The sequence below is a fragment of the Nyctibius grandis genome, chromosome 4 (assembly GCF_013368605.1).
Source record: "Nyctibius grandis isolate bNycGra1 chromosome 4, bNycGra1.pri, whole genome shotgun sequence".
NCBI lineage: Eukaryota > Metazoa > Chordata > Aves > Nyctibiiformes > Nyctibiidae > Nyctibius > Nyctibius grandis.
The window spans coordinates 31,532,159-31,676,337 of NC_090661.1; the positions used below are offsets into that span (position 1 = coordinate 31,532,159).

The 144,179-nt window shown below is 41.2% G+C and overlaps 4 protein-coding genes across 21 annotated transcripts in view; 1 reads left to right on the forward strand and 3 right to left on the reverse strand.

Moving 5' to 3' along the window:
* Positions 1-18,654: 18,654 nt before the first annotated feature.
* PSEN1 (presenilin 1) lies at positions 18,655-47,447 on the reverse strand. Of its 13 annotated transcripts, none has more exons than XM_068399194.1 (13): positions 45,891-45,943; positions 44,214-44,270; positions 43,859-43,909; positions 42,835-42,978; positions 37,868-38,124; positions 36,408-36,549; positions 32,598-32,665; positions 30,663-30,883; positions 27,701-27,799; positions 26,336-26,419; positions 25,307-25,480; positions 23,059-23,177; positions 18,655-22,757 (listed from the first exon to the last, which is right to left on the reverse strand). In XM_068399194.1, exons 4-13 carry the CDS (start codon positions 42,916-42,918, stop codon positions 22,602-22,604), a joined length of 1,404 nt encoding a protein of 467 aa, XP_068255295.1. In that variant the 5' UTR covers positions 42,919-42,978; positions 43,859-43,909; positions 44,214-44,270; positions 45,891-45,943; the 3' UTR covers positions 18,655-22,601. The 13 variants fall into 13 exon arrangements, with proteins under 13 accessions (XP_068255295.1, XP_068255296.1, XP_068255298.1 ...); XM_068399195.1 differs by having other exon boundaries at positions 44,189-44,270; XM_068399197.1 differs by lacking the exon at positions 44,214-44,270 and having other exon boundaries at positions 45,891-45,947.
* A 916-nt stretch (positions 47,448-48,363) lies between these two features.
* RBM25 (RNA binding motif protein 25) lies at positions 48,364-86,980 on the reverse strand. Of its 3 annotated transcripts, XM_068399324.1 has the most exons (20): positions 86,815-86,980; positions 84,236-84,323; positions 78,333-78,453; positions 74,522-74,571; positions 72,625-72,795; positions 72,256-72,313; positions 70,934-71,094; positions 68,162-68,344; positions 65,899-65,952; positions 65,557-65,640; positions 61,679-61,959; positions 60,564-60,774; positions 60,150-60,239; positions 58,451-58,524; positions 57,577-57,727; positions 56,902-57,226; positions 55,596-55,870; positions 55,067-55,165; positions 53,716-53,763; positions 48,364-50,775 (listed from the first exon to the last, which is right to left on the reverse strand). In XM_068399324.1, exons 3-20 carry the CDS (start codon positions 78,436-78,438, stop codon positions 50,683-50,685), a joined length of 2,514 nt encoding a protein of 837 aa, XP_068255425.1. In that variant the 5' UTR covers positions 78,439-78,453; positions 84,236-84,323; positions 86,815-86,980; the 3' UTR covers positions 48,364-50,682. The 3 variants fall into 3 exon arrangements, with proteins under 3 accessions (XP_068255425.1, XP_068255424.1, XP_068255426.1); XM_068399323.1 differs by lacking the exon at positions 84,236-84,323; XM_068399325.1 differs by lacking the exons at positions 65,899-65,952; positions 84,236-84,323 and having other exon boundaries at positions 48,365-50,775.
* A 5,000-nt stretch (positions 86,981-91,980) lies between these two features.
* Positions 91,981-121,953, forward strand: ZFYVE1 (zinc finger FYVE-type containing 1). Of its 2 annotated transcripts, XM_068398206.1 has the most exons (13): positions 91,982-92,442; positions 93,136-93,337; positions 93,474-94,010; positions 110,017-110,521; positions 112,443-112,657; positions 114,778-114,884; positions 115,860-115,968; positions 116,547-116,644; positions 116,750-116,867; positions 117,232-117,402; positions 118,178-118,358; positions 118,854-118,967; positions 120,034-121,953. In XM_068398206.1, exons 3-13 carry the CDS (start codon positions 93,513-93,515, stop codon positions 120,264-120,266), a joined length of 2,349 nt encoding a protein of 782 aa, XP_068254307.1. In that variant the 5' UTR covers positions 91,982-92,442; positions 93,136-93,337; positions 93,474-93,512; the 3' UTR covers positions 120,267-121,953. The 2 variants fall into 2 exon arrangements, with proteins under 2 accessions (XP_068254308.1, XP_068254307.1); XM_068398207.1 differs by lacking the exon at positions 93,136-93,337 and having other exon boundaries at positions 91,981-92,442.
* Positions 108,911-144,179, reverse strand: part of DCAF4 (DDB1 and CUL4 associated factor 4) — a 38,254-nt gene continuing 2,985 nt past the window's right edge. The window contains exons 4-14 of one of the 3 annotated variants that reach the window (XM_068398209.1): positions 142,591-142,748; positions 141,058-141,140; positions 140,289-140,391; positions 139,743-139,886; positions 138,614-138,663; positions 137,258-137,337; positions 135,526-135,621; positions 135,317-135,414; positions 134,599-134,775; positions 134,260-134,374; positions 108,911-108,980 (exon numbers count right to left, since the gene is read on the reverse strand). In XM_068398209.1, coding sequence (XP_068254310.1) covers positions 108,928-108,980; positions 134,260-134,374; positions 134,599-134,775; positions 135,317-135,414; positions 135,526-135,621; positions 137,258-137,337; positions 138,614-138,663; positions 139,743-139,886; positions 140,289-140,391; positions 141,058-141,140; positions 142,591-142,748 — 1,157 coding nt within the window. In that variant the 3' untranslated portion in view covers positions 108,911-108,927. The other 2 variants (XM_068398208.1, XM_068398210.1) reach the window with 2 other exon arrangements.

Genomic DNA, 144,179 nt, shown 5'->3' on the forward strand with positions numbered 1-144,179 from the left:
TAAAAAATATTATGACTGAGGTCTCTGAGATTATGAGAAGAGCTTTGAAGTCCTAAGTTTGGGTTGGTCTTTTTGTTTGCCTTCCAGTGTTAGAGTCCTTTTTCATCAGTAGTTCATTTGAAACCATGAGAAACAGAACCTTGCTTTCAAAAGGAAAGCTGAAGCTTCTGCCTTCAGGTAACTCCACATGCTGGATTTTCCAAAGAAGAGGTCAAGATGTGCAATGAAATCTCCAGAACTTGTATCACTACTCTCTTCTTGGCCACGCTACTGCTTTAAATGAAAAAAAAAATAGACAATATCCTTGGCAACTGTTGACAAGCCCAGACACACACAGCTCCAAACAGAAAAGAAGTTTCTAGCAGCCTCATAAGTGCACCAAGTGACACAGAAGCAATTTTATTCTAGGGCTACAGCTCTTTTCATCCCTTCAGGTCAACCCCTGTCTGGAAACTGGCCACAAAAGGTACACAGTACTCAAATCCTACCGTTACTCATGCCACAGGGGACAGAGTTCAAATGAAAGTCACATCTTTTCCACACGCAAAAGCAATTCTGTACTTTCCTGTCCAAGCTAACTCTGCCACAATAAACAAGGATAAACCCTAACAGGAAAACCGACATAAAATGGCAACACCTCCACCAAGAAGCAGGGGAACCCCAAAGGTTGAAAGACAAGACATATCCCAGAAGAGTGCCTTACGGTGGTGCTGATGGATGGCTACCTATGCTCCCCTTGTTAGGGGAGACAACAATTGGACATTGTTAATGCCTAATTAAGAATATAGAGATTATTGTCTTGCCCCTTTAGATTCATATTTTCCCTCAAGAAAATAAATTTGGGCCTTGGGCCAAGCTGTGGGCCCTCCTTTTCCATCAGAAAGAAGTTACATCAACATACGCTTTTTCTTTATCCATCCGTACTCTCAACTGGCCGTTGGCTACTGCCATCCTGCCAGCTGTCACAATTACATCCTAAGCTTCGTGATATTTGATCCCCCACAAACCAAAGCCCAAACCCTTGGCCTCATATGAATAAACCACACTTATAGATTAAAGATTTTAGGCTGTATCATTGGCAAGAAAAGACACGAAATCCAATCCTAAAGGTTCAAAACTAGGAAACAAAAAACCACAACTCCATATGAATTTATAAATACCTGATTCTTAAAATTTCTTCTCACAGCAGCAGGACCCTCAATGAATTTTTTTGGAAGTACCAAGCTTAGTAATGTTCTTGTGGTTCTTGTGTTCTTGTTGATAGTTAAAACTACAGGGAAAATGTGACTGCTCATGTTGGAATCTAGCCAGGATACATCCGAAAAACAACTGTGCCTACTGCATTAAAGCAGATCTGGACTCTGTAAACATATCTGGATTCATTTTTAACCCCATAAAGACCTAATAGATAACCTCCTGAGATGCTGAAATAAAACAAGAAGTGACGAGACTTTTAACACAACTAAGCAACATGAAACATTGATGAAACTCCTTTTATTAACAAAAGGAAAGAAAAATCTGCTCATACTTCCTGGTTCCAGTAGAGACATGAGAAAACCAGAAGCTATTAGGGTGGGATTTGAACTCGAGGCCAGTCCTTATCAGGAAAAAGACAATGCAAATATGAAGTAAACCTTTGCCCTGTAGTTCCACCGGAAGTTTTGTGTGTGTACCTTTTCTCTGGGAGAAAGGACATGATCCCTGTGTTGAAATTGTTTTCAGCACCTACCATTTAGTGAAAGATAATCCACTGATTCAAGACCATTCTCGCCTCTTGATAAGACACTCACAGTTCACTATGGAGTGAACACAGTCAGGACCACAGGCATTTGCCTCTTGCCACTAGCTCTATCCAGTGGCTAGCCTGGAGGAAACGGCATTTGGGTGTCACAGATGTGATCATCAAGAAGAAATAGTTGAGGTGAATGCACAGTAAATGGATACTGCTCAACAAGATATCCCTTCTAATCCCATCACTGAAGTGCTTTTGTCAAGAAGCAATCTCTACAGGAGCTGTGATACTGGAATTTTAACAGTCACATGGCCAGAGGTCAGTAGTAAGACTTCTGCTTTCTCTGTCATTATACTCCAGAAGTACCTTTCATGGTAACAAACCACCAGGATTCCTTGCTGCTAGAGGCTGTTTTCAAAGACTATCTAAAGATTTGCATACTTTACTGGACATAGCTCCAGTCTAACTAGTTACAGCTGTCTAACACTTATAGCATCGTGGTGGGTTGACCTTGGCTGGTTGCCAGATGGCCCCCAAGCTGCTCTAGCATTCCTTGTCCTCAACAGGACAGGGGAAGAAAATATTATGGAAAAGTTTCTCGCTTGCGATAAAGACAGGGAGATCACTCACTGGTTATTGTCGTGGGCAAAACAGACTTTACTTCAGGGAAATTAATTAGTGAGAAATAAGTACAAAACTAAAACCACCTTCTCCCTACCCCTCCTTCTTTCCAGAGGGGAACTTTACTCCTAACTTTTCTACCTCCTCTTCCCTCCCCCTGAGTGGTATCCAAGAAATTCAGACAAGACTCACAAAGCCTCCAGGTGATAAGCTGGTCTTGGTGGCTTCAGCATTCACCCAAAGAAGTGAAGGATCTGTGTTCAGTTTGTTTAGGAGATCTGAACCTCCTAGGAGACTATTGTGATCAGGAAACCATGGTATAGAGTCACATTACAAACTGGTGTTCTTGATCACTCCCTTAGTCATTTAACCAAAGAGCAAGGATCTGTGATGTTATGATTGGGTCACGTGCTTAAAAATGGGATGTTTGCCTTGCTTTGCTTTCAGATTAATATCCAGTTTCTTAGATAAGCGCAGTAGCCCAATCAAGGGAAAGCACCATTCAAATACTTCAGCCTACTACTTGGGGCATTTTATTCAGGGGATATGCTCAAATTCTTCTGAGCATAGGATAACACTGAACAGTAATCTGACATCCCAGGTAAGTGTGCTGATGACTGAATGACAAGGTAAAGAAATAAGGGTCTCTGGGATGTCAAACCAAGTCCACTGCTACTGGGGACACTACGGCATATCACTCCTTCCATCAGCTGCACAAGGGTCTGAAAACAGGAGGCTTCAACTCACTCTGAAAATAATGCATCTTTTGACATACTGAAATTTTTCTTCTTATTTTTTAAAGAAAAGGCAGAAAAGTAAAATTTGATTCAATCTGAACTGAGCTTTTTTTCAAACTTGAATAGCACACCAGTAACTCCGTTCTTCCCAGACTCTCACTATTGCAGGATAGGCATGTTGTTTAGCCCTCTGAATCACAGCCTCTCAGAGTATAGAATGAACCCATGCCAATCCTTCAGGAAAAGAAGCTCAATTTCATGTTCAGAAGACATTGCAAAGTCCTTAGAGGAAAGGTGGAAAGCATATTACACACCAGTGAGCTCTGCTGTACAACTTAACTGCTTCAAAGCCTGTTATCCTCTCACAGTAACTCTTGCACTGGTCTGTATCTGCTCCAGAGACCTGGCCACCCATGAACCCTTTCAAGTGCTGAGGACTGTTGCAGAGGAGTTGATCCTGTACAACTTTTGTACAGATCCTGCTACTAATGGAGACAATTTTATTGTGGTTTGCCAGCATGCAGCCACTGAAGTCAGCAATGCAAGAGAGCACACTGGAGTAAGATATATGGAGAATAGACTCCAGTGTTGATAGGGTTATTGGTACAAAACTCAGAGCTCTGAGGACTGCAAAACTATCACTACAGAGAAGTAGACACATACAGACCTAGACCAAACAGACTTCTGAAACAGACTTCTGAAACAATCACCTTCTACATTGTATTCATGCTTCCACATGATTTTTAGTCTAGAAGATCAAACTCCATCTGCTGACCTTCACAAGTTCTCCTGGAGACACTGTATTTCTAAAATCTGAAGATCTTTCCAAAGGCAGGTTTTCATGAGCAGTGATAGGTAATGAAGCAAGTATTACATAGGTCTCTTTCATCTCTTTCATGCAGGGGCCTTAGAACCGTGCTTTCATGAAGTTTTGGGGGCTTTTAGTCAACTTTCGTGAAGTTTTCCTCGTGTTTTCCTGGCTGCACAGAAGCAACCCCCTTTTCCTTGTTCAGTAAGTGAGTACTCCCCCAAAAAATTGTGCTTCTCTTCATTTACACTCCTTACAAATTCCAAGATACCTCTAGCTTCTACTTTTGATTCATCGACATAGTTTATAGCCTATTGCGAGCTACTGGCCCAGGATTCCCATCCATCGGCTCATATGCTCATGTGCATCATTAAACTCCCTCCCCCAAGCACACTCTTGCTCAATGTCAGAGAAAGAGAGGTATCAGTTTCACTCCTATCCAGTCTCCCTTCTTGGACACTTCTGTATAATGCAGCCCAGAACAGTGCAAACCAAGGCAATCATCAGTATTTTCCTATAATCTGTTCCAGAACAGACCAACTCACAGGCGCTTGGTCTGACTGGGTCCTCTTCTCTTAGTCCCTTCTTGACAACTGAGCCAATTCCTGTGCTGTGCTCTCCAAGAGAGCCTTCAAAAAATTGGCTTTTTATATTCAAAGAATGAGATACCTCTCTTCATCCCTTTCCAAGATGAAGGAAATGGTAAGCCCGTCACTTTATATTTATTTTGATTCTCATCGAAATCAGGCAAGACTTTTATTCAGGCCAACTTTCTGAACAAGCTGATGATACTACACAGAACTTTCAGCTCTTCATCCTTAGGCCATTTAAAGAAGAAAAGCAGCACGCACTGATAATGTCAGTGTTCAAAAAGCAAAAACAACTTCAAAGTGTTGTGACTAATTTCAGGCAAACTTTGTTGTGAAAGGCACTCCAATACACTGCACCTGCGAATACAAGTGAAGGCACTAATCCATTGCTAAGACTATACTTGGATACACAAAGTTTTGCATATAAAAAACAGAGGACCTACATGTAATGGAATGTACATCAATTTTAAACAAGCCCAACCCCAAGTTTAACCTGTGTAAGCAAAACCAGGACACAACTGAGTCTATTGGAAGGGAATGGGAGTTATATTATTTTTTTCCACCATTGGATAATGCATCCAGTTTTTCGAATGTCCCACCCCAAGTCTTAGGATATTTACATGATATCATTCTCACAGCTTTCCTTAAAATTAGATACTTTGAATCCTGCTAATTATTAACAAACTGATCATAAGGACACTGCAATCCCATTTTCTTTTTCTCTATCATGGATTTAAATATTGCGTAGGGTGAACTTGGCAGCCACACAGAGAATCTCATTTAGAGAGATTAACCTGGGAACACAGAGAGATCTGGAGGGTCTCCATTAGTTCGTTCCTTGCTGCACAGGATTTAAACAGGAATAATTATATTTAGCAAGCATACACACACACTCTCTCTCAAAAAATAACATATACATGCATTAAATGAGGCAATGCCTTATCCAGAACAGACGCTCCCTCAGCTGTCTGTTTTTGTTTTATTGTTGGTTTTACATTTTAATGATATACAAAAAGTAGAAGAAATCACAGGTGGTAAGCAGATTTGGGCTAGAGAATTAATTTCAAAAGAAAATATTTTTAGTTCTTATACAAACAAATATAGTGATTAATGTTGATTTCTTGTGCTCCCCAAGCTGTCACTGGTGAGCAACGAGCAAAGGGTCAAGGCTGGTAATTTGTATTCAGATTACATTTGAAAACATAAAGGACAGTCTCCGATCTCCCAAATGTTTTCCAGATATTCCAATCTGCTCCACCCAAAATAGCAAAAAATAGAAGACTAGATCTCACAAATCCAACACAATATGTTGTCACAGCTCCCACTTACAGCGATTCACAGAAAAAGCTGTTCCCCATGGATGTCTTTGGTGGCTTGCTTTGCCACACAAACAGCAGCCCTCTGCTCAGAAGGTCTGGCCCAGAGCTCAGTCAAATTAATGGGAAGATTTTGATTTCCAAAGGCTTTGGATCAAGCCTAGACTGATGTGGCAGAGGGGAGAAGGAACAGCAACTAGCTAATTCTAGGCCTGATCTCAGTATTTTTATAATCAATGACAAAACTATGATTATTTTCACCAGTGCTGCACTGAGCCCTAAGAAAAGGTCTTGCTGAGCTGTTTTGCCCCTGCTCGAATCTCTATGGGGAAACCAAAGCAGCCAGGTCTCCTTTTCCCCCGGGCTGACTCCCTGCTCTCAGTGCGGTTAGTCCCCTCCGCCCTCGCACAGTGTGCCCGGGTCCTGGTGCCACACAGACCCTGAGCCCCTCAGGGATGGAAACAGCTTCTCTGCTTCTCCCAAACACCAGCCCTCACTGGGAATGGGGAGCTTGCTGGGCAGAGATAACAACACAGCAAAGCTTCAGAGGGAAAAAGGGAGCTGGCTACATCACAGCCAACATGAAGAAAGATCCTTCTGGAACTATTCCAGCTATTCTCCATTTAAACATTCAGGCTTTTTCTCTGTTTAAACATTCAGGATTTTTCTCTCAGCACTCTCTCCACGGTCCCCACAGAGATCTCCTGCTATTCACTGTGGAGTCAAAAGTCACCTGCTCTGAGCTGGGCTTGGCACCGACTCCCCCAAATGCTGCTTAGGAGGGACAGGAGAAGAGAGGAAAGTTGAAAGCAAAACCTCTAACAAGCAATTCTCACCCCCACGCCCCACATACATTTATCCCTTCTAATTCCTTGTCCGTTTATACACGTTACTTCTGCTAAAGAAAAGTAAATTCAGCGCCAAAACATAGCTCTCTGGTTAAAAAAGTGTTCAGCAGAGGTTTAACTCTAGCATACTAAACATGGAGTCATTAGGATTTAACGCTATTGAAATGGAAATTGAGACAGAAACTTTTCCAGCTCTTATACTTCACTTTGGAATTGGAAGAGGACAACACCAACTGTAATAGCATTAAAAGATCCTCTGGACCAACATGCCCTTGATAGCAAGTATTTAGAAGCATGAGGCACGACATAAGCTCTTGCTGATGTCTTCCAGCATCAGGCAACAAGGAAGGTGACACCCTACTAAGGACAGCATCACAGCCTCTCTGTGCAACAGAGAAAAGTTAGCAACAAAACAGAACAACAGGGGCTGTCAAGACGATGACCCTTCTCTCCATCTCAGCAGACTCTCGCAGCACAGCTCTCTTCAGTGGCTCAAGGCAGAGACAGTTCTTTTCCCGGGCTCTGTCCTTGTGCAACCCCCATGGGGCATGAGAAGGTGTCCAGATCCTGGCAGCTGCTGCTGTATGCCTATGGCTCAGATCTCTGACAAGGGATTCTGGACTGAGATTTCCCTCCCAGCATAATGAGGTATTTAGTCTATAACAAAGGAGCTTTCTGGGGCAGAATTCCAGCTGCGCCTGAGATCTTGCCTCCACAAAGAGATGGTTTTTTTCCAGCACATAGGTTTAGTCTGAGGAGAAGGGGAAAGGGTTGCTTTAAAATACCGATCCAGGGATTTTCGGTTGCAGAAGTTGAAGGTTTCTGTTTACTCTTAGATCAGGTTAGGAAATCTCTCGCTTCTCTTTCCTGCCACTTCACAGCTGCCGGTTGAGCTTCTGTGCTTGCCGCTCCTTTGCCTCAAAGGCAAACTTGGTGTCCTGCAGCTGGGCAATGGCCTCCTTGGCCTCCTTCAGGTCCTGACAGATGTGCTCGTACTTCTCTGTCAGCTCCCTGTTCTCTCGGCGCAGTTCCTGTACCACCTGGTTCACCTCCTCCGTCTGCTTGGTGCAGTGGATCTTCAGCTGCTCTACCTCAGACAGCATGATCTCCATGTTCTTGACCAGTGACTCCAGTTTCTCTTTGGACATTGTGGGATCAGTTCTATTCAGTCTGCCTAACCCAAACCCGAAAGGGAAAAAGAAAGCCACCCTGTGTAACATGCATCAGGAAGCCTGGCAACTCACAGTCTTGTGGTCTCTTTTTATACTCCCTCCTGCTCATCCTCCTCCCTTCCTTTTCCTTCCCCAAAGTGTCTCTAATCTTCTTTGCTTGGTTAATCTACTTATTTTTATTGCGCTGTAGAAATCTACTAAAGGGCTGACAACCACACAGTAGCATATGTGCTATGCAGCAAAAGCCAGAGCAATAATGAGACTCTGTGCAGCCTGCCCATAGAAAAACAGCTTTCATCTGAAGAATTATCTTGGGAACACCTTGCAGTGCTCATTCAAGTACAAAGAAACCTCTTTAAGCCAGATGCCTACTCCAGTCTTGCACACCCAGTCCCAAGAGCACAGCCTGACTTTTGTCTTACATACATTGAGGTAAGCAAGCTTACAGCAATATGAGCCAAGTGTAGGCAAAGAGAATTAGCCTCAGTTTCTCTTCCTCTCTCCTAACCTTATGTTTGGGCAAGGTAGAAGGAACAAAATATAAATTTTCTTTTTTTCAGAGAAAGGTCTCTCCAACAATGAACTCCACAACAGCGTGTACCCCATCTTCTGTTGAAGGAGTTCACAACGGTTAACACAATCAGTGGCAACCACAGTTACCAGGCCATGTACCACTTGAAGGTGGCTTGTGTTCTGTTAGTAACATGTAGGCTAGAGATTTTAAACCCTGGTCCCATTCCCCTCCTGAAGTCACTTCAGCTTTACCAGTAACATTCGCCCTAGAAGTTATATGCCAAATGACCTACCGAAGGGGTTCCCAAGGTACTTCCAAGCCATTGTCAGGTGCTGCCTGAACACACAAAAACTTCTTCCTGGACACACATGCCACCCACAACAGAGTCTCAAACTGCTGCTGAACACTACCATGAACCAGTGAGAATCAGGACTGAGACATGCCAGTCTGACAGTACACCAATTACTCGGGTCACACCAGGCAGCAGGATGATCCCAGCAGCCGCAAGGGATTGAGAGAGTCTGGCTGACTTTCTGAAGTTTGACCCAGACTTTCTTATGTATCCAGTTAATTAATGCACTTGCCTAGACAATAAGAATCATTAATTAGCCAGGGATCTGATGTAACAATATCGCCCTTGAGAAATTAATTCGGCCGAAAAAAAGGTGTTATTGCACGTGGCTCTCCAGGAAAGAACTCATGCAATTCAGCACCGATTGCCTGGTCAGAGGGCATAGACCACAGCAGAGACAAGAATGCAGGCTTGCTCTTGGATAACTCGCAAAGTAAGGACAGAAAAGAGTGTCTCTCTCCTTCTTCCCCACATCAGGAACATTTCCTCCAGGCTGAGTCTGCACCTTTTCAAAAGGCCTCAGCCTGTTCTACACACCCACAGAAATGCAGTGTCTCATTCACCATATATCACATACAGACATGGATCTGTCCTCACTGTATTCACCTCGCAGATTTATGTTCCAGTGCACAGTATTGTGTAAGAGCCTTTATTCTTGCATGCTGTTTTGCAGTTCCAGTTCCCTTAAAAATGACACCTAGGTAAGATCCTGTAGTCCCATCACACACATTCAATACCAGGCTGAGAGAGAATACCGGCGTTCACACGCATAGCTCCCACAAACATTTTTCCTCCATTTTCCTCCACAAAACGTTGATTTTTTTCAGCTAAGGAGAGTTTCAGATGCTTCATCCCACAATTCATTCCCCCTTTTCCCCTGCCAGGCTCAGAGAAATGAAGCTCTTTCTTCCAGGAAATTTTACATCTCCTCCGGTGCTGGATGAAAACACTGCTGGACACTGGCCAAGCTCTGACAGTGTTCAAAGGCCTGGGACTTCTCGTAGCTGGAGGTTAAAGAGTCACTCACAAAGCCAGCCATCCTACTGCCTCTCACACAAGTGCACCAGTGGGCCCCTCTCATGCTGGCAGATGGATGCTTTGCGCCGCACTTTAAAATGAGCAGAAAGAGTGACATCCTTCAGATAAAAAGAGTGGGAGAATCTAAACATAATTAGAATATGTCCTAAAGTCCTTGAAGAAACATTTGCACTGGCTGTCAGCCCAGAACTCATGTGGTGCACATGGCACTGGAATAGGCTGGAACACGTTGCAGCATTACAAAACAGCAGGTCTTCATTAGTGAGGAATCTCCCCTGTCTCCACAACTGTACACACTGCACCCAAACATTTTAAATCAAGCAGAATTACAATGATGCATAAAGGGGGTGCCATAGAGGTCATTTACTTGGATATTAGTAATTGATACATCACCTTTCACTACGTTACTCTCAAAATTATTTAAGTTGCCTTGGATACAGACAGAATCTTGTCAACTGAAACTGGGTAAGAGACGCTACTGAAATAACAATGTGAGATGAATACAAGGAGTAGCACGAGAGGAGTTTCTAACAAAGATAGATGGGAATCATTACTAGGGTTGGTTTGATTCAAAATATTCTTTGATGAAGTAAGAAGTAGGAATTAAAAATATGCTCATGAAAATTGCAGTGGGAGAATGATGCAAAAATCGCTAAAGCTAGAGAAATACAGCAATAAGACTCTAACGTGAACTGTAGCTTGTTACCTTTATTCACTCCACTGTTGCAGAAGAACTGGAGGCAGAGGCAAACACCAACAAGAGTGAATTCATCTGGGAAAAATGCAGAACAGCATACCTGAGAAAAACAATTCAAACCACAAGAATTCAGTGCACAAGGACACACAGCAAACAGAAGTATTAGGAGTGTTGGGAAAATAGCATGTTAGGCAGAAACCTGTGCCACAACATAGCAGAGGAAAACAATAAACCACTGCTAGGCTGTATTACATAGAGGCATTGCACCACAGGGGGATGAAGTACCTTCAGCTTCTCTCTCCCTCCCTCCACCCAACTGGAGATGAAATGTAATGTTTCATTCTGGACATCTTCTTATAAAGGGACCAAAAAAAGTCTGAAACTTAGACAAGTGTCCAGAGAAGATGCTGATTTCAAAAAATGTGGACTCTAGGAACCAGGTTTAGGAAGAAGGATTGAAAACTGCATGGCAAGGTATTTCTAGGACTGTTTTGCAGTCATGCCCAGGTCCTCTGCACATTCTAGGGAAGAGAGCTCAGCTGGAAGAATGCTTCTGTAATTATTAAGGGCCCGACTGTGCAATTGTAATTTTGAAAACACCAGTTATTTCTATGCACTCAGCCAAGTGGTGCCTGTCTGGTCATTTCATAGCTGTATTAAATTGGGAATGCTCGGTGTTAAACCTCTCACTACAGTACACAGAACATTGAGAGACACCGTTGCTAAATCTATCAGCCCTCTCCTGCTGATTCCTCTGTTCCACTTTCCCCTCATGCACATGGATTTGAGCTATATGAAAGCAGGGAAGGCAGAGCTAATTGAGAACAAAACAGGGAAGCAACCACTGGGAATACCCATTCCTGCTTTTGCAGATAGCAGGAAAATTGTGGAAAGGGGCACAGGTGAAAGTGAAATTTCTGGTGCTTTCCCATAACGGCTAGGAGCTACCACACCTGACTGCAAAAAAGCTATGCTGTTTTTAGCACTAGAAGCACATGACAGTATGAGACTGCCAAGCTGAGGATGGTTCATGTGAGACACACTTGTGTCTTCTTCACAGGTCTCCGAGCCAAAGAGAATCAACTGCTCCTCTCACCCAGCAGCACAGGCAAGCCAGAAATGCGGGTTTCCTGTCATGTGCATACCTCTGAGAGTCTGAGCAGGAGATGCTAAAATCTTACCCTTTAAGTATCCGTCTGAAAGCAGACCACAGGCATTCCAGTTTCTAGCTTATTTCAAAGGGGTCCTGGGAACATTTGTGGAATAAAGCAGTAAGCTACCTCACCCTCTCTCTGGACTTTTCTGTGCAACACAAGGAGGACAATTCACTAACCTCAATTTTTAAATGGGAAGAAAAAACTGCAAACCTCAACAAGAATGGCTTTTAAATAACTGCTCAGGCTGACAAAGCAAACCACTTGGTATAAACCCTGTGAAATAAGAAGTAAAGCTACAAACCACATACCCCATCTCCTCAGGCACATACATACATTGCCGTATCTATTTCTAGTTTTATCAGCCACAGACACCAATACCCAATGCAATGTTCACAGAACTGTAGTGGGAGACAGCACGTCACTGTCTCATAGCAGCTAGCTAAGTTTATCAGCTCCACCTAGCAATGGTCACTATTTTAACAACTGATTTATTTTTAATACATTCAGTGTGTCACTAACTCTAGTGATAGCGTTAGAGCTCTCCATGCTGATTTCTCTCGCCACATTTTCACTGATCCCGGTTTATTCCCAGCTGCATGTCTAGCAGCCAGTGCAGCTTGCACAAGCTCTGTGCTTCATCATCTAGGAAGTCCACTTGGGTAAACGCATTACACAAACAAACTAATTACAAGATTAAGCATAAAGAGCTCTCATCTCTATAATTACAGTAAAACCATTTGAAAAAAAACCCACTAAAGACCAAGCAGCACCTGGAGGCACTGACCATTCCTGTAACAGAGTGGGAGACATTTGTACCAAGCTGTTCAGTTTGCTTCTAACAAAAGACAAACACCATTGCTATGCATGTCAAAATGCTCAGCACTGTGTAAGACATTGACATAATGATGATCTCATCCTGCAGAGCTTAGAGACTATTGATAAAATCTGCATTCTTATGAAAACATGAAATTTAATTTTATGATAACTATTAATCATATCTTACGCAATTTGGCAGAACTTGGGTTGAGCTGGACATAAAACTACAGGATTTACAGGTTTTGAACTAAAATAGTGCACCAAAAGGATACCCACCCAAAATTATGATCAAAATCATTGACAAAAATTAAAATAATATGCCTCAATATTGTAAGTGTCTACAGAGGTATTAATGAATACAGAGGTACCTTTTTTCATTCAGCCTCCATCTACTCAAGAGTCAGATCAAAACACTGAAGAATTAATTTAGCATAATACCGCTCAGTAAAGAAAAGCTGATACCTTTAACAGAGGTATCCCCAAACTGGGTTGATTTCTTGCTAACCTGCTGTGACAGGTTGCTCATATAAACTGAAAAAGCCCCCTCTAGTAGCATTTTTACCACCTAAGAGGAAACAGCTGCCTCATGCCATAAAATTATTGAAGATTTGTGGTGAAAGAACTTCCAAAGTGGGACAAAGTGTTGAATCCTTCAGATTAAATAAAGCAGTGAAAAATCTGAATTACTATTTTTAAATCTTAAGAATGTTTCAAAATAGAAGCTGTTTTAAAATAAGAACTTCGTTTCATTCAGAGTGTCAAATTGGAAAGTTCCCCTCCAAAAAGTAACACAAACAGTTCTGCTGGGAGAACATCCTCCACCCCACCTAAGCAGTCTCTTGTTAAGGACACTATACAGGACTCCTGGGGACCACATGGGACAGGCTGAGGGGCTTTCACCCCCACACCAGGCTCCTTGGCCTGTGCCCCAGCTGGGAGGTGTTCACTACTCCATCCTCACAGTGTCTGAAGCCAACACTGTGAAAAGGAAGGGGAAAGAGGAAGGAACCGCCTTCCTCCATCCCTCAGTGTGGATGGGGGTCAGCCAGCATCTCCAAAGCCTGCAAGGGCAGATCAAATGTAGAGGACTCAAATGATGGTCCAGGTAACTCAGTGAGCAAGGTAACCTGAGGTGCAATTAGATGTGATGAAAATGTTTAGTGGCAGCACTAGGCATCAAACAAAAGTAACCAAAGGGGTGGTTAGTTATTCAAAACTGCTAAAACTGCTACGGCATTTCAGTCAAAAGAGAGTTGCAGAACTTTTGCAGTAACTGGCCAGCTTCCCTCCAGTACCGGGAACTGATCCACAGACAGGGACAGGAATAACAGTCAATGGTTTGTCCAATACATCTTTCCATGTCATGTTGAACTAAGGGCTGCTGGAAAGGAGGGGAAGGAGCAAAAAACAATTACCCATGATCAAAACTTTATAGACAGGCAATCAAATATCTATTTTTTTTAATTTTGCAAATAATTAACTAACCTTGGAGAAATTCTTTTGTTTACTCTGTTGTGTGATTTGTCCTAAAGACTGAGTGTGCATCTAGCCAAAACATGTAGGCTTCAGGAGAACAAACAAATAAAAATCCCCAAAGTGTTGCTATTATTCAGTACACGTGAATTGAAATACTGGTGCAAAGAAAAGATGCATATTGCTGATTTGCAGGGCATGAGGTTCTGTAATCCAGTACTGGAACCAGCCTACACCAAATAAATTGGCAATGGCACAGATCTCAGTAGTTACTGAGAAATTTGATCTGGTGAGAAGGAAGGTCTCTTTCAGTTCTAGATACATAAGAACAAACGTTCACATCATTTTGGTTCACAATGCCAAATTCTATTATAATAATTATTTTGACGTGACATTTAAAATTCTCCTTACATAGCTAAACTGATCTCCAAAAAACAGTTGAAGAATCTGTCAGTTTTCTGCTGATATCTCTTGACTACCTATTGTACATATAAGAATAAGTCACCCTGCATTATCCAAACACTTCAAGGAATTTTTAATTGTGTTATACTTTTCAGGGCCTACAGACTTTACAGCAATATATAAATATGACCCAATGCTGTTTGGGAAGCCTCAGAGACTCTAAGGAATGGAAGCACTGAAGATAAAAGGATCTCCTGAAAAAGGATGCTTTTAAACTATGGGAGGTCCATGATAGTGGCAAGCTCTGGCCTAGAACTACCTAGAAACAGTTCCATTTAACCATGACAACAAATTGTGGTATAAATGAAGACTAGCTTGCCAGGTGCCTGTCCTCCTACTAGCTTGTCATGAGAGCTGTCCTTCAGCAAATCCTCATTAAACACCACCAAAGTAGATAAAACACTAAACTTTCTGGGGCAACAAGTAGCATCTTCTCAGTGCTCTATCTCTAGTTCCCTGCCACATCAACAGCCTTGATGATCTTCAAGCAGATTAAGTACACAACAGCTTCATCTCCCACAGGAAGTGGGATTAAAAGGTTTATCGCTACTATGACAACAGCCAGGTTCTGCTGTTCTTAAAATAGTTTTGAAACCTTAGCAGTGACTGGAAAAGCATACACGCCTCCCCCACAGGAGTCATTGCGTACTAAATACAGTCCTTCAAAAGGAAATAATATTTTATAACAGTCTACTTTTTTTAAGTGTGTATTTTTATCGTGCTCTTTAATCCCTTGTTACGAGCACTAAGAATAGAAAGCAGTAAAAAAAGGCACAGTGCTGCCATGTGGCTGTGATTGCAGCTTTAGAAGTGATTATTGCTGGGAGCTGGATGCAGACACCAGGACAGGCACTGTGCTCTCACTTCTACTCCAAGGCAGCGTTTGCTTCTTGTCCCCAGACAGCGATCAACCCCCCTTGCCGAACCGGAGCGCACCAGGCGTTAACCAGCCCTCGAGCTGCTCCGTGCTGTCAGGCACCAGCCATTTTTGATCTTCTTACAAGTCTCCCGCTTGAAACCCGCAGATATTCTGTTACATCTGAGTTAATTCCTTCCTCATAGGTAACAACTGGAAGTAGAATTTGTCACACAGTTCATTACCAACCAGTACTAGTTAAGTTTGTGCCCAGAGTGTAAGTCTGCCAATAACGAGATGATAGTGGGACATTCTTCATTTGAGTGTGCTATTGTGTCAGTGATTAGTATTTTGTTGTTGAGGAGGGCTAAATACACCATTGATTCAATCGGATATGCAGCTACTACATTTGATGAACATCCAGCTGCGCTCTGAGGCATTCTCCAAGTATGTTCACGCTGACTTGTACAATAAAACCACTAAGAAGCACAATGCTTAATTCTGACAGCAGCACTACCCAGATCAAAGCGGGTAATCCTTATCTAAAACTACCAAAATCAGAAAATTAATATGAACACAGAAGTCTATTCATTATTCCAGTCAGTGTAGATTAAAAGCATATTTCAAAACAAAAAAAAAAAGCAAATCTAATCCAATGACATCGGTACTATGCATCAGTGTCTGCTGATGCCAAGTCGAAAACACCTTCCTGCAGCAAATGGGGCTTTAAAAAGAAGAGAACCAAATTCAGGTTGTAAAACTTGGGAAGTGACTGATTGTTTCCTTATCCAAAAACCAGTTCTGTTAACTTCTGTCAATGAAGGCTGATTCTTTTCTCTATAGAGTTCACAAATTCCTGATACTTACAGATCAGAATTTGGCCTTAAACATATCTTTAATTGTGATTTCTTGGTAATTTAAAAGTACATAGCAGTGACTGCTACAGACCAAGCTGTATTCTCCATGACAGCTGATGCTGTCAATAAAAGAAACTTATTTACCGATCCCCAAAAGATTACATTAAAAATGGAATGAAGTAAGAAAACAAATGGGTAATTAAATTAGAATATTAGATTCATATCTCCAAGCTCACTATTTAACCTCAGTAAGATAAAATACTACTAAGACAGAAGCTCACATTAGGTCCTAAGTCTCACTTTTAGAAGAGGTTTTAGCTCCTAGTTCCCAAAACTATTCCTATTCCTAAAACATTTCATCATATTACACCTCAGAATTAGACTGAAATTAAGAAATCCACATATTCTGGCACAGTTTTGTGGCCCTGCACTGGACTCACTCCAGTAAGCCCAGTCTTCCTTGTAGTGGGGAGCCCAGAAATGGACACAGCACTCCAGGTGTGACCTGACCAGTGCTGAGCAGAGGAAGGATCACCTCCCTTGACCTGCTGGCAACACTCCTGATGCAGCCCAGGATGCTACTGGCTGCCTTCGCTGTAAGAGTGCATTGCTGGCTCATGGTCAGCTTGCTGTCCACCAAGACCTGAAGGTCCTTCTCTGTAGACTCACTTTCCAGCTCGTCAGACCCCAGCAAGTACTGGTTCCTGGGGTTACTCCTCCCCAGATGCAGGGCTTTGCATTTCCCCTTGTTGAATTTCATGAGATTCCCTTTCTACTTGGCTCTCCAGCCTGTTGAGGTTCCTCTAAATGGCAGCATAGCCATCTGGTCTACCAGCCACTCCATTTTTTACCACTGTCAAACTTGCTGAGGGTGCACTCCATTCCGTCATCCAGATCATTAATGAAGATGTTGAACAGTATTGACCCCAGTATTGAGCCCCTGGGTACACCACTAGCGACTTGCCTCCAACTGGATTTTGTGGTGCTGATCGCAACCCTCTGGGCCTGCGCATTTTGCCAGTTTTCAGTCCATCTCACTATCCACTTACCTAACTCATATTTTGCTTGTCTATCATGATGTTACGGGAGACAGTGTCAAAAGCTTTACAAATGTCTAAATAAATTGCATCAACTGCCTTCCCCTTATCCAGCAAGCCAGTCACTTCATTGGAGAAGGCAATGAGGTTGCGTCAAGCATGATTTCCCCTTTGTAAATCCATGTTAACTATTCCCAATCATCCTCTTGTCTTCATGTGTTTGGAAGCGCTTTAGAGGATTTTCTCTGTCAGGTTCCCAGGGACTGAGGTGAGGCTGACTGGCCTGTAGCTTCCCAGTAGTTCGTTCTTTCTCTTCTTAAGGATAGAAGTAAAATTTGCTTTCTTTCAGTCTTCAGGAACTTCTCCCAACAGCCATGACCATTCAAAGACAACTGAAAGTAGCCTCTCGATAACACCAGCCAGCTCCCTCAGCACTCACAGGAGCAACCTGTCAGGCATCGTAGACTGAAGTACATCAAATTTGTTTACATGCTCCCTAACCTGGCCTATTTCACTGAAGTTAAGTCTGTCTTGTTCCAGACATTCCCTCCGGTCTCAGGGGTATGGGCTTCCTTAAGGCCAGTCTTATCAATAAAGAGTGAGGCAAGGAAGACATCAAGTACCTCAGCCTTCTCCATGTCATTTTTCACAAGATCCCCCACCTCATTCAGCAGTGGGGGCATCTTTTTGCCCTAGTCTTCCTTTTGCTGTTATGTAGTTGAGAAACCTTTCTTCTTGCCCTTCACATTCCTTGCCAGATTCAACTCCAGAGGGGCCTTGGCTTTCCTAATCCTATCCCTGCAAGATCAGAAAGCAACTCTATGCTCCTTTTGGGTCATCTGCCCCTGCCTCTACCTCTTCTATGCTTCCTGTTTTGAGTTCAGTTAGGAGCTCCTTTGTCATCCATGCAGGCCTCCTACCTCCTGTGCTTGATGTTCTGCTTGTCAGGATGGACGTTTCTTTAGGTCTTCCATGCAGAGCCAAGCCAATCTCCAAAGAAACATCTTCAATAGCAGTCAGTCAGCTCAGACAAATTTGAACTTTGCAGTGAATACTTCTCCAAATCAACACAAAAAATGCTGCTAGTAACTGGGAAAAACTCTTTTTCAATCGTATTGATATGAAATCAACACAAAAATAACAATACTCACTACTGTTCATGAAGTGTTTTCTTTCTGAGCATCATATGTGTTCTTCCTGGGTAACATGGATCTTCATTGTGCCAGCTGGTGTTTGAGTATCTCATATCGTTTTCTCATGCCTTAATTATACCTCACAGCTGCTTCTGCAACAGGCCTTGACCAACTCTTTAAATGAACACAAAAAGTAGCTTTTAGAAGAAAGTACTTCTACAGAAATCAGTTTGAAGCTATTCCTCTGGGAAATAAAGCAGCTACTTAAGGTCTTAAGACAGGAATCTTACTCATTAAATGTTGACTAAAAATAGCTAGTGTTTAGGCCTCCAACGGCTTTAAGTGATGGCTTTAAAATAATATAGTAAAGGCAAGGCAAGTCAGGATCCATGCAATTTTTATTTTAATAATTAGACAAATACAGGAAAATTTGCAATAATCTATCAAAAATGTATCTTATCAAGAACCGGAAAGGTGTTTAAAAAACATTCACATTCAATTCAGATTATGTACAAACCAGTGTTTGTAAAAAAGAAAACAGCAAATGCTCTGAGTGTAAAAGAATTCCATTCTAGTTCATGTTTCAGCGTTCCCAATGACCAAGTTACCACTGAGATGCAATCACAGTGCAGACATGTTCCACAGTCTATTAAACTTGCTTCAATGGCATCATTGCCAAAACTAATTATTTTTAAATAAAGCATTTTGAGACATTTCTTCATACAGTACTGTCCACCCAAAATGTACTCCTGCATATTTAAGTCTTGACTGCACTAATAGCAGAACAGTTGTCATCTACAGGCCCAGAGTGCATATAATACATATCTACAATCTCTACAGGTACAGATATATATTTATATATCCAAGAAGCACCAGTCTCCTACGCCTGAAATAGTCAGGGTCTGCTTTGTACATTAAGAACAGCCATTTTTACTGGAGCACAGCCCTTGATTATTTGGCTCAAAGAAGTCATCATCTGCCCAGAGTTATTCTGAATGTGTTGCAATAAGAAGTCCGTACCTTCAAAACTCACCTCACACAGATGACATTTGAATTTGAGTGCCACCGTAATAGCCATACATAGATATGACAGCGTCATAAACCTTTGCTATGAGAAGTCTTTTTGCTCTGGATTAAATCCCCCAACGCAAAAAAAGGAGACATGAAAGTGGCTGGTTTCTAGGCAAATCTGTAACTCAGTATTATGTTCTCTCATTTATTTATTTGAAGCTTAGCCAAAGAAGGAGACTAACCATTGATGTAAACTGAAAGGGGAGATATAAAGCTACCATGATACTCAGTTTCAAAGTATAACTACTGAAACAGTCACACAACTGTTACCAGTCAGTCTGCTTGGGCACAAAAGAGATGAATCTAGCTACTAGCGTTACACAATAGTTCTTTCAGAGGTACAGTCTAATGTGCTGCCATTAACATACTAATTTAATAACAACGAAAACTCTCTCAAAAATGCAGACTACGTATCAGAAGTCTTTCAGTTATACCAAACTAACCAAGCTGAAATGGTTCAAGATGTCAAATTAGATTGGTGGTTTACGACAAAGGAGAGAAAAGTGACACAACCTTCATGCTTATGTAGTAACAACACAAATGCAAGAAAAAACTATTCTCAACTGAACCTTATGGACCCAAGTACTGAGATCATCTTTAGTTGCAAGATCTCATTTGGAACATAAGCGATCATGACTTGGCATAAGACGGCAAATCTAGAAAATTTCATCCTGGTTTTTGAAGGTAGACATAAGACTTGGTAATAAGCGGTGTACTTTAACATATATTGGCCTGGGCTTGAAAAGTAGATTTCCCTTTTGAATTTATCTTGAGATTCAAATACATAAACTTGAACAGTTTCTGTGAATATAAATTTTACAGTCTCCACCACTGTAACTCCACACTAGCTCATAAATTAAAATTTCAGGATAGCAGAAGCAGCTCTGGAGAGTGGAAGACTGGCAATTTCGTGTTTGAAGATTCTGAGCTCTTTCTTGGGTTGTATATCTAACAGCCATTCAAGTATGTGGAAAGGCTTTTGTGTATTTCTACAGATTCTAAAGCAACTCTTAATGGAGCTAGTGCTCCCATGGTGCATATTTAAGCCAAAAAAACAAACAATAAAGATGACTGCTGCATTTAAGTAAGAACTCTTAACTGAGAGTCGGCTCAGATATGCAAACAGATGCTAGTGATGCCAACTCTTAGCAAACCTGTTCTATACAATCAAACAATAGTTAGGATGCCCAATAAAACACACAAGGGAATTTTCTTAAATATAATACTCAGGAAAGGGACAAGTTACAATAGTATAAAACCAACTCAAAGTCTTGTTAAAAAAAAAAAAAAAAAGAAAACCTGTTTTAAGTCAGGCTTCATTGCAGCAAAATACGGAACAGTGACTGAAGCTAGAAAACACAAGCAAGTTTGACTTGAAAAGTCAGTGTAAGCAATTTTGATATGGTTACTTTATTAATGCTATCCACGATGAATCAGTACATAAATGAGATGAATAAAAGTACTTTAGAAGAGACAAGACAATATATTTTATGCAAATGTAAATGCTAACACTACAGTTAGCAAGTCGTACTGGAAAAGAGACAGATATTTCCAAGGACAATCAAAGCAAGCCCTTCTTGGTTTTAAAGCAGATTTATACATCACAGCCTTTCTTCCCTTGCTTGGGCAACGGCTGGTGGGCATCTGTGATGTCTCAGTCCTTTGAATCTACAGGCACTGAAACAAAGCCCCAGAAAAAGGGTAAAAGGAGTCTGCATCAGGATTTTGACAGTTGTTCTACTTGGCAAGGACTCCAGTATCAAGATGCATGTAAAATGGAATGTCTGTCAATAGTATCCACTCCCTGTGCCTCCCTCAGAAAAAAAAATTACTTGTACAGAGTAAGAGCCTAAGGCAAACCAACTTCATCTCATGCAAGTCTCATTTCCAAGCAATTATTCATAAATGAGTTCTTTCAAATGAAGAAGAAAACAGAGTTTAGCAGTTTTAAGGTTAAAATAAATTCTTTTTCTTGTAAGAACTTCAAAATCTTGTATCTTCTTTTCAGTGATTTTGAGCTGTCTTTCGTTTCTCCAGTCTTCCGTTCCTCACGCGAGAGGTAATTAAAGTGAAGAGGGCCATAAATTTTGATCCTTGGTAACATTAAGTAATATCTCACCTAACTAACAAGTATCCCCACCAATAAAGATACCACATGAAAAAAAAATCCCTGCCCAACCTGAGGTGTTAGATGGCTGAGTGACCAATACTTTAGGTCAACAGAACCATAAACCACATTTTTGAAGAGAAAAATTTCAGTGATGCATTAAAGTGCTACTAATAGCACTTTGGCCTCTAGATCTGGCAAGCTAAACTCCATCTGGGATTGTTGCAAATGTCAACTTATTTCATAAGAACCTCAATAAACGGAACATATACCAACAACGCAGTCCGTGCTATTAGTGACTATTCTCAAACACAGGGTTTGAAATGGTGTTCTAGCAAAATGATTTACAAGACCCCAAAAAGTAAGTCCTGAAACTGCTTTTTAATGTAGTTTATTAACCTTTTAGAATCTAGGATCCAAATTAGGGCTTTATGATCCACTAATAGCAAATAATTCAGTCCAAGTCCAAGTAGCTACATAAACTGGAGCAGATGTACAGAAGGTGCACTCCATGCTTGAGGATACAAAGTATTAAAACTGAGAAGAGGCTCTAGTTCCAGTATGAAAAAAAAAAAAAGCTTTTAAATTTACTAAACCAAGCACACTCAGGCACAGAGGCTTATGAAGTGGTGGAGCACTCAGAGTGACAGTGCTTTCTCCCTTTGTTGACTTGCTACAAAGTCCTTTCTCGTTACACAAAGCAGAGTCAGGACTCCACTGTCAAAAAATCACTCCTGAAGAAGTCTGAATTGGGTTCTCTCTCTTCAAGCGGTTACAGGGACAAGTTCCATATGATTTGTCAGCTTCCTCTGTTAACATCAAGGAAGTCCTGAGCACCCTTAATGATGTGAAAATAATCAACCTGTGGCAAGAGATCACATTGCTAGTGGAAGCATTAGCAATTTTCACACAGGTGGTCCTTACCAGAGATATGTATATCAGATTACCTCTGATATAATAGCACCCAGTTTAGACCAGCCATCAGGAAGAAGCCACTTTCACACAGGAAAATTCATATGGTGTCCAGTGCAGCAGCTGTCTCAGGAAAAAAAAAAAAAAAACAAACACAAAAATTGGAGGAAGTCGTATTGATTCAGGCTTGGAATCTTGAGTATTAAACTTCAGTCTCACTTGAGAACTGAGGGAAAAACATTTTTCCTCCTCCAGATTTGCTACAAATATCCATAGAACACCAGCATCAAGTGTGCTAGATATAAAACTGATGGAACGCTAGCTGGTCCATAAAGGGTTGCACCAAGTTGTCTGTAGCAAAGTAAAAAACTAGCCCAAAGGTTATGGAGATTGGAAGCGCTGGTAAGGCCTTCTTAAAGATGGCAAGAAGCAGGAGTGTAAGGCACAGACCCTAAGGGGAAGAAAAAAAAAAAAACAAACAAAAACATAGGGTGAAATTAGGGAACTCTATCAAGCAAAAGATTTTATGTATATACACTAACCTCACAAAAATACAAGATACAGTTAATGCATCCCTAAACTAAAGGCTTAAGTGATGGATGTACAGCCAATGTAAATCACAGCTGTAGCTCTCATCAGTTTTCAGTCAGGCCACCAAAAAAATTAATTTCAAAGAAGAAATGTAGCAGTTATGACTTTGTCCCTGATGAACAATAGAAACTATCCTTATTATCATATTTCATTATACTCACAATTAATATGGCTACAAAACATGCTAAAGTTGTATTCCAGTCCCCGCTTGCTGTTGCAGAGGCTTTGCCAACGAGGACACTGTAGAAAATGAAGTCTCCTAAACCTAGCTTTACTCCTCCTGCAAAAGTGAATATATGGCAGCATTTAGCATCAGACAGTCTACTAATATTACATATCAGTAATTGTCAGAGAATAATACAGATTTACATTAAGTATCAACAAGACTTGCTAATAAGAACATTTTATTTTTGAAACTAGTATCACTCCTGAATCAAGTGATAAAGAAAAACTCTTGTGAAAAAAAGATGGCTTAGGAACATTACACCACTCAATTAATTCATCCTGTAATTAGAATTTTTCTATATTCCTAGTCTCCTGCACATACAAATGCAGTATATACAAGCTCAGATATTTGTAATTATATTTGTTGGGGGGGGGTGTCCACTTTTGGTTATCATGTCATATTCAACAGAATATTGAAGTACAATTCCTTTAAGCTGTCCGAGGGAGGGGTAAAACAAATAAGTCACTTGCAGATGATGTTTTATTTGCCAGCTATAAACCTATACCCAGCAAAATATTCCACTGCACTCCCAATTTTGCTACAGAATTCTTACTAATGTAGTTCTAAAAAGCACTTGTGTGTAATTACAGAGCCTATCACAGAGGCAAAAAGCCAACATATTTAGTCCAAGATGTGAGGTTTAGGAAAACTCATGAGCTAACATCTTATTTTTTTAAATAGTAATTACCACCTTAGCAACAACTCTGTGAGCAGAATGCTCAATTATTTCTGCAAACAAAATAATGAAGATTTCCTGAACGCCAGTTCTCTTTCTGAGCTTTTACTCCAAGATATTAAGTCAGATAGGCCAACATCAGGTCACCAGCTGTTTTCATTTGGCCTATCGTTTGCTTTGTCACCTGATTACAGTCCAGCCCAAAACACACTTCAGAGTCCTAAAAGGAACTCAGAGCATCGAAACAGAGGTGTATGCTTGGTTGATCATTGGGAAAAAAAGAAAGGAAAAAAAGAAAAAAAAAAGAAAAAAAGAGAAAAGGAACAAGAAAAAAAGGCAACCTTACTCTCTTTCAGCAGGTCTCCAATATATTGTCTAGAACAGTGCATTCATGAAAAGCTCTTAAGCACTAAAACACCCTTTAACTGCTGAAACAAAGCTTGGATGCTTGCTTTCAGCATGACAGAATAAGCAAAGGCGACTCCTAGATAACTCTTTCCACACAAGCTAACTCTCCAAATTTCTAATAAGCCGCTCCAAACTTCCAGTAAGCTAATGCTGGCTGACAAGTCTGACTGGATCACTGCACATCTGTCATTACTATTCGCTGTAGGAATACAGGAAGGGGAAAATCATTCATCTGGTGAGACAAGAGTTTTAGTTAACCAGTTAACTAACTAAAATAGCCCAACTCCTAAAATTTTTGCATCTTAATGTTATTTTTCTAAGCTCTAGAAATGAATATGGATTTGCAACACACTCTGAATTTGGAATTTTGGGGACAAAGTAAATTCTAAAATTGTTCTTAAAGTAGAAGTCTCTGTATTTTTAAACAGAGGAGCACCTGAGAATCGGAGGAAGCAGCTGCACCCACTAAATATGGCAGCATCACATGGGGAGAGCAGTTTATTAGACAGGCAGACCTTAATTTATTTAGAGCTTTGCAAATCTAATACCAGCTTAAACTCCAACTGGAAATCACGAGTCTGTTAAAACAGATATCTGAGTATTGATGTCATGTGCTCTCCAAAGATACTGCACCTCAGCAAGATGCTGGAGAAAAATAAACAAGCCCATGGCATTCTGTATTCATTTCAGTCTCCAATTAGGTTTTAAACATTGCTTTGTGCAGTGGATTACAGTAGTTTAGTCTTGAGGCAAAACAAGTTAATGACAGCATTTACAGGGCCTAAAATCCAAAAGAGGTGATACAGAAGCTAACGCAACTGACTGTATAATGGTCTGAAAGCAGCTTGTACTATTGAAGTTTTGAGTCTGTGTTACCAAACTGAAGATCAGTTTGGCCAATATTACTCACTCCTGCAGCAAAATCAAAAGCTACCAAAAAGCAACTCCATCTATTTCTATGAGGCATGTCAGTATTGACCATGAGCAAGAGCAGCTCTTCAGCTTGCTGTTAGCTCACAGCCTACTGTATCTGTGCAGTCAGGATGACTAAGACTAGCTTCAGACTTACTAAATCTTTCAGACAGTACTCCATACTTACGTTCTTCGGGGTCTTCACTGGTTTGAGACATACTGGGTAGAGCCTGAACAGCAGCACGTGATTCAGGCGTTGATTCAATGGGTCCTATTCTATTGTCCCTTTGTTGCTGCCATTCCTGACTAAAGCCACCATCATCTGCTTCAGCATCTTCATTCCGAGTCTGGTTTGCTGGAGCTCAAAGGAAGAAAGGCATTTAAGAGCTACTTCAGAAACGTGCCTCCTAAAACATGACAATCTCGCCACATGTAAGATCATAGAAGAATGAGGAAAAAAGAGGTACTCCACAGTAGTAGCAACATCTAACGTTGGCACACACCATTACAAGATGTTCTCACTTAGGATTTTAATACTTATTTAAACAATCAGGAGTCAATGTGCGCTCTGCAGTCATAGCACCTACATGTTGCACTCAAGTCGTAGTATTCAGGAATACTTCAATATAATAGAGTGCAAGTTCTACGGTGACCTAATTTAAAGATCACAGTTTAAGGAATAAACTCTCATCTAATATTTCGTTAGCTTCTTTATTCACTACTGACAGCTTAATCTTCCAGTAAAATAGAAAACTTTACTGAAAGGTACATATATATACACCTCTTCAAGCACGTTAAATTCAGAAACTGCTTTAATAATACATGTAAACAAACAAAAGCCCCATGTTTTTACACACTAGCTGCATAGCCAAGAGGGCTAGACACATTTGTTTAATACAAATATAAATGAGTTAGCATTAAACTATATCATCCCAATTTGACAAGCAATTGAGCTCAGTCAATAGCTGTCTATTGAGAGTCATTTCACCACCAACATCCTGGGATCCCAGAAAAAGGAATGCAAGAACATTAACCGCACAATAAGTGAGCAATTTTTGAAGCCTTGGCAGAGTAATCATTCCTAATAAGGCCTCCATGCTTTCAGTCTTCTACAGCAACCAGGACACTTAAAAAGCCTAAACCCAAGTCTCCATAAACATGTATTCCAATAAAATGACAAATGACAACTATAAAGGCTTGTCAAAGAAAAACTCACCTTGTTTATCATAAGTGTTTTTGGAAGCTTTCCGTTGGGCTTCCGGATCTTCCTCAGCCATGTTCACTAGCCATATCATTGTTGCTATTAAAAAAAAACAACAAAACAGTATAGCTAATCACATCCTCAGATGTATGCAATTCTGAGATAGTGCTGGCATCAATCCATTCTCTCTTTTTTTTTTTTTTGATACAACTGTCTTTTGCAACAGGCAATTTTACTCTCATTAAAGCACAGTAATATCTGGAACACAGCCAGTACCAGCTACCACACGCATTTACAGAATTTGGTGAATAAAAGTTTTATTCTTACTAGATGTGGAAAAAAATTGCAACAGCTGTTGCCAGATAAATTACTTCTATATATGAGGCCCACTCTGAAAATCTGAATCAACAATTTCTTTACTTTTTCCATTAATCAGTTCTTTTATCTGCAAGTAAAAAGGCCTATTAAGACTGGTACTGAGGTAACTTCAATTCAGAGGCAGTATCTGCATCAAAGTTAATTGCCCTCTGCCCCCACCATCATAAAGAATTCTCCAATCTGGAGGTAATGAAATGTTGTCACACTTAAATGGTGTATTTTAACTCAATTTTGTGGCTTCTCAGCGTTAACCTCTCCTCCCACAAAACAGAAACAGGCAACTATGAGTACTATCAGTAAAACACAGCAAGTGTGACAAATAAAGAAACCTCTCCCCTTTCTCCACTGTAAACTTGTCCCTGAAGCAGCCAGGCAGTCTACAACACACTTCCTGCTTTACAGGCATAATGATTTATGATTAACCTGTTTCACTGATCCTCCACATCATTACAACTAGCAACATGGAATTTCAGAAACAGTGGAACGATGTACTAATTGATACACAAGGTAAGAGCTATTTGCGTTCAGTAGGTTATTCTTAACAACTGCATGGAGAAACAGCATAACAGAAAAAGACAAGCCCTGGAAAGAACAGTTCTGTAAACAAATCTCTTCCTGGCAATTTCTCCCTTTCCTTCCAGTAACACACAGGTTATTTAAGCACTGAAAGCTGATAAATATTTTCTAAAAACAAGTGCTCCCTTTGAATACGCTTGATTCACAGCCTGATGACATACTACTTTGGCCAAAACAAGGAGTATATCCATTTTTCCTATTCGTATTTTGTAACAAAACATGCTGGTTTTTATCTTGAAAGATCTTAGCCAGATGATGTTCCACATTTTTGAGTCAACAGTGAAAGGAAAACTGAGGCCCAAGTAAACAGACTCAGAATTCCAGGTGACAAGCATCACGTTAAAACAGAGAAAAATGAGAATAATCCCTTCAGCTGAGTGGGTGATTGTAAGTATTTAATGTAAGTATTTAATTAAATATACTTACAGGAGTAAATAAGTGCTGGGAAGAGAGTTTCATTTCTCTCTTGAGCTGTTTCAACTAGCATACGAAGAGGACCTTTGGGACACAGGACAGCAACCAAATCTGGAAGGAAGAGCAAACAGATCTTACATCACTGCAGACATACTTTTAAGGTGTTTTTTCTACAACACTTGCAGAGACTGGTAATAAGACAAAATGCTACCCTGATAACAGACTTCTGAGAAGGCCATTGGCCACAAGTCAGTATCCTACAGGAATATTTTTTAATATTCTCAGTTGTACAACCTATTTTACATATGACTGTAATTTTTATACAAATTTTAAAAAAAAAGTGATGTTCCTCACTTAAGACATTATGCAACCGCAAATGTATCTGTGTCTGTATGTTGATTTGCAAGTTCAAAGCAAATAATTAATGAAAGCCACTATTCTACTAACACCTTGGAAATACCCAAGCTTGCTTTCTATTATCAAAGCTTTTCTTAACTCAAGTGTAATGCTAAAACAAATTTTAAGACAGTAGGTAAGTGAGGTTACATAACTTCCATGAAGTAGGCATGACTGCCAATTTATTCTCTCTTAAAGAGGAAAAAAAGGTGAATGTGCATGTGAAGAGGAAAAAAACCATTAAGCATTTTGGAAAAATGCTGTGTTTGCATAGATTTGAGAGGTGTTCAAAGCATATTTAGCATAATAAAAAAACAGCAGCTTTTTGCTGCTTCCCTCAATTCTTGTTCATGGGACAGTATATGAAACTGGGTGAACAAGTAAAAATTAACTGAAAAGCAATCATTTACAAAATAGGATGACTGTACAAGTTATCATACAGATCAAAGCACAGCATTAAAAAAACCTGATCTATCAGATGCTTCATTTGCTTTCTCACCTGAATGTTGATGGTTCGTTAATGAAATCTGCAACTCAAAAAACCACCTCAGCTACTTTTCCCTTGTCTTGCATATTTGGACAGAAAGCTGTAACATTTACATATTAACCTTGCTACTATCTTTCACAGATGTTCACTCAATGTAAGTCTTTAAATTAATTTGAAACAAAATCTGACACCGAAAGGAGTAGCTGACTTGTCAGAAGCTGTATGTTGCACACAGCAGTCCTTCACCCTAACTGCCCTAGCACCATTGCTGGTCCCGCTCAAGTAAAGAATTCTTGGCGTGGGGTCACAGGCTTTGAAACTTACCTCCCCTTTACTCAAAACAACCAGGTTATGGTCTTGGAATATGATCTGAAGAGTAATTTTGTTTTGTAATCACTGAATGAAGCTGAATGCTTGGAATACTCAGATTTGTTCCAATCACACAAAGGGTGGAAGTGGGGAGGGGGGATGGGAAGGTTTTCTTAAGATCCACGAGCATACATACAAGGGACATTTTCCCTCCCTCTGAAGGAAGAGGACACCTAAGGAGTACACTGACCTGACAGAGCTAATCACGTCTTATTAACCCCTGCACTTCTACAACTGAACAGATTCTCAGTCTTTGTCATTATCAGTGACTTTCAGAGTACACATTCATCACACTTACATGCTTCCAAAAAAAATAAAGTTATGAGCATATCTTCATGGATACTCTTAGCTGTAATGTTTAAATTATGTCTAAATAATTGGATTTTAGTCTTGTCTGGGAACTAAATCAGTATCTGGGATATACAGTGATCTTCTTACCAAAAGTGTCCAGTGCCCTCTAAAGCTTTATGAAAAAACTGCATCTAGGTATCTCGTCATCATTCTGAAAAAGCGTATGCAATAATTCAAATAAATTTTCTATTTAAAAAAATCAAAGAAACGGATCTCACAATTATATCCTTCTAAATGTAAAATTACTTTGAGCAATGAAAATTGCCTTTAGTCCTTCCTTGCTTCCTTCTCATTATATTATTAGGCATGGATCAGGGTGTTGTTTCTGTGTCCACAAATTTGAGCAATTTGTAGGTTGGGCAGATCTATATCTGTGTGGGACTGTACCCAAACAACAAGCTTCTAAATTCTGAACATACAACAGTTTCCGAAGATTCTCGGGGAAAATGAGAAACCAAAGGCTCTCCACCTTCATAGAAGAGATCAAAATGGCAACACAGGTCTCTCATCTTCTCCTCTCTTGAATTACTTCAATTCTCTTCCCCAAAGAATCAAGAAAGTCCAGAAAACATGAAGGAAGATGGCATCACACAGTCACACAAAGCCCTTAACTGCAGGGGACTGATCTCAGTTTAGATCATGATCTTCCAAAGCAGGCTGAGGAAGGTGATTATCCCCCTCTGCTCCACTCTTGTGAGACTCCACCTGGAGTACTGTGTTCAGCTCTGAGGACCCCCAACATAGGAAGGACATGGACCTGTTAGAGTGAGTCCAGAGGAGGGCCGCAAAGATGGAGCTGGAGCACCTCTCCTATGAAGACAGGCTGAGAGAGCTGGGGTTGTTCAGCCTGGAGAAGAGAAGGCTCCAGGAAGACCTTATAGCAGCCTTCCAGTACCTGAAGGGGGCCTACATGAAAGTGGGAGAGGGACTTTTTACAAAGGCATGTAGTGACAGGACGAGGGGTAACGGTTTTAAACTGAAAGAGGGTAGATTTAGATATTAGGAAGAAATTCTTCACTCTGAGTGTGGTGAGACACTGGAACAGACTGCCCAGAGAACTTGTGGATGCCCCATCCCTGGAAGTGTTCAAGGTCAGGTTGGATGGGGCTTTGAGCAACCTGGTCTAGTGGAAGGTGTCCCTACCCATGGCAGGGGGGTTGGAACTAGGTGACCTTTAAGGTCCCTTCCAACCCAAACCAGTTTATGATTATTTCTGAAGTCTGTAATCACCTTACCCACTACTTTGGATGACACCCTTCCCCGCCTTTTTCTTTTTTTAAGGTCTAGTCAGACAAACAGAAAATGAGAAGTCAGGGAATAGAATAAATTCCCACCATAATATCTGTTACTATGCCTTGCCCCAGACCTTACCGTACACTGAAATGACAGCCAGGATAAGCCATGCAGTCCATTCAGGAAGATACTTAATGAACACCAAGGCCATGAGAGCGCTTATCATAATGAGATATGCCTGCTGGAGCCGAAGCGGACCTTTCCAATGAATACAAATCATTCCCACAACACCAAAGTTCCAGATCATCAGTGCCACTGTAATGTAGTCCATGGCAACGTTGTAAGTCTTAAAAACCTCACTAAAAAAAAAAAAATGGAAAAGAATATGGACTGCATTTGCTTAAAACAATGGAAACAAGTTACACATGCAAGCATTATTATTTAGTTTTCATATTCAAGGTAGTGGCACAAATGTAAAATTCTATCTCCAATTAGTACTTCACTATTCTTCACAAAGGGGATAATTTTACCAGTGTTTGCTTCGCTCTTGCACCTTTCTGAAACTTTTCATTAATGTTCTATTTCCTTCTCAATCAAAGCAGAAATTGACAGGAAAGGACATTACTGCGTTCTGATTATGATCATGATTTTTAAAAATCAGAAGAATAAGAACTTGTGAGGTTATAATGGATCTTTAAAGGCATGCAAACAGATCTATTTCTACTTACCTGCGGCCTGTGGAATGGAAATACTTTGCTAACTTCAAAGGAAGATATACATGGCTATTCTATTTTATTCTTTGCCACAAACACTAAAGTAAAAAGCTTTCTTTTTGGATGAACCATGCCACTCTGTTGCACCAAATACTATGATCTAATTAAGACTCTCAATAACTAACACACCAAAATAGACAAGTACGTTGTCACCAAGTCACAGGTGATTTCCACTAACCCAGGGAAGAAACGTTTGTGACGGCTGTTTGCAGATTCTGCTGCTACCAACTCATCAAGCCACTAAGAACCTTACAATTTTCGTGACACTTTCCTCAGCAAATTTGTCTTCTCTAGCTGTTAGCTGGCCTTTGAGATGTACTGTGTTAACAGGATGGTCCTTACTGCCATCACGTATAATTGGTCTACAAATCTCCTCCTCACTCACTGGACCTCCGCAAAAGGAGCCAGCAGGGCTGTGAGGCAGCAGGGACAGGTGAAGGAAAGCAGAGTGTCAGGAAAGCCTTCAGTCCCTCTACTCACACATGCTTATGGAAGAGTGCCAGCTCCAAACCAAACCCAAAGGAAGTGAGCCTGGCACCCAGCCTGCACTGCACTTGTGCAGCACACATTGCCTTTTATTTCAGAAATAGTTATTAAGGTTAGAGAAAGTACTGACCAAAAAAAGACATCACAGATCACTTCTGGCAAAAATCAGTGACTGAAAGAACATAATTTTCTTCCCCTAGAGACCAAATTAAATAAGCTTCTTCAAACAGAACTGTATCTGTCATCAAATGGTACAAAAATATACACACTATAATAATTTCATGGCATATCTCTAGTTACAAACCCTGGTCAGGTTGCTTGTTTTAGAGAATACCGAGTATTATGTACGACTTTTCTTGATGTCTGGATAAAGGCATGCTTCCGAATATGAAAGGAAAAACACTCAATATATTTTGGTGAGAGAGCATTCTTTTCAGTCACTCCCATGCAAATAGCCTTTGCATATATAGCCCACCACCAAAGCCATGATGTAAACAACTGCCTTTGAGTCATATGGCTATGAAATATTAAGTTATGAGAAGATATACTAACAGAATAAGCTACCCTGTGGAAGACAGCTTATTCTGATGATGCATGTATGATGGACAGCTCCTGTACAATATCAGACGCACTATAAACCCATAAATATCTCTCTCTTTTATGTGTTATCTATGAACTTATATATAATGAAAAATTTTATTGCACTAGGTTACTCACTATCTTTCTTGTTTAAGATTCAAGGGCTAGTTCTAAAGTAAATACATACACAAAGTGATACATGAAAAATAGCATATTAATGCTTTAGTTCACTTACCCCAGGTAGATGAATGAGAAAAAGAAAAGCAGCAAAAGAGAAGAAATGATAAGCCAGCCATGGATCACCTGAAAAAAAAAATCAATACAGATTTTTTTTTAGATTTTGTATTTTAAAGTTAAAACCTACTTAGTAATGCTTTTAATGTTATTTTCCCTTTTGATCAAAGCAAGAAAATGATATTCAGATCTCTTGCTTTGGTTGTTGCTAAATTCGTATTAGTCTATACACATTATTGTATTTTAATTTACACTTATGAATTTTAAGTGCTTTGTGGTCTTTCAATAGAGGTTCTATACAATGAAAACTACAGTTTGTATATTTTTAGGCCATTTTGATAACAGTGGCATTGTAACATAGCAGAATTATTCAGCATTAACACAGATGGAAAACATGATTCATTTTTCCATACGTAAAAAGCTTGCTCTGATTCCAAATCATTTTCAGAATACAGTTATAGAATTAAATGCTGTAACATAGAAAAACCTTCAGTGCCTATCTGTTGGAATTCAGAATTAGCATGTCATTGATGAATGACTATATAAGGATTTCTATATTCTCTATCAATCATCTATAAACATAATCCCTAATTTTGATATGACAGCATATATACATGCCCAACAATTTAACAAAAAACAGTTCAGGGTTGTACTCAGCGAGGACACACAAGGATTTAAACTTCGAAATGACAGGCGCTCAGACTTTACACTCACAAAAGTGCATATCACTTTTATATCACTGTGCAAAATTAAAAATTAAGATTGAAGAGCCCTGTAACTTTGGTAATCTCTGAATTGAGAATGAAACATATATTTGTCAAATTCCCAGCACAGAATCTTATACATAAAACTAGATCCAACATTGCACCTAGATAACCACTCAGTAGCAACAATCTAGAAATTCAAGGTACATAAGAAATCCTGCTTTGAATAGACATGCTCAGTGGGAAATTAACTGGTTAAATTAGCTACATATGTACACCAGATTAAGTACTCAGAAACTGTTTAGAAACTGTGTTATCTATTTCTCTTCTTCTGAAAGATGTGTAGTAGAATGCCTCTTATGTTACAGTTTTTAAAATATTTTGCAAAAGTTAATTTAAAAGTCAAGCCCATTATGCACAGACTAAAAGAATCACGTTTATGTGAGGCAACCAGGACTTCACAGCAAATTAAGAATCTAGTTATTACAGTTAGTAATTTAGTACATTTAGTCTAATACTAAATTTTTCATAAGCATTTTTAAAATTCTCAGCGATTTTTGAAACATTCATTCTCCTCTTTCACACTGTCTCTCTTTCAAAACAGGTTCAAATTTAATCTTCAACCTAATAAAACCTGTCATTTAACTTGCTAATCTAACAGATTGGCTTTCCATATTTGCTATTGTATTCTCAGAAAGACTTAAGAATTTCCCATGTGTAATAAGCAACCGTGCTTGTAAAGATGCTGCAGGAAAACTGTCAAAGTATCTGTCTCAGTCTGTCACTACTTTGTCATGTAAGTGGAGGGGGCGGGGGGGCGACACATAATAAAGCTGAAGACTGATAGGTACCTGAAACAGAATCCAACTTTCAAACAACTCGCAAAGCTACCTGTATATCTAAGTAGTGACCTAACAAAGTGATTTTGTTTCTTTGTAAAACTATTTGAAACCATTTTAAGAAAATGGCAAAGAAAGCTGTGTCATGTCTTTTAATAATAACATGACTTCTATCTGTAGTTCTTCTATTTGTAATATAAGCTCTTAAACTTTCTTATCAGTGAAGAAAATAATTTGAATACTGTTTCATTCTAGTAAAGAGTAAAATGCTAACAATGTCAAACACCAAGGCCATAGTCCAGCAAATGTTTGCACACACTTTGCATAACTACTGTCAACAGGACTAAAGGAGGTAGTTTCAAGAGTTGACTTAAGTTGGCATTTTACACACAGATGTTTGTTTTATTCTCAGTATGTATCTCATTCGCTATAGCATTTTCCAGATCACTGGCCTCTTTTCATACAAGTGATTTTTCCAAAGTATTTCTTGTAAGTTTTGGCCAGCGTTTTCCTAGCAGCATACCATGACAGGTTTTTTGTTGCCTTCTAGTTAAAGAATGTTCATTCTTCATTTGACAACAGCTTCAACACTAATTGATTGCTGGTAGAGAGTCAGCTTTGCCTGTTACAACTTGAATAAAAACTACGGATTGCAGAATGCAGAGAATTAAAATGAGCTACAGCAGCCAGATTTTGGTTAGGCAGACTAAAACAATGAAGAATGCAGAGAATAATAAAATAAAAAGAAAAGCTAGTCAAATAGGATCACCTTTGAAGACGCTGTTTCTGGTTTGATTTAGGAGCTAGAAGCAGGACCACGCTTAACTTATCACAGACAGGTGAAACATAGGAAACTAACAGTAGTAAAGCTGAAATAGTATTTCCTTTCTTCAAAGGAGTTTTCAGATAAAAATCTTGTGAGGATAAGCAAATTATCACTACCAGTTGGAGGCCTAACATTCTTTCATTATAGGTTCCATTCCCCATAATCTAGACTACATTCTACATAATAAAACTACATGTAAAATAGAATTCAATGGACAGGTAACTACATTTTACAGCATTTTGGTATAGCAGCACAGAAATACTGTTAGCAATTCTAAAAATAAAAAGTTAATTATTTCTTTTAATTAGCATAAAATATAACTACAGGAGATTTATATTGTTTTATCATTCTAATTTTTTAGTACAATAACTATTTTTGTAAGGAGAACATGCAGTGCTTTGTAAGGTCAAGAGGGAAGCCAGAAATGTGAAAGCTTAGTAAAAACTAGTTGATGCCTTTAGCACCTGAGGAGAACTGACTGGCTGCCAAGGAACCTAGCTGAAGTACATCAGTTATTTGACTTCATTAGAATGAACAGAATTGACAGTTTAAAAAGAAAACTTTGTCAGTTCAGACTGTGATAAAAGAGAAGGTCCATACTTCAAAACACACTATTCCAAGCTGTATGCAGATTCAGGCAGAGATAACTTCCCCATTTGCTCCACAGATACTTTGTAAAGGGGTTTCATCCACAGCCATAAAGACCAAAACCATTTTCCTCTCTTGAAAACAAAATAAAGTGGAGCAAAGCTTTGTGCCAGTGCATGGATCCCACAGCCTGTTTTACAACTATGAAAAATATTCAAGGTTCTGGCTGCACACTGGGAAGTTTTATTATGCCAAGCCTTGTCAAATGGGTGCTTAAGACCAAATGACAACCATAAATTTTCACAAACAACTCCTTCCAGGCAGGTGACATTGCAATTACTTATGCTAAGCCTGGACTTGCCTAGATTATATCATTATATGATTGAAGTTCTTCACAAAAGAGCCTTAAGAGTCTCTGTGTTTGCTATGAGGATATTGCCTGGCGTGTATAGCCATGCACACATCACAGTGTTGGAAGACTTCCATACTGGGGGCAGGGTGGGGAGAAGGGAACCCTTGAAAAGCCCCTGAAGTCCTGAATAGCTTTCAAATTGTAGGACCAGGTCTGTACTTTGTAGTTCTTGACCACAGGAAGATTTCAGTACATGGTACATGCCACAAAAATAGGAAGCAATGCCACTGACAAAACAGGCAGCAGAGTTAGCATGGGGCCTTTGCCCTCCTGTTGTGTCAAAGGAACAGAAGGCACAAAATTGAAACAGTGAATTGAGTCACCAATTCTGCTACTTTTGCTCACTCACCCTTGATAATCCTTCAATTTGTTCCGTTCTCAATAATCTGTACTAATAAATAAAACTAGCACAATTACTCAAATCAATTATATTTATACTCACCTTGTAGCACCTGTATTTGTAAAGCACAACCAGGAGTATGGTCATGACAATGATAACGCTGATCATGATAGCGGCGTTGAGAATTGAATTCAGGGCTCTCTGTCCTACTGTTTCTGTCTCTTCTGTGAAAGGAGTGTAGATGCTACAACAACAAAAAGTCAACTGAAATGCCACTGAATGCACAGATGTTTCCGATATGTGAGGCCAACATCAAATGGAATCGCAGTAATCCTTCAATTCAGAGCTGTAAAAGCAACAGCTATTTTCTACTTCGGCAAAATTTGAAAGGCGGCATAGTATCACATTGGGCAAACTTTAATTAAAAAAAATTTTTTTTCCTTAGAAGATTTGCCTTTCCTACATTCTTAGATTACTACTATTTTCTACTTTGTAAAACAAACATAAAACAGAACTCCACGTTGTTTGATACAATCACTCACACGCTATGAATCACTAGACTATTCTTGCAGCTAGACCTTTATACATACACCATCTAGTGGATTTACAATGAAAGGTTCCCCAGTGATTTCAACAAAACAATGTATGGGCTCAACTCTCTTTTTCTTAAAGTAATTCAACAACCTGGGAAAAAAACCACTTCGTTATGGGAAGGGGGAGGAGGTGGGGAGAAAACACCATAAATAAAATCTCAAGAAAAATAATTATTTGATCAACAACTTTGACAGTGAGAAAGAACTCCGTGTTTTATTGAAACATTTTATGACATGCTTATATCATACAAACATTTCAAAGCCAAACACACTTTTAATAATTTTGTCTAAACGTTTTCACAGTGGGACATTTAGACTGATTTGCTGCAGGTTCTGACAGGCTCAGTGTTCTTCCTTTGTCTCCTTTCTCTCAAATCAGCTTTCACTGAAATTGTCTTTTTTTTTTGGCAACATTAATATTTTGCCAAAAAAAAAAAATTCTATACAGGAAACCTGCCAGGAAAGTTTCTGTAACTGCAACAGAAGTGAACCTCATAAAGCTATCTTCCTCTTGCATTTGAATTTCTTTCTCAAACAGCATAGGCAAACCAGAACTTGGCATATATATTACTTCATTTAAATAAGTAGTTTTTTTCCTTTTCCAAAATCTTTGTATTCTAGCAGAGTACAACTGAAATGGCTTCGGCTCAGGATTGAGTTTATTTTATAAATACCACAGGGCACGACAAAGTACTAAAATGAGGACTAAGATATGAATCAAGCAGTAACAACCAAGATATTATCCCAACTGGTCACCAAACAGACAACAAATGTCGATAGTGCCACAAATAGAGAGTCTGATTTCTAGAAGGAACAAAACAAAACTATCTTTGGGCTGGTGAAGGGGAAAAGGGAGGCAAGAAGGAGTTCACTGCTTGAATTAAGACTCCTGAAGATATGGAGATTAAATAAAATAGATTATCTAAGTGAGTCCATTGAAAATACAGGGGGAAAAAAATTGATACATACAGCTGTCCATCCTTGCGTGTATAAAAGCTGACAGACTTGATGGTTGCAACAACGACCACCATGCAAAGTGTGACAGGTACAAACAACATAATCACATGTTTTGCCCCATATTTCAGTGTCAGCTCTTCATCTTCTTCTTCGTCTTGTTCCACCACTTGCTGAGCATTGTTTTGTGTCTGACCATTGGTCTCAGACTCGGGATTGTCATTTCTTCTGCGCTCACTGTTATCATGGCGACGTCTTTCACTGTTGTCATTCTGCAATACATAAAAAACTGTTTCCTCAGCAACTATCCACAATTATATTCTTGTACACTGAGCTAAAGATGATCTTGAGGGGGAAAGGTGTAAGGTAATATTTACTGTCGAGAACACCTGCTGCAGCAAGGACTTAAACAGTAGTAATTAATTGCATCACATAGTTATCCAAAGAATGGGAGCACAGGGTTATGTTAGAAGCATTTAAAAACAGCAGCAGCTGAAAGTAGGGCTGGTTGTATCTAACAGCCTATGTTGCCTTTCCTTTAAACAGAATTTTAAAAACTGAATAAAGACAGACAGCTTTTACCCTTGGTCCAAAATACAGTTGATACAAGGGTGCATGACAGTAGATTACTCACAGCTTGACAAGAATTAACTATATCTGTTCCTAGAAATAATGCCAAACAGACATCTATGAAAACCTAACTCCATGAAAGTCCCAAGAAAATGTCTACTTTCCTTACCATTTTACTCCCACTACAGTACACTAACTAGAATATATATTAAAATAGAGTTTCACGAGGTATTGTGTTCCCACATTTTTAGCGAGAAGAATGACATGGGAATGGTGATCCAACTCAGGTAATTCTCAGTCTCTATACTGAGATTTGATCCCAAAGTTTTAGCGTGATGAGCTAAGCGTGCAGATTCTTTCTCTCCTTTCCCAAGGATACTACTGCCACGTCCTTTCACCGACGTTGAAGAAATTCCACTATTCTTGTCAACATGAAACACCAAGGGTATAATTCAAACACAAGGACAGAGGTAAACTTTCAATGGAATTAAGATTAACCACAAGCAAAAACACAAACTGAAAACACCACCTACAAGCAAATGATCAGGCCTGCACTCCTCCTGTTGCCACAAACCTTTAGCCCCCTCTCCAAGAAGCCCAGTCAGCAGGGGGCATACAGCCTTTTATATGTTGTGTGAACATACAGAGAACACATCAGGAGAGTGAGCTACGTTCACCTGTTCTGGACTACAAAGAAACAAAACCATTTTATGTTTACCAGTCACTCCAAACAAGCCCTAAAACGCAACAGTTTATACAGCCTGCTCTTTTTTTTTACTGTATTACCAGGTCTAAGGCACATGCTGTACTGTTCCCACTCTCTCCACTCAAGAGGTTTAACATAAAAGAGATAACACAAAGATTTTTGATTCCCTACAAAATAAATCTCATTTATTCAGAATTACTTCATTTATAAACAGTTCAGTTTGATAAGTGCATTAAAGCAGCTTTAGATTAAAATGCACAATAAACTGAAGGAAGATACCTTTTGCAATACCTTTAAAATATCACTCGGTTTTAGTAAAATTGCGCTAGACACAGGATAAGGCATTGTAAATAATCTAATGTATTTCTCCTTAAGTACTCTTAGGCAGGTAATTTTTTCCTTCCTTAAACGTGCAATGTTAAAGTCTCATTACCTGTTCTTAATAGCATTTCCAAACATAACTGCTGACTCGTATCTCATCAACTCACTGCAGTTTTTTGATAAATCAATAGTAATTTTGGAGATTCTTTATACAGAATTTTCCCAGCCCCACCCTCAGAAAAGATAAGATGTTAAGTACACACTCAGGAACTCATAGTGGGGTTTTCAAAAGCACTTAAGGACTGATTAAGGAGTACAAGTCCCTGTACTTTGAACTGCAAACACTGACACTGCTAAAACCTTGGTTGAGCTTTACAATTTCCTCATCTCATGAAAAATTCACCTTTACAAAACATTACGAAGTAACAACACACATCAAATGCTTTGCCTATTTACTCCTTTTTTGTGGTATCCTCAGGATCAAGTTCAGCAGGGCTTCAAGAACTGTCCTCTAAGAAAATTTGCTTTATTTTTCAAAAAGGAAAATGAATATAAGGGGAGGGGGAAAAAAAAAATCTAAAATTGTCTTAATTAAGCAATTAAAACTAGCAGGCATTCAGATTTTTAGAATTAAGGTTTTAAACTTAATTTGAATTTAGTATCATGAACTTAAGGTATTTCCTGAAAAAGATTTTGGGTTCAATATTATTTCTTAGTAAATGAACAATTCATTGTAAATCACTTGGCATTTTGATAAAGTTCTCACAGACAATTACTGAAAGTCAGACAGAAACAGGAATATGGGAGAATGCAAATAAGGAGATTATGTTTAATCATTCTGAAATGCTGGCTGCAACTGAACCTCTTTCTGTACAGATTATAGCACAAATGTAATGTTTTTCACTTTGATAGTGAAAATACTCCATTTCTCTCAGTCTACAACAAGACAACAATAAGTTTACCTGTCTAAACAAACTGCCTAAGGATCATAAGTAACACTACATTGGTGATGATCAGAGCCTTGGAGCACTTCACAAGTAAAGCAGATCTAGCATTTACATTTCTGCACACTTGCAGAATACGTTGCTCTTTTTCTGCTGTAATAGCAGTTGTGCAAGAGGCAGTACTTACCCCTATCTTACACACAGAAATACAAAAAGTAAAATACAAATCTACAGCTTTGCAAAGCAAACACAAAAACAGCCAAGGGAAAAGCCTGATTAACTACCATACCACTACAAAAAACTGCAAAATCAAACACAAAGAGAAAAAATTAAGAAAGTAGACCAATATGTGCCATTTTATTCCCTCCACTAGCTAGGAACAGAGACACAATCACAAAATGCCTTTACATATTAAAACACAGTGCATGAAAACTCGATCAGCATCAAAAGTGTTGTAAGAGTTATTCTCTCATTCGCTGTTAAAACTAGAAAGAAGTTGTCCTCTCAGGCTACTAAAGTGTAGCTAAATGTGACATGCGCGTGCCCCACTGCTTAAAAGGACAAAGTGCACTCATATCCTACCTGATCAGTAATAAACACAGCAGAGGCCATGGACTCTTGCTGAAGTGGAAGCAAAGGAACAGACTCTTCACCTTCCTCAGACATTGTTAAAAGTGAAAATTCTGAAGCTAAAAAGTCACTAACACCTGTTGTAACACCGTAAGCAAACGTAAGTTATGAACTACGTGCTTTCAGGTGAATAAACAATATCATAAGCAAATGATAAGTGTTTTTTTTTCCTATCAGGAAAATAGTTAATAGCAAACCCAGAGCAATGCCCCTGAACCAAGAGATAAAAAACTAGCATATTTGATAATTTTTTTTATTTAGTAAATCCAGATTTATACATCAGGAACAGACCTCCTTGCCTGACAGAGGGCACAGCGCTCATTAGTTCTCACATACACCATTTATGTTTAAAGGTTATTATACAGTGACAGATATCGAAGACTGGGCTGAGCTCTTGGTGTATGACTGGAAGAAGAGATGGTAAATTATAGTAGTTAGTGATTTCACACGCTGACCGTTAGCCACAGAAGCTAGATATACTTAAGCAGGAAAGGATTTTTGTACGTATGTACAAAAACAAAGCCAGTGTGTGCAGGGGAGAAAAATCATTACAACTAAGTATTGAAACTACACCTAGAGTTACACTTAAACATGGCAAGAAAAAGCACAAGTAGCAGTTATTCATCAGTACTGTCTGTCAGTAAGAAGTAAACAGAACCATCCGTCCCCCATTGCCAGGAAGGAGCATCACCAAGTTGTCCATAAGGATGGTGAGCCCGCAGCTTATTGCTGAGCTCTGCCTTTTTAATCTGGCAGAAATGTTCAATGAAAGTTAATCTCTCGCCTGTCCAAGATGAAAATAAACCTTTTTCATTTCCTCTGAAGTAACAGCACAAAGGATGCAGTAGGGAAGTTTCCACTTTTCTATTTTTGTTAACTGCTTCTATAATCAGTAAGGTCTTAAGTCAGACTGACTTACTAATTTAAAAATAAATTTTCAAATGTTTTATATTTTTACTGATATAGAAGGATGCAGATCTGAGACAAAGACAAGGATTTTTCAAAATTCTACTTGAACTGCTGGATTGCATAGAAGAGTTTGAGCAGGGACCAAAATATTATCTTGAATCACTGTCATAAACACGGCTACTAGTGGCCCAGCCTCACAAGAGCATTTTTGTGTCACAAGGAAACCTGATATTCAAGAGCTATAGCAGGAACAAAGAACTGAGCATGACAAATCCAAGAGCCTGAGCACCGCACCCAAGGAAATCATCTAAACTTGGTTTTATCAAGACACATACAGAAAATCAGTACAGTTTTAGGAACAATTATGCGCTTAGATCTTTCAAAGCAATCATATGAAACTTTATGGTTTGAGTTCTGTCCTCCCCCCCTCCAAAACCTCAAGAACTCTGAGAGCACCTTGACAATTATTTACAAGACAGTGCTGCTCTTCCTGCACAGAAGTAGTCCTCTAGCAATAGCAACAACAAAACGCAGGCTTCAAGCTCTACCTAGACTAAAATTAACTATATGACTGAGAAACCTGTGAATCAAGCAGGCCACAGCCAGGCTAGATTAAGAGAGCTCGCTACCTTCTCTAAAGGTCAATGTTTGGCACGGGAGCGTCCCACCCCATTTTCTTATTTTTCTTGAGCGCTTGGTCACTCCAACACCACTTTAAACTGGGAAGTCTTATCTGTATATAAAACTGAGTTTAGAATATCAGATATTTTACAGAATACTTCTTTTGGCACTGCTTATCACCACAACAGTCCAGATAGAGAGTTCTGAATTGTATTTTCATCCACACTCATTATTCATCCTGATTTAACTGCTACCAGGTAATAAAATTGTTTGTTACATACCGTGTTGCTGAGGTGGTTATCAGGGAAGTTTTCTGTCAGCTGCCCATGCTGAAACTGGGGTAAATGCGCGGACAGTTCTGTCATTGGGACTGTCCTCTGGAAATCGCTTGTTTCTACACAAAACAGATCTTTTCTCTTGAGATACTGAAAGGAAAAAGATGTGTAAAAAGCCTTTGTTCTTATACGACCAAGTTCTCCACCCTCTTCCTACCCCAACGTTTAGAGTTCACAGAGACCAAAGATAACCATTTTCTATCTACACCATGATACTGAACTGTATCGCATCTTTACTAAGAGGTCATAATAGGGTTTTTCCAGTATAAAAATAAGAGCGTCTGGGCATTATCAAATTAGTTCATCAGCCACGGAAGTAAGCCAGCAACAAACTAATAATTCAAAACTCTTCTCCATTCCTTCTTGTGCAATAAACGAGAAGCATTGCATGCTTGCTCAGAGCACAACTTGTATGTTTTTATCTCAGCAGAGTACAATTGCTCCAAGTTGTTTGGTTTCAGATTGCTGATAAGCTCAAGGGGAATCTTCAAGCAAGGATGACTGAGCTATACGTGATCATTTAAAATCTGGATATATCTTTAATACTGTAATGCCCTAAGAGCGACCTAGAGCTACACAATACAGTATTTTGGCTGAGCCTCGAGAACTAATGTGCCTTCATTTCCCATAGTAGTAGGTTTTATGTATCAGATAAATGTACATAAACATGCCATATGCTTGTAACAGCTTTATACATCTTCCATAAAAAAGTCACATGCTAACATGCTCCTACACAAACATGAATAAACCATGTGCTCCATAACAAAGGAGGATAAAGCAATATAGGGGAAAGAGGAAGAAGGGTGGTGTAACTACGTAAGTTTCAGAAAAAACATAATTTTAGGAAACAATGAGTAGGCCTAGATAAATCACTGTCTTGGTTACACACAACATAGGGAAGCGAATAAACCACTGCCTGAAGGGTGGAGTGCCAGTCCCCACTTCCATCCCAAGTGGCTTCTGCTCCTACCTTGTGCCAACTCCAGCACTCATCAGTCCTCTTTACAATAGATTTTACTCACTGAAACGGAAGAAAACACATCCAGGAAAAGAAAACAAGAATATTTTTCTGCTGTTTTAGTATACTCAACTAACATATGAAGGGATCTCAAAAAACTCATACAAGGGAGGACATCACAAATCAAGGCCTCTTTCTTTTGGCATCAGCAAGCCACAAGTGCTGCAAGACAGTACTTAAAGCCAGAGTTAAGCCTATTTTCACACACACACTCAGATGCAGAAGCTGTTTCTCTACTTACAAATAAATACATATCTTACAAGACTAGTGCACAGTGTTTACCAGCTTCAGCAGGGATGTAGCTTACACTAAAGAGCCATCAGGAACCAACATCAATCCGACAAGTCTAGTGGGAGCATGCAAACTGTTTGGAAAAAGACAGACAATGTAGTGTTCACTAGAATGGCTCTCTTCCATGTTTGTAATTAAAAATAAAGTACACCTAATTGAAAATAGAATGAAATGTAAGATTAGATGAAAATAAATAGGCATTATATTGCCTTTACTTTTAAAGTTTTTGCTCTAATTCTTTGGTTGGGCTACAGAATATGAACAATGTTGTTTTAAGGCTGCTACTGGTAAAAATTCTCAGTGGCGGCCACCACAGAGGAAAAAGGTGAGTATTTTTATCCAAGTGTGGAGTATCAGAATGAGACTTTTCACATAGCAGCATGTCAAAATTCTAATTAAATTAAGGTGGAAAAAAAGCCCATACCACTCAAAATACCAACCCACAAAATCCTATTTAAAGACTGGTAAAGAAAACCACCACAAAGTCATCAAACAAAAAAACAGCTACTGAGGAACAGAGAGAAACTGAAGACAGGGAGGAGTAACTGACAGAAGAATTGCACCAAAGCTTGAATGACACTGTCTAACAGGCCTCAAAACTTATGGCTTGTTAAAACAATCCCTTTTGAAAACTCAAGAGGTCTGAAAATGGGTTCAGGACATCTTCCCAAACAACTTTATTTTCCATTTTTAAATAAATGAACACTCCCAAGTTTGACATTTAAGTATGAATGAATGAAATGTAGAAATGAACTGTGCCTAAACAGATGTAAATTAAATTATTTGTTTTACCTGAAAATGGACTCTCCAAAACATTTTTTCTAATGAAGCTGTTAATATTAAAAAAGCCTGTCTAAAAAAGTTCTTCCTGCTTCCTTAGTAAGAACAACAGGAGTTACAACTGTAGTTTTCACGCATTTACATTTAGCCTAGTAAGTAGATGAAACATACAAGTCAGCCTTATAACGTTCTCTCAACTTAGAAGAGAGAGAGAAGCAAGTACCGGTCAGCCACAGCAAAGGCGGTGCGGCCCGGTTAACCCGCGCTTCATCTCTCAAATAAGCACCCAGCAGCAGCCACTGCTTTCCTGGGGGAGCTCCGCACGCCCCGCGGAGCTCGCCCTCAGCCTGCCCCGGGCCGAGCCCCGCCACAGCCAGGCTACCCGGACCCCCTCTGCCGCCGGCCAGCCGGCCCGCGGTCCCCGGCGGGGCGAGTGGCTCCGGCGCCGGCCCCCAGGAAGGCCGCGAGAGCGGGGAGGCTCCCTGAGGTTGGGCGAGTGAGGGGCGAGCCCCCACCCGACGCCGCTCGTTTCCCCGGGCCCGTTGCAGCCTGACCGGCCGCAGCCCCACTCGCGTGCACCCCGCCCACCCCAGCCCCGCTTCGCTCCGCCCGGACGGGGGAGCGGCCAGGGACCCCGCCCCGGCCCGCGGGAGTGTGGCGCAGGGCTCGCACAAACACCGCACCCGGCCGGCTCCTCCCGGCCCCGCCGCCGCCCGGCCTGCTGGGCGCTCCCGGCCCGGCTCCGGCTGGCGCAGCACGCCCGCTCCGCCGCTGCCCCACGCCCCACACGCTGCCCGTCCCGGCCCACCGGACGACGGGCACCCCCAACCTGCGCTCGCCCCGAGGGCGGCGGCGTACCGGTAGCTGCCCCGCCCCGCCCCCTCCCCCCCCCCCCGGCCGCTGACAGACCGACCTGCACGGGGCTCCGCCACCGGCTCCTCGCCGCCCCGCAGCCCGGCCCCGCTCGCTTCCGGCCCGGGCCCCGCCCTCCGCCACGACCTCACTTCCGAGGAGAGGCACCGCCAGCCCAGGCCGGACGGGCGAGGGGCACCGGGGGAGCGGCCAGGCCCCTCCCTGAGCAGAAGGGGGGCAGCGTTCGCAGAGCAAACGGCCCCCAGACCAAACCTCCACAGCGGCGGCGGCGGCGGAGCCCCTCGGTGCAGGGAGGTGCGTCCGACCAGCACAGGCACTCGCTGACACGCCGAAGGCACAAGGAGCGTTGCTGCAATGAGCTGAACGCTTGCCGTTAAGCAGAAGTACGAAATCAAGACAAGTGGATGGTAACTGAAAAAAAAAAGTCACAGATAGGAGCAGGCTGGTTGGATATTAGAGCACTCTAAGAGTAGTCTTGCAAGTGAAATGTAGCTTCTCCTGTTTAACACGGTAAGAGACATTACCATGTAAAGAGAGGGGTTGTTATGAGAAAATACACCTCCTGGTTGTTTCAAGCTCAAGTGCTATATAAGCTAACAGCCCTTTTACAATGTCCCACAAAAAAGCATTATGAAAATAACTTGAAGGGATCTTTGCATTTCAAATTAAAAAGTATTAAAACAATCTACAGTCAACGTGGCATCTTTTCAAGAAGCCTCTAGTAGAGCTGTGTGACTCATTTGTGGAAGGCAATTTCAAACTTGAAACTTACCTTGCTATCCATGATAGCTGAAGAGTAATCCACAATTCCTTTTTAAAAATGCAAAACCTAATTGGGTTATACTAACATATAAGAAATGCTATGATACATGTAATCATTCTAAATAAAGTAAAATCTATTGAAAGACTATGTAATTCTGCATGTTGAAAACAGATGATGTACTTCACTATTTGACTACGCTGCAGGAAGATCTATGGGGAAATGAAGTGGCACAAAAGTACTGCACATAGGAGTTAGCTTTTACATGAGCATTTCAACACCGAGTTTCAGTATGTCATATGCATATGAAGTGCATTTAAAAGAAGCTGTTTTTAGACCGAGAGCAACGCCTAACCATTAACCAAATAAAACTATTTGTCATTTTAAGAAAAAGAACCAAGATGGACATACAGCTTTACCAGACTATTTTCTGTTTATATGATTGATATGTTTGATCTACGACAAAATGCCTATTACCACCACCTTACACTGCTCACACTGAGTGGCTGTGTACGAATTTCTAAGTCAGCATGTACGATATCCTATGTTCCTACATAAGAAAATGTATAGAATACAAAAAGGTGTGATGCTCTTGTAATATGAAAGCCAAGAGCTTCCAGTTTTAAGTATATCCCCTTTCTAAAATAATACTCCTGCAAGCAGCTATCTAGCAACTCCATCTAGTAAAAGCATGAAAGATCTAATGCTTCCCTCTCAGTAATAGGAAAGCATTAGCAGTAAGAAATAGGAATTCAGTAAGAAACTAAACTTACTGTTTGGGGCCTTCCCCCTGTCCACATTTAGAGCCACATCATCTAGCTAGATGGTTATTTTTAGTGCAGGCTCCTGTTTAAAAGAGAAGGGAGGAAGGAAATGGCCAAAATGAGAAAGACCAAATCTGTATGTGAGCAGGTTAAATATTCTAAGAACAAAAAATGTCTCATCAAATTAATGGTAATATAAAAATATATCACTCTTGGTAATGGAACTTACTTGCTCATGGTTTCCTGTTTCTTTTCAGTGCATACTAATGAGAACAATGATACTTTATATTTTGTACTCACATATTCCAAATAACACTGAATGGCAGTCACACAGAATGATTATCAGGAGACTAAGGGCATGTGTTCGGTTAAGGTGTGAAGCCTTGTCTCACAGTTAAGTCCAGATCAATGACTAGTATATCCATTTCTGTTGTATAAATATTGATATTTTTTCCCCCTCTACGCACTAAGTGTAACTTTTGAAGTACATTTCCATCACAGAATGGATCATACTATGGCATGCTGCAAGGAACACCCAGTGGCAACATACAGGCTTTGCTAACGGATCTCATTCTCAGTATACTCTTAATCTGTGCATCCACTAACATAACACATAGTGTGTATTAAATCGCATACTCGGACAGTAAAATCTTGTACTGTTGGCAAAAAAGGCTTTTTCTACGTCAAATTTTCCAAGTTTATCTTGAAATAATTCTGTTACTGTGTGTTGAAAGAAAAACAGTCAACAAAGTAAAGTTACTTTCTATATTAAGAACCTCTCAGCAGTACGTAATTTGTGTTCTACCCCTTGGCATCACAGACACAAAATATATTGTTATCGCTAAGAAGTAATAACACTAATTTGAGTAAGAGGTAAACACTAGAAGAGACTTTATACAGCAACATTTTGCATTCTGAAAGAGGAAAATTTGTTGAAGTACTTGCATAAGCCAGCGATGCTATAGCGAACATTCCTTCCTCCTTCTACTACTGAAGAAAACCTCAACTTCCACAAAATTCATTTTTTTAATGTCTTAACTGCTTCTGAATATTTATTTACCTGGATATTTAACACTCCAGCTTAAGTTTTAGACCTCTTCCTCACCCAGATGCCTTTAGTCAACTTAGGAGAAGTACAAGCCTATGTCCAATGTATAAATAATATAATAGCCGAATATACAGCTTTAGTTTAGGGCAGAAGAAAATAAGCTGAAGTTTCACAACTTGAGCTTTCACTGAAGGATCTCAACAAGGATGTTAAGCAATCTGTCACACAGTGGCATTACAACATATCTGTCACATTTCGCTTGTTTAACTACTAATAATGACAGTGATAATGCCGTATTAGCAGGACAAAAAGCACTCATGAAGTTCACTCTCCCTCTTCTCTGTATTTACTACAGACAGAGCAAGTTTTAAATTTATTTAGAATTTGGAGAATTTCTGGTAAATGCTGATGCAAAACCGCATGGGGAGAACGGGGAAGTAATTTCTTAGGGTAACATCAAGTTGCAGAAAAAAAGAGGAAGGTTGCAGCATTTAAGTATATAGAACAAAATATTCTCAGGCAAACTCAAGCACAACATAAAAGTAACATCTGAGCATTACACTTCAAGTTAAAAAAGTACACTTTGTGGTGTGTAGTATTACAGGGATGAGAAAGAACATATTTGGATCACATCTGCATTTGCAGGCTTCTAGACACCCGACAAAGCAGGAGGTAGTTTCGAAAAAACCCACCCTGAATTTGTGAACACTTGTTGATTCAGAAAACAGCATTAAATATAATTGCATGCTGCACAAGACTCCAAAAGAATGTCAGCCCTTAAATCAAATATATACATTTTTAATATTTGAAATATTTACATGGTGGAACCTTTACACGATTCCGTTTGTTAAGAACAGTGTTTTCAAGTGCCCTCTCCAGATACAAAGAACTAGTAACTCAAGGTCACAGTTACGTTTTCTGAACAGGTCAACCTGTATCCTTCAGTTAAATACAATATAGAGATACTGGAACACCTTTACGTAATTTGTTTGCTATTAAGAATTGTGTCTAAAAATTAAAAATGTTTTTGAGACAGTTTGCTCCCTGGAACACAGTCCTCCTGCAATCAAAATGGCTCATAGCACACTATCAATTTGTCTTCTTACCCAGGTATGAGATAAAAAATGCAGTTTACAGTACATCTCACCATTTATACCACATCAGCCTATTTATAAAAAAAACATACGAACAAGGCAGGAAAATATCACCCTCTTCTTGTGGACAACAGACTGCTTAGAGTAGAAAACAAAAGTTGGGGCTAGTTTAACAGTATGGATAAAAACAAGACTTCAGCTTTGTTTGAAAACTTACGGTTTAGTTTTTGACAACTGCTATGGTCAGTTACATCCAAATAGGTAGGTTTTTTTCTAAATATTAAAAAAAATTGTTTTAAAAATAATTTATTTTTAAAAAAATCCATCTGATTATTTTGGAGACAGAAGGGATAACAGGGAAGGGCTAAAATGAAATTGAGCAGAAGATATCCAAGGTTTAAAAAAAAAAAAATCATTAAATAGTAGTTATTGAATTGAGGTCCTGCTCTTGTTTTAACTGAGCAAAGAACAAAAAACTCCCTGCAATTTGCACTTTCTAGGATAGAAGCAGAGCATCTGCAAGAGGTTAAGTTCCCAGCTTCATTAGTAATTCTAAATGGGCAACATAGTTCTACTGCTGGTTCACAGCAGAATGAGAAATCTGAGGGAACTTTTCCAGAGTCAGATGAGGGAACCAAATGAACACACAAAGCTGTTCTGTGAAAGCAGCTCAAGCCACTTATTTTTAAACTGTATTCTGATCATTCCTCAAATAAAAAGAGGGAGAGTATGCAAAAAAAAAAAAAAAAAAAAAAAAGCATTGATAAATTTTCAGTAAAATAATTTGTCTTCATCTGTAACTGATAATAGTTCCACATTAAGAGCAAATGATTTGCAAAACAGGGGTGCTTTTTTTTTCTTAATATTTACAAGCATCAGAGTAACAACAAAATTACCAGAGAGCATGTACAGTAGCTGCAGCTTATAAAACATACCGGTAATTGTACCTTGTGAATTATTAAGAGAACCAACGCAGGATTCAGATAACTAACTGAGAAGGGTAAATGGGGCCTCAGGGCAGAGGACAAAAAAAATTCACATTTTCTACATAAAAAAATACAAGTCTCAAGTCTCTGAGAACAGAGAAAATTCAAAGTCTTTGAATGATGGGAAAAAAAAAATAAAGCCCCAAATTGAAATGGAACCCTAGAAGCAAGGTGAGTGCTTTATTTCACTAGACCAATCTTCTTTGCTTCTGTCTCGTATATCAACAACCTCCACATTTTGACTATGAAAACTTCAGCTTCTTCATCTAGTACCTGTAGGAAATACACATTTTTATAGATTATTTTTTTAGGTTAGGCATTCCAGTTATAAAGACTAATTCTAGACACATCAGAACTACATCACCACTAGTGTAATCCAAGTTAAGCCTTTGAGGGAGGCACTGGATAAAACCCCAGTGAATTTGTCTGTCCTGCATTTATGATCTGACTTTACTAGGCTCTAATTATATACTTGTATAATGCAGCTGTTGAGCACTAAGAGATAAAAGTATCAGTATCCTAGTCTCCAAAAGTGGTTTGGGAAGAGGCAGAGAAATGGCAGGCTTGTGAAGAATGTAAGAAAAGGACATACACATGTGGTATTTTCCCTTAATTCTCTCCTAGTCTCTGCTCATTTTCAGCCTGGAACTTCCTTGGATATTTATTAAGTAATCCCTTGATGGATTTCTCTTCCTTGAACTTATTAGCCAGGCTTTTCTTGAATCCATGCAAACTTTTAGCATGCACAACGTCTCTTAGGAAGTTCGCCAGGTCACCTACTAGTCACACCAAGAACAACGTACTAACTTCCGCTATGAATCTGGCTCCTACCAACTTTGCCTCCAAGGTTCCCTGTTGGGAGAGAGTGAACAACTTGTTTTATTCACCTTTCAGTGTATGAAAACATGGTGAAACACTAGCATTATTTCATAAAGTTTCTTCCAACACCAGGCAAAAAAGAGCTTTTACTCTTCTAGAGAAAAATCACCTTTTGCTCATTAATTAGGAATATACCCACTAAACCACTACTTATGAAAATCTAGTTACAAGAATAAGGAGGAATAAAAGTTATTTCAAAGAATCACAAAATGGTTTGGGTTGGAAGGGACCTTAAAGATCATTAGTTCCAATCCCCCTGCCACAGGCAGGGACACCTTTCCACTAGACCAGGTTGCTCAAAGCCCCATCCAACCTGGCCTTAAACACTGCCAGGGAGGAGGCATCCACAACTCCTCTGGGCAGCCTGTTCCAGTGTCTCACCACCCTCACAGTAAAGAACTTCTTCCTACTATCTGATCTAAATCTACCCTCTCTCAGTTTAAAACCGTTACCCCTCGTCCTATCGCTACATGCCCTCGTAAAAAGCCCCTCTCCCGCTTTCCTGTAGGCCCCCTTCAGGTACCGGAAGGCTGCTATAAGGTCTTCCCGGAGCCTTCTCTTCTCCAGGCTGAACAACCCCAACTCTCTCAGCCTGTCTTCACAGGAGAGGTGCTCCAGCCCTCTCATCATCTTCGTGGCCCTCCTCTGGAGTCGCTCCAAAAGCTCCATGTCCTTCTTGTGTTGGGGGCCCCAGAGCTGAACGCAGTACTCCAGGTGGGGTCTCACGAGAGCAGAGTAAAGGGGCAGAATCACCTCCCTTGACCTGCTGGCCACACTTCTTTCGATGAGCCCAGGATGCGGTTGGCCTTCTGGGCTGCAAGCGTACATTGACGGCTCATGTTGAGCTTCTCATCAACCATCACCCCCAAGCCCTTCTCCTCAGGGCTGCTCTCAATCCATTCCCCACCCAGCCTGTATTTGTGCTTGGGATTGCCCTGACCCACATGCAGGACCTTGCACTTGGCCTTGTTGAATTTCATGCAGTTTGCACAGGCCCAGCTCTCAAGCCTGTCAAGGTCCCTCTGGATGGCATCCCTTTCCTCCAGCATGTTGACCACACCTCACAGCTCGGTGTCGTCGGTAAACTTGCTGAGGGTGCACTCAATCCCACTGTCCATGTCGCCGACAAAGATGTTAAACAGGACCGGTCCCACCGACCGACCCCTGAGGAACGCTACTCGTCACTGCTGTCCACTTGGGACATTGAGCCATTGACCTCAACTATCTGAGTGCGACCATCCAGCCAATTCCTTATCCACCGAGTGGTCCATCCGTCAAGTCCATGTCTCTCCAATTTAGAGACAAGGATGTCATGCAGAACAGAATCAAATGCTTTGCACAAGTCCAGGTAAATGACATCAGTTGCTCTTCCCCTACCCACCAATGCTGTAACCCTGTCATAGGCGGCCACCAAAATTGTCAGGCATGATTTGCCGTTAGTGAAGCCATGCTGGCTGTCACCAATCACCTCCTGGATTTCCGTGTGCCTCAGTATAGTTTCCAGGAGGATCTGCTCCATGATCTTGCCAGGCACAGAGGTGAGACTGACTGGCCTGTAGTTCCCAGGGTCTTCCTTTTTTCCCTTCTTGAAGATGGGGGTTACGTTTCCCCTTTTCCAGTCAGTGGGAACTTCACCAGACTGCCACGACTTCTCAAAAATGATGGAGAGCGGCTTAGCAACTTCATCCACAAGTTCCCTCAGGACCTGCGGATGCACCTCATCAGGTCCCATGGACTTGTGCACCTTCAGGTTCCTTAGATGGTCTTGAACCCGATTTTCTCCTACAGTGGGCGGTTCTTCATCCTTCCAGTCCATGCCTCTGCCTTCTGTGACTTGGGCCGTGCAGTCTGAGCACTTGCTGGTGAAGACTGAGGCAAAAAAGTCGTTGAGTACCTCAGCCTTCTCCATGTCTTGGGTAACCAGGTCTCCCGTTTCCTTCCGAAGAGGGCCCACATTTTTCCTAGTCTTCCTTTTATCACTGACATACCTATAGAAGCATTTCTGATGACACCTATAGAAGTATTTCTGATACAGTTCTGTTATTGTTGATTCTTACCTCTACTGTTAGGGACAGAATCTTTGTTCCACATTTCTGAACACTTAGAAACTCTGAACAGAGATCAGGAATTTCTAACTAGATGCTGTAATTGCAAAATCATGCCTGTGGTGGCATGATCTGTTGAATCGGAACAGCTTTCATATCTAATGCATGTTTTCTACACATGTTCTATGAACGCCAAATATTTCTGTTATGGACTCCTACTATTTTGCAGAATTGCCTATTAGCTTCGGTATCATGTAGAAGGTGTATCAGTTACACAATTTCTGCTTACCATAGCAACATCATCCAGTATGCTCTGTGGTGAGCTGTGAGCCATTACCTGAAAGAAACAAGTGTTTTTAGACTGAAAACTCAGAGTAAACCATATAAACATCTTTGGACAAAAACCACTTACTTCTCAAGGATTTTGAATGCTTTGCACGTGCAAAAAGTATTTGCAGTTCATTATTTCCCAGTATTAGCCAGGGCAAAAATCAGTACTAGACTACATCAGATTCCATCATAGTGAGTGCTAGTTTATGGCTAGTTACTGAGGAGTAAGTTCCAGGAAGTTCCAGAGATTCAACAGGTCCTGTATTTGCTGGCTATTCTTGTATCTCCAATTAAGCTCTCCTAATTTAAGGAATAAGCTCCCCTTCCTTCAACAATGAATTTCTAATGGAAGACAAAGGCAAAATTCTCCCTGTATCACTCTTCATAACAGGCAGATGGAAAATTCAGTTAAGTATTTCAAATTTTTTTTTCAGAACTAAATAAGTTGTCTTTCAATACCAGAAAATGGCATTTATTTTTTAATGTATATATACATAATTTAAGCTTGGCAAATATTCAACTTCTGCTTTTCACTTTCTACTAACTACCTGTGCCACAAAACTATCACTTGCTTTGCCTCTCATACAGTAGCCCTAAAAGATAAACAGAGATAAGCCATTATGAACATGAGTACCATGAAAGCTGAGAAGAGTTTTTGAAATTCCCTGTTGATGAAAAGCCAGAGAGTTGTCATGACAGATTTCAAAAGGCAAGTTATTAGAATTTAGTTTGTAATTTGATGGAAGAAGCTATACAGAATTTAGTTTAAACAAGTCATGCAACGGCTAAAAGGTATAGCAGAATGACTTCTAATGCCTTAGTATTTGCTCGCTACTAAAGCGACAGCAGCATCTAAAAAGCTTTTTAGGAAGTTAACCTAGTTAATCCAAAAATGTACGTAAAATCAAGCTACTGGCTTTTTTTCCCCTGAATTCACACAAATCCTGTTTTTTAAGTTAAAAATGTTAATGGCCAATGATATATTAACTCTGAAATCTAACGATAAAACTATCAGTTAAAACAGCTTCTCTTGTCAACTACTCATTTTTTTATCCAGTTCCATATGTTTATCTAACAGGTAACAGAGAGCACCTGGCATGTACATATTGTGCATAAGCATTAAAGGAGGTAACTTGTAAAACATTAGAGTACGTATTGATTCAGGTACACCAACTGCCTCTGCTGATCAGTATCATAGCTTACAGAGAAGCTAAGAACAGACTGCCTTCAAATACAGATACTGCAGTCATTGCTGTAGCTTAAATAGGTAGCAAACCCCAAACTTCACAAAGGAAGCGGAAAATACTAACCTTAGAACAAACAAAGTCAACTAGTGTGGCTTCTTCTTCACCAATATATTCTATTATTTTTTTGTTGATCCACGGTCTAATTCGACGTTCCATTAGTGTCTGGAAAAAAAAACATCATTTCCATAAACTTTACTGTCTTGAAACAATACTGCCAGATAGGCAGCTAGAAGATCCAAACAACTACTTACCGTAAGATACATTTTGCTATCAATGAGATAACCCTTAGCGATTTGGCATCTGCAAGTATTTCTGACAGCCTTTCAAACATGTTTTTACAGGACCTTTTTCCCCCCTTCCATAAGACTGCTAGACAATTTGCAGCAACAATTCAGGAGAGACCAAACAAAAATAAGCAGGCATACTTCAGAATAAGTATTACATACGGAAAAGAAATACAATACTCAAATTTGATTTCATTTGATGATGATGCTCCAGTCCACTGGGATTCCAGGAACAATGTTTTTCTATTCAATTCCAAGGTTTGAAAAATTATGATTTTTTTTGTGATGGTTAAAAGAAATCAACTTACTGAATCCACAATTGACCAGTCAAGAGGATAAGCAAAGAGCTCTGGTTTAGCTGTTGGAATCTTCTCAATGAGACTCTTAATATGTTTGCGTTTTTCTTCTGTATTGACACTGCCTTTGATATTGCTTTTATCTTCTTCTCCATAATCTAGGGGGACAAGTTTCCTTTTCCGGGGCACATCATCACTGTCTTCGTCATCAAATTTATTAAAAACACTATCCACAGCAAGCTTCTTCCTTTTTACAGCATTGGGCTGATTAGGACTATTGCAGGCACCTACAACCCAAAAGACAGAATAACACATATATAAACTGGAACTGAAGCTAGTTTGCTCTTCACACATTTCTTGAGGAATATCAGTTTGTATGTTATGTAAGTGTCTCTGAATGCCTAGCATCAGCATTTTAATTGCTCAAACTCTTATAAAAATGGCAAGAAGTAAAGATCTCAAATGGAGTTTGTTCAAGATTTTTGAAAAACAGGGTCTTCTTTCTCTGCCCTGAAACCAATTAGCACCCTCACTGAGGGAAAACTATAGCATGAGTTCAAACCTTAGGAGAACGCAGAGCACAGAAGTGAAAGGTTGCAACGAATATAGCTGTAGGAAAAGCGTTAATCTGTTACCCTAATATCATACAGTCTCTCTTCATTCAAGATCTAACACAGTGTGAGCTCAAAAACCGCAGCCCTGTATAATTTAATCTAAATAATAAATAATAAATGCACAAAGCTTCTGGAATACAAATATCCTTAGTTCTGCTGCTCAGAACAAAATTTTTTTAAAACACCAGGAAATTGCTAAAGCAGTACAGAACTCTACACTCACGTTCCATTCGCAATTGTCATCAATTCGTTGTGCTACTCTAAGAGGAAGAAAAAATAATCTAATTTTCAGTTTTCTTTTTTTAAAAGGGTCTTTGTGAATAAACACAGGAAGTATCTAGGGCTTAAATCTAACATATACTTACTTAAAAGTAGCAATGAGTTTTAAGAGAGATATTTAGAGATCTATTAAGGTGAAAAGCATGTGGAAATAACTAATCCTAGCTCAGAGCATTCCTAAAAAAATTAAGCCTTGAGGATGCCAAAACTTCCCTCCATTTTTCCCCTCCACATTTTGGAAGAAGAGAGATCTCTATAAAAGGTATCTTCTGGACAGGAGAAATCAAGCACAGCATCTGGATAACAACAACTTGATATAAGTATGCCAAAACATACAGTATATTTGGAAAACTGTGTGGCCACTCAGCTTGGCATTTTTTTCATTGTGATCCCATATGGAACATTAAAATAAAATGTAAACTTGCCCAATTTCAGGCTAAGTCCTATTTTGGGCCGATGCTCCTCTGGCTGCTGTTGATCAGGTGAATTTTCATGAGGGATGATAATGCCACAGGGAGATTCATCACCAGGCGTGTTAGGAGTTGCATTTCCACTAGCAGAAGAAACAGATGGGGCAGAACTGATGGGTCGTAAAGTTGGTTTAAGGCAGGGCTTTTGTTCAGGCTCCTCCTCCTCTTCCTCCGGCTCTTCTCTTTTTTCCTCTTTTTCTGCCTTTTCTTCCTCTTCCTCCTCAGACTCCGGCTCTTGTTTTATTTGTGGCTGCCTACGTCGCTCAGCCTCCTGCTCCATCTACAATGAAACAGGCAAGAAAAAAGAAGCTTTCTCAAAAACAGCACTGTGTGAAAAGATCCTCTGTTTCCTGAAGAAGTCTCTGTTAGTGAAGAAAAATACATGCAACTACTGCCATTATAATCAGAAATACTGATTAATCCAAATTTGTTTTTGAACTCCATCCAAACACAGAGATGGAAAACTATTTTTTGTTTCCAGTGTTCTTACTGTTTATCTGGACTTTTTGTTGGAAAGTGAAAGGAAAAAGTGAACAGAGCAAATATTATCAGATCTCTTACACAATTTTGCTCAATACCACCAGAATACCAAGGGCTCTTTTTTTTACTGGCAGACCAACAGCTACTTACCCTCTGGAGTTCTGCGTCTGGATCTGGGTGTCCTTCTGCCAGAAGGCGCTGCCTGATTTCTTCTAATTCTTCCTTTTCCCTTTTCCTATCCCGTTCATCTGCTTCCATCTCTTTCTCCCTGTCTCGTAGCCTCTTCTGAAGAGCACTACCCCTACAAAAGATGCGGATTTTGTACTTCAAAGAACATGCCAATGAGAACCTTGTACCACAATACAAGACATACCTGATACATATGTATCTTCCACTAAATGAAAATAAGATTCATAAGGGTATCTGGTGTCCTCTGTTTTTGTAACGAAAGAATCTAAGGTACCCAGTTCCCAACGTTACTATACAGAATTTACCCTGTCACATTAAACAGATGTACAGAATGTGACTGCTCATCTTCTTAGAAGAACCACCAAATTACTTTACAGGTTTTTAGCTGACAAGAACCAGTTCCGCTAAATTAGTCTGATGCAAATTTTAGTTAGTCCCACACTGAAGGACCTTCCCCATCCTTTATAGAGTTAACAAGCTTGTTCTTCGTACAGTTTACAGCTTCCTTATGAATTTTTTAGAGGCATGCTTGATCCCTTCTCCCTGCCCCCACCACCTTAGTTTGGCATTACCCTGACCTCTGCTCTTCCTCACCCACAAGTTAAGTGGTACGAAGGAGCAGCTACTCCCAAGAATTAACACGTAGCAGTAAGGAGTGTCCCCTTTTCTCTCTGGCACTTATCAAGTGACACTGAATTAATTTAGGTAATTATATGACTCTTACATCACTGCACAGTCAAATATAAACTCTGTAAGGCCTCTGCCAACAAACCCCACAACTGTGTTAAAACGAGCAAAGAAGATTTTATTGTTAGGAATCAATACAAAGACATACCTGTAGTATTTTGGATCATCTCTGTCATCATCATAATCTTCTAAGAATTCTTTTAACCGTTTGGCTTCTTTTGCCTGCAAGAAATTGAAACATAAGTAATGTTATAAAATGATTTCTTGTTTTCTTTCCAAGAGTTTAAAATTTAGTAATATTATTAGTAATTTAATTTAATATCTACTATGCTTCAAACTAAAAAATACAGTTTTCAAGACAGAAAATGGAAATATTTTGGAATTGCATCATCTTCCAGGGATGTGTCAGCTTGCTATCATATGTTCAATAGCAGATAGTACATCACTGGGTCCACTGGGATCATGTCTCTGATTCACAGACTACTGTTGTTATTAGCATTTCAAAGGGTTTTTAAATATACCCCCCCCTTTTTTTTTTTACATCACAAAAGAAGAGGACCAAAGTTCCTGTTCTTCAAATCCATAAGTCTAGTATTGGATATTTTAACATGTCAGTTTAAGTGTCTTTTATCAGTACTGTTTTGTTTCAAGAGCTGTGCTTTTTAAAATTATTTAGTTACGCACAGAAACAAATCTAATGGATACTTCTAGGATAAGCACTCTCCTGCTGTGTTACTAAATCCAAACCATGTGGCACTGTATTAATGCACAGGCCTAAAACTGAAGGGGGTGAGGAGGGCAGAGAGGAGATATATCCCCGCCCCCGATAAAATGAAAAAGAAAAAAAAAAAAAAAAAGGAGTTCTTTAAGAATAATATAAATTAGGATTCTAACCTGTATCTAAGCAAAACCACAGTAAGATATTTCTATGCTAATGACTTCGAGAAACAAATTATGATTGTAGTTGTAAATTCAGCACAGAATTTAACACTGCTCTCTACAACTGCCATTCATAGCCAGCATCCAGGAGAATCATAAATAGAAAATATCCTTGAGTCATTCTCACACATTTTTTCTGCTCTCTCAAGCATTTAGGGGGAAAAATTAGATTCCACATAAAACAATGTATTTTCTTTTTTTTTTTTTCCCCCCTTTCCTGTGTCTCTTTGCATATTTTGCTTTGAAGCAATTCCCAATCCATCTCCTACTTCGAACTCTCTCATATCTTCTCTCCCTCTCTGGGAGAATTGTGAAGTGAGATAACACCACCATAATTTAAAAGAACTTCTTTACACTTTAGCACAAAACTATGAGATTACGGAAGTACCTGTCCTCTAAAGGTGTCCTTTTGGGCAAAACTTCCAAGTGTTACATTGAGAACTGTGATAATTTCACAACTAATGAACTAAAGACAGAAATTTACAGAGTGCTTAGATATATTATACAATATTATATATTTTAGAAGGTTCAGGCACATGAGCAGGTTGAAAGTAGAAAGACTGGTCTAGTTCCACCTGCATGACATCAAACATATAGTAGGTTTTGCTACAAATCTGACACAAATACAGGTTACAGATGTAATAGTGCATGATGATCAAACCACAGTATTTTGCAGCTGCCTACTTCTCATTCTTTTGCTTTCAGAAGACCAAGCCACTAGGCCTGTTTTCCAGACTCCCAATAGTACTCCCACTTTAATCAAGACATCTTCTGTTTCAAGCCTATTAACTTTTTTTGTATAAAAACATACATAGTGTTTATACAAAATGAGAGGTCTACCACTATACATTCTAAATGGGACATAAAGAAGAAGGGGGAAAAATTACAAGTAAAACTTTAAGACTTACCATTTCCCTTCTTCTTTCTTCTTCCCTCTCAGCTTCTTTTTCATATTCTCGACTTTTCTTCCGTTCTCTGATCTCCCAGTTTTTAAGACGCTACAACAGAAGCAAAAACACACACTCCAATCTCAAGAACATTAATAACAGTGGTACTACTTTGAAGTTAGTTTGGATTATTGTTTAAAATCAACTGCATTAAAATTAAGCAAATTATTTATTTATAATTTAAAACGCTGGAATGAGAAGTCCAAAGCTGTTTTGACAGGGACTTACATATTGCACCTCAATTCATGTAGTCAAAGGATTAGAAGTGTATTTAGAAAAAGGAGAGGGAGAAGGAATGACGTATTTTATAGTAGAAGACTTACCATCCCTCAGAAACATTTTCTTCCTTAAGGAACCTTAAAAATCCCAACCTACCTCTTGATATGCAGCTTCTTTCTCCCGCAGTTTCCTCTCTAGTTTTCGGCGTTCATAAGCATCTTCTTCATCTTCTTCTCGGTCTCTCTTCTTATCCTTCTCCCGTTCTCGGTCCCGCTCTCGTTCTCTTTCCCGTTCCCGCTCTCGTTCTCTTTCCCTCTCTCGCTCTCGTTCTCTCTCTCGTTCTCTTTCCCTGTCTCTGCTTTTTTCTCTGAAGGAAGGAAAAAGTCCAAAGTTAAGTACAGAGCCTTCCTCTCCACTCAATCAAATGATTTAACATAATGCACTACTTACAGCATCTTGCAAGTTATTCTTCTGCAATTGCACAAGATGATTAGCTGATACAGCAATGGACATAAATCAATACTTTTAATATATTCAAAAACCCATTTCCCTAAAAGTAGTTGTTTGAGCACTAACCATTAAATAGTGATATCTACAGAAACGAAGCGTGAGCACACAGCAATTCTTATCAGATTGTGTTAGTAGTTCTCCATAAACAAGTGACAGCTAAAAACCCCACAAATAAAGGGTATGCTTAATAAACCCTTCATGTTTACATGGCTTACAGACAACTTGAACCCTACTGACAAGGATGATTTAAAGTGAAACAGCTATTTTTTTCTACGGTGAAGAAGGAAAAAGCAGCATCTGTAGCCTGACGTGATTAGTCACAGTTTAAGGCTGAAAGAGGAATCCCTTTACTTTTATTAAAAAACCAAAACAAACCCAACCAAAAAACCCCAAGTAACAAAGGAAAAGGTAAAACCTACTTAGCTAAAAGATACTGCAGACATAAGAGAACCTCAAGTAAGAATAAAGCTACCCAAGAAAAAGTAACGAGAGATTTGAGATAAAACCAGTATGCTTAAGTCATGGTTGGGTGGCTGTTTACTGCATATGGCAGTCATTATATTCCTGCGCTGTGGAGGGAATCAAATATTCTTTCAATCTGTGTAAACACAACATTTTCTAAAATTTTGATTTCCTGTTTTTACTCTGATCTACCAAAAGGACCCTTCTCTTTTGAATGGCAGCTAAGCTGCTTGAACAATATGCACTTAGTAACCAGCACTAGGAAAAACTGAAATAAATAGCAACTCAAGTGCATTTACCTTGATCTGCTCCGATCCTTGTTGCGATCTGAACTCCTTTCACGATCTCTGTCACGATCTCGGTCTCGTTCGCGGTCTCTGTCTCGGTCCTTAGTTCGGTCACGATCCCTATCTCGCTCTCGTTCACGCTCCCGTTCCTTCTCCTTCTCTCGTTCACGCTCCCTCTCTCTTTCACGCTCCCTCCTTTCTCGTTCACGCTCCCGTTCCCTTTCTCTTTCTCTGCGTTCTTTTTCAATCTCCTGTCTTTCTTTCTCCTTTTTGCCTTTTTCCTCCTCCAGTTTCTAAAAACCAACAAGAGAACTTTCATAGTTAATTTTGTAGTTATAGGAACTGGATATTCCCGGCGCAACACACAAGGCTGGTAATGGAAATACCAAAACCGCCACTGATTTTAAAATATTAAATAGGGTTTGGTGTGTATTTTTTGGAACTCATAAGTATGAAATCAAAATGCAGCAATCACAAGACTAAGTTTCGTGCAAAAGCATAGATCTACACAGACCAGCAATCTCCAACCTTAGCAGAGTAGGGCTGGCCTCATATTATAAGCTAACTAAACTGCACATACACAGTGCACTGCCAGTCATGATTCAGGTGGGCCACAAATTCCATTGGCCCTGTAAGCCACTTGGGTACAAGCAAAGTGAACTTCTAGTTGATAAAATTAATTCTGTTCAACTAGGAAAATATATCTCAGTGGAATGCTTACTGGGACAGTGAGTTGTTTCCCCAAAAGCCTTGGCAGACCAAAACAGTTCTATATGAAAACTTGGGTAAAGAAATTTATCCACTTACACATGGTGCATGTGGTTAAACAGTGAAGAGAACTGCAATCTTTCCCCTTTTCCCTCCCTAAAAAAGTTCTAACAGTTCATTGGTAAGAACTGGACTCTGCAGAATTGAATCCTTAACTTCCACCACTGCAAGATGGAGAGAGTTAAAAAAGGTTGGAAATAGCTCTTTTGAAACACAGAAACTAAAGGGTTACCTGCTACAGTTTTACTAAAAATTGTACAAAATTGCCACTTTTTTTTTTTTCAATTAGAAACAGTTCCTTTTTTTTTCAATTAGACCAGAATTCCTATAAGACAATAGAAAATACATCAACAGAATGATAGATAAATCCATCCTTGGAAGCAATTGTTATGTGTTAACTTACAGATGCTGTGCTAGGACATGGACCGCCAACACTGGATTAACCTTGCCTATAAGCTATGTTTCTGGGAGGAAGAGCAAGTACACGGTTCACAAATATACCAAATAACAACCAAATATACCAAATTTCAACCTGATGGATGCCAGAATACCAGTTTTTTTAACAAATATTGAGCAGAATAAACAGGTTTATCCCCTTTGGCTCCACGTTTACCGTCACTGAAATGAAATTAAAAACTGCAACAATAAAACAGCATTTTCTCTGGTTTGTGTTTTTTTTCTTTTCTTTTCTTTTAAACAAAGCATTTAAGACAACTTTAAAAAGTAATCTTACCTGAGAAGTGTTGTTCTGCCATAGGCACAGGGACCAGAGAACCGACAAAGGATTACAGAAATAAAGCTAATTCACTAGTGATTAATGTATCCAGTGAAACTATGCTGCATTGATAGCACAATACAGGCAAACCAATGTTGGATACATTGAAATCACAAAAGGAAAAAGGGACTAAAAATGGTAGGAATTGGTAGAAAACTGATATGAAAAAACAAAACTTTGATTCTACAATATACACTGGGCTGAAAATCTATTTCTAAAGGACTGTATTTTACAGGAGCTTTACAGTGTTAAACCTCAGTACGGTCAGATGTCAAACTAGGTTGTCAACCTTTAAGAAATCCAACTTACCTCAAATTTCATATACTTTTAAAGAAAAGTTTACATACTGAAGTGGTCAATACTTACAGGTTATCTTAGATGTTCCAATAGAAATTTCTTTGGTTGAACTCCTGCTTTTTTGCCACTCATAAACTGTTCGTCGTGAGAAAATGATTTCTCAAGAGAGTGGGTTTCTTTTGTTTAAAAATATATTCACACATGTGTAAATATAAACACACACACAAGTCCTGGTGCTTTAAAATCCATTTTGTAGGTCCGCTTTCTTAAAATCCAATTGAAAAAATAAATTGGTCTATTTTGTAATCAAAATCTGACCTCATCAACTTCTGTCAGCCTAAATAAGAGGATCTGAAAGGGTAATGGAATGGGAACGGTATCAGATATATTGAAGTAATGAACAGAAATGAACAGGTAGAAGAATTATAAATCTTACCTTGAGCTCTCTTCAGACTCGTCCGTGCTGTAAATGGACGCCCCCTGCAATGCTGATACCCTGACAGTCTGTGGTTATTGTTTTATAAACTCATACCAAAAACATGCAAAGGTTCACTGTGCTCACTAGCCAGCTGCTAAAGATTCAACAGCCCCTTTTAAATATATCCAATATGTACAATGACTACTTTCAGTTGATTTTTAATGTTAAGAAACCCAAAACAGCCCCCCCAATAATACAGATTAAAGGCAGTAAAATGCCCAACAGCTTCTGAAACAACGAAGCATATTTTTTTGTTTTGTTGGTTGTTTTTTTTTAAAAACTTATTACTTGTTTGCATCGTAATACCAGTGATGACTTGGGGCTTGGAATTGAACACAGTTCTGCTGAAGTTTCACCACTGACCAGTTTCATATTCAACTGCTGAACTTCTCCAGATGATTTCTTCTGGAATTTTTCCCCAGCTTTTTCCCTCCAACAACTTCAGTCACGAGAAAAAGTGAGTATGTGTACATACTACAATGTGTAGTCACTTGTGTTTACATTGATATAGTCGTGTGAAAACATGGTACCATCCCCAGTGACTGCATGTAGTAAAGCTGAATAACATGGGCATACTTCACCTTGCTGTACCTTTACCATTTTCTTTAAGGTTGATTTGGAGGTATTTTGAAACAAAAGTGTGGGCTCAAAAGAGAAGCTTGCTGATACTTCCTAGGCCAAGGACCATTCCAGTCTCGTTGGGGAAAAAATAATACCAACTTTAAGCTAAACATTAAAATAAGAACATTACATGCATAGTTGTGATTTACGATCCGCAAGTATCATTTTCCAAAGCAGAAACATTCACAGATGCACTAGCATTAGTGGAAACTTCTGGGAGTGGGAACCCTGAGGTGGGACTTGATGTGCAGAAAGATTTCCAAGCCAGTTACCCCTTTGCATATTTTTCTGAGGGGGCATCCATAAGTATAATAAAAAACAGAAGCTCATACTTACATCCTATTCCATGTTACTTTCCAAGCTGTGAGTTTCATCTTGCATTAGTCACCATATGATCTCTATCATAATGGTGGGGGTCAATGAATAGATTAGCTTTATGGGAATTTACAGTTCTTCCATGCATCTAAAGTTTGGTAAGTCTGGTAACCACTGACCTAGTTTTAATCTTCCCCCACTCTTAACTTAGAACTATTAAAATAAAAGACTTAAATTCAATTCAAGTTTCAACTCTTCATAAAATCTTGGATTATGTTACAAATCTACCTACAGAAACACACTCAAGTGTATGTCTTATACTGCAGCCCCATTTAGCCTTTAGTTATAAATATATTGACTTAATGTATGTGTAGAAACTTAAGTTGCCTTTATTCATGTTAAAGTGAGAAGACTGCAAAATACTCAGTAGCAATCAAAGTCTTAGCATAAAGATGTCAAGGGCCACTTTAACGTGGCAGTTGTCTTTTTTTGACTTGTAAAGAACTATATGTATATTAAACCTAATATAAACATCATTTTAAGTGATATTGCAATGTAAGGCTAAATTTTATAATAGTGGTTTTTCGGATTTTGAAAAAGCCTAATTTGTATCAAGTGCAAAAACAAGAATACTACCTTGTGTGTGTCTCTGAATTTACTGATCTCTCTTGATATCAGGTCTCTTTTGTCTTCCTCCATTTCTATAGCATTTATATCCTCCTAAAAAACAAGGGGGACAGGAGGAAAAGCATTAAGAGCCATCTGTACAGACACAGGAGAACAAGAGAAAAGCTGAAGGTTAGAAGTTTTCAACCAGTCTTGCAAGAGATAATTAAAGTCCTTCTGCAGTACCAAACCTGACAGTCTGATGTTAATGAGTGAAAAAAAAAAAAAAAAAAAATTCAGATGGACAAGAGTCACAAATCTGGCAACTAGCAGTAAACATAGTCATTGTCAAAGCCTACAATGTAAACGAACCTTGGTGATGAGTGGATAAGGTATCAGTGGGGCCACTGGAAATCTGCGGAAAATCTGCGGAAAAATCCACGGAGATTTTTTTTTTTAAAAATAGATTGCACACTACTCTGAAAAACAATGTTTTGTATGTTTGTACTATAAAGAAATATCGTATTGCTGTGATCTCATTTCTTTGATTCAACATAATTACAGAAGAACCTCGCTAATTCTCCCTTCTCTGAACTACTTAAAATATATAGTGAGGTCTCATATTAGTAAGACTTCACTGAATTACAAGTATACTACAGGGTATTAGTACACTATGGTAGCACCATAAACAAGACTAAGCTACACTTGCCAATATAAATGATCATATATTTGTGGTGGGTATGCCTTGATTTTATTTACTCGCTAATTCGCAAAATTTGGTAAATTGCACCTACTAACTGTTAGTGCGAATTAGCGAGGTTCCCCCGTGCTTGAAATTGAAAACCAGATTCCACTCACTCTCAGCTCCCCGCACACATTTTCAACTCCCCCACATCAGTCATGCCTTCATCCAGAAGAACTAACAACAGATTCTGCTGCTAACACCAGCCAGAGTCTTCTTCACACCAAGCCCTTCAGGGGACTACAGCCCCAAAGCTGGTGAGTTTCGCCCCACCCCCACCCCCACCCCCCCCCATATATCTGCATCCATCTTCCCTTTCCCCCCACCCTCCACAATCCTTCTCTCCCCTCTCCTTTAAGGACAAGAGAGCAATGAGCTAGGACCATCTCTTCACTCCCACCTCTATCCACACCGACCAAAGATGGCAACTTCCAAGTTTCTTTTCCTCCTTCCCAGTATGGGAGGGATGAGGGTGTAATTTCAACTCACAAGTGCTATGTATTTAAAAAGAGCTTATTTGTCTACTTGACTAGCTCAGATTGATTAAATTCTACATCACACAGAGCTAGCAGAATATCCTTCTGACCCAGGGACATACTCAGCACCCAGCTCTTCCAAGACTGCAATGGCCTCTTACAATGTTTAACTACCTGGCATTGTTCATGGCCATATATATATGTACCCACAGGACATTACACATAGTAACAATGCTTGTAACAAAAAATACAGCTGATAGCATTAGACAGTGACTCATTTGTAAATTCTCATCCAAGAAAGCATCTTCTCCCAAAGGGAGGGAGAGGAAAGAAAAACAAATTCTCAGCTCAGCACTCTTACATCTCAGGTCAGCCATGGCTAACAATGTTGTGGGGAAGATACATTTGCTCCCTGAGGGAGATGTTGCTTCTTGCACCACACTTAAACCCCATAAGCATTTGAAACTGCATTATTGCCTTGGAATAGGTACTGTGCAGAAGACTTAAGTGGATACAATTTTTGGTCAAATAATTTTCCAATCTCTTTCATATGATGTGCAGAATGGTAGGGATGAAAGCCCGTTTTCCCATGGTTAGAAACTTGGCTGGAAAAGCTAAGTCTGAGTTTGCTCATTCTTATTCCCCTTTCTCCAGTTTGTTTTATTCCATAAAAAAGGTCATCCACAGAAGTAGGTCTAAACCAGAACATTCATTCCTGCTTAACAGGGTTTTCTTGCATTACACAATGTATTAAAACCAGCTGATCAAATCCAGCCAAATTGACATGTGCATGTAAAAGTGATTTTGTAAGGCAGGAAGATTACAATATGCCTTTCATCCCTGAAGGATCCCTCCGAGGTTTGTGAGGTATACACATAAACAACTAATCAAGCACTTCCACATCTGGAGAGACAGCTGCAACCAGATGGATCAAGGCACACTACAAGAATACATACTATAAGCAGAGAGAAGAATTTTGTCAAAAACTACCAGAGCAAATTCCTGCCATTACAAAAGTGCCCTGGCATCTTTCAATGGAAACAGACGGTATGCAGGAACTCTTTACAGTTGTTTTTTTAAGTTCTCATCTGAAAAACGCTACATGCACATTCAGATTAAACTGCACTAAATTCAGCATTTCCACCTCCAGAGGGATGAAAGGTTGGCTCAGTCCTGCCCAAATTCAAACCTGTTGTTCCAAGAAGTCTAGGTGCTTAGATGCCTAAGCCATCCTGAAGGGATGGTGTCTATAACTGACTAGCTTTCAGTTTAAAAAAATGAAACTGCTGCTGACATCAATGCTTGTTGATTTGTTTTCTCATCAGAAGTTTAGTTTTAAGGTATTTGCACAAGATTTGGCCATTATATAAAGGTGAGTTGAAGAAAAATCTGTTTTGTCCAAAATCAAAACACATACGTCCTCCTTCTTTTCCTTTTTCTTCTTCCTCGGGTGAGAGTCAGATTCCTGGGAGGGGGCATTGAGCTCGCTGGAATATTCTCGTATTAAGACTTCAATGGCCCCTTTAATTATCTGATCTCTTCTCTTTGTTTCCTCATCCAGTGCTTCATCATCATCATTTGTCGTCTCTGGTCTGGAGTTCTAAGGAAAAATTGCAAAGTAACAGGAATCAACAAATCAAGAATAATATTAGTTTTATTTCAGAAGTTCACCTTTGATCACATTCATGCCCCTACAGCATTTACTAAAAAAAAAAAAAAAAAAAAAAAAAAAAACCCCAAACACACAAACCCAAAAAAACCCAAAACAAAACACCAAAACCCCACAAAAACCAAACCACCTACAAGCAGTTATCAATTGCATTTAGTCAGATCTCTTCAACTGGCAATACCATAAGGCACCACATAGTTTACATGTGGAATGGCTGCAGAGAGCAAGTGTAGGATTGCATAATAAAACAGAACAGATAAATGGTGATTAAGGTGGTAGACAGGAAAAGAGAAAGCGCACACATGCTCACAGAAAGGCAATCACTATAGTCCAGCTCTTCATCAAAAGTTTCTGCCTTGTATCCTCCAGAACTTCATGTCATTTCAACAGCAGTTCCTCAAAGCCTTCTACTTAAGTGCCATGCAATACAAATGCCTACCTATAACTTTCAAGCTGCAACTTATAATGGGAGAACTATATTAAAGAAACATTGTTAGGGAAAACATTCCTTGCACAGCACACTTTTTCTTATTATTGTTGATCTATTACTTTGTAGTTCCTCATCTTTTTGCCCCTTTTCACTTTGCAGGGAAGAAAGGGAACACAAAGAAGTGCATTTCACTAAATGCTACATGTAAGGGTAGAACAATGATCTGCATACTGAGCAAGGTAGCCTGCCTCTTGATCCCCTGAATCTTTTAGAAAAATGGAATCTCACCTGAGAATCCAGCTGAGTATCCCGTCAAGTGATAGGTGGTGGGTAGAGTGAGGGGGAGGGAAGGGTCTGATGGAGCAGCAGCTAAGAATGAGGGGGAAGGGAGGATTCAGTTGGAGCTGAAGAGGCTGCCAGGCCAAGGAGGAGCAGGCTGAAAAGAGCTAGAAGGCAGTGACAGGGAACGGAACCGAAGAGGTCCAGGGAGAAGTGATCAAGGAGAGGAGCTATTTAGATAAAGGTTTGCTTGGTGTGTGTCTATAAGAAATTGTGTTGTAGTATACACATTTGACTACTTAATAAAAAATATTAAAGAAAAAAGTTGCAACTTTTGGATCTGAGTGAGACCAGCACACTGATGATGGTATGCAAGGAATCGCAAGCAGTATGATTACAATATGCTTCATCAATATTCCTCAGCAATTCATCACCTTTCTTCTCACGACCTCAACCAAAAAACAAAAAAAAAACAAAAAAAAAACACATTTGGAGCTAATCTCACTCTACATTTCAATGGAATCAACACATACTGTTGTCTTCACCAAAGCTACAAACGGTACCCTCTGCTTTATTACAATCAATCCCCTACGACTGATTGTAACCCACAGGAACTCACAGAAAACAAAATTCCTGAGAGATGTAGAACTCCACTGATACTTCAAGCTCGTTTATAATATCAGCTGTGAAGCACACTATTACAGGTGATGCCAACAGGAAACCAGGAAGTATGGAATGGAAAGGGCAGTCAAATCAAACCCTTGCCTAGATTAACAGCCAGTACATTACTCCATTCAAAACCCATGAAGTTAGCACTCTGCTTTACTGAGACATTGCATTTAATCCCATACACTGGGTACACAGTCAAAAACGTGTCAAGTAATTCAAGTTATCATTATGCCTCTAGTTCTGGTTAAATAAAATGAAATAAAAGTACTTGTGTTCCCACTGTATTTTACATACCTACAAGAACAATTCCAAATTGGAATTTTAAAAATCCAACTGCTGCAGTGTGATTAGTATTTTTAGCTTTCTGAACAAGAGCCTCTTCTTCCATTTTACAGAAAATAATTGTTTTAAGTACTATCTTAAGGCACATGCAGAACTTCAGAATAGTTAGAGACCAAGCCTAACAACTTGATTGTGATGTCAAATATTACTTTAGCAAAGAAACAAGATTAATTTTAATGCAAATTTGTCAGTTAAGTATCTTTGTACCTCACAAGAATTCAAAATATCAAATATCTGCAATTATTCCAGAACAGATCCTTAGCTCTAGAAAGGAATGGTACAAAACCAATTTCCCCATCTACTTAATGTCTGTAAGCTGCCCACTGTGTAGTAACTGTATCATCTACTGAATGTTCTACTACTTTCCTTTTCATTAATTTGTTCTAGAAGATCATCAGTGGAGGGGAAACTCCAATTCTCTTCAGACAGCTGATTTACAGACTCTGATAGAGTAACTACTTCTAGAGTTTATATACTTTCAAGAGTTTCTAAACAAAAATGAAGCAACAGAATCATGAGGTACAACATGTATTACTACACTTTAGAATGAATTACAGAATTAATTCTAGAGATTCAGTTGTAGCTTACAGATAAATTTGAATGCTAGTGAATTAAGAGCTTATACTTCACTGCCTTTCAACATATCTTCAGACTCATTAATGTGATTCTGGCGAAATCCTAAAATGAGTTAAGAGCAGAGACAAGAATAGAAACTAAGAAACACACTCATCATCTGACCTAGCAAGTATGTTACACTGCCCTCTGGCCAAAATAACACCAGTCACACATTATATACGTACCCCATTAGAAGCCTTTTTCTTTGCTTTCCATTCATCTAGCTGAGCCTTTGTCTTCGCATCAACTTTGACTAGCAGCTTCTTCTCTCCAATCTGGAGGTCATGGAGTAGTCTCAGTGCTCGTAGTGTGGATTCAGGTTCTTTGTATTCACAAAATCCAAAGGCTAAAACGGATGATTGAAATAAAAAAGTATTAAAGCTGTTCAGGTAATTTACTGTGTTTTGAACCAATAAACCTGGAACATAAGCACTTCTTTTTTTAAAACCAGGAGTACACATCATAAAAAGTCAAAAAGATCATTCACTGCATTAGTCTTTGATATAACTAACGGCCCAGTAAATAAGGTGAAAGCAATGCGCACATTGCAGATGCCCCATCCCTGGAAACATTCAAGGTCAGGTTGGCGCAGCTCTGAGCAGCCTGATCTAGTTGAAGATGTCCCTGCTCATTGCAGGGGGGTTGGACTAGATGACCTTTAAAGGTCCCTTCCAACCCAAACTATTCTATGATTCTATGACTGTGTTTGTAAAGCTTTTGACACATCTGTCTTAACTAAGGAATGCAGTCTACATGAAGACATCTCAGGTGGTTTTGCAATTGTCTGAAGACCAAAGACATCAATCAACAGCTTACTGTTAACCTAAAGGGAGGGGTATTTCAAACTAGGTTCTTCACAACGGTTATAGAAAGTTGTAAATGAGAAAAACACCTTATGAGAGCAAAATAAACAAAGTATGATATATAAGAAAGCTGAAGAAACTGAATTACATCTTAAAAAAGGAATAAAAAACAACCTAGGGAAGATATGAAAACACTAACAGCAAAAATTAGTAATAAAAATTGTTTCCTGTATCCACTGGAGAAAGGTCACAAGAAAAAATAAACTTCAATTTGACGACAGGGAAGTAAGATAAATTTTACATCACAAAACCTCCTTAACAGAGAAGGATAATACATAGTAATGGAAGAGACTATTAACAGTGTTGCAAATATGCTCCTTTGGAGGCTAAATCCAAACTGGTAAACCTTTCTCAGGATGGTCTCTAAGCTCCTGATTTAGTCTCAGAAATGAAAGGTGAGCAAAATTAGGCCCCCAAGACATTTTCCCATTTAACCTCTCTCAATTCTATTTTTCTCACTCTGTCTTGATTCCAAAGACAGAAAATACTAGCCCTTTACTAGGAAGTATTTAGCAGTTAAGTTTCATATACAATATCTTAAAATTTAGAAGTACTAAGAATAGCAACATGTCAGACATTTGAAAAGCTGACGGGTAATAAAAACAAGAGTCTGACTAGAGATTTTTAGAAGTATGAACAATTACCTTGAAGTTTTCCAGATGCCCCTTGTACTCTCTTCCAACTCAAAACCAAGCCACATTTCTGCATTAAAGATAAATATTATTAAATATTATTGTTTATGTTCAAAACGTTACAAAAACTTAACCACTTTTTGCAAAAGATGACATGCAAAAAGGGTAAACACTACTAAAAATAAAATACGTCTATGTTCACTGACATCTACAGCTCAAAAAAGCTGTACTCTTCACTTACTGACTTCAAACTCAAGCATAATGGACTGCTATTCCAGTGAGTGGGATTAACTCCACTTTTAGTTTCAATCCACTGCTTGTGGGTCATTACTTCATTCATCAGCCAAAGAAGAAACTTAACAAGCAGTCCACTGTACTTACTGCTAGAAGCTGCCGTATGAGCATGTCCGAGGCCTTCTCAGAAATGTTGCCTACAAAAACAGTGGTAGTGGGACCGCTGTTTTCATCATTTTCTTTGTTCTTTAAGCCAGGATGTTCTTTTCTGGCTCCCAAATGTTTTCCAACCATAGACACCGTGGTAGGAACTAATACCTAGAAAGAGGAGGAGAGGGTGGAAAATAAAGTGTTTAAATCTGTAAGACAAAAGAGTTGGGGATGGACACGTGCTTCAAAATTAATTAGGCTTACATAGCAAGACACTAATAAGTGGTTCGGGCTTTAACATTTTATACAACACAAAGAAGACTGTCATTTTCTGGCAGTGACAGAAAAAAAGGTGTAGCTGAACACGGCTACTGGAAGGTCTCAAGGTGAGCATACAGTAACATTAGGTATTATTTCTTCTACAAATAACTAATATGCAACATTTGAGTCACTGGAAGTTGAAGTACCTTACCTAACAGTGTAAAAAGCAAGCTGCAAATAGAAAAGTAACTCTGACTCAAAAGACTTCAACAGACACAACAGGTCTTAAAGCTTTCACAGAGTGAATGAACACTACTACTTTATTTAATCAATACACAACCCAAAGCCTCTTTGGGTTAAGGAGCAAACATTTGTAAAATACATAGTACAGAGATAGGCACAATCGTCTGTTCCATTTTGCTGCACCTGAGATTTAACAGTACATATGCACTGAGGCCCTCTTCTCAAAACACCCTTACAGAAGTGTCACAATAAAAAATTATTTTAATCAGAAAACTGAATATTGCATTTGTTCCAGTATCTTCGTCTTAAATACATCAGTTACTATGAACATATCCTCCTGTAACAGATAATACAAGCTATCAAAAATTCAGGATTTTGGGGAGATTTCATTTATGGAAAATCGTAGAAATGGTAATTCGCCTTGAGGCCAAGAAGTAACCTTTATATTTTAAAGAGCGCTTTTTTCTGCCCCATAAATTATAAACCTTCCTTCCAACAAGAAATTAGTAAGACAAAGAGACCTTTCTCTCATCTGCTCTTCCATAGATGCATATTACATGCAACTATTCCTTCCCCTGCAACACGGGGAAAGAGAGCATGTTTGTAAGCTTGTTAATGCACACCTACGGTTGTAGTTGCAGCCTACCTGAAGGGAGGCTGTAGTGGAGTGGGAGTCGGCCTCTTCTCCCAGGCAACTAGTGATAGGACAAGAGGACATAGCCTCAAGCTTTGCCAGGGGAGGTTCAGGTTGGACATTAGGAAGCATTTCTTCTCAGAACAGGGTATTAGACATTGGAACGGGCTGCCCAGGGAGGTGGTGGAGTCACCATCTCTGGATGTGTTTAAGAAAAGACTGGACATGGCACTTAGTGCCATGGTCTAGTTGACAGGGTGGTGTCAGGGCAATGGTTGGACTCGATGATCCCAGAGGTCTCTTCCAACCTGACTGATTCTGTGATTCTGTGATCTTTCTGGCTGACTCAGCAGTGCTGCATGATGGCCTTCTAAACCTGGATGAGGTGATGCCTCCAGAGCACTGTTAGGCCAACAAACTCAAAAGCAAGAGACCTGATATCTAACTGATCTAGTTGTACTGCATAGGAAGACCATGCACGATCCAAAGGCAAAGCCTAAATCATTGTATTTCTGAGAAGTACATCTTCTTGCAGGAACAGTAATTGCTTCACCTTTTCAGCTCCAGAGGTTACTTCAAACTTTGTCTAGGTCAGAAATAAGCATAATATTTGCTAATAGTTGCATTCAAATGAAGCACTTCCTTTCATAGTACGAATTCTGATGGAATAGAGCAAAACAAAAATACTGTTGACAACTACTAAGTTTTACTCTCCATTTTATTTTGCTACCATCTCATCCCCCCTGTAATACTTACAGTTGGAGCAGGAGCCATAATGCCCATTGGTACAGGAATCATAGGGGTCCCTGAGAAAGACAAGACATTAATATTAATCTGCCCTGCTGAGATTACTGATGAATACAAATGAAGTGGTCACAGACATGATTTTCAAACCAGACAGCAATTTTGGTCAAAGAATTTCAGAGTACTCATCAATCACCAGTAATTCCTTAAGCATTCAAGCATAGCCTGAGTACACTAACATACCATGTGCATCCTGGTCACTTTTAACATATTACCATTTCAACTCTGCTCATTACAAACAAATCTATTTTCAAATCACATTCAAACCACGGTATTGTTCTAGAAGACAGCCGTGTGATGAATGAGCCCATGAATTCCATAACTTGAGAGCAAAAGCAGCTGAAGTCCTACAGATGATAATCTCATTCCTGACCTGCTCAGTTCTCATAGCACAATCAATTCTGCACACAGCTTAGGGATGAGGTCCTGTAGAGAATGCCACCAGGCTTCATGCTACTACTTATGGAACAGCTTAATAAAGGTGGCGTAGAAATCCAGAAGCTCCCTACCTGCTGAACACTTGACTTGGCAGTCTCTAAAACTTAATTTAAAACAGTATTTAATCAGGTGAAACCATGCAATACCCTCTTTCCCACTACCAAATTCACTGGCAGCTTTAAGTACTACCACATCAGCCAATACCTGATCATAATAAAGGCTGTTTATCTTTCCACGCCAGCTGCTAGAAGAGGTTAAAGATATTAAGTGAATTGATTTCAGAACTACTTGCTGGCCAGTAAAGACATTGAGACTCAAGAACAATGAAGTCAATCTCATGTTCTTCAGAGAAATATCCTCTAGGGATCCTAGATCTCTTTTTTCGTTCTACAAAAAACTTTCTTCGTCTTTCACTCTCAATCCTTCCCTTCTGACCCTTCCCTTCTCCATCTCTCTTACTGCTGTATTCATAAAATCCTAACTAAACTTCTGCAACCTACTGTTCCTGGACTTGTTCCCCTACTTTCTCCAGGGCCTAGTCCTGAAACACTTCTCCTCAGACACCCTCTCCAGCTTTCTTCTCATCCACTCTGGTTTTGCTTTGTTTCCATCATTTATTTTCTCCATCACTCAATCCTCTTCCTCAGTCCCTTCATATTAAAGTTATACTACCTCCTACCCCTCCATCCCTCCAAACCATTCAGAGAATCAAAAGGTAAAACTGAGAGCAGTACAATGCATCGTGGCATCTCAGACTGAAGCAACTATTCCAAGAAAAGACTCTGGCTGTGCAGCCCTGTAACTATTATAATTATCATGATGCTGCACTTGGATTTTAAAGTTACAATTCAGTAAAGATACTTGTGTTATCACTGACATGACAGTTCTCTGAAACTATCAGCCCAAAAAAATCCACTAAAATGTTGGACATCATAAGCAAACATACTGATGTGATCAAGACCACAGGCATCATTTAGCTGCTATACAAAAACCTGGTGCACCTATACCTTGACTACTGCCTACAGACCTGGTCTCTGCAAGCCAAGAACAACATGCAGCCTTAGAGAAGAGCAACTAGATGACTTAAGTGTTGAACCAGCTGCTTTACTAGGAAAGACTCTGAAACTCTTCAATTGTGGAGGTTTGCAAGGCATGGAACACAACTGAGGTGTACAAAACCACCATATGCAACTCACACAACTCTCACATCACAACTGGTGCAGGAGGGGGACACTAAGTAGGCAATAAGTTTAAAGACAGACATAAGAAAGTAGCACTTTACCCAGCGGTTTATGAACTTGTCAAATTTGGTGCAAGAGGTGACAGTGGAAATGGACAGTAACAGCAGGTTCAAAAAATATAAAAATGTTCATGATGACAGGTCCAGAAAAAGACAAAAGAAAAAAGAAAGATCATACTCTAACATCCCTAACACTACAGTTGTATGAGGGAACAGACTTAGAAAGCAGACAGGTGTACTTGCCCACAATGCATCAGGCTGTATGGACTGCTGGTCTGACCCACTATAGCATTTCTTACATATGAACAGTAATTTTTTACATCTTAATGGTACCTGATAATCTTCAGAGATTACAAGAGTTATCAGAATCACCTCCTTATCAAATCTTCCACACAAGATACGGAAATGCTAGAACTTCTTATTTTTAACAGCCATATTTTTAAGCAAAGCCAAACACTTAACTTCATTCTTACACAAGCAAACTGCTCTAGCTGAAACTTTAAAAAAAAAAATATAGGCTGAGTAAGATAACTAGAACAAGAAATTTGGGCCAAACCGCTAGCTAAAGATAACATTATAAGCCACTAAAATTGTGATCTTACATATGGAATAACTTCAGAGTAGACTTTCATAAAGTCACTGTGGCATTTTCAACTCTATTGATACACTTGTGCTAAGAAATGAGAGATCCATATCCTCTACATGCCGAAATATGTTATCTGCACAGGTAAGCAAATCGTGTTTCTAGTGTGCAGAGAAAAATTTAATTCTTGCTTAATACTAGACTCCTCCACTCTACATACTGTTTGGATTACTAGTACTGAAACAAGACTATTTATATAAAAAGTCAAACACAGCAAGAGAACAAGAAGATCTTTGTCACACATGTTAAGAAGCAAGTGTTCAGAGCAAAAGCTTTTATCAGGCATTTAAAAATATTCTTCAGAAAGTTATTTTTAAAAGTAGCTGGTGTTTTTCACACTATTAGATATAAACTGGAGCTAGTAAAGATAAGAGGTATGGTTTTAAAATCTAACTTGAACTTTTTGATGGCAGAATGCTACCTAATCAAGACCTCTGCCTTTGGCAGAAAATAGATAACATCTCATGGATCTCAGGAATAAAAAGTTTAGAAAAATTAATGCAAGTAAAGATTAGCCTGTTGAATGAATGTGCACAAACCATTCCTGAGTTAAGCCATCTGGTTTTTGAATGGCTTTATTGTCTACAAAACACTTGTGCACAACACAGCTTAAGAGCATAAAGACAGCAGTTATTTTCTGCAGCCCTTGTGATGAATTTTAAAGGGACAATTCTCTAAAGTATTCCTCTCTCCCACTCACTCTGCGGTCTCCTGCTTCCAGTCACTGTTATCTATACTGGCAATGTACAGAACGAAGGTGCTTCCAGACCAACGACTTAAAGTCTCAACACAAAACCCATAGGCTGATCTTACAGATGACCAAAAAAAAAGGTGGGATCAATTTTGGGAAGATTAGAAGAAATACGTAACAGTCAAGTTACAGTAACAGTCAAGTTACAGTAACAGTCAAGTTACAGTAACAGTCACAGTGAAGTTTGCAAGATGAATGGAGGAAAGTATGTAAGAAGCAGAATAAAAGAAAGTGGGACTTATAAAAAAGTGGAGAAAAACTTCTCTCAAAGTTACTCCTATATTTTCACACCACACATACTCAGTATACGCAAGTGTTTCCAAAGGCTATTACAATGGATTATTTGAAAGGAACTGAAAATCATAGTCTACTGTCAAAACAGTGGCTCTTAGAATACCCAACGTTAACAAAAATCACCACCTAGCTTCAGTCTTGGGAAAAAAAGGGCCAAGACAAATTCCGGTATTGTCTCTAATGGTTTGATTTCTGGTCAGAAGTAAGCAGCTTTTGGTAGACCAAAAGGAGCTTGCTCATATGACATGATCTGCGAGTAAACTAGAAACTCAATTGCAACATACATGAATCAGTTATTGAAATATGTTAAGAGCCAGTAACTTTTGTAAATAATACAATTCAGAATAATAAAAGGTAATTTATTTCTACAAAACTTCCATATAATAACATAGCTTACCAGGAGGTACAGGTGGAGGAAAGCCAGGGAACTGTGGAGGTGGGATCCCAGGGGGGAGCGTTGGGATTCCCATAGGAGGGCGATTCAAATGAGGTGGAAAAGACATTCTTCCAGTCACAATCTGTCAAAAAGACAGAAAAGGAAACTATTATACTAGTCAGTTCCCAAACATGAATTACAAAAGCAGAGCACGTGGTAAGTGCCCATAATGATTTTAAATCTTTATATGGACATTCAACTACAAACTAAAACTATTTTAAACTCTTTTCCCCCTGCTATTCATTAAGTTACAAATGTAGTAGACATCTTCTTTCACAATGAAAAACAGCACTTCTAGGAATGTGTTTCCAAATGAAATGAAAAACAACTTGTCCTGGTTTCACTGGGATTTGGTTTCAGTTTGTGGCCAGCCATGGTGATCAAGGCCCTCAGCAGTTAAATCCAGGGCAGCTGACCCAGGCTGGCTCACAGGTGTATTCTATATCATTAACATCAAGCTCACTATAAAAGAGAGGGTTTGCTGGTGGGGCTTTTCCTGCTCTCCTTGCCTCTTTCAGAAAGCGGCCCAGCAGAAAGAGACCTGGGGGTGCTGATAGACAGCCAGCTAAACATGAGCCAGCAGTGTGCCCAGGTGACCAAGAAGGCCAATGGCATCCTGGCCTCTATTAAGAATAGTGTAGCCAGCTGGTCTAGGGAAGTGATCATCCCTCTGTACTCGGCACTGGTGAGGCCGCACCTTGAATACTGTGTCCAGTTCTGGGCCCCGCACTTCAAGAAAGATGTTGAGGTGTTGGAGTGAGTCCAGAGGAGGGCGACCAAGCTGGTGGAAGGGTCTGGAGGGTGTGACCTACGAGGAACAGCTGAGGGAGCTGGGGTTGTTTAGTCTGGAGAAGAGGAGGCTCAGAGGTGACCTTATTGCAGTCTACAACTACCTGAAGGGAGGTTGTAGTGAAGTGGGAGTTGGCCTCTTCTCCCAGGCAACTAGTGATAGGACAAGAGGGCACAGCCTCAAGCTTCGCCAGGGGAGGTTCAGGTTGGACATTAGGAAGAATTTCTTTTCAGAAAGGGTCATTAGACATTGGAATGGGCTGCCCAGGGAGGTGGTGGAGTCACCATCTCTGGATGTGTTTAAGACAAGACTGGACATGGCACTTAGTGCCATGGTCTAGTTGACATGGTGGTGTCAGGGCAATGGTTGGACTCAGTGATCCCAGAGGTCTCTTCCAACCTGATTGATTCTGTGATTCTCCCTCTTCCTTGTGATTCCTGGAGCAACTTGCCAGCGATCTGTGGACAAGTATACTTTTGTCTATTTTGTGTTGTCATTTACATTGATTTCTTCATTTCATTAAATCTGGTTAACTTCATCTATAAGTCTCCCTCTCCTTTTCCCAATTCCCTTCCTCATTTGGGGAAGGGACATTGGGTGAGAGAAAAACTGCTATTGTTTAGCCCCAGGTGCTGGCTAAATGAAGACACAACTATATCTGACTCCTCATACCAATGGTTTACAAGGACTGTGAATTAAACAGCATTTAACAGTTTGTACAGTTTCTTTAAAATAAAGCTATCTTTTGCAGTATCTGAAAACAGATGTAATCTTGTAATAAATTTTCAATAAGGCAAGCAGTTCTCTTGTACAAGAGATGATCACACACAATACAACTGTGGAACAAGATGAGAGAAAGAACTGGGACGTCCTGATGCTCAGCATTGACAGGAATTATATTTAACACAACACTGGGGAGATGCCCAAATTCCAGCACATAGACAGTTAAAAGCTTGGAAAGGGGTTCTCTGAACTATTTTTAACTTCCCATTTCACACATTTTCTAGAGCTCAACTTGGACAATAGCCGAGAGTCAATAGGCTACCATGGAGAGTAAAGATTGTTTTAACATCATTTGGTATTCAGATGGTTATTATTATGTGTGTATTACTGGCCCTGTAAGAGACACAAAAAACTCAAGATCACTCTTAACACAACTAACAGGGCATGTATTCTTGCTTCCAGTATTATCTCAGCAACCTTACACGGTCAAGTCTCAAAAAAAGGTTGGCCCTCAGTTCTAAATAAACCAAAACGGATCCTGAGTATTACTGCTGAGCCTATAGGTACATTCACACTGCAGTGAGGAAGCACTAGAGGAACTTCAAACACATTGCACTGTGTGGACATGAATCACAAAGTCACTGTATCACAAGTGACAAGAGTCCAGTTAGCTGTCTGTGCAAACATTTGTGTTTCTCGGTGGACTATACAGACTGCTTTATAACCTACAGTATCTTCACTGCAACTGTTCTCCAAACAGGCAACCACGACTCAAAATCAAAGCAGGTGGCTTTGAGAAAAAAGAGCTATGATAAGCAAAATTCCAACATGTACAACAGACCTGTAGCTTATAAGAAGCTTTCCCCAGCTTCCTGGCACTGAATACACAAGAAACAGGAAATGAGCTTTGCTGGAGACAGATGTGCCTTCTCCAAGAGATATGTAAACATGTACAAGAACAAGTAATTAATGACAGTCTTAAATACTAGAAGTAAGAGCTAGTATCAGTACTCTACCATAATAGTAGATACATTTGAAAGAGCTAAAAAATTATAAGAAGAGAATTGTGTAGCAAAACTTTATTCCCACAGAATCTGGAACCAACTATGAGAGATAAATGTATATAGTAGACTGGAGAGGATGAAAGGGAAACCCAAATGTATTTGGTAATACCTTTGAGCATCAGAACTTATTTATTCTGGTACAAAAACACATATATGGCCCTATAGCATAATTCACTCAAAGACACATTTACAAGTACATCAATTGCAAGAGGCTCATGATGATGGCATTCATTATTTGGCCCCAAAGGGTATTCATCAACATCTCACCAGAAGATAAACACTCTCGTGACACAAAATCTAAGATGGTAGAACAAACAAGAAACCAAAGGCAAGCATTCCTTCAACAGTTCAATAGAGTATTTTATACAATATAATAAACATAAAACCTTCCTCCCCACCTGCCCTTAGAATCCATATGCCTAAGAACATGCTTCCTTTCTGTCATTCTTGAATTTTTAAAACTGAATGGGCAAAGAAAAGCAGCAAAGGTGCACTGCCAAAACATGCTATTTGGAAGAACATTATTTATTGCCGCTTCAGACTACATGCACATCAGCCGACATTCCTCTAGAATCTGAAACTTGGATGGTACGGAAGAGAACAAAACTCCCTTATCTGCCTTGGTATCACTATTTGAAAACTTTTTCACCAAAAAAAATTAGCCGGCAGTCCCAGTAAATGCAGCAAACTAAGATCTTTAAGGCTCTCAGTCCTTATCTATATTGCAAGCTGATAGACAACTGGATAAAATTCAAAGCTGTTTTGGTGCAGGATGGTAGAGCAATAAGCTGTTGGGTCTGAGATGGTTTTAAATGGGCTACAATAATATTAGACCCTCCGAGGTCCACAAGACATTAAAGAGTGGCCTGTTAAACAAAAAAGAACAACGGGGGAAGTAATTTTCCAGGCTGCCTGTAGGTGCAGTCCCTTCTTTTGCTCTGATAAGCACTTTATCTGAGACACCATTTTGGACAAGCTAAAAAAAAAAAAACCAAACCTAGGGACTAAGAGCTGAAACAATTCTTTGAATAAAAAGATGCTGCAATATACCGTACTCAATGGATGTTACACATGCACACAGGCAAATTTATGTTTTTTTTAATTTAAATTTAAAAAAGCAAATATTTAGCAGTCAACAAAGTAATTGTTACTGCATAAAAGGAATGAGGCAGTTAGTAAGAACAGATCAAATTTAGTCTTTCAATCATCTAGTCAGATAGTGTGAAACACACCGTAATCTGTAGGGCTTCAACAATCCATTTCACTTGAAGCACTCTGTTCTTAGTTTTTCCATATTTGTACAGTTATTTTCACAGCAGCTAGAAAGCTGCCCTGTTACTGACTTAATTCTTGCTCGGACCAATCCTAGCACCTCTGCTGTCTGTGACACTGAAGATCAACACTACAATTAAAGAAAGCCTTGGTATCTTTCTTGCTACTATACGTAACTACCACTGTGAAATCGGCAGAGAGAACAGTTTAATTCTGTCTCTGTTACGAAAACTGTGAGGATCAACAGAAACCAAGATTGAAACTGTTCACTGGAGAAGTGAGAGATCTGGATGGAAGAAGATGCATCCAGTTCCTTGTAACAGCCAAGACGCTACAACAAAGGGAACACAGTAGCACATTTTTTCTGTCAGCAGCTAGAGAACACACAAGAAACATACATACTCTTCCAGCAGTCAGGGGGACCTCTGACATCAAATTGATAAGCAACTACAAACCAAGGGTTAGGTATGGAAAGTTAGGAGATGCTGAACTGGGTCTAAGTAGAATACACTTGTAGAAATCTCAGGAACAGTATCTTGAACTTCTCTGCAGACTGTCCTACACCCTGTGATGTTCAGTGATCAGTGTCTGATATATTTACTGTGGTCTCAGTATTGTATATGGCGATCTTCAAATTTCCCCAATATATTCCAATGTGTAAGTTAGGAACTAAACAGTCCCGAGATATTTTTAAAACCTCAACTGACTTATGAAACTATTACCTCAAGTGAAATTGGATGTAAGCTGCATTCTTGATAGCTGCATTTTAACTAGCAGCTCTTTAAGTAAGAGATTAATGTGTGTAAATGTTACAGTGGTCACAAAGACACAGGGGTAAGAAAAGCAGTGAGCATCTGGCCTGACACCATTCAAAATACTGAAACCATGACATCTTCAGCCCCCAAAAAGATGGATTTGTGTCTGGTCTCCGAATCAAAGTGTAGTCAATCTAGGCTATGTCCACGCTAGCAATCAGGGCAGGACAACGGGAACGGGTCTGTTAACCAAAACAGGTGAAGCTGAGACCCTAATGTCCACACTACACATTTTGGGGAGGCCTACCCCACTGGAATGAATGCTCGTTTGTAGGTAAGAGTGCATTTTTCAATACATTTTCATCCAAAAGGAATGCAGTTCATCCACTGGAATAGTGCAAACCAATGTGAAAAAAGGCTTCCCAAGTGAGGATGACTGCGAGACTTCCTTCAAAAGCACGCTCCTGATCCAAGTTAACACAGTAACGTAGGTGCACGCTTTATTAGCCTCAGGCAATTTTTGTAAGCTGCATATTAATCATGTCATGGATGGCAAAACATCTAAGCTTACTCCAAGCAGACCCAGCTCAAATCCAGGCCGAGCTATTAACTAAAGCAAGTGCTACACAAACACAGCTACAATATTCCAGGTTCAACTTTGGTCTGGAAGGAGTTCGGCTGCTTTCATACACAGCTCTTCTGAGTTAATAAGTCCTAGTGGAATCAAACACCATGCAGAGCCAGCTACACCAATTTTCTGAAACTTGGGAGAGAGTACAGGGATGCCCATATGGCTCTAAGGTTTGGTAAAATCCACTGAGACTTGTTAGTTCTGATGCAGCGCTATCCCTGCTGGGCCAGAGCTCTGTCCATTGGAAGCACGCTGGCTCTGACACACAACTAAACAAGTGCACAGGGCTGGCCTGAGGATATGCTGGACTCAAGCGTCTGAGACCACACAGAACTCAGAATCACTATGAAAACAAGGGTCACCACCATTCAGACATTGCTGCCCTGTGCTTCTTTATTAGCTCCGACTCCCAAAAGCCCCAATAAGAGGGGACTGACTGTATGAGAGGATTGTACTAGCCTGGATGCACTATTAATGTATTTTTTTTTTTAAATCATAGTATTCTTTAAATCTTTTTTACTTACTCCATTTTTTTAATAAATGGGTGAAGAGATGTCATAAACAGAATGTAAGTTTAATAAAAATCTCTGGTAACTAATGTTTTTTAGACCGACTATTACATCACTCACCCAGGGCAGCACCACAATTCTAGCAGTGTCACGGGATTAATCTCCTTAGTATTTCTGTGTTTACACATCATAACTTCTATTTAAAAACCTGCAAAACATATTAACCATTTTCAAAACAGTTAAATTCCCCATGAAACAAAGAGTTACAGTACTTACTGTTGAGTTGCTCTTATACTAAACAAAGTTAAAATTAATTGTAAAAATCCTGAAGTCTTAATGCATAAACAAACTTAATGTGTTTTAATAATACAGACATGTAGTGTTGTAACAGCAGTGGCAGTATGGCTGATCTAGCTTGATTTCATTTTGTTTGATTTCAATTTCTGTTCAACATTCTCCCAATATAATTCTTCTGCACCACAAAAAAAAAATCTGTATGCTTAAGTCTAGAATAAATTGCACGAAATAGCTGTGCAAGCTAGTCCCTCAAATAAGGGAGCAGTAAGCACAAAACTTGTTTGGAATTTTTTTTTAAAGTGAGCTGCAATCCAGCTTTGATTATAATCTTAACATTTAGATTATTACAAGAGCACCTGACAAAATCCACACCTATGGTAAGTGTATAACACTATGCTATTTAGTAATGCCCTAGTTAAAGAGATGTTATACCAAGACATTTGATTTATATATCCATATTAGTGTGTTTCTCTGAAAACAGAAAACCTTTCACACATAAAAATGTTTTTAATGCTTAAGAATTATAGTAATTCCTATTAAGAATCATACAATGTTTTGGCATTTGATTCTCATTTCAATACCTAGGTAGCAACAGATAGTGAATAATAATTTCCTCTAATTTATGACAAAGTATTTTAGACATTTTGTGTCATATGATTGGGGCAGCTGAGCAACAAAAGCATTTTCAGAAGCAACTGGAGGAAATGTATGCAGCAAAACCAACCTATTAAAGTCAGTACTATCACATAGGCTTTTGTATCAGCCTCTACAAGATGTATGGATTTTTAAGCCATTCCATTATAAAAATAAATAACCCCATTGTCACCCATTGGAGATGCTGTTTATATTATTGCTTCTCAAAATAAAAAAAAAAAAAGAGCTCCTTAAAAGAAAAATCTTTTATTTCAAGCCAACTGATTCTCTCAGTGAAAGTGTCCACTTTCTTATAGAGCCCTACAGTTTTCTCCAAAACTGCCTGCAAGTTAAGCAAGGCATCAATGTCAAACACAATAGACATGGGGAGAGATAAAACAGATCACGAACTGTTTATTTCTGAACAAAACTAGTATTTGCTCAAGCCTGTTTTTCAGAGGTGGTCTAGAAAGCGTTCACTAAGTGCCATGGAATAAGTTGCATCCCAAACCATTATTATGAAGCAACCTAAAAAGCAACATGTTTATCCAAACCAAAGCCTCAGTCCGAAAGCCCTTTAACTAGGGCTCTGTTACGCATGTCACCAGAACTTTACAATCTTTGATTTAGTTCCTAATTCTGTGCCTCTGCACCCATATAAAGCCCTAGTCAGTCAAATAAGTGACTTTCCACCCTAACTGTGCTATTAACTCTTCCCAAAACATAAACATGGCTTTGGCATTACAACATCTATGTGAACGGGCACTCGAGAGACAGAAGCAGAGAAACTACGTACAATGCCACTATTGCACTATGTACAACGCCACTCCTTTACAAGTTAAGTAAGGAACCCACCCGTTCTTCCTTCTCTCTATTTGTTCTGGACCATCTTCCACACAAGCTGATGCAATACCTGAAGCAATGCTTTCCTGCCCCACAAAAAAATTGCCTAAAATCCGTGTGCGTGCATTTTATCTGAATAGCCTGAGAACTATACAACTTTTAATATTTCACTTCCTGTAAGCCCAAAAAAAAGTTACTTGTGTTCGGGATGTTTGCTGTATTTAAAGAAAAAACTTTCTTTTCCTTCAGGCAGACAAAGGTGTTTTTCTATAATGGAAAAGGACGTCATGAGAAAAACATGCCAACGTACACACCACAACTGCTACCGACACGGATGAATCACTAATTCTTTTATGCACAACACGTGTTAAGATGACTACCCCGGTCCACATTAAGGACATTAACTTCCCTGCCGCGGTACCGTCGAAAAATGTTTCCTCGCGTTACCTGACATCAAAAAGTAAAATCCCATCCCCGATCAGCGGCGGCCCGGCCCCGGCTGGGCAACAGCTTCGGGCCCGGCAAACCCTCCGCCACGGCCTCATCCGCTCCCACTCGAGAGGCACAAGGCCTCGTCCCGGGCGTGAGACGGGCTCCTCCCGCCTTCCGCCCGCCGGGGCCGGCTTCCCGCCGCGCCTGCGCGAGGGACTCCCACGCCTCCTGGGCGGGAGAGGAAGCGAAAGGCCCCCGCCGCCACGCTCTCGCGAGCGCCTCCCCAAGGCCGCTCTCCCGTTCCACCTCGCCACTAGGCCCACGCCACCTACCAGCCGAGCCGCGAGCCGCAGCCGGCGAGAGGCCGCCGGCGCCTGCCACTGCCTAGGGTGCGGGGGCGCGGCAGAGCGGCACAGGCCCGGCCGCGCCTACTCTCAGCAGGCGGCTGAAACGCCGCCTTCCCTCTCATCGCCCCGCCGCCCCTTGCTTCTCACCCCTTCGGTGCGGAGCGGGAGCCGCGTCCGGAGCGTCGCCGCGGCCCCTCCAAGCCGCACGGGCCGGGGATGGTGCAGGGGGACGCCGCTCGGCCGCCTGAGGCCCGGCTGGGAGGGCCCGGGGCGCCACTAGGCCGCGAACACACCGCGCCGAACCGCCGCCGCCGCGCTGCGCGGGGTCATGTGAGCCGCCCCTTCCGTCAGCGGCCCGACCTGCACCGCGCCGCGCAACCATAGAGGCGGCCGTGCCAGAGCGCCCTCCCGCTCCCAACCCGGGCAATAACGCGCCTACCCATAGAGCGACAGCGGCTAGAAGGGCAGCGAGAGAGAGAAAGGGAGAGAGAGAAAGAAAAGGCATCAGGGCTGCCGCCATCTTTGCCGGGGGCAGGCGGCGCGGAGCGGCGCCGTGACCCAGCCCCGAGCTTCGCCATCTTGAGGTCAAATACCGTCGTTCGGGGCTGCGGGTGGTTTAAGGCGCTGGAAAGCCTCCCGCTGTGGGCTAGCACCAGCCCCCCTCACCTGCCCGCGCCCCCTCGGTTAGTTCCGGACTGCCATTTCCCACTGCCGCGCCCTCAGGCAAGGCTTAGCTGCGACCCAGCTGCATTTAGCAAATTTTAAGGGCCGAGAAAGCTAAAACAAAAAGCAGTCTTACGGTCAGTAGATATAAAGATATAGAATCATAGAATGGTTTGGGTTGGCAGGGACCTTTAAAGGTCATCTGTTCCAACCCCACTGCAGTGAGCAGGGACATCTTCAATTAGATCAGGTTGCTCAGAGCCCCGTCCAACCTGACCTTGAATGTTTCCAGGGATGAGGCATCTACCACTTCTCTGGGCAACCTATTACAGTGTTTCACCACCCTCATCGTAAAAAATGTCTTCCTTGTATGTAGTCTGGATCTACCCTCTTTTAGTTTAAAACCATAACTCCTTGTCCTATCACAACAGGCTCTACTAAAAAGCCTTTCCCCATCTTTCTTATAAGCCCCTCCTACTGAAAAGTTGGAACAAGGTCTTCCCCAGAGCCTTCTCTTCTCCAGGTTGAACAACCCCAACTCTCTCAGCCTGTCCTCATAGCAGCAGTGTTCCATCCCTCTGATCATCTTTGTGGCCCTCCTCTGCACCCACTCCAACAGGTCCATGTCTTTCCTGTGCCGAGGGCTCCAGAGCTGGATGCAGTACTGCAGGTGGGGTCTCACCAGAGCCAGCAGAATCGCCTCCTTCGGCCTGCTGGCCACACTTCTTTTGATGCAGCCCAGGATATGGTTGGCTTTTGTGGAAAGCTGTATCTCTGCTGAAAAACCTAAAGATTTACAGAGCAAAAAGAGCAAACACCAGTATCTTAGGTGGCTATATGCTCAGCAAAAAGATGTCACTGTGCTATAGAGTAGTGGGGCCTAGCCATGGTCTACAACCGGTAGTTTCCCTGACCTGCTTCCAGCATATAGACTACATTAAAAGACAATTTAAAATGTACAATTCCTCCCAACATTACATGTAAGACGGTAATTGTTGTAGTTACCACAATCATGGCAAGCAATTCAATTGCAAACGGAATGAGGAAGTGACTGTGAATGGAAGGAAGGTGGTCTTACAGATGATGATGAGGCAGACCACAACTTGAGCATATGTGCACAAAGCTGTTTAAAACATTTTGGATCAGCTAGAGAAAAAAAATCTTTCTATATTACATTTTCCACTGTTTATATACACTGTTGAAGGAAAAGTACTCAGACCAGAGTCTAGTGACAAACAATCCCCTCCACCTGTAATGGCAAGAAAAACATTTGAAGCAGGCACTGTTGACTTCCTCAGTACAAAACAGATTAAATCTACCTGACCGACATCATATGTGCTACTGAACAGTCAACAACTGAGGTCCTGTCCATCACCTTGCTTTAGAAGATGATGTGCAAGGGTAAATATTTTAGCAGTATCAGATTTAGGAAATACTTCAATTGAATGCAGATCCTTCCCCTTTCACAAAGAGCACTTTTGTTTTCTATTAATTACGCTTACTCCATGCAGCCTGTTTATCTTCCTTCAACTAATACAAATTTGGTAACTGCAATACTGTCTACTGTTAATATTTCAAATAATTTATAAACATACCTATGTAGGTAAAAATGGTACTCATTTTGCAGCTTGCAGGAAAACCAAGGAAAAAAGAAAGGGCATAAAAAGCATCTTCTGAGTTTCTTGTTTCTATGCTGTTGTTTCAGACTGAAATTGTTATCTGCTTGAAAAAGAAATGTGAAATCCAAACTCACTTGTAATAAGCCCTTTTATTTACAGGAAACATCGCAAGGCTTTCCTGATTTAGATGTTCGTCTGTTTTGTTTAGCCAAAGAAACAGGCCATTTTGCCTTTACTCTCCTTGTACAAATAATGAACTTTAGCCTCCAATATCCTTCTAATCAAGGAAGAATAAGCACCAGAAGCATCCAGTAAAAATAGCTACTTCCACATCTCCACTCTTTCTGCTAGTGAATTTTAGAATTATCTACCCCTAAACCTATCCATGTTATCTTTTAACCCTTCATTTGTGAAACCGAGATCCCATTTTCCAGATACTGGTCACAGTTCACTTTACTCAGATCCTCGCTGTGGACTCCAGAGTTTCATGCTCAAGGCAATCAAGAAGAGTGCAGTAGATGGCTTTTAGTATTAAGGCCAAAATTAAAAGAGGTGCTTTTTATGTCTGCAGATTGTTTTGCATTTCAAGTGTGAGAAATCATTCCAAACATGCTAGGTGGCATCTCAGGGTACAGGGGACAGATTGTTTCTAGACTATACAACATTTTAAATGTTTTATGGGTGGAACAGAGTTCTATTCCACAGCTCCAAAAATCACTGGGTAAAAAGGATCTACTACAGTGGCAAAGGAGTACAGTCTTTGTAAAACTGTGACTAATCATTGGGATCCTGGATCCTTGCTCCCTATCTGCTCTATCCAATGCAAGTTTCTCTCTCTGCAGTATATGCCATGTTACTCCCATGGAAATCAGTAAAACTGGTATTCAAGGAGCAGGTAGAATTAATTTTTGACATAAAATAAAAACAAAGTTATCGTTTCAAGCAGGGCATTTAAAAGAGAAATGAAATCTACATTTAAATACTCTAAGTATACATACAGTAAACATGAAATTCATAGGAAGCAGGGAAAACAACTGTGAACAAATCCCTAAGACCTGACTGTGACAGGCGAACACAGCTTGGACCACGTACAGAAGCACCGCATACACTTCCTATTCCGGAGGAGCAATGCTGCACTTTTTCTAAGAGCAGTAGGAAACAGTGTGGGGGTGAAAGTTTAGGCTTTATGCAAAAAGTAATAACTAGCACAACTTTGTATATTTTGTAACATTTTAACTAAAAGTAGCCTTCAAGCGTACTTTTTTTAATACCACAAAATGAATAATTGCATTTTGTCTTCTCTTCCTCATACCCTTTGATCGTTCCCTCTATCACATTGTCAGTCTAAATACAGAAACTTAGAGGAAGATCCCTTAGATGCCAAACTCATTTATTTGATTGCTTGGCTCCCCATGAATAGCACTGTGAGATTTAAAAGTTTCTACCTTGTACATGTTACATACATACACTATCCAGGAGCTTTTAGCTCTGATGACATTTGGCTCTGCAGAAGTTTATTCCTATAGATGTCAGTCTAGTTAATATTTTCGATTAATCTTTTCTGCAAAATAGTGAAAATACATTATTGTAATAGTATGAAACAATAGGGAAGACAGTTACTGTGCCAATCTTCAGTCATTCATCATCACTAACCTGCACAGAAGAGAAATAGATAAACCATATATATGCCCAGTTACACAGATATATATAGTAGAATCTAGTAGAACACACACCGCTGTCTGCATGGATATCCAGAGATGTAATTTGGCTCCCTCTGAAAATTATTTGTATACAACAAAACCAGGGGACCAAACAACAGGGGACTTCATGGTTATCAACACGTGAAGTCCACCGAAGTGAAACAGCACATCACCTTCCTCGAATGAGGTAACCATTAGCGACTGATCCAAGCATTCAGCCAAAAACTCTGGTTACTTTAGAAGAGAAATTGCTTGTGCGCTGGCTATGCTATGACAAAAATGTTTTTGCATATTGTCTAAATCAAATACTTCTGTATACATATACAGCCAATGAAAAATAACTTGTCCATTTTTTGTAGGACCCTGCCTTTTCCAGGCAGTACCATGAGCCAAAAGCCCACTGGAGCCATTGCTGGCTGAGGTTACTTCCTCACCATGGGGCTTCTTTGGCCATCTCTGTGTGCATCCACCACCCATTTCCACAGCTTTGGTCTCTGTCTGTGGACCTGCCATTTTTTGGCAGCCGTGTGCCTCTTTTTCAGATCTGTAGTCTCTTTCATCTAAATAAATGGCAGCCGTTCACCCGTTGTCTGTAGCTACCGTCAGGAGAAAGAAAAAAAAAGGGGGATAATTACAGCGACTGTCGGGCCTCCGTTTAAGCACACGCGTGGCCCAGGCGAGCTGTGCACCTGGCTCTCTCTCAGGCGGGCACCGTGACCCACCGGTGTGCCAGACCTGGAGACCTGGGAGCGGCTGCTTGGTCGCTCTACAGGAGATGGAAGAGCTTCGCTACGAATTTCGTCCCTCAGACACCTGCCAGGGGCTGCTCACATTCCTCCGGCGCAGGGTGGCCCGCAGCTCCGCCCGCCCGCAGGGGAGCCGGGCAGGGCCCGCCGGCGGCACCGAGAGCCCGCCAGCCGCGGGGTGGGGGGCGAAAATAAAGCAACAGGAAAAGAAAACTCCAGAGGCAGGCGGCAGGGCCAGGGACGCCGCGCCTCCCCACGGCCGCCCTCGCGGCCGGGCGGCACGAGCACCGCCACACCACACGGCACGGCCGCCGCGCCGCCCCGCCCCGCCCCGCCCCGCCGCGCCCTGGGAGCGCAGCGCCCTCCGCCCCGCGCTGCCACGCTCCGCCACCTCTGCCCGCTGACCTTCCTGCTACGCCCCGCCCCGGGAACAACGCATCGGGCCTCGCTGCCCCTTTCCGCCCCGGGAACTACAGCTCCCGGCAGGCGCCGCGGCGAGGCCCTGCAGTCCGCCGACGGCTCTCCATGAGGCAGCGGCGGGCCCCGGACTACAGCTCCCGGCGTGCCAGCGCCGCCCCGCCTCCCGCCCGCCGCCTTCCCGTCTCCGCGATGAGAAAATAACCCTGAAGTTCCCCGCGATCAGCTGATCCCGGCTGACAACGAGGGGAGCGGGCGGAGGGCGGTAGGGGCGCGGGTCCTGCCCTGCCCAGCCCTCCCGGGCGCCTCGCCTGCATGGTCGGGTCGCTGCCCCGGCCCCTGGGGGAGGAGAACCGGGACACCCCCCGGGTGCGGAGGGGAGGAGGAAGCCGCGACCGGGACCTGGACTCCTTAGTCACCGGTTGCCGGCGGGAGGAAGGGGAAGAAAGGTGGCCGCCGGCTCGTAAACAATAGCCCGGCTCGCGGCGCCCCGAGCCGCGCCGCCTGTTGTTCCGCGCCCCGGCCCCGCCGTAACTCCCCGCCCGCTCGGCGGGAGGAAGCCGGGGGCTTCCCCTTCCCTGCCCGGCCGCTGCTTAGGATCAGAGGGCGCCGCGGCGGGCGCAGCCCCAGGTAGGTGCGGGGCGCGGGAGCCGGGCGCCGGCTGGTACCGGCGTTACGTAACCGCGGCCGCTGTCGGGGGCCGCCCGCCGCCCCCGCCCGGCCCGGGGGTGGCCGAGCCACAAGTGCCGGGTGCCGCGGGGCAGCGCTGCCGGCTGGCTGCCCGCCGCGGGCGGCCGCTCCCTCCCTCCCTCTCCGCCAGGTCTGTGGAACCAGCCGGGGAGAGGGGGGCGCCGAGGGTCAGCCCGCAGCGGGAGCTGGGAAGGAGGGAGGGGAGGCGGTGGCGGGCCGGTGTGGGGAGGCACCGCGCAGCCGGGAGGGAGCGGGTCGAAACAAAGGCGGCTTGGGGCGCAGCCTGCCCTTAGCGGGCGCTGGTTGCGGGGGCCTGCTTTGGCAACTTGGGTCGGAGAGGGAGAAGATGCGTCGTCCGTGAGCCCGGCCGCGGTGGCGATCGTTATACGGCGTTACTAGAAGGAGCGCACAAAGAGCGGATTTTTGTTTATTTGGCGAAGCACATCAGGAAATTCCCAGCAAATAAATACTGTGAACTCTGAAGGAGGAGCTTAGCTGGGGAGTGAAAGCAGAGAATTTTCTAGTATTCACACGGTCCTCTGTGTGTGTGTGTACATGTATATGCACTTGTGCATTTCTAATGCCTTTTTTGTGTCTGTGTTACCAACCGTCTCCCTTCGTTCTCTGCTTCAGGGAAACACTTGCCCTGTCTGCTGAAGTACACCAGACTGGTTTGTTTTTTCTCATCACTGAAAATATGTTATACAGCTAAGCAGAGAAAGAATGTATACCAGCATTTGGGTATAACAATACGTGAAACCAACCACATTGTTTAAGTTTATTTTGGAGAAAGGAATCTTCATCTAGGCTTAACAAGACTCTTCCTGGGAGGCAGGTCAGTGTGTGAATCTTACAGAAACATCTATTAATTATTTAAAATTAAGTGCAGACAGAACTCCTGTTGTGTTTCTTACCCCTGAGAAAATCCTAAATTTGCAACTGACTCTTACACATATCATTGTTCAAAACAGAAACGAGAGGGAAAAATATTGCTTTAAAGAAATCTGAAGATGAGCGCCCACACACAAACTGCAGAGAAAGGACAGAACACAATGCTCCTGTGCCAGGAAAGCTATGTTTGCAGTGGGACAGATGAAGCAATCTTTGAGTGTGACGAGTGCAGGAGCCTACAGTGCCAGCGTTGTGAAGAAGAGCTGCATCAGCCGGAAAGGTTACGGAACCACGAACGGACCCGTATAAGACCCGGCCATGTCCCGTACTGTGACTCCTGCAAAGGTGCCAATGGGAACATAATGCATGCCAGTATGACGGGCTCGAGGCAGATAGCAGCAGTGAGGTGCCAGGTGTGCAAAATCAACCTCTGCGTGGAGTGTCAGAAGAGAACACATGCTGGGGGAAACAGAAGGAAGCACCCTGTCACTGTGTACCATGCTGGCAAAGCCCAAGAGCAGGAAGAGGAGGAGGGGATGGATGAGGAGACCAAGAGGAGAAAGATGACAGAGAAAGTTGTGAGTTTCCTCTTGGTGGATGAAACTGAGGAGATTCAGGTAAGAACTGCTGTGGTTTGTTTGAACGGGCAAGATCCTTTAGTTTCTATCTTAGACTAACAGGCTGCTGTGATGCATGATTAATACTTGAACCGTAACTGGCAGCAACGGTAACAAAATGAGGATAGACAGTTAAGTGGCACTAAGTGAGTATCTTGGGCCAAAAAGACACGGTGCTTTGGAGTGGCCTTGCTGACGAGTTCCTCAAAAGGTCAAGTTCAGTAAAACCTTGCGTGTGGCAAGAGCCTCCTCTAAGAGGCTTGGTAAGCGAAGCTAGTGAGAGAATTGACACTGTACTGAGACACACACAACTAAGATAAGAGCTCTCTGTGCAGGATGCTGATCATTCCTGATTGAACTGAGAGGATTGCAGTAGATATCTTGCAAATGGGAGTGCTGGCAGCCAATCTCCTACAGTATGACTAGGAGTAGGCACTGTACCAAGAAGTGCTAATGCAAGACTATAGCCCCCTGCTACCCTCCTTTAGCATCAGCAAATCCATCTGTTTTTTAGGAATAGGATAAAGTAGAAATAAGGGTCCAAAGTGTGCCATCCAAGTCCTACAGACACCATGGTTAAGCTGTATTGCTTGTCACAAATATTATTCCATGTTAGCCTTTTGCTGAAAGAGGGCAAAATTCACTTTTGTCTGCTGGCTTCCAGTTTGCATCCTTCATGTTCAACCTCATTCAGGAGACACTGAAAGAAAATGTGTAGTCACCTGAAGACTCAGTATCTGGTTGCTCTAATTTAACATATTCATGCTACCAGCGGTAAAAAGAATTGTGATGGTATTCTGCTTGTTGATAGATTAGTTCTTTGTATCCATCCTAGTAACAGTCAATGTATCTGCCATGCACTGCAAGGAAATGTGACTTAAGTATCTTGTATCTATTCTGTACTACATAAGAGTATGTATATGTATGCTGTAATTATACTATACAATAGTAGTAAGGTACTTGGGTCACATTTTGGTTGGTTCAGGTGTACTGATTGACAAATTCTCGTGGCTTTTGGAGGGGAAAGGGAAGAAAGGATGACAGTCTTTGTGATGCACTGACATAGAAAACACACTATGCAGGATACCAGTGACTATAAACTGAGGGATTGAGTTTCAGGTGTAGTGACAGTCCCAAGTTTGTATGCCTCTCCTAAGCACACACACATTTCCTTGTAATGTATGGCAGATGCAACTATTACTTTAAGATGCAGACTTTTCAATAATCTTCATCTAGCCACTAGAGCAGGCTCTGAAACACCTTAGAACAGGGCTGTCCTGGAAAGCTGCTCACAAGCTGTGGCTGTGTGTGGTTGTGCTGGTTTAAGTTATCTTTATACTCACAAATCTGTAAGCCTTATTGAGGCAGACTTTTTGGCTGCTTCTTGAAAGCAAGTGCATTGCTATTTAAATGTCATGGGCAATAAAGCCAACTTCCTTATTGGGACAGCAGTGGTCCTTTATCAGGTCATAGCGATTTGATCAGAACAGGGTTGAAAAAGCTCTCCAAAAATGATCTTGCTTCACCATCAAGATGTTGAATCAGAGCTCTTCCATCTGGAGTGTTCTCTTCTCCATAGCTGAATACTTACGTGACATTTCACAGCCAGTCTCAAAGCAGCTTGAGAGTTTTCAATTAAAATATTTTCTGGCAGCTGGAACTTAAAGAGTGCTTGCTATTATAGTGATGTTTCTGCTAGTGAGCATGAGGACCTTTATTTAGAGAGGGCTGTCATATGACTAACTAGCTCTGAAGACATCTGTAGCATCTTTTGCTCTTGATAATACTGAACAGCCAATTAAGCTATAGGAAAGTGATTCTCGGTCTTTTCTTTTGTGCTTGTCATTAGCAAGATTATTGCTGATTACCTGGGGAGAAATTCTTAGAATGGTCTTTATTTAAACTTTTTGTCCCCAAATGCCAAAACTAATAACTTGAAATGTGGACATTTGGGGTTTGAGGGTGTGTGGCTTTTTAAGCTTGAGCAGACCAGGAGAAGGATTTGTCAGAATTATGGAGTCCAGGTATCTTTAACCATCTGTTTTCTGACCTTTGGAACTTGAGGATTGTTGCATTAGTTAGGAAATAAGAGAGGAAACAGCTGATTTGCTATCAGTGGTGGATTCTGCCATAGCAATGTTAAATGTTAGTCCTACAAAATTAGGCAGAACTAGTTATGCTGCTGAGCAAACATGATGGAGCGAGATGCTTGCTGATGTATAGATGTTTACAAACCTCTAACTTGAAACTAGTTCAATGAGATGGGAACACAAGGCAAAGAGATTTCTTCTTTAGTTTCCTTTGGAACTTGGAGTTGTTAAGCTCAAGTGGTTATGTTTTATGTCGTTGTTCCTGTTGGCTTCTTGGAGGTGGTAGCTCTGAAACTGAAGGACATTTGTAGTGTGTAAGCAGTGACTGAGCTAGTTGCACATCCAGAAGCAATGTAGATTAATCCATAAGGAGCTGTGCCTGAGCAAATTAGTTTAGCTGAGAGGTGGAGATTCTCAGCTTCAGCTCAGCACTGCACTGATACAGCTATGATAATTCTGGGATCTGCATAATTGTCTTTGTGCCATGTTGCACAGATGTGCTGGCCTGCTCAGAGCTAGTTTGGAGCTTTTTGCGCTTTGCAGACATAACCATAAGCTCAGAAAGCTGAGGACTTCTTGAGCTTCTTTTGAATCCACTTAGTCAGGAAAGGCCCCATTTTAAACCACTGCTTGTGAAGCAGTTGTTTGTAGAGAACTGGTGGTAGTTTAAGTTCATATCGGTGAAATAACAGGCTTCTCTGTGATGTTCATCATTACAGCACTATATCTGAGCACCTCAAAAAGAGATTGGTTATCTCATGTTAAGAAAATGCCATTAAAGGTTAAATCCAAGTTTGTACTGCAAGTCTGTGGAAGAACCAGAGGGAAAGGTCGTTCCTTATGGAGTCCAACCCCAGCTGTCTCTTTGTGACTCTTGTTAGTCCCCAGCCATCTTGACCTACAGCACAAGTTTTCCTTTCCTTCTTCCAGGACTTAATGCCCCTTATAAGACCATATTGACGACTTCTATCAGAAAACAAATCTTGTCCACATTTTACAAATTGGCATCACCTGCAGTTTAGACCCCATTCTAGGTCCCTTTTCTCAGGCTGTATTATGCAGTTTCTCTTTACACAGTATTAGAATTTTGGCTTTATCTGTCACATATCTAAAGCTGAGACTTCAATCAAATTGTTCTTGATGACTGCAGCATCTGTTTGTTAATAGCCTCTGGCATAGTCTATCTTCCTTGCTCATCTCTACGCGGAATGATATTGTGGGGATTACTTCCTCAGTCAGTTGCTTAGGTCTTGTCGCTGCTCTCATTACATCTTCCACATCTCTTCTTTGCCATGTTGGATTCAAACTGTGTGCCCTCTTTTTTTTTACGTAAGTCCCCCAACTGAATCTCATGATCTGCTGTCAGCTTTCCTTTCGTATCTCTAACTTGCTGAATTTTAAAACAAGCATCATTGTGCTGTTACTAGTACTGCCCTTTGCACATAGGAGGCACTTCCCTTAAGAACTTATAGAATCAATTCATTGATCTTGTTTAAAACTCCTCTATACTTACGATCTATTAAGAAAAACACAGAAAAATACAAAAATGAAGACATGACTCAGGTTAGGATAGTTGTTTCGAGTCCTGATACTGTCTCACTGTCTCTTGAACTTTTCCACTGGTCTGTATCTGTTTTTGCCTCTTGTACTTACATTTATGCAGTTTCTGGAACAGTATCTGTTTTTGCTTTGTTTTGCTTTACACACTGCCTTTGCAATAGAGCTCTTAAGCATAAAGCAGAAAGTTATGTGTCAGTTGTACAGTGAACTCTATTTACTATTACTTCTGAGGTAAGGGGGAAGAAATGTTTAACAATGCATAATAACAATTTGCTATTTTTATCGTGGGGAACAGATGTTGGGACTTCTTACCACAGGATCAGAACTTGGTTGTAGTGTCACTAGTGGCTTCTATGATAACACTGTCCAAAGCCCTAATTAAGGACTCAGCACATATACTTTATAGAAGTAGAGAAAGTCTTCCATTGACTTCCATTGAAGATAGGAGACATGCTTGTTTGTTATTAGTCTGCCTTTAAAGAATTCACTGATCTTTGACCAGAAACTAGCTCTGTCACAAGAAATTACCCAATCTCTGGGTTGCAAAGAAAAATAAAAGGTACTGACTTTGTAGCCTGCCTTACCAAGGAGACAGGAAGAATAGAAAGGTTTTCCCTAGCTAGTCACAAAAATAATATCCCCAGCAGTATAATTTTATGTGGGAGAAAGGAGCATACATTTATTACTGGGTCTGCCCTGAGGTACCCATTACGAGTTCCCTTTCTTCAGTTAGCAGGGTCTTTTTGTTTTGTTAATAGACATCTCCATTTCCTAAATCCAGCCCCATTACTTGAGTTCTCTCCGTGTCTAACTTCTAGCAGGGTTAGACACAGAATCACAGAATGGTTGGGATTGGAAGGGACCTCTGGAGATCATCTAGTCCAACCCCTCTGCTAAAGCAGGTTCACCTAGAGCAGGTTGAACAGGGTCGTGTCCAGGTGGGTTTTGAATACTCCGGAGAAGGAGACTCCGCAACCTCCCTGGGCAGCCTGTTCCAGTGCTCTGTCACCCTCAAAGTAAAGTTTTTACTCATATTGAGATGGAACTTCCCATGTTTCAGTTTGTGCCCGTTGCCCCTTGTCCTGTCGCTGGGCACCGCTGAGAAGAGTTTGGCCCCATCCTCTTGACAACCGACCTTAAGGTATTTGTAAGTGTTGATAAGATCCCCTCTAAGTCTTCTCTTCTCCAGGCTAACCAGACCCAGGTCCCTCAGCCTTTCCTCATAAGAGAGATGCTCCAGTTCTCTAATCGTCTTTGTAGCCCTCCGCTGGACTCTCTCCAATAGTTCCTTGTCTTCCTTGAACTGGGGAGCCTAGAACTGTACTCCAGATGTGGCTTCACTAGGGCAGAGTAGAGAGGGAGGATAACCTCCCTCGACCTGGTGGCTGCACTCTTCCTAATGCACCCCACAATACCATTGGCCTTCTTGGCCATGAGGGCACATTGCTGGCTCATGGTGAACTTGTTGTCCGTCAGGACTCCCAGGTCCTCTGCAGAGCTGCTTTCCAGCAGGTCAACCCCCAGCCTGTACTGGTGCATGGGGTTATTCCTCCCTAGGTGCAGGACCCTATACTTGCCTTTGTTGAACTTCATTAGGTTTCTCTCTACCCAACTCTCTAGCCTGTCCAGGTCTTGCTGAATGGCAGCACAGCCTTCTGGTGTATCGGCCACTCCTCCCAGTTTTGTGTCATCAGCAAATTTGCTGAGGGTACACTCTGTCCCTTCATCCAGATTGTTGATGAATAAATTAAACAGGACTGGACCCAGTACTGACCCCTGGGGAACACCACTAGCTACAGGCCTCCAACTAGACTCTCTGCCGCTGATCACAACCCTCTGATGCTCTGCCATTCAGCCAGTTCTCAACCCACCTCACTGTCCACTCATCTAACCCACACTTCCTGAGCTCACCTATGAGTATGTTATGGGAGACAGTGTCAAAAGCCTTGTTGAAGTCAAGGTAGACAACATCCACTGCTTTCCCCTCATCTACCCAGCCAGTTATGCCATCATAGAAGGCCATCAGATTGGTCAAGCATGATTTCGCCTTGGTGAATCCATGCTGACTACTCCTGATAACCTTCTTTTCCTCCACATGCTTAGAGATGGCATCCCAAATGAGCTGTTCCATCACCTTTCCAGGGATGGAGGTGAGGTTGACAAAGGCCTGTAGTTTCCTGGGTCTTCCTCCTTGCCCTTTTTGAAGATGGAGTGACATTGGCTTTTCTCCAGTCCTCAAGCATCTCTCCTGTTCTCCATGACCTTTCAAAGATGAGGGAGAGTGACTTAGCAATAACATCTGCCAGCTCCCTCAACACTCATGGATGCATCCCACTGGGGCCCATGGATTTGTGGGTGTCCGGTTTGCCTAAATGATCTCTAACTCAATCCTCCTCAACCAAGGGAGAGTCTTCCTTGCTCCAGACTTTCTCTCTTACCTCCAGGGCCAGAGATTCCTGAGGCCCGGCCTTAGCAGTAAAGACTAAAGCAAAGAAGGCGTTCAGTAACTCCGCCTTCTCTGTTTACTCTCACCAGGGCATCTACCTCATTCAGCAGTGGGCCCACCTTTTCCCTAGTCTTCCTTTTGCTACTGATGTACTTGAAGAAGCCCTTCTTGTTGTCCTTGACATCCCTTGCCAGATTTAATTTCAAGTGGACCCCTTAGCCTTCCTCGTCACATCCCTGCGTACTCTGACAGCCTTTCTATATTCCTCCCAAGTGGCCTGTCCCTTTTTCCACATTCCATAAACTTCTTTCTTCCATTTGAGTTTTCCCAGAAGCTCCTTGCTCATCCATGTGGGTCTCCTGCCCTCTTTGCTTGATTTGTTACTCATAGGGGTGCACCAATCTTGAGCTTGGAAGAAGTGATGCTTGAATATTAACCAGCTCTCTTGGACCCCCCTACCTTCTAGAGCCCTAACCCATGAGATTCCTCCAAGTAGGTCCTTGAGGAGGCCAAAGTCAGCTCTCCTGAAGTCCAGGGTTATAATCCTACTTATTGTCCTGCTTCCTCCATGCAGGATCCTCAGCTCCACCATCACATGGTCATTGCAGCCAAGTCTGCCCCCAGCCTTCACGTCCCCAACTAATCCTTCTTTGTTAGTACAAGGTCCAGCAGCACACCTCTCCTTGTTGGTTCCTCCACCACCTGTGTCAAAAAGTTATCATCAATGCTCTGCAGGAACCTCCTGGACTGTGGGTGCTTAGCTGTGTTGTCTTTCCAGCAGATATCAGAGTGGTTGAAGTTGCCCGTGAGAACCAGGACTTGTGATCATGAGGCTACTTTCAGCTGTCTGTAGAAGGCCTCATCTACTTTCTCTTCCTGATCAGGTGGCCTGATTACCTAAAGGATTAAGCTCTTTCCCTCAGCAAATACTGAGCAGGATCTATATAATGCTTTGCAGTCAGTTTAGATGACGCAGAATGACCTGTAGCCCTTATTTAAATGCAGACCATTTTATACAATCATTAAACAACCAGCCTCTAACAGCATAACAGTCCATGTATCCTCCTCTGTCCCCTCTTGTTAAAAAGTTACAGATACGGAGTGGTAACACTTTAAGAGGTGGTAGCTGCTTTGTTTTTCTTACTCCTGCTGTAAAGCTGATGAAAGTACTGTGACTTTTCCTTATTGCCTGCTGATTTGAGCCTGGCCAAAGTTTAGGGATGAGAGAATGGAGAGTCACTAGGAATGCTTTTTCTAGTCAAGTATTCTTTGTCAGTCAATGCAAGCTAATGCGATGTCTTCTCTCCTAAGAGGAGATCACCATCTCTTAAGTCTTATTGCTTGCCACTGTAGTAGAAAAGCATTTGTGTAGCAAACAGAACTAGTTCACATGACACTCTTGCTTGATTTGCTGTTGGGGCAATGTTTTTGTTTTGTGCTTTAGGGTAGCACAGTCAACTGTACGTTTCTGGGACTTTTAGTCCGTATCCTGTAAACTGAAGAGTCACAGCTGGTATGTTTGCCATGGATGTAAAGGAGGAAGAAGTGTAGAAGGATCCAAGTTTTTTAGGTCAGTGTGATCTGTCGGATCAGGATATGTAATTGCTGTCCCTCATCACTGTAGCTGTACTATTGATGAGTTTTCTTCCTCTGTACTTCAGAGAGGTTTTCTTGCCAAGGTATTTTTGGGAGTACGTTCTTTCTTTTCTTGCTTTGCTATTTTTCAGTATTCCTCCCATCCCAGACTGTTATACGTTTTGCAGTTCCCTCTCCTACACTAAAGTGCACTGTTTTTCTGTCCTTGGAATAAAGTAGTAGAAAAACTACTTAGCAATTGCTGGTTAGAAGTGTTCTTTCTTCCACTGGACATATACCAGCATTTTGAAGAGTGTTTTTAGAAGATGGGAGAGGAGCCATCCATTCAAGAAATGCACAACTCCTTTAACAGTCTCAGGCTGACTCCTAGCTAATTTGAATATAGCTGCTTACAAATACTGCTTTTCCCTGGAACTACTCTTGCACCTTCTTCATGATGCAGCTCTCCTGGGCCGTAATTAGAGTCAAATCTCTTGCTTGCTACCTGTCTCTTTTGTCCATATGCTGAAATGAGTGCAGATGTGGAAGCAAAGGAGAGCATGTCACGGGTGAGGGAAGCTGGTAGCAAGCCACTCTGGAATTACCCACTGTTTGATTTGAGGAGTTCCTGAACTTAGTTCAGTTCCTGAACTAAATAGGGTTGGCGGGGGGAAGGGGGCGTTCTAGTGCTTCCTCTGCTGTACCCCTCTTTCCACTTATTCAGTGAATCCTTTTGGGTTCCTGGGTGCTGCCAGGAAGGAGCAGGATGCGAGTGCTTTGGGATGCATTCAAGAAAGAAAAGGGAACTGGCAGCTTGCTGTCCTCCAGCCCTTCTGTCCTTTCAGTCTCCTTCACTTTCTCACTTCTGCAGGGGTCACCATGAGGCAGATATTGCTGCAGTATGCCTTTTACTTTTTTACCTGGGTTGTTAATGCCTTGCTTTAGGATTGCATAAAGGCAGAAGTTTCACAGTCCTTTGGTTTGCCTGTCAAAACACCCTGCAATTGGGAAAATAACCAGAGTAACTATTTTCTAGGAAGAGTGGCACTGTAATACAAGTAAGTTTGTAAATGCCCCTCTTAACAAGGACAGTGGTATAAAGTAGTGTCCACACAGGTCATCTAGTTACCCATAGTATTGAGGAAGACTAATAGTTACAGCATAAATTCGCTCACTGACTTGCTGTCTTCTGGGCAAGTCTCTTCACCTGGATGTGGTCTCTGCTGCTACTGCTGTGACATTGGGGTGGTAATTGGTAGCTGTGTGGCCAAATTAACATCCATGGAGAACTTGAAAGGTACTTATGATACAGAATAATGATTTCGGCTTCATTGTTTACTGTTTTCTTTGAGTTGCATTTTCTGCAACAGTTGCATTTACCTTGAAGTCTTTATTAGTTTTGAGTTCTTGCAAAAGTAGTTTTTCAGCTAGCAAACAGGTTAGTGGGCTGCCTAGTCTTACTTCTGCTTTCAGCAGTTTCATATAACTCAGCTGTCATCTACAAGGGTAATTTATCTGGTAATAGCAATATTTCAGTCAATATTGCCTCTTGGGTTAGCGAGGAGTCCAATCAAATTGAGTTACATCCCATCCCTGTGTGTGTTTTTCCACCACTGTCTTAAAACCTTTGAAATAGGGTCTCTCTCTTTGGGTAGGGTTGTTAAGCAGCATTTAACTCTTATCTCTTTGTCTCTTTCAGGAAATAGTCCTGTAATAGATAAGACATGGGGTTCAGCCATGGGCAGCCTCCACCCTTCATTGCAGGGACCTGTAAGTCCTGTTTGAGACTCATTGTGTCAGGTTCTGTACAAACCCATGAAAATACTGTTCCTGAATTCCTTTGCCAGAGCTATGGGAATGAACAGGATAACTTTGGATTGAAAAAGATATTCAGTTCAGGGACAGTATTTTCACGGGTATATACAGAGCCTAATAGAACAAATCTCAACTGAACCCATAGGTAGTACTGCAGTGAAGGCAAATAAGCAGGTACAAAAAACTTCAGCTTAGAAAACACCCCTAATACAAATGCTTTCCTTTGGTTGAGCCAGACTTGCACCCAGCATGGGGAATAAGACCACAACTAGCTGAAGCTGAGGAGGAGTGTTGGAATCTAACCTTAAATCCTCAGGGTGTGTTTGTCTCCTCCTTTATTTTGCCTTCCCCGCATCTGCTGTCAGGTCACTCAGTTTGGGCTTGAGGCTCTGTAGGACTCTGATCCTGAAAATGCTGATGTCCACTGTCAGCTTGTCTGAAGTCCAGGAGATAATGGAGGACAATAACGATAAATATATTTAAGTGTTTGCTGGGTCAATGATTAGTAACTTACTCCTGAATACCAGATGCCAACTACTGCTATGACATACGCAATTTTATAAACTAATCCATTGATACAACCCTTTTGGGAAAACCCTTCCAAGCTACTATAAAATGTTTACATAGTAACAAGTAACTCTTTGAGTAGTAGAATTAATGAAGTCTAATTGCTGAGATGTCTGCCTCCCATTATCCAGTCTTTTGGGTAAGAAGCAGTATGAGTGCTATCATGCACCTGCCAGCATGCTTACTGGCTAGCAAGTAAGGTGTGACTGCTCACCTTAGTACTGTGTCTCGGTGGCTGTCTGGAGTGGACAAGGGACAAGCTTTTTCCTCAGAAAGGTTATTAGAGTCTTTCTTTTCTACTCTGCTGTTTATTTTCATCAAACTTTTAGGAAATTTATGTTTTAGAGGCGCTTATTTCTCTATGAAATATGTCTATGTAATTGGATTATGGATTTTAAGTTATATGTGGAAGACTTGAGTAAGGGCATAAATGACATTTTCCATGGGAAGTCGTGCAGAAGAAAAGGTATAGGAGACAAACTAAGGTAGGAAACTAGAGCTGCTTGGATTTACAATTACATTAGCCTTGATTCTTCTTGAGCACCTGCTTATGATCAAAATCATCTCTCTTATTTGCAGGCCTCTCAAAGCTTGGAGGGCGTAATGACCTCCTGAGGTCCCTTCCAGCCTGAATTAGTCTATGATCTTAGTGGAAACAGAGTTTTAATTACGATAGTCTAGAGCCCCTCTCATGGCTCTACTCATGTCATGGGTTTCATAGCAGAGAGTTTCTCTTCGTCACAGGGAGCTACGCAATCCTTTTTCTCACTTGGAAGCAGGAAACGTGGGAATATCAACAAAATTTTCTCCTGGGGCAAAACCAGGAAGTTTCCAGCTGCTTTTTTAATAGCCTGTTGCACTTGAGTTGCTGGGATAAGCCAGCTGTGCTTCTTTGCATTAATGCACTCTCTTTCTAGGAGTGATTGTGAGAAGATCTGCAGAGGTGTGAATTTTGGTCGCTGCACTGTACTGTGGTGCAGGTTATTCTTCTCGGATTTGTCTTATAGGCTGTAGTTAAAGGAAGGAATCTGCTTTATAGGTTTCTCTCTTGTTTGTTTTCAATGTACACAGAAATTTTGATGTAATGACCTAATGGTAGGACCTGGGGCTTTAGGCATGCACCTGTATGACTTTTGTGTGAATCTACCTCTGGACAGGAACTCAGTTTTTTAGAGTTAAAACACAACTGCCAAAATTTAGAAGCTGTGTCATAAAGAACTGGTCTGTGTTGAAGTAGGCTGATCTGACAGATCTATTCTGTTTCCAGGTTTAATGCTTGATATGATACTCTGTCCTTAAGATCAATTACCTAAAATTTTCTCAGTTTTGTGTTTTAGAAGTTCGGGGCTGCTTAAAAGGTTGCAGATCTTTTTTTAGCTTGCTTTGCCATTTCCCCCTCTGATTTCAGGTGTTAGTTTGAATTCTTGTAAGCATTATCTTTTTAAAATGTTTTCTGAACTGTGAGCAGAATTTCTTGTATTGCCAATGTTAAGTAATGCTTTAAGGGAAATAGTATTTGTTTGCCACTTGATTGTTTTGACTGCTTGTACTTGAAGACTGATTTGTTCCAGATGTTTGCAATTTTATGCTGGTATATATTTGGATGTGCTGTTACAAATCTTATAGGTTATTTTTCCATTCATTGAAAAGTGTGTTAAATTTATATCCTCTTTATTGGTTTAGTGGTTGTGTATCAAAAGATACTGTCATTTGCTGGTTGTCAGACAAGTCTAATGACTCATAAATTTAATTATTTATATGATGGTATCTTTCTTGATTGCAGAAAATGTATTTTAGTTATTAAAAATACTCTGTTAAAATCAGGCCAAGCAAAAAGATTAAAAAATGCAACAACAAAAGTATCAATGTAAGTCAAAATGACAGTGTAAGACCAGCAAATGAAGGCGCTCTGATGAATATTATGCCAAGCATTCTTGAGTTTTGTTTTGAGCTGTTGTGTCGTCGTGGCACAGCTCTGGCTTTGTGCACAGCTTCCATGAATATTAGTAAGCCTTAAAGGGTTCATAAAGAGTTTTAAAAGGAGAAAACTGTGGTAAAAATGTCTGATTCACTTAACGTGTTTGTTTTGCCTGAAGGCAGAGTTAAAGTTGTATGAGTACAGGTCATTGGAAACTCCATTCTATTTTATGGATTTTGTTCCTAAGCTTTTAACACTTTATTGTTTTAATAACATCATTTCCAAGAAATTCGTAGGCAGGAATGTCATTTTGGCAGTTCTTGTTTCTTGTCTATTCCTAAACAGTTCTGCTTTTATTATGGCTCAGATCTAGGAAACTTGTTATGTTAGGTATAATAGATTTCCAAGTATGGGTGACAAGGAGGCTTCAGATCTAAATATGTTCCACAGCAGCATGGTATGAGTTTTTGTGTCCTCCTTAGAGAGGACTTTAGCTGTAAAGTTCTCTGTTTTTCCTGCCAAAGACCTTCACCTTCAGTTCAGCTCAGCTTGGATGGATGACTATATGGGGGGCTGGATGACAGTTACTAACAGCAATGTAGTTAAAACTAACCATTATTCTAACCTATGATGGGGTAAAAACTGTTCTTTCTAGAAGAGAATCTTCTTCTTAGAGCTATAACAAAAGTGTAAATGAGTCTCTGGTACTAGAAATGGCAAAATGGAGAAGGGGCTGGAGAGATATGCCTCTTGTCTTAGGTTAGACAAACAAAGTTTTCATTCTTAATTGACTGTTGTGCAATTTAAGGAAGGTTTCATTTTTACACTCTGCTGTTCGTGTTAGAGATGTGGAGCTCTTGGGCAACATGGGAGTGGACACAGCTATGGAAACGAGTCCTTTGCATGTGCAGCAGAAGGTGGTACCATGCAAACTTCTTTAGAGATGAGAAGCAAAATGGAAAAGTGGGACTTGAGCCCAATGGGGATTAGTACTTTGACACACTTATTACACCCACTGACTTTAAATGTCTTAAAGGAACTTGCTCAAGGGCAGTACATTTGACTACTGATATGGGGATTGTTGTGGATGGTTCTTTGAGAGTATCATCCCTGTGCTCAGCAGTGGTTAAAGAAGACAAGAGCAAGGAACACCCCTGACATATAAGCATATTCAACAAAAGGAAGGTGGTTTTTTTTTTGCATGTATTGGTTTGTTTCTTGGTTTTATTTCTCCCCATCCCCCTTCGTGCATGGAATTTATTGTAACAGGATGTTGCAGGATCCAAAACTATGACTAGATTCACAAAGGGGTCAGACAACCTCCTAGAGGATAGATCTAGTGGTTCTCTAGCAAACATGAGTGTCTAGATGCAACCACTACTTGGGAAGTCCTTTGATATCTGACTACTGAAAGCTAGTAAAGCATGCTAGGAAACATTTACTCTTTTCGTGTCTAAGTTCTTTCTCACCCATTACTGAGTAGTGTGAGACTATGTTGGACTTGTGATCCCAGGTGACTTGCTTGTCCGAAACCCTCCTGAGTTCTGTCCTGCAAGGAAGTCTAAAAGAGCCTAGAGCCTTAGAAGGGGGTAAGAGCTCAGTGCTTTGGGTGTCTGATGTGATATTCAGAGTAACTTTTCTGCTGGACTGATCTGGATTATTGACCTGGAACCAACTTTTCTTCTGTCTGGCTCAGCAATCCAGCTCTTCTTCCCACAGTAAGTTGCCCTGGCATCAGCAGTTGTTAAAGTACATTGAATGTGAAAGAAGGCTGGTGGTGTGGACATTTGCATTAGCTCAGCTTGGGACAATTTCAGCTGCAGTGGAGTTTCTGTGAGTTGACTCCTATTTCTTACTGTGGGAATGCATTGCAGAGCTACCCTTATCCCTGTGGTCCCTGTTGTCCTTTGTGTCTTCTGACATTACTGACTCAGCCCCTTTCACATGCTCTCCCAATCTGATACCAGAATAATAACCAGTGCTGCCTGAAAGACCTTAGTTGTTAGTTGTCCTGCCAATACTTAAGCAGCTGTTTGCAGACTGATATTTCTTTGGGCTGTCCAGGGAGTCCATAACCAGAATGACTAGGTCTGGTCAGGCACTGACTCTGGCAAAAAGAAGGTCTGCCACCCTTATGGTAAGAAGTCTGGGAGGTGAGAGGTAAAACCAAAACAGTCTGGAGAAGAAATTATCATATTCCTTTTTTCTTACATACACATAACACTATTATATTACCAAATCTGAGAATGTTTTTAGGAGCTATCCCATGGGCCAAGAACTTCCTTTACTCTACAGAGACATCTCCAGAGACACTAAGAAAAACTTCATCTGTCATCTAAACTACCTTTCTGATGACAAGCTAATAATCACAGCTACCAAAAAAGCAGACCCTGTCTTGTGCACATGTAACTTGAGTGTATCTTGATGGTCTCCCACAGACACCAGAGAAGATTCTGTTGAGAGCATTTTGATTTCTCTATTTCCTGTTTTCTTTTACACTGTGAGGCTGCCTTGAATGCTTTGAGTCTGTGTGTGAGAAGCTACCGCAGCTCCATAGTCAACAGTTTTTCTTTCTGAACGCTGTTCCCAACCACAGTCTGGCACACTGGTTATTTTTTATTTTTTGGCACACTGGCTGTTTTTTATTTTCCTTCAAAGTCTGGATGCTGCTGATAGATTTGAGCAGAGCAAATGGGGCTGGCTGAGCCTTAAACTAATTTACTGATCTAAGAATAAACTTGTTCAAAGAAACCATTTATTACCTCATGACCTCTGTGGATCGTGTATCATGAGACCTTACAACTGTACTTGCCAGGGGGCAGGGAACAGCCAAGGAGCTTCCAGAAGTTGAGAGGCAGGCGAGAGGGGATGGAAGCCCTGCTTCTTTCAGCTGACGGGGATTCCTTGAGGAGGGAATCATGATGGAGGGGGTAAATTCAATCCTTCTCAAAAAGTGCCTCTGTCATATTCTTCTCTGTCACATAACATGTGGATAAAACCTGCTGGGAGAAGAAAAAGCAAGTGATAAACAACCATAGCCAGAAGCATGAACCTTTGAAAGCCAAGGCCGTATTCTGCAACAAAAACAAGGCAGGCTCTCCTGCAGAGCCCTAACCTGTTTCATTGCTTGTTTATCGTGTTCCCTGTTGCTCTAGTATCTGAGCAGAAAATGCCCTACTCTTTAACCTAAATAGCATGATGCTTGTCATTTAATCTATGTGAAGCCAAAGAGAAGCTACCTGCTGAAGGCTGTGTGCTCTCTTTTGGTTTTGTGTTTGTGTGTGTGCATGTGTGTTTTGTTTTGTTTGTTTTTTTTTTAAAATGAAAGCACAATACGGTAAATTATTAAATGATGATTGAGGTAGTTGTGGCACATCTGTAAAAGCCAGTTTCACCTGCTTTGACCACCTGACTCTGGTGCACAACTTTGCATTCTTCTTCTTTGTCAGTCTTTCAAGCTGAAGGATCTGTCAGCTGGAGACCAGTGGCAGCAGGACAGGCTGTGTCTGAGAGCCTTTGGCTGTGAATAGATGCAGCACAGCTGCACAGAGGAGCTTTTTCTCTCTAAACAGGTGCTCAGCCTCTGTGGGTGAGGCAAGTTAAGGTGACAAAAGCACTCCACTCTTTTGCACCTCAGTTTGGATGCTTGCCAGGAGACCAATGCTACTGAGAGTGCCGTGCTCCAAGTAGCTGTTCTGGCAGACTTGGAAGTAGGGTTGTGCTCCCTTCTCTGAAAGGACTGCCTCAGGCCATGGGGTGAGGGACAAGAGGTTTCAGTAGACAGGTAATCACCGTGAGACATCACTTCCAAAACAGCTATGTGATGGAACAGCCTAAATCCCATCGATGTGTATGTGTTACAAAACTGCTTTCTAATATTGTGCTTTGTATTCCTTGGTGCTTCAGAAACTTACAATGAAATCTGAACAGGAAGTAATCATTCTCATTAGTCTTATGAATCCTGAAACCAGCTGTGTTTTCTGTGTTGTCTACTCCAGTTGCATAGGTGTAATATTTTTCTCTTTTCTTTGGAAGGTAAGGAATGAAGAAGACTTTATTAAGAAACTGGACTGCAGTCCTGACCAGCATCTAAAGGTAGTGTCCATCTTTGGGAACACGGGGGATGGCAAGTCTCACACCCTTAACCACACTTTCTTCTATGGCCGGGAAGTCTTCAAGACGTCTCCAGCCCAAGAGTCTTGCACAGTTGGAGTCTGGGCAGCCTATGACCCTGTCCGCAAAGTGGTGGTAATTGATACAGAGGGCCTCCTGGGGGCCACTGTGAACCTGAGCCAGAGAACACGGCTGCTGCTGAAGGTCCTGGCCATCTCTGACCTTGTCATCTACCGTACTCGTGCTGACAGGCTCCACAATGATCTCTTCAAATTCCTTGGTGATGCCTCGGAGGCTTATTTAAAACATTTCACCAAGGAGCTAAAAGCTACCACAGCCCGCTGTGGCCTAGATGTTCCTCTGTCAACTTTGGGTCCGGGTGTCATCATCTTTCACGAGACTGTGTACACCAAGCTACTGGGCTCTGGTGAGTAGGCAGTAAGAAACTGAATTACTATGTGCTAAACGTTATGTATAAATTATCAAGTTGCGTTGAATATTCAGCGTTCTTTACTACCATGTAGAAAGATGTGGTTTGGGTTTTGCTCTCTCGTTCCAGTCTGGGAGCCAGGCTATGGAAATAGCAGAGCATTCCCTGATGGTGATCTGACTACCCCAGATCGGCTAGAATAATCCTCTTAGCCAGTTGGACATCGGTACTGACTAGTCATGATGGGAGTTCTGCCAGCTGTAGGAGGGGGTCATCATGCAAGATCACGAGCATGGGTGATATGGTAGGCAAAGGTGAAAACTGAGACACCCCAGGATTTTGGCAGGGGTATGCAGGATCCTGTTGCAGAAAAATAAAATAAAACTGTATGTAGAAACTAGGACGGACAAGAATAATGAAATTGATGAACTTTAATACCCACAGTACCCTCATTCTACTATTTTAAATTCTGTGGACCAACGTCATTCTGAGGCTGGTGCGAGATTGGGACTGAGGCTGTGGTGGCCCAGAGCTGATGGTTTAATACCACTTTTCTCTGTGCAGGTATCTGATAGGGCCAAATCAGCAGGCCCAGCACACTATTCTTCCCGTTGCTTTCAGTGTTCTTCAACAGTACTTTCAACTTGGCTTGTGTCATACTGGATTATGCATATTTAAATTGTGTACTTTATTTGTATGTCTGAGTGCAATGCACCGTCCTATGGAAATCAAGGCACATTTTGGTTTTGACTATACAGGGATGTAAATTTCTTCTCCTGGCCCCATTTTTGCCATGTTTCAAAGGGCATGGTGAAACCTTTCTTCATTCTGTCCATTTCTCATGCTTTGATGAGCAAGAGCCCTAATGAATTGGCCTGCAGTGGCTGAGGCTCAGTCCTGCTGTCTGTGAACATCTGGGAGTCTTCTGCTGTGTAATACCACAGCAGCTCCCTGCTGGCCCACATTCTCATTTTGGCTTTTCTAACCAGTGAGTTCTTGAGCTAGTAAAAGAACCTGGCATTCTTTCTGGTTATTATTAGAGTGCCTTCTTAATTACTTTTAAGTTACCTGCCAAGGCAGTTCCTTTTCTTACATTTGCTGATCAGCAGTTTAGAGTTTTGTATGGTTATTGAAATTTGCTGTTTCAGCAGGTTGGATTTAGAGACCCGTAATGATAGTTGCACCTGTGTGCAAAGTCAGGATACTAAAAAAATTATATTTTTATGATCACTTCTGATCATGGTAGGAATAGGAAAGAAACCTCTTAGCAGGTGGATTTGCAACAAGCTGTAACCATCTCTCTCGATGGATAAGTGAGATAAGTGTGTTTAGGGCAGGGAAAAAGGAGCCTGCCCTATTCTGAAATGTACAGCGGGTACTTGGAAGCAGGCAGAAGAATGTGGTCAGCTCTATGGAGTCTGACCTGATGTGGCGAGTTCTGAAGTGCTTCACTGTGTACAAAAGGTTGATAGAGGCTCGGTCTTCCTTGCTACAGGGTTGGCATGGAGAATAAGCAGCCTGTGTAAGGTTCATGTCCTCCACTTATCAGGTGCTACAACTAGCTGTACCAAGTTATGGTCTGGTGAGAAGAGCTAACAAGTGTGCTGACATGGAGTTTGCTTATATTATGTCATAAATTGCTTCTTATTCTGATTATCTGTGTTTCCAAATCTAGATGTTTCTGGTTTTACCTGTGGAACTTGGTCTTAGAATCTAAAGCTGTGTATCAAAAAACAGAGGCTGCTTTTGGAAGCAGTTAGTTTCTTTTCTTACTTGTAAAATATAAGTGCATTCCAGATGTATCAGAATGTTTAAGTTGAAAAACTAGCACTGTGTTGCATGTGTAAGCACTGTGCAATTTAAATATTATTTTAAACAATCAGTTGTTTATATACTTCCTGATACTCTTTATATATAGATCATCCTTCTGAGGTTCCTGAGAAGCTCATTCAGGATCGGTTTCGGAAGCTAAGCTGTTTTCCTGAGGCTTTCAGCTCAATCCACTACAAGGGAACAAGGACATACAATCCTCCAACAGATTTCTCTGGACTTAGGCGAGCTGTGGAGCAGCAGCTGGAGAACAATACCACTCGGTCACCTAGACAGCCTGGGGTTATCTACAAAGCACTAAAAGTAAGTGGAGAGGAGTTCATCACAATCTTTATTTGTATCACTGTTGCTAGTAACTGTCAGTTGCAGTGAAAGGTAGAGCATGTGAACAAGTGACGCAGACTTGCAGATATCTGGAGATAAAGCAAGTCTTCAATGAAGATGATGATTTTTGTGTAACAGCCAGGTAGAGTGGATAGGTTTTCTTTTACTCTAAAACAAACACACATCTTAGCAAAGACTCTGAACGGTCAAGAAAAGTTGAAGAGCAGAACAGAGCAAAATCAAAAAACTGAGCCAGGAAGAAACTGACTGTGAAAGAAAACAAGAACTGATGTTGTGAGTGACAAGCACTTAATGACAATGATTTACAAAGAGGAGGCCCAGAAGGAGTTATTGGTGAAATTCCTAAGGATGGCCTCAGCACAAGGGGAGGGAATGCAAGAGACTTACAGGGAGTTAATGGTTCGCAAAACCTAGCACTGGGTGTAGTGTAACCCAAGGGCTAGGAGGCAAAAAGGAGGAAGGGGATGTGTTGGTAGCTAGCAAACAAGATGGGATCAAGCCAAATTGTGTATCACTTCAGAGGTGCAGCATCAGATCAGAAGGCTGATGAAAAGGAATTGAAGATTGCTGCTAGTGATTTTCTTAGAAGGTTCACCTTGCTCAGATGTCAGAGGGATTTTTGGATCTTCAAATTTGCAGTCTGTCCTACAAGTTTCCACACATTGCCACCACTATGTGATTAGCATCATATTTTCATTGGCCGGAAGAGCACAGCTGTCATCAGGGAGGGGTGGGCATAGCTGGAGCATATCTGCAGAAGCAGGTAGTGTTAGCAGTCTTTTCTGATGTTAGTCACAGCTGTTGGAACAGATAATTCTAGCTGCTCTGTATTTGGGGTAGCTGAAGCAGAGAAGGAAGTGTCAGGGTGACATGTACACAGTTCCTTGCATTAGAGAGCAGACAGGTAGCAAGGGGAAAACAGCTGGAGTGGTTAATTCCAGTTTAATTTATAGGACTTCATTGCAATAATCATGTAATGCAGTTTCACATATAGCTGCTAGTATACTTAAATTCATGTCCAGTAAAGCGGTTACTGTGTTCAGATCACTGCTGACTACAAATTAACATTTTTTGCATCACTTCCTGAGGACACAAGGCTTGCTAGAGATCTATGTCTGTCTCCTCTAACTTTTTGAATCCATTGGCCAGTATCAGTCAAGCTTAAAAGATATCTTAAAGATAATTTCCTTGAAATTATGTGAAATCGGATATCGAAGTAGAGATCTTATCTGAGAGAAGCTGTGGCAGGGATATATGTATGTCTGTGTGTATATGCAGTCAACCCTTGTTAGACAGCAGAGATGCTTCCTCCCCACACACTCCCTGGGAGAGGAGAGGGAGGAAGAGAAAGGCAGCCACTATAGTTACCTTAACTGTAGAAAGAGTTTCAGTTAGACCTTATGCCTTTGAAGATCTCTATCACGAAAAACCCTAACCATCTGCTTTGTTCCAGTGCTTACTTTTTTTAACGTAACACCCAAAAGAACTGAAAAAGTTAAGTGTGCCCAGGCTAAGGACTGACTTAATCGGAGAACAGATGCTCCCAGGAAAGGGAACAAATCCCTTTGTCTCAGTCTTGCAATTTCACCAGAGAGAGCAATTGTTCAAGGGGCCAGAGGAAAGCTCAGGGCAGTGCTTTCTGAGCTGAGGGGCAAAGAATATGTGCTCATGTACTGTGGGAAATGACTCTTTGAGTTTTCTTCTGGAGGTTTCCAGAATGCAAAGCCCTTTTAGCAAGCACCCTGCTATTTTAGGCATGGGTTGTATGCACAGAAGTGGATGCAATCTTCTACCACCCATTTCTGCTATAAAATTCAAAGTAGGGGCAGGAGGAGAGGAGAAGAGTAAATATCTTACAAGTATTCAGGTCACTTCCATAGAAGTGCAAGATTCTCTTCTTGCTTGGCTTCTAACCCTTGTCTTGGTTTCCAGGTTAGTAAGACATTATTTGTTAGCTTCATACTCTCTCTCTGCCTCTCCCTCCAGTAGAGGAACCCATGCTTTTGCTTGCAGATGCTTTCATAAAATGTCTGCATTGCTCTCAGTGCCTTACCAGCTCATTCTTTTCTGTTTCACAGGCTTTAAGTGACCGGTTCAGTGGGGAGATCCCTGATGACCAGATGGCTCACAGCTCTTTCTTTCCAGATGAATATTTCACATGCTCCTCTGTGTGCCTCAGCTGTGGGTAAGTAGAAGAGAAATCTACCCTCATCCTTCTAGAAGATAGTGCCGCCCTGGTCTGCAGCCACAGAACGTAAAGTTTCTGTGACATCTTGACAACTGACATCACCTACCATCAGGTAGTACTTCCAGGCAGAATTTGCTTGAAATTCAACTCTTAACTTGAATTGGACGGCTGTTATTGCCGTATCCCAGCTGGATGCTGGTCTTTGCCTACTCCATTTTTGTGTATGGCTACAAACCTGTTCTGCCTGTATCTTTTCCCCAGTGCATAGAGGGCAGGAAGAAAGGAGTGTCTAAAGAAATCCCCTGAAATTTCCTACGATGATTTTTCCTGCCATTTTTGTTACCTAAACAGTATAAACAATCCTAAAGCAGACATCATCATGGGCCTGGGCTGTGTTCATTGACTAGATCTAAGTGGAGCCCCAGGTTTGATTAGAGCTTCGCTTGTAGCTCTCTGGGAAGAGCCCAGAGATTGAGCCTGGAAGGGCAGTACATGGCAGCCAGTGCTCTGAGTCTGTCAGGTACTGTAGCAGTGTGTTTTGATGGCTGATTATGCTTCTGGAAACATTTTCTCTCAAATGTGATACAATGCTATGTTCCGGCTCTTTTATGCTCATTAGAGAATTTCTAGCAGCTGCTTGCAAAGGCTGCAGCGTTAACTCTGTCCTGGTCAATTTCCAAACTTGGTCAGTCCTTCCTGAAATTCTCTGTGAAATTTAAAGTGGCTACAGTGATAGTTTTCTGTACTGAACCGTTCTGTCATGGTGCTTTGTACTGTGAAACAGTTGCTGCGCCTCCTTCCAAAGGGCCCGCCTTTCAATGATAGATGATGTAATTGCTGTATGTACAGTTGTGAAAATGGTTTGGGGTTACGTCGTCTATACAAATGCATGATAGTAACATAAATGAACTCTTGGTGACATCTGTCCCATATCTAACAGCATCAGCTCATGGTTTGCTTTTGCATACTCAGGTGTGGCTGTAAGAAGAGCATGAACCATGCAAAGGAAGGAGTTCCTCATGAATCCAAAAGTCGATGCAGATATTCTCACCAGTATGATAACAGAGTCTACACTTGCAAGGTGAGTAGTGACACAAGGACAAGGTCTGAAGAATGGAGAAGGAAAGGACAGCCCAATAAATGAGGAGTATCACAGGCATGTGCCTATCTTCTTGCCTTTTTTTCAAATGGGAGAAGTGCTCATGGCCTTGACAAGAGAAATTGATCCCCATTGAACTTGTGTTTTTGCTTGGAGAGGCCATCAGCTCTATATGCTATGTGTCATTTGCTAGCTGAATTGTGAACCCAGCTGCTCTCAGCCTGCGTGATGTTGACCTTCTACACATTTGATGTGGTTACTCTTCTTATTTGCTTATGCCCTTTGCTTGGTATCAGCCAATTTTTCTGAAGGATGCATGCAGGACACAGGAAAATTTTCAGCTACCATCATGGTTTTTATTGTTGTAAAAATATTTCCCTGATGTCATCATTGATAGTGGGTTTGGTTTTGTTTTGTTTTTAAATCGTTTCTGATGAATGTTCTCCTTTGCTGTGGAGACCACTGTATGCCAATTATATACTTTATGTGGCCAAACAGCTGCAAGACCTGGAGTCTGAGATTCCCAAGAATGCAGTTTTAATTGAGCCTTTGTGTTATAGGCCTGTTACGAACGAGGGATGGAGGTCAGTGTGGTGCCAAAAACCTCTGCTTCCACTGACTCCCCTTGGTTGGGCCTTGCCAAGTATGCCTGGTCGGGGTGAGTACTGCAGCTAAGATCTGTCTGCTCTCTGTTGCCTCTACACTGCGTGGTGCACTGGACTTACAGTATCTCACTGAGGTAACCTGTCTTCCTCTTCTGCAGATACGTGATTGAGTGTCCCAACTGTGGGGTGGTGTACCGCAGCCGACAGTACTGGTTTGGCAACCAAGATCCTGTGAACACTGTAGTGAGGACAGAAATTGAGCACGTCTGGCCAGGGGTAAGTCTGGTTCCTGGATAGTCTTGTGTATATGTGCAGCCATGCACGTGTTTATGCTGGTTCTTCTGGACGTTGACGGAGAGAATGGATTTGCTTTTATTAGAGCCACTTCCTGACTCTGCTGTTTAAAAGAACCTTTGCAAGGATTTTCAGTCATCTTTTGGCTATCTTGAAATGGCTAAGTTGCCAGTTTGTGAACACTTTGTGTGAATGATACACCATTAAAACCTACCCATGTTTCAAAGCATTTTTCTCATGCTTGCCCTCCAGTTTAACAGGAGCAGTGGGTCACAGAGCCATCTGCTTCTAAAAACCATCAGGTTTCCCTGTTTTTATTCTCAAATGAATATCCATTTCATTCCAGACTGATGGATTTCTGAAAGACAACAACAATGCAGCCCAGCGTTTATTGGATGGGATGAATTTCATGGCACAATCAGTATCTGAACTTAGCCTGGGACCCACAAAAGCTGTGACTTCCTGGCTGACAGACCAGATTGCCCCAGCTTACTGGAGACCCAACTCTCAGATCCTGGTAAATAGCAGCTGCAGTAGAGAAGAGCTTTGCATAGCTAAAAACCTTTTTCCTCACCCTTTAAGTAATATAGTATTTTACAGATTTCAAATGCTTCTTGGTTTATTTCAGCAAGTCCTTCTCCTACAATTGTAAGAAAACTGAAATGCTTTCAGCTCTTCCCATTTTTGACTCTGACAGAGAAAGTATGAACAGAGACTCTGCCCAGCCCTGCTAAAGAGACTGTTTCCCCTCTGCTTTTTGTGACCTCCTCTCCCAGCAGTATCACAAAAAATCCTGGCTTGCGTGAACTTGCTCTTCAAAGTAAAGAATCAACATCTTAAATCTGTCTACTGCAGCTGGTCGTACTATTTTCATAGGTGCAGAGATTAAACTCTGGTTTCATACCAGATGCAAAAAGCTGTCCCAACAATTCAACTAGAAAAGGATTTGCCGTGTCTTGCAGGAAACAGATAGTTTTTCAATGAAAACTGCCTTCTGAATTCTTACCCCCAAAGATCAAATACCCACCATTCAACCCTGCACGATGAGGATGTAATTATTTGTGATTGTGAATGAAGGGATCATAGCGATCTATTGGCTTGACCACTGTACATCTACCTGTCTGAATTGCTTCCCTAGGGTAAAGTTATGGGACTGGTAGCACCCAAGTCTTGGGTGTAACTGTGTTTTTCACAATCTCAGTCTGAGTCTTGCCATCCTGGGATTCTGCTCTCTATTTTTCTATTCAGGAAGATCAAACTAACAGTTTTTCTTTCCATGTTGTTCTGATTAGAGTTGTAATAAGTGCAACACGACTTTTAAAGATAACGACACTAAACATCACTGCCGGGCCTGCGGAGAGGGCTTCTGTGATGGCTGTTCTTCCAAGACCCGTCCAGTGCCTGAGCGAGGCTGGGGACCAGCACCAGTGCGTGTGTGTGACAACTGCTATGAAAACAGGGGCATCCAGTTAGGTAATTTTGAGTTGATTGTGACAGAATTATCCCTGGGCAATAGTTAGTCTGAAGTCTTTGTCCCTGGCTTCTGGGTCACAACCATTCCCATTGGGTGTAGACAGTGTTGTTCAAACTGGGCTTTGGCACAGAATTCTTAGTAGGGAAGCTGAAGAGCTCAATGTCTTTTGGCAGGAAGATGACCCTTGCAACGAGCTACCAGATATCTGATCCCCTGACAAAATTATTTTCTAATTGGATCTTTATTTTTCTGGCACCTGCTGATGGTGAGCAGGGATGCTGCTGTTTCAGCAGACTGTGTTTTTTATCCATCGTTGCTGAAATGAAAGTGAAAACTCTGCAATCCAAGATTGGGGATGTGGGATATAAAGGCTGAGGAGAGGCTCCAAGCTGCCTTTTCATTTGCTGCTGGTTTTTGCTAATGTAAATTAACTGAAACTTGGCAGAAATTGTGCTGGACTTAGGTGTTGAGCCCTTTACTCTTGTGTCATGCAGATGTAGCTGAGCTGCCTTCAGATGAGGAAGGAGGGACACTTATTGCCAGGAAGGTGGGGGAAGCTGTGCAGAACACTCTTGGAGCAGTGGTGACAGCCATGGACATTCCCTTAGGTGAGCTCCATTCTATTCTGGTGGATTTTTTGTCTAGAGGCATTTTTGTTTTCACAGAGCAAAACTTTTGATTAAACTTGAAGCTTGTGTGACAGGCTGACACCTCCGCTATGATACCACCGTTGGTTGAGAGTTCTACAGCCCCCTGCACCTCTCTCGCTTGGTTTTCAGCACATTATTTCTGCAGTTTATACCTTCTCTTTTCTCCCTCTTGTGCAAGTCTGTGTGCACCAAGCTGAGTAACTCATGCTCCCCTGATGCATCACTGCAGTGACCTGCCAGCTGGAGTTCCCTAAAGACTGGCCAATTAGGAAGCATTTTATTAGGTTTGGTTTTCTTCCAGAGATGCTGAGTGCCTTTTAAGTGTGGTCATGAATACTGCTGGCACTTGGTACTTCTGCAAGGGAGGGCTGAGAATCTGAAGCTGTCCAGGTTGGTAATGAGGGGAAAGTGATCAGTAATGTGATCTTTAATGGTGAGCTTAGTACAGTGAAAGTTTGCTGCTCTTTTATGTGCTGGGTAGCAGTTCAGGTATGTCAGCAAACGCTTCACATTTGAATCTTCTGTTGTTGGACCTGACTTCCTACTCATTGTGCAGATCATCGTTCCACTGCTTTGCCTACAGCATGTCCTGCCATCACCCTTGTGGGTGTTTGTGTCTGACTCAATGAAAGGAAGAATAAATCCCTTTCTCAGTTCAGACAGTACATGTGTTTCTGAATGCTTGGTTTGGTGACTGTGTTTTTTTGGCCACAGCTGAAACTGAAGGTAGGGAAAAGCATGTGTCTGCATCTCTGGAAGAGTCTGAGTAAGGGAAGATGCCACCATTTGAGGAGAAACAATCTATCCCTTTGAAGAGAGGCAGAATGTGGGAGAATGGTAGAATGGCCTAAGTGGCTACCCTTTGCACTGAAATATTTTGTCAGTAGGTCTTCTTTCCCTTAATGGTAGTGGTATGACTTGCAGTGTGTGAGTACTTCCACTGGAGTACATTCTTGACATGCTCATGTTCACAGATTATTTTCTTCTCCGTTTTTCTCATTCCCCCACCTTACTTCCCCCATAGGTCTGGTAAAAGATGCTGCCCGACCTGCATACTGGGTACCAGACCATGAAATCCTGCACTGCCACAACTGCCGGAAGGAATTCAGTATCAAACTCTCCAAACACCACTGTCGGGCCTGTGGCCAGGGATTCTGTGATGAATGCTCACATGACCGCAGAGCGGTTCCCTCTCGTGGATGGGATCACCCAGTCCGAGTTTGCTTTAACTGCAATAAAAAGCCTGGTGACCTTTAACCCCAGGCTCTTCTCCAGATCTTTCCAATTCCTTATGTTCTCAGGGTTACAAATGAAAATATCTGGTCTCCCTTTCACCTCTTAACCTGTTGCAGCCAGAGTGCATGTTTCCAGTTTCTGGCCTCCTCTCATGTTATATCCATCTTGGAACGCTGGGAATGAGCTTACATTCAGCCTCTAGGTTTTAATTTCAAATTAACTGGGGAAGGGAGGGAGCTCCCTTGTAAATGAGCAAACCAAAATCCAGTGTATTTTATTCCAATTAAAAAAAAATATATATCTATGTATATATATATCTGTCTGTGTATAATTTAGTGTATTAAGAACGCGGTTGGCTAATGAAGCTTTTGAGTATTCCTAGTTCAAATGACGGATGGTGGTGTTCCTTACTATGTTGGATCAGACTTATGGCCTTCTGATTCTTCTTTTGGAATGTCTTGCTGATCATGGTGTCCTGTGAGGAAGGTTTGGACTCTGTGCTGCCAGGAAATCTCCAGTGTTGGTCTATGAATTACACGTGGTAATTCAACCAACCCTACATCTGGAGGTGCTGTACTTCTGGCCGTGGAAGATTAAACCCAGATTAATTAGCAAGTTTGTTTGAACTGTGATATAAGCAGTGGTCTTGCAGTGCAAGATGTTTCAAGTTGAAACAGACCCCCTGGCAGAGACCAGTAGAGCTCTGAAAGGTGAAGCAAATCATATGGCACAAGGCAAAGCATTCTGATTTTGCCATTTCAACTTCAATACCAGATCAAAAGGTAGCAGGGTCTTGCTCTCCCTGATAATGTTCTCATATACTCAGGTTTTCAAGTTTCTCTGCCAGCTTGTTGCAGTTAAAAAGTTTTGTCCAGAGCAGAACAAGAGAACCAGTTATGTAGGCAGTTCTGAAATATGAAGTTTGAGTTGTTGGGTTGTGATGACTTTTCTTTTCCCCTACTTTTTAAGCGATCCTGGAGTCTCTGGAGCCTCTCACGTGTTCTCAGATGTGGTTGCATAGAAACTGCACAGATTTGACTTATCTTTTTCCTAATAATATGAACTTACAAATCCACCTGGAAAATGGGAACCTTTCTTCTTTGCTTCTAGCAACTGGCACTCACTGGACTTCATCCTTTTATTAAAGGACTGCAATGAATTCAATGATTTTATTATCAAAAGCACCGCTTAACCTAACTAATACTGTCTTGTACTGTGGATTTGTGGTTCCAGTTATAAGAAGTAAGAGACCATTGTGGATTGAACTGCCTAAAATTCTCCCTTCTTGGCTTACATAGACAAGAATTCTTCCACCACCTGAGAGTTGTCTCCTCTTGGAGTGCCTGGAGTTTGATGCAATGTCCTGGAACTGTGGTATTTTTCCCCAGCTTATTAAATGTGCTCTTGTGTAGATGAGTGCCCAACACCCTGTTTCTGGACTGTACTATTAAATTAACTGCTATAAAAGACTTTATCTTCTGAACAAGTGTACTGACTTTTTCCTTGTAACAAGTGGTTCTCACTTTGTCTCTGAAAGAACACACTTACACAGTGATTGCTGCTTTGCAACTACATGGAAGTAGACTTGGAAGATGTTCCAGGACACCTTCAGTACTGGCCAAGTTTACTGGGGACTGTCTAATATTTTTGTAAGCAAAGTCTGCCATAAACCGACAGTTGCCCAAGGGAGGGCACGAGTAGGTAGAAATCCTCTCTTAAAAGACATTGTACACATCCAGCTTAATTCTGTGCTTCAAAGTATTATTTTTTTAATGGGTGAGCAATGTGTTCTTGGTTTGTAGGCTGTGCCCTGTGTGGCGTTTATGCATGTAGCTTTACTACCATGTTAATGCACAAAGAGAAAGCAGCCATGACATTCCTTGTATAAAATCTTTTTTTTTTTTCCCTTGTCACAGCCAGAATTACTACTCAAGCAAAGAGAAAATATTCTCTAAACATTTTTAGTATATATGCGATTTTAGTAACTTAGCAGCCTGTCAATATGCAGAGTACATTCTTGACTGATTCTCCTGGAGCTGAATCTTTTATGCTGTTGCTCAACAAAGCAAAATCTTATGTGGTGCTTAAACTGCAGCAGGCTTGGTGTTACTCTTTCTGGACAATGTTGAGAGAATTATTTGGGTTCTTTGTTTTCCAAAATGAAAAAAAAAATATATCTGTAAGGTTTAAGTTCACTGCTGTTTTCTGTATACAAGAGCTTTTATTTTTTCTGATAGCATTGGGTGCTGTGAGTACGCAGAGTATAGAATATGGTTATTAAATGGATTAGCTATTTAAAGGGCATAGATGCATATTTTAGCAAAGCCCAATGCTATTTGGTATTAACACATTAGGATTCAATAAACAAAAGGGCTCTAAACAATGTCTGTGGACAGAAAGCTCTACAGGAAACTTAAATGGAAAAAGGAAATAGAAATCCTGAAAAAAAAGTCACTAAAGCAAGTTAACATGGGAGCATCTTGTGCTTGGGGTGAGCTAGGATTGAAGACAAGGGTTAATCCTAGCAGTAGAAACCTCTGAGAGTTTTATTCCTAAACTCTTAGGAGAGGTGCTTCATGTGCAGGGGTAGTGGTAGCATCTAACCAGAAGGAGTCTGCAAAACCTGTTTGCAGTTAACAGCAACCTTGCTGGAGCTCTGCAAAAGCCCAGACTGTGTGTGTTTCATAATGGCAGTTGTGAGAGAACTCTGAGACTAATGCAGCTCCTGTGCAAAAAAAGTCTTATTTACAAGGGCAAGAATAGGAGGGGGCTGTTTTCCAGGAAATTTTGAGAAAATCACTATGTGTGTTTTACCGAAGACAAATTAATTAATTACATGAAATTGCAGTTGGTCAAGATGATAGTGTGTCCTTTGTAGCTCCTTGCACAAGAAAAACTGCTGTCTTTCACTTCCCTGCTCCCCTGCAATGGTTTTCCTGCAGCCTTTGAATCAACTGAAGTTCACTGTAACGTTAACATTTCGGTAGTTAAAATCAGCATCCTGTCTTGGTAAGATAATGAATTCAAGTGGTCTGAGACGTGGCACGACAAAAGCGTGTTCTGAGTTACAGAATGAAGTTGACTGTTTGATGTAAATCTCTTGCCAGAAAAATTATGTCAGAATGATTATTGGCAGATCAAGCAGCCTCTGCACCTCTTCTGAGTAGGAAATGCTGTGAAAAACATCAAGTAAAATAAGAATCATGTGAATTATGTGAATTAACTGATGTGCCCCAGTGAAAAACTAGTTCCTCACCCAAAGCACCACAAAATGAGCCTAGATTTGTAGAGGAAAAAATGCCTGATATGTGTGCTCTATACTGATGGATTTATTTCCATTGTGGGTAGCATAAAGATTTGCCTTCAAATAGGTGATGGGGATTTTCCTCTCCTTCTGTGAAGCAGATATATGTGAGCTTCATGTAGATGTGCACACTTTTAGTTAGACTCCCTACCCAAAACCTTTAGGCCAAACTTGGCTTAAATGTATACCAGGTGCACATTGCACCTGAGACTTGAAGCTAAGGAAACAGATGGCAGATCAGCATGGCTGGAACACGTAGCTATTGTCAGGGTAGCAGCAGGCTGTAACATGTAGCTACTTACACAAGAAAAACTGCTTTGTCTTTCACTTCCCTGCCCCCTAACGCTGGTTTTCCTGCTCATTCATCCTCCTGCCCAGTTCCTGTCAGGTGACGTTGCACTTGCTGAAGTTGGCCAAAGTATTCCATATGTTCCTGTCTGTGTCACTTGTGAATTGGACCTTTGGTTGTGTTCTGGAAAACATGGCAACCCTCTCTAGCTTTTGATGTCAACAAGAGTTTATTTGTTGAAATAAACACCTCCTTATGTTAGATCTCCCTTGCATTTATGCTAGGTGTCTGTCTGCTGTGGCTGTGCTGAGACATTCACAAATGCCCCTGTTGCTTTGGGTAGCCTGGGCTTTAACATTGAGGGTCTCTGGCTTCCCACCTGGTCATACAGACTTCACTCTTCCTTATCTTTTTGATTCCAGCATAACCAGCCCAATGAGGTGTAAGTACTACTACCTCACTTTATTTTTCAGCCTCTCGTTTTCATGTTTCATTGTCAACTGATGCTGTCAGTCACTGTAGCTCCACATATTGTGGCATTGTCCTTGCATTTTTTTTATCGCTGATGGCTGTAAAATAATCTGGCAGAAACAGATATGTCTTTGCCTGCCAGTAATTTGAGAACAGAGAGTGATTTGGACAAGTGATAGAACTGTCTGGTTTTTGTTGTCTGTGTCCCATCCCCGCTCCCTGCTTTAGCTGAGCACTCTTTCTTGGTAAAGCAATATTGACATGTATATTCTGTCAGTCACAGCATGTAGTATGTCATAAAATGTTCTTGTTCGTAGTGCAGGCACATCAACAATGAAATCATGGCAATGCCAAAATAAATAAAAACTTACTATGAAGGCTTTCAAAATCAACAATATAATATGACAAAGACAAAGCTAAACTAGAATGGCAGCTAGTCAGTGATCTTAAGCCAAAATTAAAGTGCATTCAGCTTTTAAACTTCATTTTTATTGGATATAATTGAAGCAAAAAATAAAGCAATACAGATACAAGCTTTATATATATATATATATATATATATATAAAAGAAGTCCTCACGTAGGAAATGTCTCAATTGTGGCATTACAGAAATTCTGTCAAGAATGCCTGGAGATTTTGAACCACACTGATTTCTGACATTTTGAAAAGCTAGCTAAATCCTTCCGGTTCTGCTTAAAAGGCAGTTTGACAGCAGCACTGGAGAGAAGCAGTGGTGTACGTATGATAATGTACAGATGATGACATGTCAGGAAGGCATCAGAGTGCTTCACAGCTACCATGATATTAATAGAACTGCAGATAGGAAAGAAGTTGGTTGAACAAGAAAAGGCAGGTGATCTTGATTATATTTTACGTAAAATGGTTTATCAACTTTGTGCCTTGGCTTCCATTTTTGAAACGTGAAACAAATTTGTGAAGTGCTGTAAGCACTCGGGTCGAGCATCTTTCAACCCCCAGCCCCTCTCTCCAGAACCCCTGTCTAAAAAGTACTTTGGGTTGGTATTGACTGCTTGGTTCAGCTCACAGTATATGTAGAGTATGCAGTATATGTAAGCAGCTACTGTAAGGGGACATCTCAAGACTATGTATGCATTCTGGTTTGAATTCGAATTTCCTCACAACGAATGCTTGATTTTCTAGTACTGTTAGAATAGATCCCTATTAAGCTAAAAAATGTAAAAATGCCAGAGTGAAATTGTGACTAGTAAATTGATTTTTTTAGCCGCTTAGTTTCAGTATCCATCAGGATAATAGAGGAGGAATGACCATGAGGCCACATACTGCAGTAGACAAGGGTCAACAGAAAGATATAACCCCCACCACGACAGAAGAGCCAAAAGCAAATCCCTTCCCTGCTTTAGACACTTGAAGTTAAAACTGTAGAAGTTTAAGTTTCTACCTGTTATGTCTAAGAACCTCACGTGACCTAAAGGATTTTATGTGGAAAGAGCCTTTTTAATCAGGGTTGAGATGACTAATAGAAGCAAGGTATATGGAACAGAACAAGGGTGAGACTCTGCGGCTTCTGAAACAATTGTGTTGATGGGAGGGACTGGCACTTTGATCAGTGAGGAGAGCCTTGTGGTCCGCTCCGAGCCTTGCTCCAGTGAGCAAAAGGGACCAAACAAATTGTGCCTGCTGGATGAGGGATGCTGCAACCTATCTTGGAGTGCAGGTTTGGCCTTTCTGAAGTTTCCTACTAGATTCAGTACTTGCTGAGAAGCTGAGGCAAAGAAACAAAGTATATTGATACTGTAAGCAGAGGGGAAGAGTGCTGCAGTTCCTTATTTTTAGCTGCCTTAGGGTCCTAGCTATTGCTGCATAACGAAATGGTTGATTTAATATACTTTAGCCACTGCCAGCAGGCTGCTTGCTGTTTGTCACTAAAGCCAAATTGCCTGTCTTCTTTTCCTGCTTCCCCTCTCCTTTCATACTGCTCTTGCAGGCTTAATTAGAAGTGTTGGCTGCAAAAGCACTAGTTGGGTGAATGGGTTTGCAGGGACATGTATGTGCATTTGGCTCCTGAAAACAACAGAAAGCAAATGAGTATCTTTTGTTTTATGAGCTTTGCCTAAAAGGGAACAAAGAAAAGAAACTATCTTCAGTTATGTCAGATGCCTTTCTGCCACAATTCCTAGTTTGTGTTTCCCACGGTAATGGGGCACGATTGTTGCATGGTCTTGTTCTTGCAGAACAGGCATTACAGGAGTTAAGAGCACTGAAGAGTTTAAATGCTAATTTAAACTTTGGAATTAATTCTGATTTAAGGGAGTTCATGATCCTTGTGGTTTGCTACCTGCAAGTGTCTGAACCACACCTTTACTAGCAAGAATATCACTATAAAGTATGTTCCAACTCAACTCTTTAGTAGGTTATCAGATGTAACATTAGGAGTTTGCAGTGGGATGGGGTTAGCTACATTTCTACTTCCTGAACAAATGCTTAGTTGCAGTATGTGTTATTAACTAAGTCAATGCAAATGCTTTTGAAAGTTGTGCTGCATGTATTAATCACTATGCATACAACAGAAAATGTCCCAAATTAAGTTATTAACTAAGTCAATGCAAATGCTTTTGAAAGTTGTGCTGCATGTATTAATCACTATGCATACAACAGAAAATGTCCCAAATTAACATAACTAATCAAGGCAAATTGCAGAGTATTTTCTCAAATTTAAAAGAAAAGCAAGCCAGGAATCAGTGACCATACTAGCCAAACTGGCCTCTTGGTTATCCAAGGGTAGTAGAGGGAATGAGAAGAGCCTGCAAAATTTACCATCTGAGGAGAACAGATGACCCTTGGCCTTATATGCAAGTTCTGTAGAAAGAAGGGGCAGCACAGAGTATGCTGTGAGCAGCATCCACTCCACTTTGTGTGAAAAAGAAGGCTCTGCAGGGAAATGCTAAAGCCAGATGCATCGGGGAAGCTCACAGCTCAATCTGCCTATGGGGAAAAGGGAGATGGCTGTAATGGGATACAAGAAAGGCTTGAGGGTTTTGAATGTATACTCAGGGAAGAAACCGTTTTGAAAATTTGCTGGGATTCATCTTTCATCTTGACTACCCTTGCAACAGCTATTTCATACAGAATATAATCACACTGTAAAGTTATTAGACTGCTCCCAAGAGGAGAGTTTTCCTGCTCTATTGTCTTTTATATAGATTAATGGGTAAAAGAAATAGAAAGAAAGCGAAGGACATCATCACACATAACATTGGAGTGTGGTGAGCAATAAGAGCTGCTGAGAGAAACAGTTTCCTAGAACAGCACATTGCTTAGGCCTGAAGGTTGTGAGAAGACAGGAGAAATGAATGTGGAACCCTGCAGGACAGAGAGGACTTTTAGTAGAGCCAACCCTTCCTGGCACCTTTATTTGAATAATTCGCTCTTATCCAAAGTCACTTGAAATATGGAAGGGAAGGGGAGAGGAGGGCATTGGAAACAAAAAAACACAGGATATGCTCAGGTTTGCACTGGTCTTGTGAAGGGAATCTCCCTGTATTGGGCCTGCAACGCAGGGTACTTTTGATGCTTCCTTTTTGAGGAAGCCAAGCCAGAAACACACTCATGAAGTGTGCTCAATGAGCTCAGGCAACTAGCAGGGATGCAGAGGGATGAATTGGCTGCAACACCAAGTCCTCGATGAGCTCTTAGAGAGCTCATGCCCCAACCTTGAGTGCCTCATCCCTGTTAACAATGCTGTGCTCATGCTGCAGCTCGCCCTTTCCTTCTCTGGGAAAAACATTTTGTGACCAATTGAACAGTTTTGCCAACTCACTTGTTTAACTGCAGGTATTCCTTCTGCTCTGTTACAGTCTAAGAGCTTTCCCTGCACATACACCAGTGTGAGGTGAAGTGGAGCTGATGGCCCATCGTGATGAAGGTGGTGGGGTGCAATCCCTCCATAAATAGGTTGCTCTGTCCAAAAGCTTTTAGGTACAAAAGAATAATAATATCTGCCGAGAAATAAAAAAAAGCTAGAAACCTTTGTAGCATGCCTAGGAGAGTAATGGTGATGGTTTTCTGTGAGGGGAGGAACAAGATTGCTTGGTACCCTGCTGTGCCTGATTATGCAACAGAGCATCCCTCACCTCCTTTGGGCTGTAGCAGTACTACAACAGCTCTTCAACGTACCTACAGTTACCCCTACCTATCTCCTGCCTCTGCCTATACAGGGAGAGCAGATACTCTGCTGGAGTACTGCTGCTCTACTTTTGCTGCTGGAAAATGTGTTTCTGCTACATGATGCCTTCCCTGCCCCTTTGAGCCAGTTGGCCCTGAACCCCGGGAGGGTTTCAGAGAGCACACTACAGGCACAGGACAACACACAGCAAAGTCAGGAGGGGCCTTGGAAAACAAATTAATTATGCCTGCTCAAAAGATATGGTGGAGTGAATGGGATAAGCAGCCAAGAGACAGGTATTAGCCCTGTTCTTTTTATTCCTGGAATGCAATTTAGTGACGCAGAAAAGCTTTGATGGGGACTTGCAAGCCCCTTCCTTCACAGGATGCTCAGCACTGTTGCACCCCTCTGCAATAAAGACACAGATAGTATCCCAGGTGTGAATGCTGCACACAGTACTCCCAACTATAGGCCACAGCTAGTCACCAGCAACACTTATCTTTGTGCACATGTGCAGCCTATACCTGATTTCAGAAAGCACTTGGAATGCAGACACCCAGCCTATCTATCTCTCCCACACAGCCATCTCTCTGATCCAGCTGGACACAGCCTCCATCTTAACATGCTGTGCAGCAAGGGTGTGATTAAGCTCTTTAAGAGGGGCAGGCGAAGCAGGAGAGGCGGTGGGGTAGCGCTATATGTTAGGGAGTGCTTAGACTGTGTTGAAATTGAGGAAGATGATGGTGAGGATGACAAGGTTGAATGTTTATGGGTGAAGATCAGGGGGAAGGTCGGCAGGGCGGACATTACGGTGGGAGTCTGTTATAGACCACCCAACCAGGATGAGTAGGCGGACGAGGCGTTTTACAAGCGGCTGTCAGAAGCCGCCCGGTCACCGGCCCTTGTGCTCGTGGGCGACTTCAACTTGCCGGATGTCTGCTGGAAATACAACATGGCAGAGAGGAAGCAATCTAGGAGATTCCTCGAATGTGTGGAGGACAACTTCCTCATGCAAGTGGTCAATGAGCCCACTAGAGGAGGGGCCCTGCTTGACCTGTTGTTTGTGAGCAGAGAAGGACTAGTGGGAGATGTGAGGGTCGGTGGCCGTCTTGGGAGTAGTGACCATGAAATGTTAGAGTTTTCGATAGTGGGGGAAGTAAGGAGGGGCAAGAGTAGAACTCCTGCCTTAGATTTCCGGTGGGCAGACTTTAGCCTGTTTAAGAGGCTGGTGGACCGAGTCCCTTGGGAATCCGTCCTGAAGGGCAAAGGAGTCCAGGAAGGCTGGACATGCTTCAAAAGGGAATTGCTAAATATTCAGGAGCAGGCTGTCCCAGTGTGTAGGAAGACAAGTCGTCAGGGAAAAAGACCGGCCTGGTTAAAGAGAGAACTTAGGCTAGAACTTAAGGAAAAAAAGAGAGCCTACTTGCTCTGGAAGAAGGGTCAGGTAACTTGGGAGGTCTATAGGGACGTGGCCAGGTCGTGTAGGCAGAAGATTAGAAGGGCCAAAGCTCAATTAGAGCTTGATTTGGCTGCTACAGTCAAAGATAACAAAAAAAGCTTCTACAAATACATTAACAGCAAAAGGAGGGTCAAGGAGAGCCTCCACCACTTGCTGAATGAGGAGGGTAGTGTAGTGTCAGGGGAGGAGGAAAAGGCAGAGGTGCTCAATGCCTTCTTTGCCTCGGTCTTTAATGTCAAGATCGGTTGTCCTCAGGAGACTCGGCCCCCAGAGCCTGAAGTTAGGGATGGGGGGCTGTGTGAACCTCCCATGATCCAGGAGGAGACTGTTAGTGACCCGCTGTGCCAGTTGGACACCCACAAGGCTATGGGCCCGGATGGGATTCACCCCAGAGTAATGAAGGAACTGGCAAATAAACTTGCCAAACCACTCTCGATTATCTACCGGCAGTCCTGGTTAACTGGAGAAGTTCCAGCTGACTGGAAATTAGCAAATGTAATGCCCATCTACAAGAAGGGTCGGAAGGACGATCCAGGGAACTATAGGCCTGTCAGCCTGACCTCGGTGCCAGGCAAGGTGATGGAACAGATCATCCTGAGTGCCATTACACGGCACATGCAGGACAATCGGGGCATCGGGGCCAGCCAGCATGGATTCATGAAAGGCAGGTCCTGCTCGACCAACCTGGTCTCCTTCTATGACAAAGTGACCCGCTTAGTAGATGAGGGCAGGGCTGTGGATGTAGTCTATCTAGACTTCAGTAAAGCATTTGACACTGTCTCCCACAGCATCCTCCTAGACAAACTGGCTGCCCGGGGCTTGGATGGGTGGACTCTTAAATGGGTTAAAAACTGGCTGGATGGCTGAGCCCAGAGAGTGGTGGTGAATAGGGCAAAGTCCAACTGGCGGCCGGTCACTAGCGGTGTTCCCCAGGGCTCAGTTCTGGGGCCGGTGTGTTCAATATCTTTATAAATGATCTAGATGTAGGGATTGAGTGCACCCTCAGTAAATTTGCAGATGACACCAAGCTGGGTGGGAGTGTCGATCTGCTGGAGGGTAGGAAGGCCCTACAGAGGGATTTGGACAGGTTAGATAGATGGGCTGAGACCAACAGCATGAGATTCAACAAGAACAAGTGACGGGTCTTACACTTCGGCCACAACAACCCCATGCAGCTCTACAGGCTGGGGGAGGAGTGGTTAGAAAGTGGCCTGGTGGAAAGAGACCTGGGGGTGCTGATCGACAGCCGGCTAAACATGAGCCAGCAGTGTGCCCAGGTGACCAAGAAGTCCAATGGCATCCTGGCCTCTATTAGGAATAGTGTAGCCAGCCGGTCTAGGGAAGTGATCGTCCCTCTCTGCTCGGCACTGGTGAGGCCGCATCTTGAGTACTGTGTCCAGTTCTGGGCCCCGCACTTCAAGAAAGATGTTGAGGTCTTGGAGCGAGTCCAGAGGAGGGCGACCAAACTGGTGAAGGGTCTGGAGGGTCTGACCTATGAGGAACGGCTGAGGGAGCTGGGGTTGTTTAGCCTGGAGAAGAGGAGGCTCCGAGGTGACCTTATTGCAGTCTACAACTACCTGAAGGGAGGTTGTAGTGAAGTGGGAGTTGGCCTCTTCTCCTGGGCAACTAGCGATAGGACAAGAGGACACAGCCTCAAGCTTCGCCAGGGGAGGTTCAGGTTGGACATTAGGAAGAATTTCTTTTCAGAAAGGGTCATTAGACATTGGAATGGGCTGCCCAGGCAGGTGGTGGAGTCACCATCTCTGGATGTGTTTAAGAAAAGACTGGACATGGCACTTAGTGCCATGGTCTAGTTGACAGGGTGGTGTCAGGGCAACGGTTGGACTCGATGATCCGTGAGGTCTCTTCCAACCTGGTTGATTCTGTGATTCTAACCTGTTTGTATGCTCACCTGCTCGCCTGGCGAGACCCCCTGGGAAGTAGCATCTCTGATGACAGTTGTACATCTGAATGCTCTAAGTGGATCCCAGGATAGAAAGGTGGTTCCTGCACTCCTTTTCTAAGAATTCTGGAAAACTTGAGTGCAGTGTCTCTTTTTACTGTGAAGCCCATCACTAGCCCCACCTAGTTCATGAGGGCCTTCACCCCCTGTAGGCTCCTGATCTCATCAGTGCTTCCTACATACACTAGCTGCAGGATGGCCTTGTCCAACCCAGACTGGTTACCAGGAAGGAGCTGGAGGTAATGAGGCACCACAGGATGATAATCGTTCTCAAATACAGATACAGTGTCATCCAATTACTGTGAGCTGGTGCTACTACTTTGCAGCTGAACATCTGCACCGCTGTATGCAAAAGTCCTGACTCTGCACAGGTGATCTCGTATCCCAAAGAGGATGTGGTCTGTCCAGGCTGGGCTTGTCTCCTGCTACAGCTGCATAACCAAGCCTGCCATTCCAAACTGCTGACCAAACTCCAAGTTAGGGGTGTGGACTTGGTTAGGAAACACTATGATAAATTAACAGGGACATTCAGCCTGGCTAGTGGACCAAGAAAGGGGCTTTGTTCTACGCATGCTGCCTTTTAAAGGGAATGGTGGCAGGGCAGTGGCACGCTACCATCATCTGAAAAGGACAAAGTTTAGCATGGCCCAGCTCAAAGGACTGACAGTGTGAGTGGGGAAACAGCTGTTCCTTGGACTGCTTCCAACTACAGCTGTAGTAGAAACAGCTGATGCAGGGACCTAGACCAAAGCTACTCCAAACAAAGCCCCAGAACACCTATGGTGTCAGCTTCTCAACAACAGCTACTTCACTCTGCTAACCTACTCTGTTGCACTAGTCTACTTGCTAATGTAGCTGTAACCACAGCTAAGTGGTTATATGACCAAACTAGGATTAACATAAAGCAGCCTTTTGACAGCAAATTCAGCTAGCATGAGACAGGCCCTTACTGAAACCATCCATCTTTTCAAAGCTTATAGCTAGATTTCAGAGGCTGAATATTGCCTAAGAAGTTAATCAGCATTCAGCTTTTATTTACAAGATGTCTGAGATGTATACAGCAAGATTTGCTGAATCTGCTGAAGGAGGTTCAGAATTTCATGGGTAAAGCAGGTGTAACAGCAGCACATAGTGACTCAACAGCATGGTGACTGGGGCAAAAATTCTGAAGTCATGTATAGGCTGGCAGCTTTGTAGACCAGCTCTGAGGAGAATATTGTGTCAGTTGTAGGAGAAGTGGTAGAGATCCTGTTTGACAGCCATGAGTAAGCCAGGAACTCCTCGGCTACCCCCAAGTCTTGAGGAAAACACCACACTGGGAATGGCATCTTTGGAGGATGGGTGGGGAGAAGGGATGGTTCTAAGCAGATGGGCATCTTGGAGACTCCAAATTCTGGTGTAGCAATCCTGACCAACTGGAACGGAAAGGACACTGGAATTCAACATTACCAAAAAAGCACTTCACATGGCTCTGCAAGATTATCATCACAGAAGCAGAAGGTCTATGGGAAAAAAAAACACCTGACCATTTCTACACACACTAGAGGCAAAGTGATTATCTATACTTTACGAAACAGAAATTCTACACTGAGCACTGCAAAAGCAGGAAAAAGTGCATTTCCTGTTAGGCAATAAAAGGTATGAAAAACCAGTATTTAGAGTGCTTTCCTCATTATCAAGCTCCTAAGCCAAAAAAGGGGAGAAAAACTCACTGTCAAATTAACAAGAATTCTTCTATTATTCCATCACTTATTGACAAATCCGAGGAGGTCACTATGTTTACAGTGACATTGTGAAACTTGGCTATACTGTGAGGATTTAGGGGTTTTGCTTCATTTATTGTTACCTTTCCTCCCCCCCACCCCAAATAAAATTAAAAAAAAAATCTCAGACTGTAGCTAAGTATATTCAAAATGAACCTGAGTGGTATAGACAGTTTACAAGCAGTTATACTTACACACCAATGCATAATGTCCATTACCACACTACCCACTTACGTACCCAATAAACATATACACGGTCTTTAGTCTCTATACAAAGTTATCACCAAGTCTCCATTTACACGTTGTTTTCCCTAATTTCAAAATCAAGTGTTTTCTGCTCTACTCTTGAGACACACTGTGGAAAGGATAATGGGACTTTTGCAGTACACAGCAGATAAAGCCGTTAAGTGCTACACAGGAGTGATTACAGTAGGTGTGCATCCATAACATTATTTCTTAATTTTCATAGTATATTACAGTATGTCTAAGGCTAAATTTCTTCTGAATTTTAAAGAATTAACAGCTTTACAGCTTCCAACAGCTGTAGCTAAGAAACACTCCTCAGGCGTAAGAAAATCACTGCCACGCACTCTACAAGTAGAGAGGAAAAAGTCAACCCACCTGCTGTAAGAAGTCCTTCCTCCTCATTTACATGCAAAGGGAGAATAGCATATTCATTGTGATGACCTTTGTACTGTTTCACACACTTTGCTGTTCTCAGGTCCCACAGTTTTATCTGCAAGTTGAAGTAATTGTTTGAAAGAAGATATATTAACGAAGCAGAGAGCACTTGATGGCTGATAAGTAAGTGGATCTGGAAGAGGACCCATATATGGAACTACCACCCAGTTCCATACTACCCCCCAAAGAACAAGCGTCCGCCCTCGGGACTGGGATAAGCACCTATCAATGCCCAGATACTAAAAGGAACAGAATACCCTAAACACAACAAAACCGTACCTTTCCAGCCATATCTGCTGCCATAAGATAATGTTCAGCCTTGAGAAGGCGAATAGATGTAACTGCCGAATCATGGAAGAGACGAATTGCTTTCCAGCTCTGGCCCTTTCGGTTGCGTTGACGCACATCAATGCTGAAAATCTCCCCTGAACGGCAGCCGTTGTACAGCATTGGGGTCTGGAAGAATCCAAGAGAAAGAAGCGTACCATGTAACATCTGAAAGGATCTTACAAGTTATACAGACAGAAGCTCTGTGAAGCTTCTGAGCTCTCCGGTGCAGTTGTCAAATTGGTTCTCATGTTCCGATTTCACCCTTCTCACTAAATCTTTGTGAACAAGTCCATTAGTATTTTATAGGGGTCTTCTCCTTCTGATGGAGAAAATACACTGAGTGTTAACAAAATGAGGTCATTTGCCAAAATCAAAACAGTTTTGCAACACATTATTACTGTGCTCTTTGTACCTCCTTCCTTTCCTTTTACCTCTGTACAGTTAACAAAAATCACCCCTGTTGACAAAGAGTTTGAAATCAGTTAATCTTTCCGTTGCTATGCAATTCTGTGCAAGCATCAGACCAGCTCTGTTGTGGAACAGCTATCCAACAGTAATTGTAATCACAGCCTTACATACAGCATAATGAGTCCCATCCCAAACAGAACAAAAAGCCCACCAATGAGGCAGCACTCTGAAAAAATGAAGGGTGTATGGTTCTTTTTACCTGTGTGGCAAATTGTTGGGCCAATACATCGCTACTGGTTCCAAATGTCTGTCGATGCCCTGTCACTACATTGGTCACAAGAACTCGTCGTGTCAGGCCTAAGGAAGACAGATTATGTTTTTTTAGCTGTAATTTGGGTAGCAGCTGGAAGATTAATGCAAGAAGTGTTTCCCACTGAGACGGAAGGGGTTGCTAGCCTTGCAGATCACCTGTGCTGAAGCAGTTGTCTGCTTGGGGATTCAGGCACCAAGCACAGGACCAAGCAGTGGATATCTTGAAGCTGCACAGCATTCCAGGTCGATCTCCTAGGACAGAGAAGCAACACATGAAACATCCATAAAATGTTAGGACAGCATAACTCAGAAAGCTTCTCTGAATTTCCATACTTCTTTTAACATTGCAATCTGAAGCAGAGAAAACGTTACGCAATTAGTGTCCCTGTGCTACTCGAGACAGGAAACTAAAGTGGGACTTCATGACTGTAAGCTGAAGACTTATAGTCTATATAGATAGATGATTATGAGAGATTGTGAAATTTATTTGGTAGTCAGAGGGCTGACCAGGGCAGGAAAGAGAAAAATAACACTTGCCTTAGAGCACTAAGTATGCCATTTTTTAAAGACAAGTGGGCTAGAAACACAAAACATTTACTTTATAAGCTATAGCTTAGTCAAAGCCTAACTTGTAAGTTCTTGGCCTGCCTATTTAAATAAACAGGTTTGAGTAAGTAACAATACCCTACATTTGACCTTTACTCACGTAGCTCCTGCACAAAGTCTACTAATTGACATAAATTTTAAGTCCTCGGTTTTTACTTCCTTCATGGCACATGCACCATGATCATATGTATGTCAGGCAGCACAGGTGACACATCTAAAACAGGGTTTTAGTCAGGTTAAGTTCGACTTTGCTCCCAGCATCTACTTAGCAAGGTGCCCTCAAACCAGCGATTTAGGAGAGTGAGGTAAGCCAAGAAACTTGGAAACACCTAAAACAGTCAATAGGAAACACTAGACAGGAGGACTTCGGTGGAACTCAGGGCATCTGATTATGTTGAAGGGCTTAAAATGTTTTACAGAGCAACTGGGCATGCTGGTCTCATAGCCATTCATCTTCAGTGACTCTTCAAGTTCATGCTAACACTAAGCTTTTTTTTTTTTAAATGGCTGCACAAATAGCATGACATTAAAAATTTAAAATAGGTCCATAACTCTTATCTATCACAGATTTCCTCTGGGCAAACTTAACTGATCATGTCTGAATGGAAGCCGGGTTAGAGGACTGTACTGTGTGACCTGAAGAAGCATGGTTCTGCCATCTATCAAGGAAGTCCAATTAATAAAGTCCTGCCCCCAAGAACATTGAACAAACAAATATATAAAGATACAGCTACAGCCAGTAGACTTAAGACATAGGATTCTCTAAATCAATAATGCTTACACACAACTGAGCATGAGCTTGTGCAAGGAGCTATGGGCTGAGACATTTTCCAGCTTTCCACCTTTGATTAATCCACTGAGCACACTTGAGTAGCTACTATGAGAAGGGATTCTGCAATGATTCTAGATAGTCTATAAGGAAATCTGAGTACTTCTTGTGTGCAGTTTCTGAGGATTAGTTACAGGCCAAGCTGCTCATGAAAAATCTCAATGTTTATTTTACATGTAAGGTGTTCTGCCAAAGTCAAGTACTACATCAGCAGCAGCTAAAAATAAACTAGTGCTTTGAATACTGCTTGTTAATTAATTCTTAAGGTAAGTTCTTTCATCTGTTCACTTCTTAAACTGTTTCAGACTTTCTAAGTTTTACAAGAATACAACAGTCTACAAGAATACAACAGCTACTGAAGAAATGTACGGACATAATCTTTCCTTTGTGCTCTTTTCATACCATAACAGCTAACAAAAATTGGAGGAAAAAAAATCAACAAAAACACCCTACCTGGGTTAGTGCTGCTGAACAATGATGCTGGAAGCAGACTGGCACAGCCTGGTGTTTCTGCAATTCCCATGAGACACAGCTTGCTGAGGTGAGTTAAGGAAAACAAAGATTTCTCCCTCAAATGGAACAGGTTGCCTAACATTTATAGCTGGGAAAAGCAAGATGCTCTCACACAGCCACCACTCACAGTGGTTTCCCTTTGAGACCTTACAGTTTACAACTAAGTCTTGACTCTTAATTTCTTTCATAGGAAATAGCTAGAAAGAATTCCCCTTCTTGCTTGTAAGTTTTCACTACCAGAAAGACAAGATAAGAGGAATACTAAGGCATCTTTCTAGTGATAGAAAAACAAACACATGGCCCACATGGATCAATCTTCTCATCTTTTCATGCTGAGGACACTGCATTAATATAGATCTGTTTTTCACAGAGATAAGTTGGAAAAAGGAGAGCACACATTGAAGAGGCAAGGAAGACTCACTTTAGATTACATTAAAACACTTTCTGAAGATTATACCAGCTATAAATAGGATTTGAAAGCTGCATTTCAAGTTCAGTGGGGTAAATCTGTGACATGACTAGAGGAAAGCACAAGATAGCCAAACCAAACAATCCCCAATGCCTAACCAGCTGTGAGCAAGCCTGATGAACTCCTGCCACCTTCTGGATCAGTCCTGAATTGCTTGGCTTTTCCATGAGCCATTACATACATTTTATATAATTTTCTCTCTTTTGGCACTTTAACAGCATGTCTGTTGCCTGCCATCTCCCACGTTTAAATCCCCTTTTCTTCCTCTCTTCTGGACTCTGCATTGTCCATTACTGCTTCCTCTACTATACCATCAACCCTCCTCCTCTTCTGAGACAGATCTGCAGAATATGCTCTGAAAGTTGCAGAGCACAATGCCAATGAATTGCTCTCATTCTCCTCTCGCCCCAACCAATATGGCGATGGTTTATAACAGAAACCAACCAAACCACTTTCAAAGAGGTCCACTTCAAAGAGAAAGTCAGTTACCTTAACCCTCCCTCTTGTTCTTTTGCCCCAGCCAATTTCTAAACATCAGACAATTTTGGATATGGCATCTACACTATTAATGAAGTGGAAAGTCTCCAGGGCAGGAAATATAGTCTTTCACCTACACTGGAACGATTCTACATATATCTATAATGGAACCACACATCTGTTTCACTAGCTCAAACATCTTTCAATTTTTATAATTTTCTCTGTTTTCCAGAAAACTTAATTTCTGGGGCAACCACACGAGATGTCTTCCTGGAAGTTAGTTGTTCTGTGCAGCATGATGTAGACTTGTGAAAGCTGAACGGAAATTTTGCTTTTTTTCAAAAGGATATAAAACATGAGAATCTGGATGAGTCAATGATGCCCAGCACACAGAATTCACCTTCAGACACAAAAAGACATACTATTTTCTCAATTCATGAAAGGGTATTTCCATTCAAAGATGACATAAAACTATGAGCTTCTTAGCCCCCTAAATAACCCAGTAATGGGTCACGAGCATTTTAGCCTCATATTCCTCTTAAACATAGGAGGCAGAGCAGCATTAAGAAGTCTGTCCAAACACGCACTGAGGCACCAAGCACATCCTATTATTTAAGGACCATAGAATCATAGAATGTTAGGGGTTGGATGGGACCTCTGGAGATCATCGAGTCCAACCCCCCTGCCAGAGCAGGACCAGTCTAGGGCAGGTTACACAGGAACGCATCCAGACAGGTCTTGAAAGTCTCCAGAGAAGGAGACTCCACAACCTCTCTGGGGAGCTTGTTCCAGTGCTCTGTAACCGTTACAGTAAAGAAGTTCTTCCTCGTGTTGAGGTTGAACTTCCTGTGCTCTAGCTTGCATCCATTGCCCCTTGTCCTATGGCAGGGCACAAGTGAAAAGAGGTTGTACCTTTCCTCTTGACACCCAGCCTTCATATATTTATATACATTAATCAGATCCCTCTCAGTCTTCTCTTCTCCAGACTAAAAAGCCCCAGGTCTCTCAACCTGTCCTCATAAGGCCTAACAGATCATCCTTAAAAGAATCTGAGTATGAAGAGATTATGAAAGCCTGTTTTAAGTATTCCTCATGTTCAAGGATAAACACATTTTCCCAAAATTATTTTTAAGAAAGAAGCATGCAAATCTTAGTAATTTCTGGCCCTCAACATCAGTTTTGTCAGCTACGGCCAAGAGCAACTCTGATGTAAGCACTACTATCCTTGGAAGCTGGTACTTCTACGTAGTCTTCTGTTCCAACTGTGGCATAACATTCGTCAAAACTAACACTGGTATCGAGGACTTTCAGAGACAAGTTTACTGTGATTCTGCGTATATCCAAGCTTCACATTGCTAGATTCTTCCATTCTCTCCTCCTAACCCCTTCCCCAACCCTCATACATTTCCACCTGTGCCTCCCAAGGAACAGCGTGCTGAGAACGCAACAACTGAAGGAAGCAGGAACAGAACACAGTACTTTGCGGTTTGTGAAGTAGAGGTTGTCATACATCTCCACAGTGAGAGACTCCTTCCCCAAACCACTGAGGTTGATGATACCGTATTTACATCCTCCATGCTCTACATCGTTCACGGTGAATATCCGTTCACAAGCAACATCTGCCTGTAAAATAAAAGCTTAGTGGTCACACTTACTGGAAACTTACAGGAAAAAACAGCTTGAGGGAGCTGCATTAGGTCTAAAATGAATCACCACATTAATTCTGATCCCTTTAACACCATCTGCTTTCTATTCATCTCCAAAAAACAGTGGCCAACTCCTTTTTGTATGCATGCATGCACAGAAAAAACATGAGTAAGAAAAGGATTTAGTTGTTGAGTAACAATAAACACTCTTTCCAATTATATCTGTTCTAGACACTTACTCTGGCTGATTAGGAAGCACAGACTCGTATTGGTAGAGGACTCAAAAATTTAAATCTTATCAAAAGTGAATGTGGATCCTGAATTTTCACTGAAGATGGGCTCTCTTTATCCTAAAGACTTAGCAGTTCTCACGACATACCACAATTATTTTAAAATTGTTGGTTCCAGCAACTGAGGAATCTGGACTGTGAATTTCTATCTTCCTCCTCTGCATGCAGTTCACTTTCAGTTCATGGACCAGCCTGTAAAAACAGGTGTGGAGGGGGGAGCAGGGAAGAGAGAAGAATTCAGGTAAGGCTAGGTTTAATGCCAACGAAAAGAGTTCTGAATGGGATATCCAGAACTGCTTCTCAATCACAGAAGATAAAATGCTTGAACAACTAGCATCCTGCAATTTCACTTATATAACCCATGAACATGTGCATCTTCCACATTCATGGAATTTCACCCCGTTATTTTGAACCCCAGCACATCTTCAGTAGCAGAAACAACATAGCAAGTCACTAACTTGCCTTCTGTGCTGTTACTGAATCTGAGCATAGTAATTCTAACGGGGGGCAGGGGGAAACGGTCATGTCAGTTGAAGAGCATTCATCCAAAGAAAAGCTGCACTATATTCATAAAGCACAATGTGGCAAAACGGCATATATAGAAAAAAATGTGAAGTTTTAAACTCCAGTTATCTGAAATTGGGAAACCTCTTCTTCATTTGAATTCTCATCATTTTAGTAATCTGATTATAAAAGAATATAACTATTTTTTTATTGTAAGTAATATATTCCCCTTCGTGCTAAGCGGAACAGTAAAAAATGCAAAAAACCTGACAGGAACAGTGACACTAACCACAGAACTTAAACAAATCAAATCATTGTACTTAAGCAAACAGAAAACAAATCAAATCATTGTACCTGCAATAACTTGTGGAGCTGAGCAAACCCAGCTGCCTTTTCTGTAACAGCATAGATGAGTTCAGTCCAGCCCTTGTTGTTTTCTGGAAGAGAATAACATGAAAGTGTACTCAGTTATTTGCTTGTTTATGATTCAAACACAGCTGTGGTCTTAGATGTTTGGGATATTTAGGTAACCTTTTCCTCCAGCCTACGTACATTAAAATTTTCAGAGTGTCTATGAAACACATTCCACCACCATCTCCCTGGTCTACTACAGTAAGCAGACAAGAAAGAGACAAGAATATATTCCTGTGAGATGCAGTGTGCTTCTATAAATATAAAAACTGGAGAAAATAAAAACAAAAACAGCCGCCATTGTTTTTGCTTGACAAAATCAGCAGTACCAGCTTGAGGTATGAAGTCACCTTCTGGTTTTCCTATAACACCTTGAATTCTTATTATACAGCAAAACTTTCTATCACAAGACTGCTATTAACTATGCTGCACTAAACCAGTTTTCCATTTATCACTTTTTAAAATTCCATGCAAACACTTTCTGGGGAGACCAAAGGATAGACTACTTTGCAAAGTTAAGGAGTAAGAAATCTTTTTGATTAAGCTCTGACAAAGCAAATTTTCAGGAGTCAAAATGTTCTTATCTGGGATCCTAATTCAGATGTCTGATTCAATAGCCAGATTTTGAGAAGAGATGTATATCAACAGTTCCCATTAACAGCAATGTGGCCAGCAGCTGTTCGGTATCTGTGAAACCTAAACTGCTCATGGAAACAGCTAAAACAACCAGAAAAAAAAAAAAGCCAACGCCAAACCAACAGCAGCACTTTCACAGTGAAGACTGAAGAGCTGAATAGCTGGCTGAAGTGAGAACTTCATTACGTACAGAGAAAATACTGCTCGCTTCTTCCAAACATTAGCACATTTCTGCTGTGATTTGTAAAGTTATAAGACATGGCTTTCAGGTAACTAAAAAACATCCTTGTTAGGTATTTTACCCAGATTACTGATATGCAGCATCAGCATTAACTCTGCTGTAACACTTTATGATGAAAAGCATACAAACTTTCCAGGCATAAACATAAGACCCCCCTTGATTTTACCTGTCCAAAAAAAAATCTTCATGAAAAAGCTGTTTCCACAAAATATCATTAGTATTGTTTCTTCAGGGTCTAGGAATATGATTGATACATTTATTAAATATGTGAAAAACTTAAAATCAAGATCCCACTTCACCAATTCAATGCAGGGATTTGAAACCTGGCATCCAATGTCCTGACTCAAGTGTAACTGTTGGACAATCTGCAATTCTGAGCACAGTTCCTGTCTCTTTACAAGTTTTTTGTTTGTAATGACTTGCTTTCATTCCTGTGTGGAACAGCCAAACAAAAAGCTTCAAGGACTATAAATTCTCATTTTTGTTTCTTCAGACAGCATAAGGAACTGTACCACTGTCAGAACTGAAAGGCTTTAGCTTATAATCTGTCCTGGGCCAGAGCACAATAAAGCCTAACTGCAGTCTTTTTCAGAATGTACCTTCTTTTGTTTTTCTTCCTCTTCTAAGAGTCTCAGTCTTTTGCATTCCATTGCCTTGTACTGAATGCCCTCCTTGGTGAGTGGGTTGTAGTTGTTATGTCCAGGCAGGAGGCGAAAATAGCGGTTCTTTTCTGAGTCATAGTAAAATCCCGGCAGTTCTTTAAAAAAAAAAAAAAAAAAAAATTGTTTATTGCTCTTTGACATCCCACATCTTCATGGGAATGTCAGAGTCATGAGGCTCAAAGCTCTTGCTCCCAGCAGGTCCCAAGCATGATACACAGACTAGGAATAGATGACAGCCACTTGAAGGAAAAAAAGATTATTTATAATTTTCAAATGCAGTGCTGTTATACGGGTACAGAAGGGATGTCACCACTGACCAAGATGAAATTCAGACACACCAGAGAAGCAGAAAGGAAAGGTTTTGCTGCAGAACAAAAATGACCTTTCTTCATAAATCAATCACAAGGGGACACTCTTGGTTAAAAGACTAGGTAGGGCAGTCCCAAACAACAACAAAAAAAATTGGCAACAAGGTATCACCCAAACCAAAACAAAGTGATTCACTTCCCAGAACAAGCCACCTTTTCTTCAACACATTGGAGAGATTTAGATGCAATCAAGAGTACATTTGGACAGTACGCAGAGGCTCCTTCCAAAGATGAATTGGGATGAGAGAAACATTCAATCTTAGTGCTTCACTGCCTGGGTAAATTCAGAGGCAGATAGGCAAAATACTTTGACAGATTCATGCTGGTACATTGTCTCAAGACAAAGGATTTTATTCAGAAGAGGTGAGCATTAACGTGTTCATTTCAAGAGTTTTTATTTAAACCTTTATCCAATACCAAAAATTGCAGTTGAAGTAACCTCTTTTTGCTGCTGGTTACAGTTCAGCTCCTTGTCAGCATCTTTTAGGTTTCAGCTTAGCAACAAGTGACCAAGATTTATTCAGGTCAACAAAAACATAAGGTTGGTGAATGAATCAGTAAGGTTCACAAAACACACTGCTTTTAGTATATAGAATCTAATTACACAGCAATAAATGTTTTGCAGGACACATCTCCTAAGATGTTCACAGCCTCTTAAGCACAAAAGAGCAACATACAAAATAAGGTCTCTTTAAACTCTGGCTTTGTCTGTTAACAGGTTATAGAGTCAGTGGTGTGTCAGGACTCTCCTGTTGTGGAGAAATATATATTCCCACAGGCTTAGCTTTTGCTAGGGTTGTTCAATGAGTCAGGAAACCAGAATGCAAACAGGACATCTTCCTCAATAGCATCGCTACTGCATCAAGTCTGGTTTCACCGGTCAACTCCCTGATAATGAACAAACATCTAGCCAGAGTATATTTCTTACAGACTACAAAATACACTGAAGGCATAGAGAGAGATATTTTCCCCCCTCATCAAAGTGGTGGATCGTTATGTCTTTTAAAAGACTGAATAACTGAATGCAGGTTATAATTTTTTATATGCTCTCCTATTTTCTTTGCTTATTTAAGGTTTCTATTGAAGGATGTATTTTATAACATCTTCAGCACATATGAGAAAAGAAACAAAGTTCATTTTCTTCCCAAAGCAACATTT

Excerpts from the sequence above, each read along its gene's own strand:
- PSEN1 (XM_068399189.1), bottom strand. The coding sequence starts at position 47,410 with ATGTGGACAGGGGGAAGGCCCCAAACA. Across the intron at positions 38,125-42,834 it reads ATAACCACCTCAGCAACACG|AATGACAACAGTGAAAGACG; the intron begins GTATGTAACAAA and ends TATGTATTGCAG. Across the intron at positions 25,481-26,335 it reads AAACACTTATGATAAACAAG|CTCCAGCAAACCAGACTCGG; the intron begins GTGAGTTTTTCT and ends TCTTCCTTTGAG.
- RBM25 (XM_068399323.1), bottom strand. The coding sequence starts at position 78,438 with ATGTCTTTTCCACCTCATTTGAATCGCCCTCCTATGGGAATCCCAACG. Across the intron at positions 60,240-60,563 it reads AAGAAGCTGCATATCAAGAG|CGTCTTAAAAACTGGGAGAT; the intron begins GTAGGTTGGGAT and ends CTTCTGTTGTAG. Across the intron at positions 55,871-56,901 it reads AGGACTTAGCCTGAAATTGG|GTGCCTGCAATAGTCCTAAT; the intron begins GCAAGTTTACAT and ends TTTGGGTTGTAG.
- ZFYVE1 (XM_068398207.1), top strand. The coding sequence starts at position 93,513 with ATGAGCGCCCACACACAAACTGCAGAGAAAGGACAGAACACAATGCTC. Across the intron at positions 116,868-117,231 it reads TTGAGCACGTCTGGCCAGGG|ACTGATGGATTTCTGAAAGA; the intron begins GTAAGTCTGGTT and ends ATTTCATTCCAG. Across the intron at positions 118,359-118,853 it reads AAACAGGGGCATCCAGTTAG|ATGTAGCTGAGCTGCCTTCA; the intron begins GTAATTTTGAGT and ends TGTGTCATGCAG.